Source organism: Heloderma suspectum, chromosome 2 (assembly GCF_057233095.1).
Source record: "Heloderma suspectum isolate Gila_16-S chromosome 2, 16-S_ref, whole genome shotgun sequence".
NCBI classification, from domain to species: Eukaryota; Metazoa; Chordata; class Lepidosauria; order Squamata; family Helodermatidae; genus Heloderma; species Heloderma suspectum.
In genome coordinates this window covers 372,027,923-372,144,645 of record NC_139459.1, presented here as the reverse complement: position 1 = coordinate 372,144,645, position 116,723 = coordinate 372,027,923, and the positions used below count along the sequence as shown (strand labels likewise).

Sequence of the window (116,723 nt, the reverse complement as noted above, 5' to 3'; positions counted from 1 at the left end):
GTTTTAGAGCCTCTCTACATTAAGGAAAAACCCGCAATCTTACTGGATTTTCGGCTTCCAGAGTCTCTGCGGGTTTGTAAAGGACATCCCCCCCCCCCGTTTTTCCCAGTCCCTTTGTGGGCACGTTCTATACGTTTCCTTTATATAGCTAGTAGATGGTGCCATAAGATTTCTAAAATACCATGTGATTCTTGAAGTACACCACCTCTTTGATGGGGTTTTGGGGTGGGATTGTTACTGAACTTTCAGCAGTTTTTAAAAGGGTAAACCAATAAACCAAGAAAACTACGAGAGGCACCAGAGGTTGACGACGTCATGAAAAGGACCCGTGAACTTCCGCGAGTTACAAGCACACGATAATTTCCTCGTGTAAAAACACCCCTAATCTTGGATTGACTTTGGCTGATGTTTTAACAAATTGTTTTCATGGATATTATGGGTCTGGACTGAATGTTCGAAGAAGGTGGGGCATAGAAGGGCCTCCCAATGTCTGGGAGGGACCCATGGCCAGGGCTGGTGCGAGGCCTCCCGCTGAAGGACCATCCTCATCCTACTCTCCCCGCTCCCAGCTGCTTCCCCCTCATGGCCTTGCTCTGGGGGGTCCTTCCTCAGAGCGAGGCATTGGCAGGGAGACTGCCTGTGCCATGGCAGCACCGGTGATCTTCACGGTCCTGTTCTCATGACCAGCTGAAAAAGCCAAGTCTAGAGCGTGCCCTGCTGCATGAGCTGAGCTGAGGACACATTGGGACAGTCCCACAGTCATCAATGCTGTGCCACCCCAGACAAGGTGCCCTTGGCATGAATGTGTTCTCCAAAACCAGCAGCCCAGGGGCCTCAGCACCACATCTGAGACCATCTCTGTCAGATTAGGCAGGGGACTGCAGGGTAGCAACTGGGCGGTACACCAGCAGAATCCCAACTCCTCTCAGTTTACACACCCAGGTCTCGTTATACATGCCACAATGAGATTACGGACCATGTTGGTCAGTTGTTCAGTCATGTCCGACTCTTTGTGACCCCATGAACCATAGCACGCCAGGCCTTCCTGTCCTCTCTCTCCCAGAGTGTGCTCAGGTTCATATTCATTGCATCGGTGATGCTATCTAGCCATCTCATCCTCTGCCGTCCCCTTCTCCTTTTGCCTTCCGTCTTTCCCAGCATCAGGGTCTTTTCCAGGGAGTTTTCTCTTCGCATTAGGTGGCCAAAATATTTGAGCTTCAGCTTCCGTATCTGTCCTTCCAGTGAGCAGTCAGGGTTGATTTCCTTTAGGATGGACTGATTTGACCTCCTTGCAGTCCAGGGGACTCGTAAGAGTCTTCTCCAGCATCACAGTGCAAAAGCATCGATTCTTCGGCGCTCAGCCTTCCTCACAGCCATACGTTGCTACTGGGTATGGACCATGAGGGAGATCTTATTATGCACTGATCTGGCATTTAAAAGCAGCATTCAGAGACCCCAGGGCAAGCTGACAGGGCAGCCACCAAACCTGCACATGTGGGGAGGACTGGAACATGGCATTGTGTGGACTATGATCCCCTTACTTGCAATAGCCCACCTCCCAACACCAGATCTCCCCCTATATGTCACTGCACCAATCCCCCCCCCCCACTTGGCCCCATATCCTCTATGTCAGGCACACAATCAGGACCTAAGAAGCAACCAACCCCCCACCAAAGATGCTAAACAGCAAAACGGGCCAAGGGGTTAGGTGGGTTGGCCTGGCCCTTGTGTCCCCCCAAATCAGCTCCCCGCACATGGCCCAGAACCATGTTGTCCCAGACAGGGTGCTGCTGCCTAAATGATCCAGAACCATGTTCAGAAATTGAAGGCCAGACAGAGTGAGCACACGTCTAGATTTGCTGTTTTTCAGGTTGAGCCCAACCACCACCTCTTCAGAGACAATCGGCACTATTCCCTCCCTCAAAGAAAGTTGGATTATTCTGAGATCCAGACACCCAGCCCTCTCCTGGCAGACTCTAAAAGCCATGGTTGGCAAAGACCTAGGATACAAGCTGGAGATCTCAGTCCTCCAAGGCGTTTGTCCAGATCCTCAGGTTGCAGAAGCTGAAAAGTATCCATACCAACAGGGCCAAATGGTGTCCTAGCTGCATCTCTTTCCATCTCTTATTACATGAAACCATCACCTGTCGTTAATCTGAATACCAATTCGAGTCTTCCCATGTTCATCCGTATATAACCAAAACTCCATCACCAACAGCAAGGAGAAGACCTGGAGGAACCCAAACATAGGCACAAGTGCAATAAAATCTCCAGGAAAAAGAAGACCCTTAGTGGGTGAAAGAACTCCCTGACAGCCCCATAATAACAAAATGGACTGCTGAGTGATTCAGAGGGAAACGAAATCTGAAAATTGACAGGGGGGTGGGTGGGGACACATAGAGACACATAAAAACCACCTCCGACTATTGTCTGGATAGGTGAAAAGCTACTTTTGAAAAGAGAAGCTATTTTGAAAAGTCACCAGGGATGGACATGAGAGCCACCCACAGAAAGAAATGGAGAAATCCAAGATTTTAATGTAGCCGAGATTGCACAGCTGTGTGTCCACACCTCCCCTACCCAACAAAGGAAGTAACCTGATAGATAACTGCAAAGAGAAGGGTTCCTGCTCTTTCGAAATCAGTTCTTATGAAAAGTGAAACATTTTTAAAATCACTCTGCTTAAACAAGTTCCAAAGCAAAAGCAGGTCATTTTTCATATTATGGGACGGAGGAGGCTGTAGCTGGGAGGGCGGGGCTTATGCCAGCCCTGCAGTGTAATGCAAACTGAATACTGCAGGTCAGACAAATTGCTGTTTAAGGCAGCTAAGAAATGCAAAAAAAATGAATGAATAAATGAATTCTCTGATATCTGCGAAGGTCCCCATTCTTCTTGAACTTCTTTCCATTGATGTGGACTAAGGTTGTATCTCCTACTATTACTTTTTCCACACCCAAGCTTTTACATACCTTGTCCTCTGCATGCATTATTTGACAGTACTTGAAATGTATCTTTCAACTGAAACTCTTTCCATATTCTAAGCATGTATATCATTTCACTGCTGTGTGCGTTTTTGTGTGTGATGTCACGTTTGACCTCTGAGCGAATTTTTTTCAGCACTCCAAGCACTGAAAGGTTTTCTCCCCTGTGTGAGTTACTTGATGACGAGTGAGGTGTATCTTCCGAGTGAAGCTTTTTCCACACTCAAAGCACTGAAATGGTTTCTCCCCTGTGTGAGTTACTTGATGACGAGTGAGGTGTGTCTTCTGAGTGAAGCTCTTTCCACACTCAAAGCACTGAAATGGTTTCTCCCCTGTGTGAATTCTTTGATGGGACATGAGGTCTCTCTTTAAACTGAACCTCTTTCCACACTCTAAGCATGGAAATGGTTTTTCCCCTGTGTGAATCCTTTGATGGGACCTGAGGCCTCTCTTTAAACTGAAGCTCTTTCCACACTCTAAGCATGACAATGGTTTCTCCCCTGTGTGAGTTCTTTGGTGTAATACAAGGCTTGAGTTACTCCTGAAGCTCTTCTCACACTCCAGGCATTTAAATGGTTTGTCCCCTGTGTGGATTCTTTGATGGTACACGAGGCCAGAGTTTCTACTGAAGCTCTTTCCACACTCCAAGCATGTAAATGGTTTCTCCTCTGTGTGAGTTGCTTGATGAGAAATGAGTTGTATCTTCCTAGTGAAGCTGTTTCCACACTCCGGACAATGAAATGGTTTCTCCCCTGTGTGGATTCTTTGGTGTTCCATAAGGTGTGAGCTCTTACCAAAATATTTTCCACACTCCAAGCACTGAAATGGTTTCTCTCCTGTGTGACTTCTTTGGTGTAATATAAGGTATGAGTTCCACCTGAAGGTCTTTCCACACTCCAAGCACTGAAATGGTTTCCTCCCTGTGTGGATATTATGATGGTGCATGAGGGCTAGGTTTTTTGTGAAGCTCTTTCCACATGGTTTCTCCTCTGGGTTCGTTGCTTGATGAGAAGTGAGGTGTCTCTTCTGAGTGAAGCTCTTTCCACCCTCCAAGCACTGAGATGGTTGACATCTGGCTCCTTCCAACAACACCTTGCATGGTTTCCCTTCATTCTCACTCTCCTGCACATCACATTCTAGAAGGGAGAGGGACAATTGGTAGCAGCAGAAGTTAAAAACAGCCTGAAATCAAAGAACTAGCAGTGAACTGTCCGGTAGCAGCAGCTATTCCATTAGGGGCATTTCTAAATGAGGCTGTTACTGTGCGCTGGTGATTGCTCAGTCACAGTAGTTTGCAGGTCCTTTACATGGTGTCATGATCCTCAACGGCCTGTTCCTTTCTTTGCAACCATTACCACGTTTTCCTCTAATGAGGAAAATCTGGTATTTTTTCTGAGTCCCGGCATAGAAGCCTTGTGTAAATGTGCAATTCTGCTATACCACAGTGCTATCTAGTGGTTGTATAATGAAACGTACAGAAAGGCAGAGAAAGAAAAATCCTGGAAAAAAGGATGTGTGAAGGAGCTGATATTAGTCTGGAAGCAGAAGCCCTGGTAAAGGTGTGGGATGAAAGCCTCACGTAGAAATGCCCTAGGTTATAGCAGAGGGAGAGATGGGACTGTACTGTTTGTTCTTAATTGTATGCAAACCATCTGGGAGCCTTTTTGACTGAAGATCAGGGCAAAAATGCTTAAATAGTAAATGAAATGATATAAAAATAAATAATGGCAGTTGTGAGTGACTGAACGGAAACAAAAGGTATTAAATGAATTATATTGGGTGGCAGTTGAGTACCCGTATTGTGCAGAATGCTGGACTGAATCCATAGAGACTGAGGCCCAACTGCCACCTATGTAGTTTTTCAGGGAGCCTTTGACCAGTTGGCACCTGGGTCCACACAACCTGCTAACCCACACTGAGTGGTTGAGTGAGGGCTGATGGTGAACTGTGGGTTGTTTGTTGAACCGTGTGTTCCACAACCAACCCACGGTTCAACAACAACTATGACTGTGGGTTAGCGTGTCCTATGAATATCCCCAATATCTCTAAGCCAAGGCTACCTTCTAGCGCTGAGATTATTTCTTTGTTAAAACTATACATGGCTTTTCCACGTAACATGCTCAAGGCAGCTTCTTGTTACAGCTACATCTAAGAATCCACTTGCGGTCTTATTCTGTGGCAGTGATGGCAGCAAAGAAATCCTACTTCTCCGCCACCACTGCATCTGCTCAGTGTCATCCAACAAAGCTCTTTTGTGTGGTTAAAGGCCTCTTGGGCGTAGGCCTTGGAACACAAGAACTCAAACCCTCCAAGGCCCGCTGTGAATAGTTTGCCAGACGCTTTGCAGATGAAATCGCTCGTATTCGTGCTGACTTGGCTGCTATTGTTTTGACAGTCTGATATGGATATGGGTGGTGCACCGTCTAGTCATGTTATAGACACCTTTCGGCTTGTGCAACCCGAGGATGTGGAGAAACCGCTTGGAGGACTGAGGCCTACTGCATGCCTTTTAGATCCTTTCCCATCCTGGCTTCTGAAATCTGCCAGAGCTGGGCAGGATAGCTGGACCTTTGAGGTGGTAAGTGCCTCCTTGAGGGACGGCGAGGTCCCCGCACCTTTGACAGAAGCCGTGATGAGGCCCTTGCTGAAGAAACCAAATTTAGATCCCATGGTTCCAGATAATTACCGCCAAGTCAAATTTGCCATTCTTGGGCAAGGTGTGAGTTGGCCTCACAACTCCAAGCTGTTTTGGATTAAACTGATTGTTTAGATCCACTCCAATCAGGTTGCAGGCCTGGTGATGGGACAGAAACAACCTTGGTTGCCCTGGTTGATGACTGATGCCAGGGAATGGATGGGGGGAGTGCAACCCGTTGGTTCTTCTGGACCTCCCAGCGCTTTCGATACCATCGACCATGGTATCCTTCTGGATCGTTTATCTGGATTGGGCTTGGGAGGCACAGTTTTACAGTGGTTCTGGTCCTTTCTAGAGGAGCGGTCTCAGAAGGTGGTGCTGGGGGACTTTAGTTCCACCCCATGGCCATTAGCCTGTGGGGTGCCGCAAGGTGGTAGTCTGTGACTACTAGCCGCTCCGCAGCAACAACTGGATGGGGCTGATGGAGGCACACCTTCCTTCTGGGCTTCTCGGAAGCCTATGGCTGGCCTTTGGGGGAAGCAACATGGTGGACCTTTGGCCTTTTCCAACGTCTTATGTTCCTAAGCCTGTATGAGTGAATGGAGCCTTCAGGCATCCAATCCAATTCCACCAAATGCAACCGCTGGCATCCAGGCCTGACATCATCTACTGTGGCTTTGGCAATGGTCCACCAAGCAAAGATAGCTTCAGTAGAGAGACCTCAGAAGAGACCCCAAAAACCACCCAAACAGGAAGAGGATACTGGCTACTAAAATGGAGCAAGAGTGCAGAAAAATGCTACAATCTTTTTAATCCCTTTTAACTTGATTGTATCAACCCAGAGAATGGGGGAGCCTTACCCAAAGAGGCCATGATCCCCAAATTCTCCTCCATGATTTCCCTGTACAGGGCTCTTTGGTCCTGATCCAACAGGGCCCACTCCTCCTCGGTGAAATGGACAGCCACCTCCTCGAAGCTCACCTGGAAGAGGAAACGTCATCTGGGAGCACAATCAGGAACAAACATTATCCTGCCAGGGCTAAACCTTCCAGGTGGCATCTGCAGCCTCCTTTGTGGGCAACTTTGATGGTAGAAGCAAAGGGACAGATCCTTTTGGGCCAGGAGATGTGCAGGGCAAAGAGGAACCCAGGCTGCCCCCTCCCCTGCGGACATTCCCTTACCTGATCCAGTCGCACTGAAGCTGTTTCTGGCCCACCATGACGAAGAGATGAGCTACTATATTTTGCCTCCATCTTCAATCCGTCTCCTGTGAGGGACACAAAAGATAAAAGGGGGATTGATTTACTATCAACTCCATTTCCCAATCAAGTCTGCCTCTAATTCATGTAGCCCCAACTGCACCATCTCCACACAACAGGGAGGGTCAACAGATTTGGGGTACCCCTGACATTGCATTTCAACAAAAAATCTTAAGGAAAAGACCCCGAGGGGCCCCAGACCCATCAAAATGGCTGAACTAGGACTCAGTGGCCTTGGACGGTTATCTCACAGAAGGGGGGGGGGATAACCTAGTGGGAGAGAGAATGGGGTGGAGGATGTGGTGGTGAAGAGGCGGAGGACAGAGGAAGAGAGACATAGATATACAAAGGGGCTGAGGCAACCCTCTCACTGTCTGCCTACGTCAGTTCCTGGTTCACACTAAGAAGTTATTTCGAATTGCTCACAAGGAAGGACGGACGTGAGAGCTGCCTTTATATATCAGTAGTGAAATCCCAGATATTAATGAAGCTGAGATTTGGGCACCTGTGTGTCCACCTCCCCCTCTCAGGAAAATCCGAGTTGATGAGAAAAAAGAAAGCCAAATGGAGTGGGGAGGAAATAGCCCAAAACAGCCTCTGAGGAACTGGGACGCTTCGTGGGCAGATTGCTGACTGACTCTTGGAGGAGGAAGGATAAAAAACCTGGGATGTGGGGAATGGGACCCCGAATGGAAACACTCCACACTGCACTGTTTTGTTGCACTGGTCTACTACTTTGTTATCCAGATACCCCGCATTTAACCCAGATTGGATCCCATGGTGAAAAATTCCCCCTGAATCCTCACCCAGCGAGGTGGCACTTCCGTCGCCCCCCAGCATGGTCAGCGGCTCCTGTCTGGTGTCTGCTGGAGCCATATCTGTCTCAGGGAAGTCCGTGGCCTCTTCTGCAAGGGAATCCTGACCCAGAGAGAACAGAGAGGTAAGGGAAGGAAGGGAGGGAGGGAGGGAGAGAGAGGGATCAGGAAAGGAACATGCCAGACAAGTCTTCGGTCAGAGGAGAACCACCCTGGGTGATTTCCAGAAAGTGTCAGGAAGCGATGGGGGCTCTTATGACATCCTTGCCACGTTTCCCAGCCCTTTGAACCTCCCAGGATGAAACGGCCTCACCTGCTGTTCTGTCTGCTTCTTGTCCTGCACCCAACTTAGGAGGAACCCTTCTGCTAGGGCCACCGCCTGGGAACTGGTCTCCGCCCCACATTCCCGGACCCAGCTCTCCATCTCCAAGGGTAGGACAGCCAGGAATTCTTCCAGGATCACCAGGTCCAGGATCTGAGCCTTGGTGTGTTGCTCTGGCCTCAGCCACTGACGGCAGAGACGGTGGAGTCGGCTGCAAACCTCTCGGGGCCCCTCGGCCTCCCGGTAGTGGAACTGCCTGAAGCACTGGTGCTGCACGTCTGAGCTGAAGGTGTCTTCCCCCAGCATGCTCTGGATGGCACCTTCCCAGAACTCCCCACTGCTCTCAGCCTTGATGGCATCAGAGCCTTCTCCTGCTCCTGGGCCAGCTGAGTCCTGCTCTTCCATCTCTGATCTGGGCTCCGGGACAAGCAACAGTTCCTGTCTTCCGGCCCTTCTGCCAAGTTCTGGGGCTGCCTGAATCGGCTGTGCTGCCGGCTCCTGCAGCGCAAACATGTCCTGTGAGTGAAGGATTATATGCCTGAAGCAGGAAGGAAGATATTTGACCAAGAAAAAGCAGCCAGGAGTCTGAGGGGGACCAGGTCGTCTCCCTATAGGAAAGGCAGGTGACTCCAGCGGAAACTACAGACTGGGGCGAGACAGAAGAAAGCTTCCTTCACCCGAGGCTCACAGTCCAAAGCCTTCATCTGGAAAACCGCAGTGCAAACACAGCATCCCTGCCCACCGGCTTCTCTCTAACATTTTCCCCGTCTACCCACACCTTTTTCCTGCCATCCCTTCACCCCCCTCCCCACAACAGCTGCTTCCGCTGCCTCTCGTTTCCTCCATATCCCCCCTCCCCAGCCCAACCCCTTTTCTTTTAACTTACTATGCAAATGTAAACTATCTTGAAACCGGTCTCAATCCATCGCCAGATAGTGTCTTCTGTTGAGGGCGATGCTGTCAGGACCCTCTAGTTTATCCCAGAGCAGGACAGACGCTCCATCAAGGGGCTGCCTGCAATGCGGGGGGCAGGAGGGGGAAGGTTCTCAGCCCCCAACCTCACAATCTGCATCTTCCTGGCTGAACCAAGGGCTTTTAAAAATACATATATTTTAATTGGTTTTTCAAATTCATTAAATGATTTCACAATGTGAGGGATCAATAAGAACTTCCCTACATCTTTATCTTGATCCTTGTTGCATGCAGTTGTGTTGCTTGTCTGATCTCTGACCTTTATCAGTTTATACTCTGTTAACCCAATAAATCTTTCCAGAAAATACCATGTGGCTGTGGTGGTTGATACAGCACCAAGGGCTGAGGGTTTTGAGGCCTCTCCCTCCATCTGGGGGCCCCTCTCCGCTTCACCTTCTTTCCTCCACAGCACCCACACCACCAGCCCCCCCCCCCCTTTCAGCAGACGATGAAAATGTAAACCAGCTCAAAACTAGTTTTAACCTATCCAAAAGAAAGGCCCTAGTATTACGCTCCCAGAGATATGCTGGAAAGATCTTCTAGCTTATCACAAGGCAGGAAAGACCCTCCCTGAACGGGTCAGCTGTATAGACTGGTCCCTTGGAGGAGAAATGGGGGAGGGCTTTGTGTTCTCAGCCCCCCAACCTCACAATCTGCAGCTAGCTGCCTGGCTGGGCTAAGGGCTTGGAGGCATCTCTCCTAGTTTGGGGGTCTCCATCTGGGGTCTTCCGCCCACCCCTCACTTGCCTGCCTAGCTGGCATTTTCCACCAAGCCCCCACTGCAGCCCTGGGGGTCGCCCTCGCCCCCATGCAAAGAGAGCTCACCAGATCCCGCTGCAAGGGGGAAACCGAAGGACACTCCGCCCCACACGGAGGAGAGGGGGCAGAGCAGGAGGACGCTTCTCTAGGAATCCAGCGCTCCTCAGTTTAACCCCTTAGTCTGAACCGCTCGCTGAGAGAGAAAGACTAAGGTTATGGTGTTAACACTCAAACTCGGGACAGTGTAAAAGCCGGAATGCAACCGGCTGGAACAGCCCATTTATATTTTTTTAAAAGCATGCCAAAAATAGTGGCATGTGTTAAAAACACCTGAGAACAATATTTTAGGACTAAAACCCTTGCAATATTGTACTATTAACGCCATAATGCCCAGAACACATCCAGAACAGAATGGAATGGATCGGAAGGGATGCTTCCCAATGGGCAAATCAGTCAACCTCACCAGTCACACATAACTCCATGGGTTGGATGTAGTGAACCACAAGACGTCCACAGAAACCATGTTCCGATACCCGTTCGGGGCCATAGTCCGTATTGAAGAAAAATGGCCCGGAATGGCCACTTCCAAGTGAGCCAAATCAACCAGACTTGCCAGCCACACACTATCAGATGGGAAAGATATAATACGCTGCAAAACTTCCAGGTCAACCACGTTTCAAGAGCCGTTCCAGGCCACAGTCTGTATTGTGCAAAAGAGACCGGAACGGCAACTTCCAAGTGAGCCAAGCCAACCAAACTCACCAGTCAAACCAGACTAGTTGGGACAGATATGATGTGCTCCAAAACATCCATGGAAACCACGTTTCAATAGCTGTTCCGAGCCATCGTCTGTATTCTGGAAAACAGGCCAGAACGGCAACTTCCCAGTGAGTGAAATCAACCAAACTCACACAGTACTAGATGGGACTGATGTAATAAGCTCCAAAACCTCCACGGAAACCATGCTCCGATATCCATTCCGGGCCATAGTCCCTACTGCGCAAAAAAGGCCAGAACGGCAACTTCCTAGTGAGCCAAATCAACTAAACTCACCAGTCACACAGTGCTATATGGGACTGATGTAATAAGCTCGAAAACCTCCAGGGAAACCATGTTTCAGTCGCCGTTCCGGGCCGTAGTCTGTTTTGGTGAGCAAAATGAACCACAAAGTGCTGTGGGTAAAGAACCCAGAATGGCAACTTCTGAGTCAATGAAATTAATCAAATGCTCCACTTTAGTAGATGGAACTGATGCAGTTAATCATGAAACTTCTACAGAATCCAGAGGGAAGATCTGCAGAGAACATTTCCAACAAAGCCCATAAGTGTGGTGTGCTTTATGCTTAAAATATCAGACTAAGATGGGGGAGTCCCACTCGCTGCAAAGGAGTCCCAGTCCTTTGGCCATTCACATCTCTCAGCCTAACTGACCACACAGGGTTGTTGCAAGGACAAAATGGGGGGAGACCATTCTATTTCACCATCAGCTTCTTGAAGGTAGGTGGGATATAAATGTAGCAATTAAATAACTATTATGCTCCTGGAAGCATGAGGTAAAGACTGGGTTCGGATATCACGATAGCCCACGATGGTTAAAGAAGCCACAATGGATTATGTAACCCATGGTGGGTTATCATGCTGTCTGCAGGAATGTTTTAACCCACGATGGCTTATTTGGCTGAAATAACTTACTCTGCTAACCCACGGTCTGCATTAAGGGTTATTTAACCCATCATGGGTTATCATGTAATCTGGGGGTCACCATGGATTCTGGTCACCGACAGAGTTGTGCTGCAAGAGCGTTTGAGATCACTGCCGCTCTGCACCTCACAGGCGTCCTCTGCACCTCTCAGGTGTCCTTGCAGGCATCCTCTGGTCACCTACAGAGTTGTGCTGCAAGAGCGTTTGAGAGATCACCATTGCTCTACACCTCGGAGGCGTCCTCTGTTGGTTGCACCTGGGATTTTCCCTCCTCTGAGGTGATTGTGCAGGGTTTTGATGGTGCATCAGGTGCCTCCAGACTAGGGGAGGCTGCGTGTGAAGTGTGGTCCCAATCCGGTAAACTTCCAGGGGTTTATTTGTGCCACTCCCTTTTTGGTGCACACTGGGATTTCGCTCCCATATTATATCTGTCTCATCTAGTAGTGTGCGACCTTTTGGAGCCGACCATCCAAGTAGGAGCTGAACCACTGCAATGCAGTACTCCCCACTTCCAACTCAAACAGTTGCCCCAGAAGGATACCATGGTCCATGGTACCAAAAGCTGCTGAGAGATCAAGGAGAATCAACAGGGTCACACTCCCCATCTCTCTCCCGACATAGTTCCTTATACAGAGAGACCAAGGCTGTTTCTGTGCCCAAACCAGGGCTGAACCCCGACTGAATTGGATCTAGATAATCTGTCTCATCCAAGAGTGTCTGGAGCTGGTTGGTCACCACCCGCTCAAGCGCCTTGCCCAGGGCTGTGTTTCCACAACAATGGAAGGAGAAGCTAATGGAGGAGTTCCGGAGGGCTCCATGAGGGAGTGTTCCGGACCAGTAAAAGTTGCTTCACAGAATATACTTCCTGGTGGAGGTCGGGGTTGAAGTGAATGTCATCTGACTGGCAGGGGCTGCTCAACCAAAAAGAGAGGCTTGCCCCCTTGCCCCCCCCTTTCTCCTTTCCCCTGAAAGTCCAGATGCATTTCTGGAGCAAGACTCATTGACCTCAACACGCAGCTGGCTTGTTGTAAATCGCAGGTGGAAACACCCCCCAGGAAAGGTCCTTTAGGCCACTAGCCTTAAGTTAAGATTGTCCAGGTCCAGAGAGGATTTCTTCAGGAGTGGCCTCACCACCACCTCTTTCAGGTGGCTTAGGACCACTCCCTCTCGCAAGGAGGCATTAATCACCTCCCAAAGATGGCCCAGGTGCTGACATCGGACCTGTTTGCTGCTGCCCCTGTCACCTGCTCTCTCTTTGCTGAAAATTGTCCTAAAAGAACAGCTGGCAAAGGGGAACGTGAATACACAGCTCGGGACCACAATACCTGATGGAGCACCTCTCCCAGCATGAACCGACTCGTATGCTATGCTCAGCATCCAAGGCCCTCCTCCAGGTGCATCCTCCGAAGGAGGGTCAGAGGGTGGTTACAAGGGAGAGGGGCTTCTTGGTGGTGGCCCCCCAATTTGTAATGATCTCCCTGACGAGGCCCGCCTGATGCTACTATTGTTATCTTTTTGGTTCCAGGTTAAAACTGCCCTGTTTTCTCAGGCATTTGTTAGCGTACAATGAGTTCTAGAGCCTCTTTACATTAAGAAAAAACCCGCAATCTTACCGGGGCTTCAGCTTCCAGAGACTCTGCAGGTTTGTAAAGAACACAATAGACACCCCTCCCCACCTTGTATTTCCCAGTGCCTTTGAGGGCACATTCTATACGTTTCATTTATATAGCCAGTAGATGGTGCTGCAAGATTTCTAAAATACCACGTAATTCGATGATTCTTGAAGTACACCACCTTTTGGATGGGGTTTTGGGCGGGGGTTGTTACTGAATTTTCAGCAGTTTTTTAAAGGGTGGAATAAACCAAGAAAACAACGAGAGGCACCGGGGGTTGACGATATGAAAAGGACCTGTGAACTTCCGTGAGTTACAAGCATACGATAAATTCCTCGTGTAAAAACGCCCCTAATCTTGGATTGACTTTGGCTGATGGTTTAACAAATTGTTTTCATGGGTATTATGGGTCTGGACTGAATGTTCAGACAAGGTGGGGCATAGCAGGGCCTCCCAATGTCTGGGAGGGACCCATGGCCAGGGCCGGTGCAAGGCCTCCCGCTGCCTGAGGTGGGGGGAAGGACCATCCTCATCCTCCTCCCCACTTCCAGCTGCTTCTCCCTCAAGGCCTTGCTCTGAGGGGTCCTTCCTCAGAACGAGGCATTGGCAAGGAGACTGCCTGTGCCATGGCAGCACCACTGATCTCCACGGCCACCGCATGGAGAAGGCCTTGCTCTGCAGATGGACCCCTCAGAACTATATTTCAGGGCTAACTAATAGGGCTACACTCCCCGTACCCATTCCCCAGGATGAGCCATCTACCAGGCCTATTAAGGATTTTCTGTCCCCAACCCAGGCCTGAACCTGGATCTAGGAATGGAATGGATCTGAATAATTGCTCTCCTCCAAAGCTAAGGAGGAGCTCCTTAGCTCCTAAGGAGCTTAGCTCTCCTCCAAAGATTTGAGAGGTTTTTATTATTATCATTGCTACTGATTTTATTTCTATATCGCCCTATAGCTGAAGCTCTCTGGGTAGTTCACAAAAAGTACACCCTGAAATACAAGATAATAAAAAATGTAACATAAAATCTCTAACAAAGAAAATGTAAACCAATTTAAACAGCTCAAACAGTTACGATACTGGACCTGATAGTTAAAACTGACATAAATGCCCCAACATATGCTATTCAATGCCTGGGAGATGAGAACAGTCTTAACCTGGCAAGGAAAAGATGACAGTATTGGCGCTGGGTGGACCTCAGTGGTGAGAGCATTCCACAATTGGGGGGCCACCACCAAGAAGGGCCTCTTTCTTGTTGCCTCTTTCCGAGCCTTCCTCAGAGGAGGCACTTGGATGAAGGCCTCAGATGTTGATCGTAGTGTCCAGGTAGGTTCAGGCTGAGAGAGGTGCTCCATAAGGTGTTGTAATCCCAAGGCACTTATTTATTTATTTCTATACCACCCAATAGTCGAAGCTCTCTGGGCGGTTCACAAAAATTAAAACCAAAAAGCACAGGATAAAACAATATAAAATAAAAAGCATTAAAACCACAATATAACAATTGTTGTTGTTTATTCGTTCAGTCGCTTCCGACTCTTCGTGACTTCATGGACCAGCCCACGCCAGAGCTTCCTGTCGGCCGTTGCCACCCCCAGCTCCCCCAAGGTCGAGTCTGTCACCTCCAGAATATCACCCATCCATCTTGCCCTTGGTTGGCCCCTCTTCCTTTTGCCTTCCAGTTTCCCTAGCATCAGCATCTTCTCCAGGGTATCCTGTCTTCTCATGATGTGGCCAAAGTACTTCAGTTTTGCCTTTAATATCATTCCCTCAAGTGAGCAGTCTGGCTTTATTTCCTGGAGTATGGACTGGTTTGATCTTCTTGCAGTCCAACGCACTCTCAGAATTTTCCTCCAAAACCACAGTTCAAAAGCATCTATCTTCCTTCACTCAGCCTTCCTTATGGGCCAGCTCTCGCAGCCATAGGATACTATGGGGAATACCATTGCTTTAACTATGCGGACCTTTGTTGTCAGTGTGATGTCTCTGCTCTTAACTATTTTATCAAGATTTGTCATTGCTCTTCTCCCAAGGAGTAAACATTTTCTGATTTCCTGGATGCAGTCAGCATCTGCAATAATCTTTGGGCCAGAAAGACAAAGTCTGTCACTGCCTCCACGTTTTCTCCCTCTATTTGTCAGTTATCAATACAACCAGAATAAAACCTAGCAGCAATGCAGGGATTTAAAATACAGATTTAAGACACCAAAGCTAAAAGACTAGGAAGCTAAAATGCCTGGGAGAATAAAAAGGTCTTTACCTGGTGCCGGAAGGAATACAACATAGGTGCCAGGTGAACTTCTCTAGGGAGCTCATTCCACAGCCGGGGGGCCACAGCAGAAAAGGCCCTCTTCCTGGTAGCCACCCACCTCACTTCCTTTGGCAGGGGATCTTGGAAAAGGACTGCTGAGGATGGTCTTAGGGTCCAGGCAGGCACATATGGGAGGAAGCGATCCTTTAGATAACCTGGCCCCAAGCTGTTTAGGGCTTTGAATGTTAATACCAGCACTTTGAATCGGGCCTGGAAATGGACTGGCAGCCAGTACAGCTGGAAAAGTATGGGTGTAATGTGATCTCGTTGGCCAGTCCGTTAATCTTGCTTCCCTATTTTGGACTAGCTGGAGTTTCCGGACTGTTTTCAAAGGCAGCCCCACATATAATGCATTGCAGTAATCCAGATGAGAAGTTATCAGAGTACGGATAACTAGCTAGGCTGTCTCTGTCCAGATAAGGCTGTAGTTGGTATACAAGCCTAAGCTGATAAAAGTGCTCTGTGCCACTGAGTTCACCTGTGCCTGAAGTGACAGTTCTGGGTCTTCCATACCAGTTCTTCCATACCAGTGGGACTCTGCTTTTAACCTCCAGTGAGTAGAGGAGCAGGCACAGGCTAGTCTAGAACAATCAGAAAGCTAGACACAAAAAGGGAAAGGAGGCTATGGAAGGACAAGACTCAGCAGTGGTGGTGACCTGCAAGGTGTGTGCCATATTTGTTTTCTTGCCTGAGAACAACATGGCCTAAACCTGCAACAAGGGCAAGTTGATCACGCTGCTGGAAGAAAAAGTAGGAGGACCGCAGCGGCAACTGTAGACCCTCCGGAGAATAAGAGAACACGAAGTGTGCTTGGACAGAATGGTGGAACTATAGCAGCAAAGTGAAGACCAGAAGCTTGAAGAGCAACAGCAAGATGAGGCAGAAATGGGAAATGCTGAGGTGAGGAAAAATGCAGTAGAGGATACTCCTTGGGAAAGGGTGACAGTTAGGAGAAGAAGAACTAGACGCCACTATGCACCAGTGGAAGCGGTGGAGCTGTGGAACCGATTCCAGGTACTTGAGGATGAGACTGGAGAACAGCCTGCAGAGGAAGAATCACAGGGGAACCTGCATAAGAGTGAGCAAGAGGCTGAAGGTCAGTCAAGCAGAGGTGATGAAAGCCAGGCCTACAACAACAAGAAGAGGAGTAGTAGTGGGAGACTCCTTGCTGCGTGGGATCGAGACCCAAGTATGTCGCGAAGCCCCATGGACTTGCCAGGTATGTTGTCTCCTGGGAGGACAAATTAGACACGTGACTGAAAGGTTGCCTAAACTCATAAAGCCCACTGACAGGTATCCCTTTCTTCTCATCCATGTGGGAACAAATTATACCGCCAAGCAGAGCTATGAAGAAATCACGTCAGACTTTGAAGCTTTGGGAAGGAAACTCAAGAACTTTGGGGCCCAGATAGTTTTCTCATCCATCCTTCAAGTACTTAGAACAGGGAAAGAAAGGGAAAGAAAAATACTCCGGGTGAATGACTGGCTACGAAGGTGGTGCCGACGAGAGAGATTTGGATTCTGGGACCACGGGCTATATTTCCTGGAAGATGGGCTGTTGGCAAAGGATGGGTTGCGCCTCACAAAGGCTGGGAAGAATGTGTTTGGCCACAGCATGAAGAACTTAATCACGAGGGCTTTAAACTGAATCCTATGGGGAAGGGAGATGTAAAGTGGGGGTAACAATGGTCAAAGGCTCATGCACTGCAAAGGAGAGAACAGCTCTAATAGCACCCAATCATAGTCTTCAGAAGCATGAAGGAAGAAAGCCAGACTATGAAGCACATGGTCTTCGATGTCTGTATACTAATGCCCAGAGCATGGGAAACAAACAGAACGAACCTGAACTCTTAATACAAGAGGGAAATTATGACTGAGGTGTAACTGAGACTTGGTGGGATGACTCTCATGACTGGAATACAGCAATTGAAGGATATAACTTGTTCAAAAAGAACAGGAGGAACAGAAAGGGAGGTGGGGTTGCACTATATGTGAAAAATACATATCTCTGCACAGAAATACAGGAGGATGAGCTTGGTAGCCCCATCAAGAGCATCTGGGTTAAAATAAATGGAGCAAAGAATAAAAGGAACATGGTGGTCGGAGTCTACTACCAGCCACCCAATCAAGGAGAAGACGAGGATGAAACTTTTGAAAAGCAAATAGCCAATGTTTCAAGGAAGCATGATGTAGTAGTAATGGGGGACTTCAATTTCCCCAATATTTGTTGGGAGACAAATTCTGCAAAACATGGCCTCTCCAGGAAATTCCTGATTTGTGTGGCAGATAATTTCCTCCTACAGAAAGTAGAGGAAGGAACTAGAGGATCGGCTATCCTTGACTTGATCCTAACCAATAGAGATGACTTAGTGGGTCAAGTAGCAGTTACAGGAACTCTGGGGGAAAGCGACCATGTTGTACTTGAGTTCTTGGTTCTAAGGGAAGCAAAAGCCAAGTGTAGTCAAACGTGTACCCTGGAACGCTGATTTTAATAAACTCAGAACAATGATAAGTAAGGTCCCATGGCAACCGACTCTAACAAGAAAAGGAGTCCAAGATGGGTGGGAGCTTTTAAAAAAGGAAATTCTCAAGGCACAATTACAAACAATTCCAACAAGAAGAAAAGGTGGAAGACAACAGAAGAATCCACTGTGGCTTCACAAAAAGCTTAGAGATGACCTGAAAACAAAAAAGGACACATATAGGAAGTGGAAAGAAGGCCAAGCAACAATGGAAGAGTACAGGCAGGTAGCACAGGATTGCAGGGATGGCATCAGGAAGGCTAAAGCTGAGAACGAGCTGAGGTTAGGGAGGGATGCTAAAAGCAACAAAATACTTTTTTCAGCTACGTGCATAGTAATAGACAGAGGAAAGAAATGGTGGTTCAGCTATTAAATAAGGATGGCAAAATGATAACAGATGACAAAGAAAAGGCAGAGGTGCTCAATTCCTACTTTGGCTCAGTCTTCTCCCAAAAGAGGGTCTATGACCCCGCTGGCAAAGGCAAAATACAGGCTGAAGGGGCAGGATTGCAGCATGAGATCGATAGGCATATGGTCAAGGAACACCTAATTACTTGAATGAGTTCAAATCTCCAGGGCCAGATGAACTGCACCCTAGAGTAATAAAGGAACTGGCAGAAGAACTCTCAGAACCACTGTCTATTCTCTTTGAGAAATCATGGAGGACGGGTGAAGTGCCAGATGACTGGAGGAGGGAGGATGGCTAATGCTGTCCCTGTCTTCAAAAAGGGTAAAAAGGAGGAACCTGGGAACTACAGACCAGTCAGTCTGACATCAATCCCAGGGAAAATTCTGGAGCAGATGATAAAGCAATCCATCTGTAAGCACCTTGAAAACAAAGCAGTGATTACTAGAAGCCAACATGGATTTGTCAAGAACAAATCCTGCCAGACGAATCTGATCTCATTTTTTGATCAAGTAACCTCCCTTGTGGACTGTGGGAATGCTGTAGACATCATATACCTCGACTTCAGCAAAGCTTTCGACAAAGTGCCCCATGATCTCCTGATGAGCAAACTAGCTCAAAGTGGGCTAGATGAAACAACGATCCGGTGGATCCACAGTTGGCTACAGAATCGGACTCAAAGAGTGCTTATCAATGGGATCTTCTCAAACTGGGGAGAGGTAACGAGTGGGATACCGCAGGACTCAGTCCTGGGCCCAGTGCTCTTCAACATTTTCATTAATGACTTGGAGGAGGAGGTGCAGGGAATGCTGATCAAATTTGCAGATGACACAAAATTGGGCAGGATAGCTAATACTTTGGAAGACAGAAACAAAATTCAAAGGGATCTTGATAGGCTGGAGTGCTGGGCAGAAAACAACAGAATGACATTTAATATGGATAAATGCCAAGTTCTGCACCTAGAGAAAAGAAACCAAATACACAGTTACAAGATGCGGGATATGTGGCTCAACAACACTACAAGTGAAAAGGATCTTGGAATTGTTGTAGATCATAGGCTGAATAAGAGCCAACAATGTGATGCGGCTGCAAAAAAGGCAAATGCTATTTTGGGCTGCATTAATAGTATCATAGCTTTCAAATCCCGGGAAGTACTGGTTCCCCTCTACTCAGCACTGTTAGGCCTCATCTGGAGTAGTGTGTCCAGTTCTGGGCACCGCAGTTTAATAAGGATGCAGACAAGCTGGAGAGGGTTCAGAGGAGGGCAACAAAGATGATCAGGGGCCTGGAAACAAAGCCCTATGAAGAGAGACTGAAAGAACTGGGCATGTTTAGCCTTGAGAAGAGAAGACTGAGGGGAGATAGGATAGCACTCTTGAAGTACTTGAAAGGTTGTCACAGAGAGGAAGGCCAGGATCTCTTCTTGATCATCCCAGAGTGCAGGACATGGAATAGCGGGCTCAAGGGACAGGAAGCCAGATTCCAGCTGAACATCAGGAAAAACCTCCTGACTGTTAGAGCAATAGGACAATGGAGCCAATGACCCAGGGAGGTGGTGGGCTCTCCCACACTGGAGGCATTCAAGACGAGGCTGGGCAGCCATCTGTCAGGGATGCTCTGACTTGGATTCCTGCAATGAGCAGGGGGTTGGACTCCATGGCCTTGTAGGCCCCTTCCAACCCCACTATACTATGATTCTATAAGAGCACCCCCAAACTACAAACCTGATCCTTTAGGGGGAGTGCAACCCCCTCCAGAACAGGTTGAACATCACCTAGCTGGGCAGACGAACCACCCACTAACAGTACCTCCATCTTGTCTGGATTGAGTTTCAGTTTATTGGCCCTCATCCTGTCCATTACCATGCCCAAGCACTGATTCAGAACAGCCACTGCCTCACCTGGGTTTGATGAGAAACAGAGGTAGAGCTGGGTGTCATCTGCATATTGATGGCACCTCAGCCCACACCTCCGGATAACCTCCCCCAGTGATTTCATGTAGAAGTTGAATAGCATGGGGGATAAAATAAAGCCCTGTGGAACCCCATAGCAGAATTGCCATGACACAGAGCAATAATTCCCCAGCACCACCAAGCCATGTAAGGCTTTATAGGTTAAAACCTGCACATTGAATCGGGCTTGGAAACATACAGGCAGCCAACACAAGTGGGCCAGAATTGGTGTTATTTGCTCAGATCTTCTGGTCCTTGTTATTCTGGCATTTTGCACAAGCTCCAGGTTCTGATCAGCCTCCAAGGGCAGCCCCACGTCAAGGGTACTGCAGTAATCGATCTTGGATCTTACCAGAGCATAGACTACTGTAGCCAGGTTATCCCTGTGGAGATAGGGCATGGAGCTGGGCCACCAGCCGAAGCAGGTAGAAGGCTTCAAGTGACAAAGATGGCTCCAGGAGAACCACCCAAGCTATGAACCTGCTCCTTCAAGGGGAGTGCAACCCCAACCCGAATAGGCTGAGCACTCTTGACCCGGTCAGCAGCACTACCCACAAACACCATCTCAGTCTTTCCTAGACTGAGCTTCAGTTTATTAGCCCTCATCCATTATCGCAGCTAGGCACCAATTTAGCACATCCACAGCCTCACATGAAGATGAAACGGAGGAGAGTTGCATGTCATCAGCATCCTGATGGCAGCGCACTCCAAAACTCTGGATGACTGCAATCAATGGTTTTATGTAGATGTTAAACAGCATGGGGGACAAAACCTACCCCTGAGAAACCGCATGCTGGAGAGTGCACAGGGCTGAGCAATATCCCCCAAGCACCACCTTCTGGAGCCGACCATCCAAGTAGGAGCGGAACCACTGCAGCACTCCCCACTCCCAACCCAGACAGTTGCCCCGGGACACCTTGGTCCCTGGTATCACAAGCTGCCAAGAAATCAAGGACAATCAACAGGGTCACACTCCCCGTCTCTCTCCGGACATAGTTCCTTCTACAGAGTGACCAAGGCTGTTTCTGTGCCCAAACCAGGGCGGAACCCTGACTCCCTCTCGCAAGGAGGCATTAATCACCTCCCTGGCCCAGCTGGCTGTTCCCCCCCTGCTGGTTTTTCTAAGCCAAGAGGGGCAAGGATCCAATACGGAAGGGGTTGCACGAAATGTCCGAGCACCTTGTCGACGTCCTCGAACTGTACCAACTGAAACTCATCCAGCAAAACTGAACAAGACCTGGTTTGCCTCCTACAACCCTGGAGTCTAGGGATGCAAAGTAATTTATCTGGAAAGTGCCTTGCAAAGAGATCACAGTGGGTTTTGATGGATCCATGGCGGCGTCAGGGCCAGCATGAAGAAAGCCCTGGACAACCCTAAAAAGCTCAGCTGGGTGGCACATAGAGGACTTAACAGAAGCTGAGAAATACTGTGGGTTTTTAGTGCCTTAACCGCCCCAGAGTATCCTTGAGCATAGACGCTTTCCATTGCTCAATTACATCTGCTGGGAGTTTTCCTCCATCGGGACTCAAGATGCCTCTTTTCTTTTGGTGCTCTCAGCTCCAGGGTATCTCATGCAGCTCTTGGAGCTCTACTATGGGGAGGGTGCTGAGGAGGATCGTGTCAACTGCCCTGGTCATTTCTGTATTCCATGGATCGACCAGGGTTTCAACAGGAGCGCCAGCCATATCCGTCGGAAAACCTCCTAGGCTCCGTCTGGAAACTGTCTGCATCTGCTAGCCTCCAAGGGCCAGCCATCTTAATGGACCCCCACCCTTGCAGAGGGGAAAAGCCGCCATCAGCCTAAACCTCAGCAGGTGATCTGACCATGACAAAGGGGCCAGTTCAAAGTCCCCCATCTTCAGGTCCTCGTTCTCATGACCAGCTGAAAGTGCCAAGTCTAGAGCGTGCCCTGCTGCATGACCTGAGCCGAGGACATGTTGGAACAGTCTTGCAGTCGTCAATCCTGTGCCACCCCAGGCAAGGTGCCCTTGGCGTGAATGTGGATGTTCTCCAAAACCAGCCGCCCGGGGGCCTCAGCACCACATCATAGTACTGGCGTACTGCCTCAGCGACTGGGCAGTATGCCAGCAGAATCCCAACTCCTCCCAGTTTACACACCCAGGTCTCATTATACATGCCACAGTGAGATTATGGACCATGAGGGAGATCTTATTATGCACTGATCTGGCATTTAAAAGCAGCATTCAGAGACCCCAGGGCAAGCTGACAGGGCAGCCACCAAACCTGCACACGTGGGGAGGACTGGAACATGGCACTGTGTAGGCTACGATCCCCTTACTTGCAATAGCCCACCTCCCAACACCAGATCTCCCCCTATATGTTACTGCATCAATCCCCCCCCCCCCCGTATCACCCCACTTGCCCCATATCCTCTATGTCAGGCACACAATCAGGACCTAAGAAGCAACCAACCCCCCACCAAAGATGCTAAACATCAAAACAGGCCAAGGGATCAGGTGGGTTGGCCAGGCCCTTGTGTCCCCCCAAATCAGCTCCCCCCACATGGCCCAGAACCATGTTGTCCCTGACAGGGAGTTGCTGCCTACATGATCCAGAACCATGTTCAGAAAGTGAAGGCCAGTCATGGAATGAGCACACGTCTAGATTTGCTTTTTTTCAGGTTGGGCCCAACCACCACCTCTTCAGAGACAGTCAGCCCTATTCCCTCCCTCAGAGAAAGATGGATTAGTCTGAGATCCCAACACCCAGCCCTCTCCTGGCAGACTCTAAAAGCCATGGTTGGCAAGGACCTAGGATGAAGGCCGGAGATCTCAGTCCTCCAAGACGTTTGTCCAGATCCTCAGGTTGCAGAAGCTGAAAAGTATCCATACCAATAGGGCCAAATGGTGTCCTAGGTGCATCTCTTTCCATCTGTGTTTACATGAAACCATCATCTGTCGTTAATCTGAATACCAATTCGAGTCTTCCCATGTTCATCCGTATATAACCAAAACTCCATCTCCAACAGCAAGGAGAAGACCTGGAGGAACCCAAAGATAGGCACAAGTGCAATAAAATCTCCAGGAAAAAGAAGACCCTTAGTGGGTGAAAGAACTCCCTGACAGCCCCATAATAACAACACGGACCCTTGAGTGATTCAGAGGGAAACGAAATCTGAAAATTGACTGGGGAGGGGGGGAGACACATAGAAACACATAAAAACCACCTCCAACCATTGTCTGGATAGGTGAAAAGTGATTTTTGAAATGAGAAGCTATTTTTAAAAGTCCCCAGAGATGGACATGAGAGCCACCCACAGAAAGAAATGGAGAAATCCAAGATTTTAACGTAGCCGAGATTGCACAGCTTTGTGTCCACACCTCCCCCACCCCGCAAAGGAAGTAACCTGATAGATTACTATCTTAGAGAAGGGTTCCTGCTCTTTCGAAATCAGTTCTTATGAAAAGTGAAACATTTTTAAAATCACTCTGCTTAAACAAGTTCCAAAGCAAAAGCAGGTCATTTTTCATATTATGGGACGGAGGAGGCTGTAGCTGGGAGGGCGGGGCTTATGCCAGCCCTGCAGTGTAATGCAAACTGAATACTGCAGGTCAGACAAATTGCTGTTTAAGGCAGCTAAGAAATGCAAAAAAAATGAATGAATAAATGAATTCTCTGATATCTGCGAAGGTCCCCATTCTTCTTGAACTTCTTTCCATTGATGTGGACTAAGGTTGTATCTCCTACTATTACTCTTTCCACACCCAAGCTTTTACATTCCTTGTCCTCTGCATGCATTATTTGACAGTACTTGAAATGTCTCTTTCAACTGAAACTCTTTCCACATTCTAAGCATGTACATAGTTTCTCTGCTGTGTGCGTTTTTTTGTGTGATGTCAGGTTTGAACTCTGAACAAATTTGTTTCCACACTCCAAGCACTGAAATGGTTTCTCCCCTGTGTGAGTTATTTGATGACGAGTGAGGTGTATCTTCCGAGTGAAGTTTTTTCCACACTCCAAGCACTGAAATGGTTTCTCCCCTGTGTGAGTTCTTCGGTGTAATAAAAGATTTGAGCTCCACCTGAAGCTTTTCCCACACTCTAAGCATTTAAATGGTTTCTCCCCTGTGTGAATTCTTTGATGGGACATGAGGTTTCTCTTTAAACTGAACCTCTTTCCACAATCAGAGCATGGAAATGGTTTCTCCCCCGTGTGAATTCTTTGATGGGACATGAGGTCTCCCTTTAAACTGAACCTCTTTCCACACTCTAAGCATGGAAATGGTTTTTCCCCTATGTGAATCCTTTGATGGGACCTGAGGCCTCTCTTTAAACTGAAGCTCTTTCCACACTCTAAGCATGGAAATGGTTTCTCCCCTGTGTGAGTTCTTTGGTGTAATACAAGGCTTGAGTTACTCCTGAAGCTCTTCTCACACTCCAGGCATTTAAATGGTTTGTCCCCTGTGTGGATTCTTTGATGGTACACGAGGCCAGAGTTTCTACTGAAGCTCTTTCCACACTCCAAGCATGTAAATGGTTTCTCCTCTGTGTGAGTTGCTTGATGAGAAATGAGTTGTATCTTCCTAGTGAAGCTGTTTCCACACTCCGGACAATGAAATGGTTTCTCCCCTGTGTGGATTCTTTGGTGTTCCATAAGGTGTGAGTTCTTACTAAAATATTTTCCACACTCTAAGCACTGAAATGGTTTCTCCCCTATGTGACTTCTTTGGTGTAATATAAAGTATGAGTTCCTCTTGAAGGTCTTTCCACACTCCAAGCACTGAAATGGTTTCCTCCCTGTGTAGATATTTTGATGGTGCATGAGGGCTAGGTTTTTTGTGAAGCTCTTTCCACATGGTTTCTCCAATGGGTGCGTTGCTTGATGAGAAGTGAGGTGTCTCTTCTGAGTGAAGCACTCTCCACCCTCCAAGCATGGAGATGGTTGACATCTGGCTCCTTCCAACAACACCTTGCATGGTTTTCCTTCATTCTCACTCTCCTGCACGTCACATTCTAGAAGGAAGAGGGACAATTGGTAGCAGCCGAAGTGAAAAACAGAGCCTGAAATCAAAGAACTAGCAGTTAACAGTCCTGTAGCAACAGCTATTCCATTAGAAGCGTTTCTAAATGAGGCTTTTATTGTGTGCTGGTGATTGCTCAGTAACAGTAGTTTGCAGGTCCTTTACATGGTGTCATGATCCTCAACGGCCTGTTCCTTTCTTTGCAACCATTATCACGTTTTACACTAATGAGGAAAATCTGGTATTTTTTCTGAGTCCCAGCACAGAAGCCTGGTGTAAATGCGCAATTTTGCTATACCACTGCACCATCTAGTGGTTGTATAATGAAACATACAGAAAGGCAGAGAGAAAAATCCTGGAAAAAAGGATGTGTGAAGGAGCTGATATTAGTCCGGAAGCAGAAGCCCTGGTAAAGGTGTGGGATGAAAGCCTCGCGTAGAAATGCCCTAGGTTATAGCAGAGGGAGAGATGGGACTGTACTGTTTGTTCTTAATTATATACAAACCATCTGGGACCCTTTTTGACTGAAGATCAGGGCAAAAATGCTTAAATAGTAAATGAAATTATATAAAATAAATAATGGCAGTTGTGACTGAAAGGAAACAAAAGGTATTAAATGAATTATATTAGATGGCAGTAACTGAGAACCAGTATTGTTCAGCGTGCTGGACTGAGTCCACACAGACTGAGGCCCAACTGCCACCTATGTAGTTTTTCAGGGAGCCTTTGACCAGTCGGCACCTGGGTCCACACAACCTGCTAACCCACACTGAGTGGTTGAGTGAGGGCTGATGGTGAACTGTGGGTTGTTTGTTGAACCGTGGGTTCCACAACCAACCCACGGTTCAACAACAACTATGACTGTGGGTTAGCGTGTCCTATGAATATCCCCAATAACTCTAAGCCAAGGCTACCTTCTAGCGCTGAGATTATTTATTTGTTAAAACTATACACGGCTTTTCAACGTAACATGCTCAAGGCAGCTTCTTGCTACATCTAATCGGAATAGCCCCAGCCACACCGCTATGAACTTTGTAGAAGTGGGAGTGGAGATGATTCTGTTTGCGTTTTATTGTTGGCTTTTATTGTTGTTTTAATTGTTTTAATGTTTTTATCACTTTTAATGTTTTAACTGTTTTTATGTATTTTATTGCTGTAAGCCGCCTTGGGAGGGCTTCTGCCCTGAAAGGCAGCCAAGAAATATTTTAAACAAACAAACAAACAAATCTAATCGGAATAGCCCCATCCACGCTGCTATAATCTTCTTGGAAGTGGGACTGGACACAATTCTTCCTGTGTTTAATCAGAATCATGTCTCATTAAATTAAACGAGGCTTGTTCCCAAGTCACAATCCTCCCTCTTTAGAGGCAGTGATTGGGGTCAGGCAACATGATAATCCACATTCAGTGGTTGAGTATGGGTTGAGTGTGGGTTGTTGAACCGTGGGCTGTTGTGTTGTCTTAACCCAGCCGTGCTAACAAACCATGGTTTGTTAATCATGAACAACCCACAGTTCACAACGCAACAAAAAAGTGGGTTCTCTTTATGGGTTGTTTGTGGTTAACAAATCTTGCTTTGTTAGTGCAACTGGGTTCAGACAAGTACATAGCCCACGTTTCAACAACAACCCACGGTTCAACAACAATGCACACTCAACGCATACTGAACCTTTGAGTGAGGCTTTTCATGCTGTCTGAACCAAGCCACTCGGTCTGTGACTACCAGCCACTCCGCAGCAACAACCGGATGGGGCTGATGGAGGCACACCTTCCTTCTGGGCTTCTCGGAAGCCTATGGCTGGCCTTTGGGGGAAGCCTATGGCTGGCCTTTGGGGGAGCCTATGGCTGGCCTTTGGGGGAAGCAACATGGTGGACCTTTGGCCTTTTCCAACGTCTTATGTTCCTAAGCCTGTATGCGTGAATGGAGCCTTCAGGCATCCAATCCAATTCCACCAGATGCAACCACTGGCATCCAGGCCTGACATCATCTACTGTGGCTTTGGCAAAGGTCCACCAAGCAAAGAGAGCTTCAGCAGAGACCTCAGAAGAGACCCCAGAAACCACTCAAACAGGAAGAGGATACTGGCTACTAAAATGGAGCAAGAGTGCAGAAAGAGGCTACAATCTTTTTCATCCCTTTTAACTTGATTGTATCAACCCAGAAAATGGAGGAGCCTTACCCAAAGAGGCCGTGATCCCCAAATTCTCCTCCATGATTTCCCTGTGCAGGGCTCTTTGGTCCTGATCCAACAGGGCCCACTCCTCCTCAGTGAAATGGACAGCCACCTCCTTGAAGGTCACCTGGAAGAGGAAACGTCATCTGGGAGCACAATCAGGAACAAAAATTATTGTGCCAGGGCTAAACCTTCCAGGTGGCATCTGCAGCCTCCTTTGTGGGCAACTTTGATGGGAGAAGCAAAGGAACAGATCCGTTTGGGCCAGGAGATGTGCAGGGCAAAGAGGCACCCAGGCTGCCCCCTCCCCTGCGGACATTCCCCTTACCTGATCCAGTCGCACTGAAGCTGTTTCCGGCCCACCACGACGAAGGGACGAGCTACTATATTTTGCCTCCATCCTCAATACATCTCCTGTGAGGGACACAGAAGATTAACGGAGGATTAATTTACTATCAACTCCATTTCCCATTCAAGTCTGCCTCTAATTCATGTAGTCCCAACTGCACCATCTCCACACAACAGGGAGGGTCAACAGATTTGGGGTACCCCTGACATTGCATTTCAACAAAAAATCTTAAGGAAAAGACCCTGAGGGGCCCCAGACCCATCAAAATGGCTGAACCAGGACTCAGTGGCCTTGGACGGTTATCTCACTGAAGGGGGGGGGGGGGATAACCTGGTGGGAGGGAGAATGGGGTGGAGGATGTGGCGGTGAAGAGGCGGAGGACAGAGGAAGAGAGACACAGATATACAAAGGGGTAGAGGGAACCCTCTCACTGTCTGCCTACGTCAGTTCCTGGTTCACACTAAGAAGTTATTTCGAATTGCTCACAAGGAAGGACGGACGTGAGAGCTGCCTTTATATATCAGTAGTGAAATCCCAGATATTAATGAAGCTGAGATTTGGGCACCTGTGTGTCCACCTCCCCCTCTCAGGAAAATCCGAGTTGATGAGAAAAAAGAAAGCCAAATGGAGTGGGGAGGAAATAGCCCAAAACAGCCTTTGAGGAACTGGGATGCTCCGTGGGCAGATTGCTGACTGACTCTTGGAGGGGAGAAGGATAAGAAAACTGGGGTGTGGGGAATGGGACCCTGAACGGAAACACTCCACACTACAATGTTTTGTTGCACCGGTCTACTTCTTTACTATACACATACCCCACATTTAACCCAGATTGGATCCCACGGTGAAAAATTCCCCCCGAATCCTCACCCAGCAAGGTGGCACTTCTGTCGCCCCCCAGCATGGTCAGCGGCTCCTGTCTGGTGTCTGCTGGAGCCATATCTGTCTCAGGGAAGTCCGTGGCCTCTTCTGCAAGGGAATCCTGACCCAGAGAGAACAGAGAGGTAAGGGAAGGGAAGGGAGGGAGGGAGAGAGAGGGATCAGGAAAGGAACATGCCAGACAAGTCTTCGGTCAGAGGAGAACCACCCTGGGTGATTTCCAGAAAGTGTCAGCAAGAGATGGGGGCTCTTATGACATCCTTGCCACGTTTCCCAGCCCTTTGAACCTCCCAGGATGAAACAGCCTCACCTGCTGTTCTGTCTGCTTCTTGTCCTGCACCCAACTTAGGAGGAACCCTTCTGCTAGGGCCACCGCCTGGGAACTGGTCTCCGCCCCACATTCCCGGACCCAGCTCTCCATCTCCAAGGGTAGGACAGCCAGGAATTCTTCCAGGATCACCAGGTCCAGGATCTGAGCCTTGGTGTGTCGCTCCGGCCTCAGCCACTGACGGCAGAGACGGTGGAGTCGGCTGCAAACCTCTCGGGGCCCCTCGGCCTCCCGGTAGTGGAACTGCCTGAAGCGCTGGCGCTGCACGTCTGAGCTGAGGGTGTCTTCCCCCAGCATGCTCTGGACGGCACCTTCCCAGAAGTCTGCACTGCTCTCAGCCTTGATGACATCAGAGCCTTTTCCTGCTCCTGGGCCAGCTGAGTCCTGCATCTCTGATCTGGGCTCTGGGACAAGCAACAGTTCCTGTCTTCTGACCCTTCCGCCAAGTTCTAGGGCTGCCTGAATCAGCTGTGCTGCCGGCTCCTGCAACGCAACATGTTCTGTGAGTAAACAATTATATGCTTGAAGCAGGAAGGAAGATATTTTACAACGGAAAAGCAGACAAGTTTCTGATCAAGACCAGGTCGTCTCCCAATAGGAAAGGCAGGTGATTGCCAAGACTCCAGTGGAAACTACAGACTGGGGCGAGATAGAAGACAGGTTCCTTCACCCGAAACTCACAGTCCAAAGCCTTCATCTGGTGAGAACAGCAGTGCAAGCACAGCGTCCCTGCCCACCAGTCTCAATCCATCCCCAGACAGCATCTTCTGTTGAGGGAGATGCTGTCAGGACCCTCCAGTTTATCCCAGAGCAGGGCAGACGCTCCATCAAGGGGCTGTCTGCAATGCGGGGGCAGGAGGGGGAGTGTTCTCAGCCCCCAGCCTCACATCCGCATCTTCCTGGCTGAGCCAAGGGCTTTTAAATATATATATACATATAAAAATGTGTGTCTGTTGGTTTTTCAAATTTCACAATAAATGATTTAACCATGGGAGGGATGAGTAAGAACTTCCCTACATCTTTATCTTGATCCTCGCTGCATGCAGTTGTGTCGCTTGCCTGATCCCTGATCTTCATCACGTTATACTCTGTTACCCCAGGAAGTCTTTCCATGTCCCCGTGGAGGTGGATCTAGGGCCGAGGGCGCGGAGGCCTCTCCCTCCGTCTCGGGGCCTCTCCCCGCTTCGCCTTCCTTCCCCCACAGCACCCCCCACACACCGCCAGCCCCCTTCCTGCAGCCCGCCATGAAGACGTGAGCCAGCTCGAACCCGGCTGCAGCCCGTGCAAAGGGGAGGGATCTTGCATGAATCCCCAGGGAGATGCTGCGGGGACCCTCCGTTCACCGCAGGGAGGAAAGGCCCTCCGGAGCGGGTCGGCTGCGCGGCCGGGCCCCTCGGGGGGAGACGGGGCGGGCTTTGCGTCGTCCCCCGCAGCCCGGTCGGCAGCTGCCTGGGGGGCTGCGGGCGCGGAGGCCTCTCTCCCCATCGGGGGGTCTCCATCGCCCCTCGCTGCCTGCCTAGCCGGCATCTCCACCAAGCCCCCACTGCAGCCCTGGGGGTCGCCCTCGCCCCCATGCAAAGAGAGCTCACCAGGTCCCGCTGCAAGGGGGAAACCGAAGGACGCTCCGCCCCACGTGGAGGAGAGGGGCAGAGCAGGAGGACGCTGCTCTAGGAATCCAGCGCTCCTCAGTTTAACCCCTTAGTCTGAACCTCTCGCTGAGAGAGAAAGACTAAGGTTATGGTGTTAACACTCAAACTCGGGACAGTGTAAAAGCCGGAATGCAACCGGCTGGAACAGCCCATTTATATTTTTTTAAAAGCATGCCAAAAATAGTGGCATGTGTTAGAAACACCTGAGAACAATATTTTAGGACTAAAACCCTTGCAATAGTGTACTATTAACGCCATAATGCCCAGAACACATCCAGAACAGAATGGAATGGCTCGGAAGGGATGCTTCCCTATGGGCAAATCAGTCAACCTCACCAGTCACACATAACTCCATGGGATGGATGCAATGAACCACAAGACGTCCACAGAAACCATGTTCCGATACCCGTTCGGGGCCATAGTCCGTATTGAAGAAAAATGGCCCGGAATGGCCACTTCCAAGTGAGGCAAATCAACCAAACTTGCCAGTCACACACTATCAGATGGGAAAGATATAATACGCTGCAAAACTTCCAGGTCAACCACGTTTCAAGAGCCGTTCCAGGCCACAGTCTGTATTGTGCAAAACAGGCCAGAACGGCAACTTCCAAGTGAGCCAAGCCAACCAAACTCACCAGTCAAACCGAACTAGGTGGGACAGATACGATATGCCCCAAAACATCCATGGAAACCATGTTTCAATAGCTGTTCCGAGCCATCGTCTGTATTCTGGAAAACAGGCCAGAACGGCAACTTCCCAGTGAGTGAAATCAACCAAACCCATCAGTCACACAGTACTAGATGGGATTGATATAATAAGTTCCAAAGCGTCCACGGAAACCACGTTCTGAAACCTGTTCCGGGCCATTGTCTGTATTGCGCAAAATAGGCCGGAACGGCAACTTCCTAGTGAGCCAAATCAACCAAACCCGCCAGTCTTGTATTAGCCAACTGGCAATTTTGACGGTGCCCAGAATCTATTACTTATTGGGAATAATTATCTCTAGATATATCTCAAATGATTCGGTTATATTTAAATAAGTTGATTTCACGAGATATAGATCAATGGGCATATTTAAAGTTGAATTTATGGGGTAAGGGTAAAGCATTTAAGATGAATACTATACCTCAAATTATTTATGTTATACATGGGATCCCCATACTTATACCTGGCAAACATTTTCAAAAACATCATGCTTTGTTTGAAAAAAATTTATGGGGTTCCTTTCCACCAAGAATATCTTTGAGAAGGATGCAACTTCCAATTAATGAAGGTGGGTTCGTTTTTCCGGAACTTGCTACATGTCATTGGGCTTACTTGCTGACCTGTACTAAATTTTGGTCTTTTCCACTCAGATTTTATTTTCCACCTTGGTCAGCGTTAGAATCTTCTTGTCTGGAGCCTCTCTCTCAATGGATGGCATTAGGTTCTAGGCATATTAAGGAAGATAGAGCTCCTCCTACAGTCCTGGCAGTTAGAGATGTGTAGTGTATCAAGTCACACCAGTTACAGTTTAACCCATTTTCTTATGCTAAACTGACTTAATGGGGAAATCCAGATTTAAGAACTGGACAGAAAATGTTTTTGAGGAGGACCTGGACAGATGAAATGATCTTTACCCTGGAACAATTATTGGGTGCTGATGATGATTTTTTGTTATTTTCTACTTTGCGAGATAAATTTGATTTGCCTGCTATGGCGGAATGGCAGTACTTGCAAATGAAACATTTGTTAGTATGTAGATTTGGTCCTGTTCCTTTTACTGCCTCGGAGTCTCCTTTGAAACACTTATTGAAGCTGACCAGATATCTCAACCTAACATTTGTGTTTACAAATATTTATTATCAATGAATAAATATGATACCTGTGGTCTACAGCAGGAATGGAACAGGTACTGGAATGTCCTGTTTTGTCTAATCAATGGACTGCTGTTTTGGCATCTGTATTGGATATCTCTATGGATCTTCAGTTACGCCTTATTCAGTAAAAACTTTTGTTTCAGGTCTATTGGGCACCACAACATCTCTTTAATAAAGGTTTGTCAAACTCGGCTAATTGTTGGAGGTATAATGCAGTTAACACTTCTCTTATTCATATGTTTTGGAAATGCCCAATAGTTGCCTCCTTTTGGGAGGAAGTTATTATACGGATACGTTTTGTGTTGGAAAGCTCTTTAATATTTGCTGATGTAAATGTTCTCTTAAATTACTTACCTGCTTTTTGGAATGCAACACATTGTCAGCATCAATGGATCTTTTGCACCCTTGTGGTTGCTAAAAGACTGATACTATGATACTGGAAGGATAAAAGCTCACTGCCTATAATGCAATGGATTGAAGGCTAGCAACATTTGAAAGAGTGGTATATGGGCGTAACTTGCAAATGGATTTCTATTTGGATATCTGGTCTTCTTTTACTGAAGTTTACATGTAACTTATTCTTTTTCTCTTTTTTTCTCCGGAGAATATTGTAATATTTGAAACTGAGGATCTTCGAATATGTTGTTATATTTTTATTTTTTTTGGTTTTGTTATGTTTTTTGTTTGTTTGTCCGTTTTGTTTTGTTAAAACACACAATTAAAAAATTGATTTAAAAAACCCAAACCCGCCAGTCACGCAGTACTAGATGGGACTGATGTAATAAGCTCCAAAACCTCCACGGAAACCATGCTCCGATATCCATTCCAGGCCATAGTCCCTACTGCGCAAAAAGGCCAGAATGGCAACTTCCTAGTGAGCCAAATCAACCAAACTCACCAGTCACACAGTGCTATATGGGACTGATGTAATAAGCTCGAAAACCTCCAGGGAAACCATGTTTCAGTTGCCGTTCCGGGCCGTAGTCTGTTTTGGTGAGCAAAATGAACCACAAAGTGCTGTGGGTAAAGAACCCAGAATGGCAACTTCTGAGTCAATGAAATTAATCAAATGCTCCACTTTAGTAGATGGAACTGATGCAGTTAATCATGAAACTTCTACAGAATCCAGAGGGAAGATCTGCAGAGAACATTTCCAACAAAGCCCATAAGTGTGGTGTGCTTTATGCTTAAAATATCAGACTAAGATGGGGGAGTCCCACTCGCTGCAAAGGAGTCCCAGTCCTTTGGCCATTCACATCTCTCAGCCTAACTGACCACACAGGGTTGTTGCAAGGACAAAATGGGGGGAGACCATTCTATTTCACCATCAGCTTCTTGAAGGTAGGTGGGATATAAATGTAGCAATTAAATAACTATTATGTTCCTGGAAGCATGAGGTAAAGACTGGGTTCGGATATCACGATAGCCCACGATGGGTTAAAGAAGCCATGATGGATTACGTAACCCATGGTGGGTTATCATACCATCTGCGGGAATGTTTTAACCCACAATGGCTTATTTGGCTGAAATAATTTACTCTGCTAACCCATGGTCTGCATTAGGGTTTATTTAACCCATCATGGGTTATCATGTAATCTGGGGTCACCATGGATTATTCTAGTCACCGATGGAGTTGTGCTGCAAGAGTGTTTGAAATCGCCGCCACTCTACACCTCACAGGCATTCTTGCAGGCGTCTTCTGCACCTCGCAGGCGACCTCTGCAAGTCACAGGCGTCTTCGCAGGCATCCTCTGGTCACCTACAGAGTTGTGCTGCAAGAGCGTTTGAGATCACCATCGCTCTGCACCTCGGAGGCGTCCTCTGTTGGTTGCACCTGGGATTTTCCCTCCTCTGAGGTAATTGTGCAGGGTTTTGATGGTGCATCAGGTGCCTCCAGACTAGGGGAGGCTGCGTGTGAAGTGTGGTCCCGATCCTGTAAACTTCCAGGGGTTTATTTGTGCCACTCCCTTTTTGGTGCACACTGGGATTTCACTCCTTGTAGCCCCTGCTGTGATGTAATGAATGGGCATTGATTTTCTGGGGGATCTCTTACAAGCAAATGAACAAGACACATAATATTATAATCCTACATGGGAAAAGAAGCACCCTAGCCTAGTCCAAAATTATGCAGTCATAATCTAATTAAATTTGTCTACTGCTAAAACAATCAACATTAGATTTGCTTAATTTACCACTGAAAACATTTGCAGCATGTCACCTTCATCTTTCCCTGTGTGTGTAAGTCGGCTAGTGGGAAGCTAAATGGTTTGGGAATAGAACTGTGGCACGGAACAGGTATTGAAACGTGGTTTCCGTGGACGTTATGGAGCTTATTACAACAGTCCCATCCAGTAATGTGTGGCTGGTGAATGTGGTTGGTTTGCCTCACTCATAGATGCCGTTCTGGCCTATTTTCTGTAATATGGACTACGGCTCGGAATGGCTATTGAACATGGTTTCTGTTGAGGTTTTTGAGCTTGTTATATCAATCCCATCTAATCCGGTGTGACTGGTGAGTTTGGTTGATGTGGCACGCTTGGAGGTTGCTGTTCTGGCCTGTTTTGTGCAATGCGGACTATGGCCCAGAACGGCTGTTGAAACATGGTTTCCATGGATGTTTTGGAGAGCATTACATCTGTCCCATCTAGTCCGGTATGACTGGTGAGTTTGGTTGAACTGCTCAATCGGAAATTGCCGTTCCAGCCTGCTTTGCGCAATAGAGACTATGGACTGGAATGGCCATTGAAATGTGGTGTACATGGAACTTTTGCAGCGTATTATATCTGTCTCATCTAGTAGTGTGTGGCTGGCAAGTCTGGTTGATTTGGCTCACTTGGAAGTTGCCATTCTGGGACATTTCACTTCAATACGGATTATGGCCCAGAACAGCTATTGAAATATGGTTTCTGTGGATGTTTTGTGGCTTGTTGCATCCTCCCATGGGGTTATGTGTGACTGGTGGGTTTCGTTGATTTTGCTCATTCAGGAGTGTCTTGTTCCGGGCCATTCCCTTCTATTCCAGGTGTGTTCTGGGCATTATGGGGTTAATAATAATACAATATTGCAAGGGTTTTAGTCTTAAAATATTGTTTTCAAGTATTTCTAACACATGCCACTATTTCTGGCATGTTTGTTTGTTTTTTTTAATGAAAATTGGGCATTCCAGCCCATTCCATTCCGTTCTGGCTTTTACACCGTCCCCTCAAACTCTCACTCTGGATCACATCCTTAAATCATAAGAATGTAAGAACATAAGAAGAGCCCTGCTGGAGCAGACCAAGGGTCCATCTAGACCAGCACTCTGTTCACCCAATGGCCAACCAGCTGTTGACTAGGAACCCACAAGCAGGACGTGAGTGCAGCAACACTCTCCTGCCCATGTTCCCCAGCAACTGGTGTACATCGGCACACTGCCCCTGATAATGGAGGTAGCATATAGCCATGATCTGGAGGTGATGGGCTCGACCTTGGGGGAGCTGGGGGTGACGACGGCCGACAGGAAGCTCTGGCGTGGGCTGGTCCATGAAGTCACAAAGAGTCGGAAGCGACTGACCGAATAAACAACAAACATATAGCCATGAGGACTAGTAGCTCATTGATAGCTTTATCCTCCAGGAATTTGTCTAACCCCCTTTCAAAGCCATCCAAATTGGTCCTTTGATCTGTTCCGAGTCTTCTCCTCCCCCCTTAAGCTTCATGGGATGACCTCGGGTTCTAGCATTTGGAGAGAGGGAGAAAAAGGTCTCTCTATCCACGTTCTTCACACCATGCATACTTTTGTACACCTCTAGCACATCTCCCCTTAGCCTCCTTTTTTCCAAGCTAAACCATCCCAGCTGTTGTAACCTTCCCTCATAGGGGAGATGCTCTAGCCCCTTGATCATGATCATTTGAGTTGCCTTTTCCTGCATGTTTTCCAGCTTGACAATATCTTTTTTTAGGTGCTATGACCACAACTCTATCGAGTATTGTATTATAACTGTAGCTGAGCTATAGATTTGCCTAAAGGCAGAATGATATTGGCAGCTTTATTCTCAGTTCCCGTCCTAATTATGCCTAACATGGAGTTTGCCTTTTTTTATAACAGCCACACACTGGGATGACACTTTCATGGAGCTCTCCACCACAACCCCCACATCTCTTTCTTGGTCGGTCACCACTAGCTCAGATCCCATCAGATTATACTTGAAGTTGGGATTTTTTGCCCCAGTGTGCATCACTTTACACTCCACGTGCACAATTCATTAAACGAGATTGACTGTGTTCATGTGTGTGTGTGTTGGTCATTCAGCCTCCCGTTCAACCCGTTCAAAATAAAGGAAAGGGCGAAGGAAAACATCCAGACACAAGCCGACACAACTTGTGACCTATCAAACTGGGCACCATGCTTGAACTCAGATGATTCACCACCACCACCCTGCCCTCAGCCATCTGCTCAGATTCATGCACAGGTTTTCTTTTTGCTGGCCTGCTGTACTGGCTGCTGGAGTGGGTCTAAAAACCGCCGTTTCCAGGGGCCACCCTAGACTAGGTGCCAGCAACTGGCACCCTCTGCAACCTGTGTGATCGGCGCCCCCTAGGGCAGATCAAGGCTGAGGATTTTGGCAAATTGGGAAACATTTTGCCCCTCTTTTCCATTTAATGAAGAGGCAACCTCCCCCCCACCCCATCTTTGGAAGCACAAATATCTTCATTTGTAAAAAAAATACATCCCCAAATCTTATTTTTTTTAACTAAGCCCTGTATCGGCCCAGAGGGTCTGATAAAAACAACAAAGGAGACGAGCACAGCCGTCCGCTTTGGGAAAGAACTGAAGTCCCATCCACAGCGCCCAAGGGAGGTCCCTGGAAGAAGGGTCCCCTTTGCATCCTCGGGGAGACGCAGCCAACGAGGTGCCGCCAGCCCCTAGGACCAGCCCTACGAGGAAGCGGCTGCTCTCAGGGGGAGGGAGACATCTCACTCCCTGCCTCCAACTGGGAGCAGCAGCGGAGCAGGAGTATATCCAGCATCACCTGCAGAGGACCGGGTCCCAAAGGTGGGCGGGCAGCCTGACATAACCCCACCAACCCCAGTCAGTCCCTTGCTCACCTCCACACCCTCAGTCATACTGCCTCTGTATCTGCATGTTGACTGAAATAATGACATCTTCGTTGTTTTATTTGTATTTTTTAAAATGGATTTTCCCCCTTGAATTTGGTGCCCCATTTCACTTGGCGCCCCAGGCAATCGCCTAGTTTGCCTATATGGACGGGCCGCCCCTGGCCATTTTCATGGGTATTATGGGTCTGGACTGAATGTTCGAAGAAGGTGGGGCATAGCAGGGCCTCCCAGTGTCTGGGAGGGACCCATGGCCAGGGCCTGTGCAAGGCCTCCTGGTGCCTGAGGTGGGAGGAAGGACCATCCTCATCCTCCTCCCCACTTCCAGCTGCTTCCCCCTCATGGCCTTGCTCTGAGGGGTCCTTCCTCAGAGCGAGGCATTGGCAGGGAGACTGCCTGTGCCATGGCAGCACCGGTGGTCTCCACGGTCCTGTTCTCATGACCAGCTGAAAAAGCCAAGTCTAGAGCATGCCCTGCTGCATGAGCTGAGCCGAGGACACGTTGGGACACGGAGAAGGCCTCGCTCTGCAGATGGACGTCTCAGAGCTAAGGGCTCCGTGGCAGCTAGGGAGCCCTCAAAAGGTCAAATTTACCTTGCAGAAAGTGTAACCATGGGCATTTGCTGGTCTGTAGCCCTAATGGGCGTAGTGGTGGCGGGTCGCACCGGGGCTTCGCTCCTGCACTTTTATTGAAGCCAGCCCCCAGCCGGGTCGCAGTCTGCTAGGGGAGGCAGAGGGAGCAGAGGAAGTCCTTTACAGCAGAGCCGGCCAGACAAAGGGGACGAGAGATGGAGGCTGAGGGAGCTTTGCAGCCTCCTCTCGGCACCCCCTCTTCTCCTCAGCTCTCAGCTTCTCGGCTTGGCCCCGCTCCATGCCTGAATGCCCACGCTGCCCTCGCCACCTGTTCGGGCCTGCTGCTGCTGCTGGCCATGGCAGCGGGGCAACGGAGGCGAGGCGCTGCAGCCATCGTTTACTGGTGGGGCAGAGCAGGCTGCTGGAAGAGCCCTAGAGCAGTTGCTGCCGCTGCTATTGCTTGCAGCAGTTAGTCCTGATGGTCTTTAAATAAATTTGTAAGTAAAGCAGCTTTTCTCTTGTTCTCCCTCTCCCCCCCCCCCCGCATCTCCTCTATATATTTGCTTTGCGCTTACTTAAGAGTAAGCACCCATACTTCAGAGTAAGCCCCATGGCCATGAGGTTTTATTCTATCCATATGACAGGGTCACTATTTTATTTGAGATAGAAAAAAACACATCATCATCGTTGTCCGTATCTGATGTATTATTTATTTAATTAATTGATTGGATGTATAGTCTTTGTTGTTGTTCAGTCGTTCAGTCGTGTCCGACTCTTCGTGACCCCATGGACCATAGCACGCCAGGCCTTCCTGTCCTGCGCTCTCTCCCGGAGTGTGCTCAAGTTCATATTCATTGCATCGGTGATGCTATCTAGCCATCTCACCCTCTGCCGTCCCCTTCTCCTTTTGCCTTCAGTCTTTCCCAGCATCAGGGTCTTTTCCAGGGAGTTTTCTCCTCGCATTAGGTGGCCAAAACATTTGAGCTTCAGCTTCAGTATCTGTCCTTCCAATGAGCACTCAGGGTTGATTTCCTTTAGGATGGACTGATTTGACCTCCTTGCAGTCCAGGGGACTCGTAAGGGTCTTCTCCAGCACCACAGTTAGGATGTGGTGCTGGTACTTAAATTGGTGCTGGTACTTAAATTGCTGGTACTTCATCCCAAAGGCTCAGGGCTGGTAACAACATGCTAATCAATCTTCCCTGTTGCTGGTCACCAAAAGACAGTTTGAATAAAACATGTCTTCAGCCCCTTCCAGAAGATGCACAGACTTTGGTTTTTACAATATATGGGGTACTTTACAGAGAATCATAAGCAAAAAAGCCAGGTCTCTGCTCCTAGAAGCTTACAATCTAAATTTAAATTTAATTTATAAGCTAAAGTTACCTAGCTGTTTGAGCCTTAATGTTTGATTATACAAGCTATTATTATTACCATTATTATGTTCTCCTTTTTCCTGACACCATTTAGATATAATGTGCCTTTAGGAAGTAAGTGTGTGGAGATGTGAATGGCCTAGACCCTTGTCCTCCTCTTGAAAATATGCTCCCATTGTTTTGCGCCTTTTATTGAAAAACACACATAAAGCTCATTTACATACCCTTAACTGAGGTTTGTGGTGGTGGCCGGGGGGGGGGGGAGGGGTTATTACTGCATTACCCTTAAAACCTCTGATGCTTAAACTTGTTCTTGGCAGATCTCCAAACTTCACCCCAGTACCAGCAGCCAGAGCCAGCTAGAGCACCATCCTATCCCACTCCCACAATCCCAGGGCAGGAAAGGAGAACAGGGCCACAGCAAAACACCAGTTCCCTCAGTAAGTGTGTTTAGGATTGGCGCCTTTTTTGTGCTTTACAGTGGTGGGGGCGGGGGTGGAGAAATTGTATGGAAAAGTTTCTTTCGCATCTTGATGAACATGAAAAAGAGGGAGGCAGATGGGTGGTGCAAATGAGAAGCAAGATGATGTCTTGTTCAGCTATTGAATTATTGATATTCATTGTAAGAGTTGGCTTGTGCCAGTTTTTAGGATTTATCACACAATCCTATGCGTGTTCACTCAGAAGTCAGCCCCACTATTTTCAGTGGCCAGTTGGGCTTTCTCCTAGGTAAGTGCGCCTAGGACTGCAGCCTTAGCGGCCTTCCCAAGAGCGCTGTAAATTTAATTCGAAATAAACACCCATTGCTTTGCAGCGTTAATTCTTGAACATTAATTTCTACAGTAAGCGGAATTGCCAAATGCAACCTGCTCTGTCAGCTACAATTTTTGGTACAAAGTTGGCATGTAGCTGGGCAAACAAACCCTGGTGCAGGGAAGGGAAACAGGAAAAAATCAGTTGGAGGGAGGGGAGAAAGGAGGTGTGTGTGTGTAGCTGTAGTTCAATCCCGCTGGGTGTGTGGACGTTACTGTTGCGGGATGGGAGAGATCTAATGAAGGAGCTTAGGGAAGGGTAATGTTGGGGCACTAAGGGAGTGTGCAAGGGGACTGTTTAAACGAGAAGGGATCTGTCCATGAGGGCTGAGTTGAGGGGGTGAAGCTTCCATAGAGTATATTTTGAAAACCCCAAATGTTCATGTTTGAGTGAGTGGGTGAGTGAAAAAGATTTTAACGCCCCTGCATTTTTTCTCGGACGTCCAATTGAAATGCCCCTGCCTTACTCTCAGCTGCACTGTTTTTGGATCCCAGCTGAAGGCTGTATATCTTACAAGGCTATATAATCTTAGAAGGGGTGTGGCTGTGACTGCCGTGAAGGGACCCTGCACCTCTTATTTTGCCACTACACTACTGCCTAACAATGCCATTCCTTCAGGGGCTGGGGTGGTCAGGACGCACCAGGGGGCTACAGGTTGCCACCCCTCATGTGGGCAAGCTGTCAAAAGGTCAAATTTACCTTGCAAACAAGGCAAACATGGGCTTTGGGGTGCTCTGTAGTGCTACCAATGCCATTTGGTCAGGGGCTGAGCTGGTGGGGATGCACCAGGGGGCTGCAGGTTGCCCACCCCTCATGTAGATATTAATTGATGGCGGGGGGGATACAGAGCCTTGTACTCCTCCACAAGCCAAAGACCACATGGCAGAGCAGAAACCCTTGGGCGCCCCTTTCTGAGATTGATCAGCCAGGTAGGACCACAGCCACCGGAACACCATCGCCCACCAAATTCACCCCAGCTGGACAGTCCAGGAGACCATGGTGGACAGTATCAAAAGCCAAAGAACAGTCCAGGAAAGCTAACAGGGCTGCACTCCCCGCACCCATTCCCCAGGATGAGCCATCTACCAGGCCTTCTAAGGACTTTTCTGTCCCTAAACCAGGCCTGAACCTGGTTCTAGGAGTGGAATGGATCTGAATAATCGCTATCTTCCAACCTGGATTTGAGAGGTTTTTATTATTATCATTGCTATTTATCTTATTTCTATACCGCCCTATAGCCAAAGCTCTCTGGGTGGTTCACAAAAAGTGCACACCACAATACAAGATAATAAAAATATAACATAAAATCTCTAACATACAAAATTTAACACAATGCAAACAGCTAAAACAGTTACAATACTGGACCTGATAGATAAAACTCACATAAATGTCCAATCATATGCCATACAATGCTGGGAGCAGAGAACAGTCGTAAGCTGGCACTGAAGTGATGACAGTATTGGTGCTGGGTAGACCTCAGTGGCAGGAGAATTCCATAACTGGTGGGCCACCACTGAGAAGGCCTTTTTCCTTGTTACCACTTTCCAAGTCTTCCTCAGAGGAGGCACTCAGCCTCAGATGTTGATCATAGTGTCCAGGTAGGTTCATTTTCGGAGAGGTGCTCTATCAGGTATAGAATCATAGAATAGTAGGTTTGGAAGGGGCCTATAAGACCACTGAGTCCAACCCCCTGCTCAGTTGCAGTTCCAAGCCACGTAAAGCTTTATAGTTTAAAACCTGCACATTGAATTGGGCTTGGAAACATACAGGCAGCCAACACAAGTGGGCCAGAATTGGTGTTATTTGCTCAGATCTTCTGGTCCTTGTTATTTTGGCATTTTGCGCAAGCTCCAGGTTCTGATCAGCCTCCAAGGGCAGCCCCACGTCAAGGGTATTGCAGTAATTGATCTTGGATCTTACCAGAGCATAGACTACTGTAGCCAGGTTATCCCTGTGGAGATAGGGCATGGAGCTGGGCCACCCGCTGAAGCTGGTAGAAGGCACTCCATGCCACCTGAGCCCCACCTGAGACAGATGGCCCCAGGAGAACCCCCAAGCTATGAACCTGCTCCTTCAGGGGGAATGCAACACCACCCAGAGCAGGCTGAGCACCCTCCATCCAGCCAGCAGTACCACCCACTAATACCTCTCAGTCTTTTCTGGATGGGGTTTCAGGTCATTAGCCCTCATCCATCTATTGTCACAGCCAGGCACCAATTTAGCACATCCACGACCCCACCTGAAGAAGATGAAATGGAGAAGTAGAGTTGCATGTTGTCAAGAATAATGGCCTGTTTTCTATCGTGAGATTAGGCTGTGTTTTTCCCTCTAATGCAACCACCCGGAATTTTATGTTATCTAGAGGCTACTCGGCCCTTTGCCCAAGGCACAGTCCCTGCTAATTGGGGAGTGACAACAGCTGGGTTTGGTGGGGAGTTCCAGCCTCTTGGAGGCAAGGGTGGCCCACCCAGGGGCTGAGCCGGCGATTGGCTAAGGGAAATCTGCCCCAGAGTTGCCAGGGTTGGGCTTTAGAGAAGGCTGAAGTGGAGCAGTAGTATCTCCCTTCATCCTGGGGGTTCTGGACCCACTAACAGCTTGTTGCTACCCTGGGAGACCCATACTTAGGTATGTTAAGGATAGGCCAGGTAGCTTTATTATTTTGCTTGGGTGTGCGTTTATAAGGCTGTGTATGTTTAAGTAATTTGGCTTTGTACCCTCTTGCGCAACTTGCTACTTCCATTCTTCCCTTTCCCTCTACCCCTTTATTTTTACCTTAATAAACCTTTATCCAACTTTTAGTTGGTGTGATTTTCTCTGCATAACCTCAGTGCTATTTCAGTGCCTCTTGGCCTAGGAGGGTGGCTACTTGGTATTTTAGCGGACTGGAAGGCCAGGTCTGGCCAGTCCAATTTTGCAGGAGAGTTGGAATTAGTTCCAGAGTGGTCCTACCTCCCAGGAGACAAATAACATGGGGGACAAAACCTAGCCCTGAGAAACCCCATGCTGGAGAGTCCACAGGGATGAGCAATATCCCCCAAGCACCACCTTCTAGAGCCAACCATCCAAGTAGGAGCGGAACCACCACAATGCAGTACTCCCCACTTCCAACTCAAAACAGTTGCCCCAGAAGGATACCATGGTCCATGGTATCAAAAGCTGCCGAGAGATCAAGGAGAATCAACAGGGTCACACTCGCCCTGTCTCTCTCTGGACACAGATCATTATACACAGCAAGAAGGCTATTTCCATGCCCAAACCAGGGCTGACACCCAGCTGAAATGGATCTAGATAATCAGCCTCATCCATGAGTGTCTGGAGCTGGTTGGCCACCACCCACTCAAGGACCTTGCCAAGGAAAGGTCCTTTAGGCCACTGGCCTAAAGTTAAGGTCGTCCAGGTCCAGAGAGGATTTCTTCAGGATTGACCTCACCCCAACCCCTTTTAGGTGGCTTAGGACTACTCCCTCTTGCAAGGAGGCATTAATCACCTCCCTGGCCCAGCCGGCTGTTCTCTCCCTGCTGGTTTTTATAAGCCAAGAGGGGCAAAGATCCAATACGGAATTGGTTACTTGAACTGTCCAAGCACCTTCTCAATGTCCTCAACTGTACCATCTTAAATTCATCCAACAAAATTGGACAGGACTATGTTCTAGATACCTCAACTAGATTACCTGCTACAACCCTGGAGTCTAAGTCCCGGTGGATGCAAGATATTTTATCAGGAAAATGCCTTGCAAATAGGTCATGGTGGGTCTTTGATGGGTCCATCGTGGCCTCAGGGCCAGCATGAAAAAAGCCCTGGACAACCCTAAAATGCTCTGCTGGGCGGCACATAGAGGACTTAACAGAAACAGAGAATATTGTGTTTTTTGGTGCCTTAACTGCCCTGGAGTATCCTTGAACATAGACACTTACCACTGTTTGATAACATCCACTTGGAGTTTTCCTCCATCGGAACTCAAGCTGTTCTTGGAGCTGCTGGGCTCAAATATGAGGGGGGTGCTGAGGAGCAATCGTGTCAACTGCCCCAGTCACTCCTGCATTCCACAGATCGACCAGGATTTCGACAGGAGCACCAGTCGGAAAACCTCCTAGGCTCCCTCTGGAAACCATCTGTATCCGTTACCTTCCGGGGTCGGTCATCTTAACAGACCCCCACCCTTGCAGAGGGGAAAGCGCCATCGGCCTAAACTTCAGCAGGTGATCTGACCATGACAAAGGGACCAGTTCAAAGTCCCCCACCTTCAGGTCCCCATTCTCATGACCAGCTGAAAAAAGTTCAGTGTGTGCCCTGCTGCATGAGCTGAGCTGAGGTCATGTTGGGACAGTCCCACGGTTGTAAATCCTGAGCTGCGCTGGACAAGGTGCCCTTGGCATGAATGTGGATGTTCCCCAAACCAGCAGCCTGCGGGACCTCAGTATCACAGCTGAGACCATCGCTGTCAGATCAGCCAGGGAGACTACTGCGTAGTGGGTGGGGGGTACGCCAGCAGAATCCCCACCTCCTCCCACTTTGCCCGCCTAGTTCTTGTTATGCATGCCAGATCAGTTGCCTCATCCACAGTGAGATTATGGACCATGAGGGAGATCTTATTATGCGCTGATCTGGTATTTAAAAGCAGCATTCGGTGACCCCAGGGCAGCCACCAAACCTGTGGGTGTGGGGAGCACCGGAACACGGCACTGTCTGGGCCGCGGTCCCCTTACCTGGCTAGCCCACCTCCCAACACCAGATCTCCCCCCACCGATCACTTCACCAATTCCTCTCCACACTCCCCCCATATCCCCCCACTTGGCTCCATATCCTCTATCTCAGGCAAAGGACCAAAGAGGCAACCAATCCCCTGCCAAAGATGCTAAACAACCAAATTGCCCAAGGTGTTAATGGTCCTTGTGTCCCCCGAAAGCGGTTCCCCCCACGTGATCCAGAACCATGTTCAGAAATTGAAGGCCATACATAGAGCAAGCACAGATTGAGGGGTCTAGATTTGCTTTTTTTCATATTGGGCCCAACCACCACCTTTTCAGGGGCAGTCAGCTCTATTCCCTCCCTCAAAGAAAGATGGATTATTCCGAGATCCAGACACCCAGCCCTGATCACACAGACTCTAAAAGCCATGGTGGGCAAGGACCTAGGATACAGGCCAGAGGTCTCAGTCCTCCAAGACATTTGTTCAGATCCTCAGGTTGCAGAAGCTGAAAAGTATCCATACCAATAGGGCCAAATGGTGTCCTAACTGCATCTATTTCCATCTCTGTTTATCTGGGTCCATCACCTGTTGTTAATGTGAATAATGACTCGAGTCTTCCCATGCTCATCCATATATAACCAAAAATCCATCACCAACAACAAGGAGAAGGCCTGGAGTAACCCAAACATACACACAAGCACAATATAATCTCCAGAAAAAAGAAAACCCTTAGAGGGTGAAAGAACTCGGAGACAGCCCCATAATAACAACACAGACTGTTGAGTGAGTTGGAGGGAAAAAATATCTGAAAAATGACTGGGAGGGCAAAACAGACACATTGAGACACATAAAGATCACCTCCAACCATTATCTGGATAGGTGAGAAGCTACTTTTGAAATGAGTTGCTATTTTTAAAAGTCCCCAGGGGTGGACGTGAGAGCCGCCCACAGAAAGAAATGGAGACATCGAAGATTTTAATGTAGCCGAGATTGCACAGCTTTGTGTGCGCACCTCTCATATATTATGAGGTGGAAGGGGCTGTTGCGGGGAAGGAGGGGCCTATAGCAGCCCTATAGTGTAATCCACTATCCACTGGATACTGCAGGTCAGACAAGAAGATGTTTAAGGCACTTAAGAAATGCAAAATAAATGAATGAATAAATGAATTATCTGACATCTGCGAAGGTTTCCATTCTTCTTGAACTTCTTTCCATTAATATGGTTTCTTGCTTGGGTGAATTCTTTGATATCCAGTAAAGGAGTTGACCAAATGGAGACTCCTTACAAATTCCAAATGTTTAAATTATTCCCCCTCTTCTTTGATGTGGACTAAGGTTGTATCTCCTACTGTAACTCTTTCCACACCCAAGCTCTCAAGTTCCTTCTCTTCTGCATGCATTATTTGATGGAATTTAAAGTCTCTCTTTAAACTGAAACTCCTTCCACATTCTAAGCACGTAAATCGTTTCTCTCCTGTGTGTGTTTTTGTGTGTGATGTCAGGTTTGACCTCTGAGCAAATTTTTTCCCACACTCCAAGCACTGATATGGCTTTTCCCCTGTGTGGGTTCTTTGATGATGCAAGAGGCTTCTTTTTTCACTGAAGCTCTTTCCACACTCTAAGCACTGAAAGGGTTTCACCCCTGTGTGAGTTACTTGATGACGAGTGAGGTGTATCTTCCGAGTGAACCTTTTTCCACACTCAACGCACTGAAATGGTTTCTCCCCTGTGTGAGTTCTTCGGTGTAATAACAGATTTGAGCTCCACCTGAAGCTTTTCCCACACTCTAAGCATTTAAATGGTTTCTCCCCTGTGTGGATATTTTGATGCTGCATGAGGGCTGTGTTTTCAGTGAAGCTCTTTCCACACTGCAGACATTTAAACGGCTTCTCCCCTGTGTGAATTCTTTGATGGTACCTGAGATGACTGTTTCTACTGAAACGCTTTCCACACTCCAAGCATGTAAATGGTTTCTCCCCTGTGTGCGTTCCTTGATGACGAGTGAGGTGTGTCTTCTGAGTGAAGCTCTTTCCACACTCTAAGCATGAAAATGGTTTCTCCCCTGTGTGAATTCTTTGATGGGACATGAGGTGTCTCTTTAAACCGAAGTTCTTTCCACACTCTAGGCATGGAAATGGTTTCTCCCCGGTGTGAATCCTTTGATGGGACATGAGGCGTCTCTTTAAACCGAAGCTCTTTCCACACTCTAAGCATGAAAATGGTTTCTCCCCTGTGTGAGTTCTTTGGTGTAATATAAGGCGTGAGTTACTCCTGAAACGCTTCTCACACTCCAGGCATTTAAATGGTTTATCCCCTGTGTGGATTCTCTGATGGTACACGAGGCCAGAGTTTCTACTGAAGCACTTTCCACACTCTAAGCATGTAAATGGTTTCTCCTCTGTGTGAGTTGCTTGATGGGAAATGAGCTGCTTCTTCTCAGTGAAGCTCTTTCCACACTCCAGGCATTGAAATGGTTTCTCCCCTGTGTGGATTCTTTGATGATACACAAGGCTAGAGTTTCTACTAAAGCTCTTTCCACACTCCAAGCATTGAAATGGTTTCTCTCCTGTGTGAATTCTTTGATGTTCCATAAGGTGTGAGCTCTGAGCGAAATATTTTCCACACTCAGAGCACTGATATGGTTTCTCCCCTGTGTGACTTCTTTGGTGTAATATAAGGCATGGGTTCCACCTGAAGGTCCTTCCACACTCCAAGCACTGAAATGGTTTCTCCCCTGTGTGGATTCTTTCATGTGACAAAAGGCTTGATCTCTGAGTGAATTTTTTCCCACACTCCAAGCATTTAAATGGCTTCTCCCCCGTGTGGGCTCTCTGATGATACAGGAGACTTTTTTTTTCACTGAAGCTCTTTCCACACGCCAAGCATTGAAACAGTTTCCTTCCAGTGTGGATATTTTGATGGTGCATGAGGGCTGGGTTTTCAGCGAAGCTCTTTCCACATGGTTTCTCCTCTGGGTGAGTTGCTTGATGAGAAGTGAGGTGTCTCTTCTGAGTGAAGCACTCTCCACCCTCCAAGCACTCTGATGGTTTACTTCTGGCTCCTTCTGACAACACCTTGCATGGCTTTCCTCCATTCTCACTCTCCTGCCCATCACATTCTGGAAGGAAGAGGGACAATTGGTAGCAGCAGAAGGAAAAGCAGAGCCTGAAATCAAAGAACTAGCAGTGAACAGTCCTGTAGCAGCAGCTATTCCATTAGGAGCATTTCTACATGAGGCTGTTATTGTGCATTGCTGATTACTCAGTCACAGTAGTTTGCAGGGCCTTTACATGACGTCATCGTCCTCAACGGCCTGTTCCTCTCTTTGCAACGTGTGCTTTTTTCCTAATGAGGGAAGTCTGGTATATTTTCTGGGTCCTACCATAGAAGCCTTGTGTAAGTGAGCAATTCTGCTATACCACAGCGATATATAGAGGTTGTATAATGAAACATATAGAAAAGCAGAGAAAGAAAATTCCTGGAAAAAAGGACGTGTACAGGAGCCGATCTTAGTCGGGAAACAGACGCCCCGGTAAAGATGTGGGATAACAGCCTCATGTAGAAATTCCCTAGGAAGAGATGGGACGGTATTGTATGTTCTTAATTGTACGCAAACCACCTGGGAGCCTTCTTGGCTGAAGAGCAGGGCAAAAGTGCATGATTAATGAAATGAAGTAAAAATAAATAATGGCAGCTGTGAGTGACCAAATGGAAACAAAAGGTATTAAACGAATTATATTGGGTGGCAGTAATTGAGAACCAGTATTGTGCAGAGTGCTGGACTGAGTCCATAGAGACTGAGGCCCAACTGCCACCTATGTAGTTTTTCAGGAAGCCTTTGACCAGTCAGCGCCGGGGTCCACGCAACATGCTAACCCACACTGAGTGGTTGAGTGAGGGCTGATGGTTCAACAACCAACCCACGGTTCAACAACAGCTATGACTGTGGGTTAGCGTGTCCTATGAATATCCCCAATATCTCTAAGCCAAGACTACCTTAGAGGGCTGAGATTATTTATTTGTTAAAAGTATACACAGCTTTCCCACACAAAATTCTCAAGGCAGCTTCTTGGTACATCTAATCGGAATAGCCCCATCCATGCCAGGATGAACTTCTTGGAAATGGGACCGGATACAATTCTGAGTGCGTTTACTCAGAATCATGTCCCAATAAATTAAGTGGGGCTTGTTCCCAAGTCACAATCCTTCATCTTCAGAGGCAGTGACTGGGGTCAGGCAACAGCGGCTGAGTATGGGTTGAGTGTGGGTTGTTGTTTAACTGTCAGTTGTTGCTGAACCGTGAGTTATTGTGTGGTCTCAACCCTGTCGTGCTAACAAACCATGATTTAAGGAGCGCCTCCAGCAGCACCAGACAGGCCGCTTAACAAGATCAGCCTCGGATGGCCTTCTCTCTGTCCCATCAGCCAAGACAGCTAGACTGGTGGGGACGAGGGAGAGGGCCTTTTCTGTGGTGGCCCCCACTCTGTGGAACTCCCTCCCTAGGGAACTCCGCCATGCTCCCTCTTTAATGAGCTTCCACCATGCATTAAAAATGTGGTTGTTCAGGCAGGCATTTGGGGTGGGTTAGGGTATTTTAGAAAACGTTTTTATTGTAGAATTTTATTGTTTTAAACAGTTTTATTATATGCTGTACATCGCCCAGAGTGGCTGGGTGACCAGCCAGATGGGCCATCGATTGATAAATAAACAAACAAACAAACAAACAAACATTTATTATTCACAAACAACCCACACTTCACAACCCAGCAACAAACCATGGGTTCTCTTTATGGTTAACAAACATTGTTTTGTTAGGGCAATTGCGTTCAGATAAGTTGATAGCCCACGATTCAACAACAACCCATGGTTCAACAACAATGCACACTCAACCCATACTGAACCTTTGAGTGAGGCTTCTCGTGCTGTCTGAACCAAGCCACTGGGTCTGCGAATACCAGGTGCTCAGAAGCAACAACAGGATGGGGCTAATGGAGGCACACCTTGTTCCTGGCCTTCTTGGAAGCCTTTGGATGGCCCTTAGGGGAAGAAACATGGTGGACCTTTGGCCTTTTCCAATGTCTTATGTTCCTAAGCCTGTATGTGTGAATGGAGCCTTCAGGCATCCAATCCACTTCCACCAGATGCAGCCGCTGACATCCAGGCCTGACATCATCTACTGTGGCTTTGGCAAAGGTCCAACAAGCAAGGGTGGCTTCAGTAGAGACCTCAGAAGGGTGGCTTTAGTAGAGACCTCAGAAGACACCCCAAAAACCACCCAAACAGGAAGAGGATACTGGCTACTAAAATGGAGCAAGAATGCAGAAAGAGGCTACAATTATTTTTTATCCCTTTTAACTTGATTGTATCAACCCAGAGAATGGGGGAGCCTTACCCAAGGAGGCCGTGATCCCCAAATTTTCCTCCATGATTTCCCTGTGCAGGGCTCTTTGGTCCTGATCCAGCAGGGCCCACTCCTCCTTGGTAAAACGGACAGCCACCTCCTCGAAGGTCACCTGGAAGGAGAAACATCACCTGGGAGCTCGATCAGGAATGGAAATTATGTTGCCAGGGCTAAACCTTCACGTGTGCCATTCGCAGGCTCCTTTGTGGGCAACTTTGATGGGAGAGGAAAAGGGACAGATCCTTTCGGGCCAGGAGATGTGCAAGAAAAAGAGGCACCCAGGCTGCCCCCTCCCCTGTGAACATTCCCCTTACCTGATCCAGGTGCACAGAAGCTGCTTCCAGCCCACGACGACGAAGAGACGAGCTACTGTATTTTGCCTCCATCCTCAATCCGTCTCCTGTGAGGGACACAGAAGATAAAGGGAGGATTGATTTACTATCAACACTGTTTGCCATTCAAGTCTGCCTGTACTTTATGTAGCCTCAACTGCACCATCTTGACACAACAGGGAGGGTCAACAGATTTGGGGTACCCCTGAAATTTGCTAGTGTACAAAAAATCTTAAGGAAAAGGCCCCAAGGGGGCCCATACCCATCAAAATGGCTCAACCAGGACTCAATGGCCTTGGAATGTGATCTCACTGACTGGAGGGCAGGGGTGGGGGGGGCATGATAACCATGTGGGAGGGAGAACGGGGTGGAGGATGTGGAGGAGGACAGAGGAAGAGAGACACAGATATACAAAGGGGCAGAGACAGCCCTCTCACTGTCTGGCTAGGTCATTTCCTGGTATATACTGAGCAGTTATTTCAGATTATTTGCAAGGATGGAAGTGAGAGCTGCCTCTATATATCAGTGGTGACATTCCAGAGATTAATGAAGCTGAGATTTGGACAGGCATGTGTCCAGCTCCCCTCTGAGGAAAATCCAAGTTGATGAGAAAAAAGAAAACCAAATGGACCAGGGAAAATATCCCAAAGCAGCCTCTGAGGAACTGGGACACTTTGATTGACTCTTGGAGGAGGAAACCTGAGAAAGCTGGGTGTGGGGAATGGGGCCCCGAATGGAAACACTTTACACTGCACTGTTTTGTTGCACTGGTCTACTTCTTTACTATCCACATACCCCACATTTAACCCAGATTGGATCCCAAGGTGAAAAATGCCCCCTGAATCCTCACCCAGCGAGGTGGCACTTCCGTCGCCCCTCAGCATGGTCAGCGGCTCCTGGCTGGTGTCTGCTGGAGCCGTATCTGTCTCAGGGAAGTCCGTGGCCTCTTCTGCAAGGGAATCCTGAGCCAGAGAGAACAGAGAGGTTTGGAAAGAGAGGGAGGGGGAGAGAGGGAGTGAGGGATTAGAAGAGGAACATGCCGGACAAGTCTTCGGTCAGAGGAGGACCACCCTGGGTGATTTCCAAAAATTGTCAGCAAGCGATGGGGATGCTCATGACATCCTTGCCATGTTTCCCAGCCCTTTGAACCTCCCAGGATGAAACGGTCTCACCTGCTGCTCTGCCTGCTTCTTGTCCTGCGCCCGACTTAGGAGGAATCCTTCTGCCAGGGCCACCGCCTGGGAACTGGTCTCCGCCCTACATTCCCTGACCCAGCTCTCCATCTCTGGGGGTAGGACAGCCAGGAATTTCTCCAGGATCACCAGGTCCAGGATCTGAGCCTTGGTGTGTTGCTCTGGCTTCAACCACTGACGGCAGAGACGGTGGAGTCGGCTGCAAACCTCTCGGGGCCCTTCGACCTCCTGGTAGTGGAACTGCCTGAAGTGCTGGTGCTGTACGTCTGAGCTGAGGGTGTCTTCCCCCAGCATGCTCTGCACGGCGCCTTCCCAGAACTCCCCACTGCTCTCAGCCTTGATGGCATCAGAGCCTTTTCCTGCTCCTGGGCCAGCTGAGTCCTGCTCTTCCATCTCTGATCTGGGCTCCGGGACAAGCAAGAGTTCCTGTCTTCTGGCCCTCCTGCCAAGTTCTGGGGCTGCCTGAATCGGCTGTGCTGCTGGCTCCTGCTACACAAACATGTTCTGTGAGTGAACGATTATATGCTTGAAGGAGGAAGCAAGATATTTGATCACGAAAAAGCAGACAATATTCTGATTGAGACCAGGTCGTCTCCCTATAGGAAAGGCAGGTGATTGCCAAGACTCCAGCAGAAACTAGAGACTGGGACAAGACAAAAGAAAGCTTCCTTCACCCGAGGCTCACAGTCCAAAGCCATCATCTGGAAAACCGCAGTGCAAGCACAGCATCCCTGCCCACCGGCTTCTCTCTAACATTTTCCCCGTCCACCCACACTTTTTTCCTGCCATCCCTTCATCCCCCCTTCCCAGAACAGCTGTTTCCGCTTCACCTTCTTTCCTTCACAACACCCCCCCCCAACCTCACAATCTGCAGCTGCCTGGGTGGATTGAGGGCTTGGAGGCATCTCTCCCCCTTTGGGGGGTCTTCATCTGGGAGTCTTCTCACCACCCCCCACTTGCCTGCCCAGCTGGCATTTTCCACCAAATCCCCCACTGCAGCCCTTGGGGGTCGCCTCCGCCCCAATGCAAAGATTGCTCACCAGACCCCGCTGCAAGGGGGGAACCTAAGGACACTCCGCCCCACATGGATGGGAGGGGGCAGAGCAGGAAGACGCTTCTCTAGGAATCCAGATTTCCTCTTTTTAACCCCTTAGATGGAGTCTGCCAGAGAGCACGCAGCAGAAGCATCAGAGCATTTGCATGCAACCTCTCACTCCGGATTAACTCTGTCAAGCAAACACTTTTTAACCGGGCAGACCCAGAACAGTACCATTTACGCTAGGTGGGCATCATTCATGGGATGAGACTCAGACAGTGGAGGCTGGTGGCTCTGATTTCGGTGGGGCTGTGAATGCATTCTGGGTTTCAGTCAGAACCAGCCAGAACTCTAAAGGAGCTAGCCAAGGCCAGAGTCAGTTTTGACTAATAGCCATTACAAACAACGTGACTTAATGCATCCTGAAATAACACAACGTAGACAGAACTCAAGCTAAGGAATCACCTGAGCTATTGACTGCAGTAGCATTCAGACTGAAGCCACAAATGTGTTTTGTGGCCTTAGCAAACGGGGCTGTTTTGCGTCTAACACCAGCGTCCCAATCTGAGAGTAAGCAGCAAATCTTCACACCGATACTTTTACCCTGTAGATGCCGAGATCTGTCCCAGGAGTCTCTCCCAGGGGATGTGATGTACATGACAGTACAGTACATAACGTGAGGTATCCTCCACCGCTCCCAGACCACGGATCCAGAACCGTAGGTTCCTTGCAGCATGCCTCCATCTTCCATAGCTATTGAAGGTGCTGAACCTGTTTGGGGGATAGGGTTCAGCACCTCGGATAGCTGCTTTAGAGTTCTGGCTGTTTCTGACTAAAACCCAGAATAGATTCACAGCCCCACTGAAATCGGAGCCACCAGTCTTGACTGGATTTAGTGTGTGTGTGTGTGTGTGTGTGTGTGTGCTGATGATGCGGCCTCCCTTTAAACCCCATCTGTAACCTGGCAGAAAAAATAAAAGAGCAAATAAGGCTGTGCAGTTGGTGAATTGCTCCAGTGTACAACAGCCATTTATTCTAGCTTGACAGTCAGGTGATTGACAAACACACAGACGTTTCATGCTGATCATTAGAACATAGGTACTGTGCAGGATCAAACCAAGGGTCCATCTGGTCCAGCATTCTGTTCGCACAGTGTTTCAAACTGAGCTGGGCAGACAGTAAACCTATGCCTTCACCAGACAGAATTCACCGACTGTTGGAGACCTTCTCAGGGGTATGGAGCCGCACTTAAGGAAGAGTGTTTTGGGACCGATTATGTAATGGTGTAAATTTTCCTTTATAGGTTACAACAGGGTTCCCCAACCTTTTTTGGCTGGTGGGCATATTTGGAATTTTAAGTAAGCGCTGTGCCATCGTGGTGACTTGCCCATGAGCAAAATGGCTGCCATAATGGTTCAACGACAACTCAAGCTGAACCTATACTCAACTACTGAGCGTGGGCTATCATATTGTCTGAACCCGGTCACTAGGGCTGTTCACACAACATGTTAACCACACTTGGTGGTTGAGGGTGGGTTGTTGTTGAACCATGGGTTGTTTGTTGAACCCAGGGGTTAGTGTGTTGTCTGAACTCAGAATATATTCCACAGGGTGGCTTCTTAACCATGCAGTGTGGCTTGTGAACCACCCTGAACCACCCAACAACAAACCATGGGTTCTCAAGCTGGCTTGTTCTCATGGCATAATTAAAGATAAACAGAGAAAAGTTAGGCTGTGGCAAGCCATCATTGTGTGGTAATTATATCCCCTGTTGTGGTTGGGGCCTTGTGGGCAAATGAGCTGTACTGTATGGTAGTCTTGGGCAGGCAGCACATTAAAACTGTAATCAATACAAATGAGTTGGATTGATCCCTTTTGCGGCCTGGATTTCTGTCTGTGAGTACATGGTTTGTTCAATCCTGGTCAATCCCAAGGCTGCTGAGGGTCAGTGCTTACACAAGCAACCCACCAAATCTAGTATTAATCGGCTCCCGTGTAGATCCCTTGGAAGTACATAGTCTGCTACAGAAAGGTGGATTATAAAGAGCAATTCTTAACTCTCCACAACTCTGTATGGGACAAATAAAGATGGTTTGAGAAATCACTTAATGTCTTTTCATTAATTTATTAGATTTATAATCTGGCTTTTAAACAAATAATTATCAGGTGGCTTACAAGCAGTAGGAAATAGTACAACCCCAACCCCACCACCCCAACCCCCCCATACATACACACACACACACACCCCAGTAGCCAGGAGTTCTCTGGCTGATGAATGGGGCCAGAAATGGCTTCCCTTCCATTCTGCAGTCCTAGGGTGACCGGCAGTTGAAGGCAAGGGGAAACAAGCTAACCACCAGTAATGACAGACCACATGACAGAGACACAGACACATGAACTAGACCCTGTGGCACACCCAGATGCAGACTCCGGCATTATGTGACTTAATAGTGTCACCCACAACATCAGGGGTTCATCCACTGCTCATCTTCCAATGTTATATGTACCGTCATTGGCCAGCAATGCCCTAAGGCATTCTGTACAGGCCAAACAGGCCAGTCTCTATGCAAAAGAATAAATGAACACAAATCTCATATCAGAAATATTCAAACCCTGGTGGACTGACCTTAAGGTTGCCACTCTTGAGGAAAGGAACTTCAAAGACGGTGTGAAACAGCTACACTACAATTTATGAAGAGCTTTGACTCCATCTCCTGTGCTTGTTTTAATCATGGTACATACCGAGAGGCCGTAGCTCAGTGGTGGAGCCCCTGCATGCAAAGAAGGTCCCAGGTTTGATGCCCAGCTTCTCCAGGTAGGGCCAGGAAAGAATCCTGCCTGAAACCCTGGAGAGCTGCTGCTGCAAATCAGTGTCCACAATACTGGGCTAGATGGACCCAGGGGCTGACTCAGTACTGGGCTGCTTCCTATGTTCCTACCCTGGTGGACGGGTGAAAATCTGACAAAGACCACACCTGGGGGAGCCATTCATCCAGGTGCTGCTTTAGTCAGAAATGGCTTCACCCACCACACAGCTTCCCTGATAGGGGGGATGTGGGGCAGATGACACAGTGAGCCCTGTGGCCACCAGGAGTGCTCCTCAAGGCCATACAGCTCAGCTGGGAGCCCCCCTCATTTTTAATCTCCCTCTCGTGACCAAGGGAGAGATCAAAGGCAAGTGGATGTGGCATGCGGAAGGGGGCCATCCTTCCTGGAAGACCTTGTAGGCTGGATTGGGAAACCTTCCAGGCGGATTTAGGCCCCCAGCCAAAGGTTCCCCATCGCTGCTCTATCATCTCTCCCTTTATCAGTCATCACCTTCTATATTCTGCTCTATCTCCTGTCACCTTCTATCTTCCACCATCTGCTCTCATGCACCACAATGGAGAGAACAGCTCTAATAGCACCCAACCATAGTCTTCACAAACATGTAGGAAGAAAGCCAGACTATGAAGCACATGGTCTTTGATGTCTATATACTAATGCCCAGAGTATGGGAAACAAACAGAACGAACTTGAACTCTTAATACAAGAGGGAAATTATGACTTGATAGGTGTAACTGAGACTTGGTGGGATGACTCTCATGACTGGAATACAGCAATTGAAGGATATAACTTGTTCAAAAAGAAAAGGAGGAACAGAAAGGGAGGTGGGGTTCCACTATATGTAAAAAATACATATCTCTGCATAGAAATACAGGAGGATGAGCTTGGTAGCCCCATCGAGAGCATCTGAGTTAAAATAAATGGAGCAAAGAATAAAAGGAACCTGGTGGTCGGAGTCTACTACCGGCCACCCAATCAAGAAGATGAGGATGATACTTTTGAAAAGCAAATAGCCAATGTTTCAAGGAAGCATGATGTAGTAGTGATGGGGGACTTCAATTTCCCCAATATTTGTTGGGAGACAAATTCTGCAAAACATGGCCCCTCCAGAAATTCCTGACTTGTGTGGCGGATAACTTCCTCCTACAGAAAGTAGAGGAAGGAACTAGAGGATCGGCTGTCCTTGACTTGATCCTAACCAATAGAGATGACTTAGTGGATCAAGTAGCAGTTACAGGAACTCTGGGGGAAAGCGACCATGTTGCACTTGAGTTCTTGGTTCTAAGGGAAGCAAAATCTGAGTATAGTCAAACGTAAACCCTGAATTTTAGGAAAGCTGATTTTAATAAACTCAGAACAATGATAAGTAAGGTCCCATGGCAAGTGACTCTAACGAGAACAGGAGTCCAAGATGGGTGAGAGCTTTTAAAAAAGGAAATTCTCAAGGCACAATTACAAAAAATTCCAACAAGAAGAAAAGGTGGAAGACAACAGAAGAAGACAATGCGACTTCACAAAAAGCTTAGAGATGACCTGAAAACAAAAAAGGACACATATAGGAAGTGGAAAGAAGGCCAAGCAACAAAGGAAGAGTACAGGCAGGTAGCACAGGATTACAGGGATAGTGTCAGGAAGGCTAAAGCTGAGAATGAGCTGAGGTTAGGGAGGGATGCTAAAAGCATCAAAAAGGCTTTCTTCAGCTACATGCACAGTAAAAGGCAGAGGAAAGAAATGGTGGTTCAGCTATAATAAGCATGGCAAAATGATAACAGATGACAAAGAAAAGGCAGAGGTGCTCAATTCCTACTTTGGCTCAGTCTTCTCCCAAAAGAGGGTCTATGACCCCCTGGCAAAGGCGAAGTACAGGCTGAAGGGGCAGGATTGCAGCTTGAGATCAATAGGCATATGGTCAAGGAACACCTAATTACCTGAATGAGTTCAAATCTCCAGGGCCAGATGAACTGCATCCTAGAGTAATAAAGGAACTGGCAGAAGAACTCTCAGAACCGCTGTCTATTCTCTTTGAGAAATCATGGAGGACGGGGGAAGTGCCAGATGATTGGAGGAGGGCAAATGTTGTCCCTGTCTTCAAAAAGGGTAAAAAGAAGGAACCTGGGAACTACAGACCAGTCAGTCTGACAATCCCTGGGAAAATTCTGGAGCGGATTATAAAGCAATCAATCTGTAAGCACCTTGAAAACAAAGCAGTGATTACTGGAAGCCAACATGGATTTGTCAAGAACAAATCCTGCCAGACGAATCTGATCTCATTTTTTGATCAAGTAACCTCCCTTGTCTCCAGCAAAGGAGATCGTTACCTTGTCGTGGTGCTGGAGCTTGAGCACCTCAATGACATCATGAGCTAAACCGTGAAGGGACGCCCAAGACGGGAAGGTCATAGCAGAGAGGTCAGACTAAATACGATCCCTGGGGAAGGAAATGGCAACCCATCCCAGTATTCTTGCCATGAAAACTAAATGGATCAGTACAACCAGAGATATGTCGGCATACCATCAGAAGATGGAACTCCCAGGTCGGAAGATGGTCAAAATGCTACTGGGGAGGAACAGAGGATAAGTTCAACTAGCCCCAGATGTGATGACGCAGCTAGCTCAAAGCCGAAAGGACAGCTAGCAGCCGATGGTGCTGGTGGTGAACGACGAATCCGATGTTCTAAAGATCAACACACCATAGGAACCTGGAATGTAAGATCTATGAGCCAGGGCAAATTGGATGTGGTTACTGGGGAGATGTCAAGATTAAATATAGACATTTTGGGTGTCAGTGAACTGAAATGGACTGGAATGGGCCACTTCACATCAAATGACCACCAGATCTACTACTGTGGACAAGAGGACCACAGAAGAAATGGAGTAGCCTTCATAATTAATAATAAAGTGGCTAAAGCAGTGCTTGGATACAATCCAAAAAATGACAGAATGATCTCAATTCAAATTCAGGGTAAGCCATTGAACATCACAGTGATCCAAATATATGCCCCAACCACAGATGCTGAAGAAGCAGAAGTAGATCAGTTCTATGAGGATCTGCAGCACCTACTGGATAGTACGCCAAACAAAGATGTTATTTTCATTACAGGAGACTGGAATGCTAAGGTGGGTAGTCAAACGACACCTGGAATTACAGGCAAGCATGGTCTGGGAGAACAAAATGAAGCAGGACATAGGCTGATAGAATTTTGCCAAGACAACTCATTGTGCATAACAAACACTCTCTTCCAACAACCTAAGAGACGACTTTATACATGGACTTCAGCAGCCAGTCGACACCGAAATCAGATTGACTACATCCTTTGTAGCCAAAGGTGGCAGACATCTATGCAGTTGGTAAAAACAAGACCTGGAGCTGATTGTAGTTCAGATCACGAACGTCTTATTGCACAACTTAGAATCAGACTAAAGAGAATAGGGAAGACCCACAGATCAGTTAGATATGAGCTCACTAATATTCCTCATGAATATGCAGTGGAGGTGAAGAATAGATTTAAGCGACTAGATTTAGTAGATAGGGTCCCGGAAGAACTATGGACAGAAGTTCGCAACATTGTTCAGGAGGCGGCAACAAAAAACGTCCCAAAGAAAAAGAAAACCAAGAAGGCAAGATGGCTGTCTGCTGAGACACTGGAAGCAGCCCAAGAAAGAAGGAAAGCAAAAGGCAACAGTGATAGGGGGAGATATGCCCAATTAAATGCAAAATTCCAGAGGTTAGCCAGAAGAGATAAGGAATTATTTTTAAACAAGTGAAAGTGGAAGAAGATAATAGAATAGGAAGGACAAGAGACCTCTTCCAGAAAATTAGAAAAATCGGAGGTAAATTCCAGGCAAAAATGGGTATGATCAAAAACAAAGATGGCAAGGACCTAACAGAAGCAGAAGAGATCAAGAAAAGGTGGCAAGAATATACGGAAGATCTGTATCAGAAGGATAATAATATCAGGGAAAGATTTGATGGTGTGGTCAGTGAGCTAGAGCCAGACATCCTGAAGAGTGAGGTTGAATGGGCCTTAAGACGCATTGCTAATAACAAGGCAGCAGGAGATGACGGTATCCCAGCTGAACTGTTTAAAATCTTGCAAGATGATGCCATCAAGGTGATGCATGCCATTTGCCAGAAAATTTGGAAAACACAAGAATGGCCACCAGATTGGAAAAAATCAACTTATATCCCCATACCAAAAAAGGGAAGCACCAAAGAATGTTCAAACTATCGAACAGTGGCACTTATTTCACATGCCAGTAAGGTAATGCTCAAGATCTTGCAAGGTAGACTCCAGCAATTCATGGAATGAGAATTGCCAGATGTACAAGCTGGGTTTAGAAAAGGCAGAGGAACTAGAGACCCAACTGCCAGTATCCGCTGGATAATGGAGAAAGCCAGGGAGTTTCAGAAAAACATCTATTTCTGTTTTATTGACTATTCTAAAGCTTTTGACCGTGTGGATCATAACAAATTGTGGCAAGTTCTTGGTGGTATGGGGATACCAAGTCAACTTGTCTGCTTCCTGAGGAATCTGTATAATGACCAAGTAGCAACGGTAAGAACAGACCACGGAACAATGGACTGGTTTAAGATTGGGAAAGGCGTACGGCAGGGTTGTATACTCTCATCCTACCTATTCAACCTGTACGCAGAACACATCATGTGACGTGCTGGGCTTGATGATGCCAAGGCTGGAGTTAAAATCACTGGAAGAAACATTCTCAGATATGCAGATGAAACCACTTTGATGGCAGAAAGCGAGGAGGAGCTGAGGAACCTCATGATGAAGGTGAAAGAAGAAAGTGCAAAAGCTGGGTTGCAGTGAAACCTCAAAAAACCAAGATTATGGCAACCAGAGAGGAGAAAACATGGAGGCAGTGACAGACTTTGTTTTTCTAGGCGCAAAGATTACTGCAGACGCTGACTGCAGCCAGGAAATCAGAAGACGTTTACTTCTTGGGAGGAGAGCAATGACAAATCTTGATAAAACAGTTCAGAGCAGAGACATCACACTGACAACAAAGGTCCGCATAGTTAAAGCAATGGTATTCCCCGTAGTAACCTATGGCTGCGAGAGCTGGACCATAAGGAAGGCTGAGCGAAGGAAGATAGATGCTTTTGAACTGTGGTGTTGGAGGAAAATTCTGAGAGTGCGTTGGACTGCAAGAAGATCAAACCAGTCCATACTCCAGGAAATAAAGCCAGACTACTCACTTGAGGGAAGGATATTAAAGGCAAAACTGAAGTACTCTGGCCACATAATGAGAAGACAGGATACCCTGGAGAAGATGCTGATGCTAGGGAAAGTGGAAGGCAAGAGGAAGAGGGGCCGACCAAGGGCAAGATGGATGGATGATATTCTAGAGGTGACGGACTCGACCTTGGGGGAGCTGGGGGGGGCAACAGCCGACAGGAAGCTCTGGCATGGGCTGGTCCTAAGAGTCGGAAGGGACTGACCGAATAAACAACAACAAACCTCCCTTGTGGACTGTGGGAATGCTGTGGACATCATATACCTCGACTTCAGCAAAGCTTTTGACAAAGTGCCCCATGATATCCTGATGAGCAAACTAGTTCAAAGTGGGCTAGATGAAACAACCATCAGGTGAATCCACAGTTGGCTACAAAATCGGACTCAGAGTGCTTATCAATGGGATCTTCTCAAACTGGGGAGAAGTAGTGAGCGGGGTACCGCAGGCTCAGTCCTGGGCCCAGTGCTCTTCAACATTTTCATTAATGACTTGGAGGAGGAGGTGCAGGGAATGCTGATCAGATTTGCAGATGACATAAAATTGGGCAGGACAGCTAATACAGAAACAAAATTCAAAGTGATCTTGATAGACTGGAGCACTGGGCAGAAAACAACAGAATGACATTTAATAGGGATAAATGCCAAGTTCTGCACCTAGGAAAAAGAAACCAAATGCACAGTTACAAGATGGGGGATACTTGGCTCAACAACACTACAAGCGAGAAGGATCTTGGAATTGTTGCAGATCACAAGCTGAATATGAGCCAACAATGTGATGTGGCTGCAAAAAAGGCAAATGCTCTTTTGGGCTGCATTAATAGAAACATAGCTTCCAAATCCCGGGAAGTACTAGTTCCCCTCTACTCAGCACTGGTTAGGCCTCATCTGGAGTACCGTGTCCAGTTCTGGGCACCACACTTTAAGAAGAACACAGACAAACTGGAGAGGGTTCAGAGGAGGGCAACAAAGATGATCAGGGGACTGGAAACAAAGCCCTATGAAGAGAGACTGAAAGAACTGGGCATGTTTAGCCTTGAGAAGAGAAGACTGAGGGGAGATATGATAGCGCTCTTGAAGTACTTGAAAGGTTGTCACAGAGAGGAAGGCCAGGATCTCTTCTCCATCATGCCAGAGTACAGGACACGGAATAATGGGCTCAAGTTACAGGAAGCCAGATTCCGGCTGAACATCAGGAAAAACTTCCTGTTAGAGCGATACGACAATGGAACCAATGACCCAGGGAGATGGTGGGCTCTCCCACGCTGGAGGCATTCAAGAGGAAGCTGGACAGCCACCTGTCAGGGATGCTCTGTCTTGGATTCCTGCATTGAGCAGGGGGTTGGACTCGATGGCCTTGTAGACCTCTCCCAACCCTACTATTCTATGATTCTATGATTCCCTGTGGGAGTGTGACCATCTGGGTGGCTCAGACAGATGGTTTATCCACGAAAGGCACCCAGACAAATGCCCAATCGCAACATTACTCCGATTACAAGTATATGTCCTCAACTGAAATAGTATAGTGTTCCCCAGAGCAGCTCTCCATATGCAGTACAATTTTTGGATTCATGGATTTCTGAGCATTTATACTGTCAGTTTCATGTGCGGATTGTTGGTGGGTTTGATGGGTCAGAAAACCTCTCATCTATTTATTTACATACTTCCTCTCAATGTGAAAAGTTCTGCTACACCAGAAGTTCTTTCCCTATTCTATGTATTTTTAGGGTTCATCCTTGTGTGGACACTTTGATGCGATCCAAAACTTATGTTCTGGATGATCCTTTTTCCACACTCCAAGAATTTGTATGCTTCCTCCCATATGTGAATCTGCTCCTGTTTAGTCAGTTCTCATGGAAGATCTTTCCACGCCCCAAGCATAGTTCCTCCTCTGTGTGCAGTCTCATGATTTCATGGTTTTCTCTGTGATAAGAACTTATGCTACCATCAGTTTTACATGGTTTATCCCCCAAGTGAATTCTCTCGTATAAGATATTCATCCTCAAGCTCTTTCCACACTCCAAATATGTACATGGTTTCTCCCATGTACATTCTTTGAGGGAAAGTAAAGGAGTAAGCCAAATGGAAGCTCCTTACAAACTCCAAACATTCAAATTGTTTTTCTCGTGTGATTTTTTAAAATGTGAATTAAGGGAGCATCTCCAACTATAGCTCTTTCCACAACGCAAGCATTTGAATGGTTTCTCCCGTGTGAATTCTTTGGCGCGACATAAGATGTGAGCTCCAACTAAAGCTCATTCCACACTCCGGGCATTTCAATGGTTTCTCCCCCATGTGGATTCTCTGATGATTCACGAGGCTCGTGTTTCTACTGAAGCTCTTTCCACACTCCAAATTTAAATGGTTTCTCCCCTGCATGAGTTTCTTGGTGTGATATAAGTGATCCCCTTACCTGGCTAGCCCACTTTCCAACACTAGATCTCCCCCTACCCATCATTGCACTGATTCCACCCCTCCTCCATATCCCCCCACTTGACCCCATTTCCTCTATCTCAGGTACACCATCAGGACCTAAGAGGCAACCAATCCCCCACCAAAGATGCTAAACAGCCAAAATGGGCAAGGCATTAGGGCATGGCCTGGCCCTTGTGTCCCCCCCAAAGTGGCTCCACACACATGATCCAGAACCATGTTGTCACTGAGCAGGTGTCGCTGCCCCACCTGATCCAGAACTATATTTTGAATATTTCAATGCTGCATGAGGGCTGTGTTTTCAGTGAAGCTCTTTCCACACTGCAGACATTTAAACGGCTTTTCCCCTGTGTAAACTGTTTAATCGTAAATGAGATGACTGTTTCTACTGAAGTTCTCTCCACGCTCTAAGCATGTAAGTGGTTCCTCGTCTGAGCAAGTCGCTTGATGAAAAGTGAGTTGTATCTTCGCAGTGAAGCTCTTTCAACACTCCAGGCATTTAAAAGGTTTTTTTTCCTGTGTGGGGTTTTTGTATAAGGCTTGAAATCTGAGCATATTTTTTTCCTCTGTCCAAGCACTGAAATGGTTTCTCCCCTGTATGCATTCTTTGATGATACAAGAGGCTTCTGTTTTCACTGAAACTCTTTCCACACTCCAAGCATTTAAACGGTTTCATTCATGTGGACTTTTTGATGGTATACAAGACCTTTGTTTACACTGAAGCTCTTTCCACACTCCAGGCATTTAAATGGTATCTCCCCTGTGTGAGTTACTTGATGACGACTGAGATGTGTCTTCTGAGTGAAGCTCTTTCCACACTCCAAGCATGAAAATGGTTTCTCCCCTGTGTGCGTTACGTGATGACGAGTGAGGTGTGGTTTCTGACTGAAGCTCTTTCCACACTCTAAGCATGAAAATGGTTTCTCCCCTGTGTGAATTCTTTGATGGGATATGAGGCGTCTCTTTAAACGGAAGCTCTTTCCACACTCTAAGCATGAAAATGGTTTCTCCCCTGTATGAATTCTTTGATGGGACATGAGGCGTCTCTTTAAACTGAAGCTCTTTCCACACTCTAAGCATGAAAATGGTTTCTCCCCTGTGTGAGTTCTTTGGTGTAATATAAGGGTTGAGTTACTTGTGAAGCTCTTCTCACACTCTAAGCATTTAAATGGTTTGGCCTCTGTGTGGGTTCTTTGATGATACACAAGGTTAGAGTTCCTACTGAAGCTCTTTCCACACTCCAAACAATGAAATGGTTTCTCCTGTGTGTGGGTTCTTTGATGATATACAAGGTTAGAGTTCCTACTGAAGCTCTTTCCACACTCCAAACAATGAAATGGTTTCTTCTCTGTGTGGGTTCTTTCATGATACAAAAGGCCTCTTTTGTTTCTGAAGTTCTTTCCACACTTCAAGCATTGAAATGGTTTCTCCCCTGTGTGAATTCTTTGATGTTCCACAAGGTGTGAGCTCTGACCGAAATATTTTCCACACTCAGAGCACTGAAATGGTTTCTCTCCTGTGTGAGTCCTTTGGTGTAATAAAAAGCATGAGTTCCACCGGAAGGTCTTTCCACACTCCAAGCATTGAAATGGTTTCTCTGCTGTGTGGATTCTTTCATGTGAAAAAAGGTTTGATCTATGAGTGAATTTTTTTCCACACTCCAAGCATTGAAATGGTTTCTCTCCTGTATGGATTCTTTCATGTGACAAAAGGTTTGATCTCTGAGTGAACTTTTTTCCACATTCTAAGCATTGAAATGGCTTCTCCCCCGTGTGGGTTCTCAGATGATACAAGAGGCTTTTATTTACACTGAAGCTCTTTCCACACGCCAAGCATTGAAATGGTTTCTCTCTTGTGTGGATTCTTTGATGTTCTATAAGTTGTGAGCCATCACCAAAAGATTTTCCACATTCAAAGCAGGGAAATGTTTTCTCCCCTGTGTGACTTCTTAGGTGTAATATAAGGTATGAGTTCCACCTGAAAGTCTTTCCACACTCCAAGCACTGAAATGGTTTCTTCCCTATGTGGATATTTTGATGGTGCATGAGGGCTGTGTTTTCAGCGAATCTCTTTCCACATGGTTTCTCCTCTGTGTGAGTTGCTTGATGAGAAGTGAGGTGTCTCTTCTGAGTGAAGCACTCTCCACCCTCCAAGCATGGAGATGGTTGACATCTGGCTCCTTCTGACAACACCTTGCATGGTTTTCCTTTATTCTCACTCTCCTGCCCGTCACATTCTGGAAGGAAGAGAGACAATTGGTAGCAGCAGAAGTGAAAAACAGAGCCTGAAATCCAAGAACTAGCAGTGAACAGTCCTGTAGCAGCAGCTATTCCATTAGGGGCATTTTTAAATGAGGCTTTTATTGTGCGCTGGTGATTGCAGTAGTTTGCAAGTGCTTTACGTCATCGTCCTCAAAGGCCTGTTCCTCTCTTTGCAACCAATATCATTTCCCCCCGCCCTAATGAGGAAAATCTGGTATTTTTTCCAAGTCCTGCCATAGAAGCCTTACGTAAATGTGCAATTCTGCTATATCACATCACCATCTAGTGGTTGTATAATGAAACATATAGAAAGGCAGAGAAAGAAGAGAGGCTAGACACCTTATGGCAGGGGTCCCCAACCCCCAGGCCACAGACCGGTACTGGTCCATGGCCTGTTAGGAACCAGGCCGTACAGCAGGAGGTGAGCATAGGGGTGTGCGAAACCCCCTTATCTTGGGTCCGCGGGGGGTGGGGGGGAGGCAATCCGTCCCTCCCCCCCGGAATGCTCGCCGGCCCCGGCCGGCTCCGCTTGGCGCGAGTCCGCGGAGCTCCCGGCCAGCTCCGGCCGCTGGCAGACTTCCGGCCGCTGGTAGACTTCTGGCTGCTGGGACGCAAATGGCGTCCGCACAGCAGACGCCATTTGCGTCCCTGTTCTTCAAGTAATAGGCTACATAAATATTTACATAGCCTATTACTGCAAAGTAATAAATGTAATGCGCTTGAATCATCCCGAAACCATCCCCCCTGGTCCGTGGAAAAATGGTCTTCTAGGAAACCGGTCCCTGGTGCCAAAAAGGTTGGGGACCGCTGCCTTATGGCTATCCCCTGTTCTGGTTCTTCCCCCAACCTGGTGGTTCCTAGCAGCCTTACCAGCTTGCCCTTGGGTCTGGTGGTGCTGCTGAATGCCAGGTCGGTCCAAAATAAAATCTCTCTCATCCATGATTTGATTGTAGATGAGGGGCTGACCTGGTATGTATTACTGAGACTTGGGTGGGGGAACGGGGAGGGGTTACTCTCTCCCAGCTGTGCCCTCCTGGGTATTCAGTGCAGCACGAACACCGACTCGAGGGTCAGGGAGGGGGGTTGCCGTGGTCTATAGGAATTTGATCTCCCTCTCTAGGCTTCCTGCTTATTCGAGTGCAGATCTTGAGTGTCTGTACCTTGTCTTGGGTACCCAGGAGAGATTAGGGATTCTACTGGTGTACCACCCACCCGCTGCCCATCAGGCTCTGGCCTGAGCTGACGGAGGTGGTCTCGGGCTTGGTGTTGAGGACCACTAGGATGGTGGTCCTGGGGATCTCAACTTCCACGCTGAGGCCACTGTATCCAGGGCAGCTCAGGACTTCATGGCTCCCATGATAACCATGGGGCTGCCCCAACATGTCATCTGCCCAACACATGTAAAAGGACACATGCTTGACCTGATTTTCTCAACTAGGCAGGATGATGGTGATCTGAAAGGGGGGGAATTAACATCTGTCCCTTTGTCATGGTAGGATCACTTCCTGCTGAGGTTTAGACTCTTGGCAGCCTTTCCCCTCTGCCAGGGTGGGGGACCTATTAAAATGGTCCACCCCCGGAGGCTAATGGATTCCAATGGATTCCAGAGGGCTCTGGGGGATTTTCCTGCTAACATGGCTGGTGCTCCTGTCGAAGCCCAGGTCACTCTGTGGAATGCAGAGATGACTTGGTGGTTGACATGATTGCGCCCAAGCGCCCTCTCCCTCTGAGCAGAGCCCGGCCAACTCCTTGGTATACACCCGAGCTGAGGGCAATGAAGCAAGAGGGGAGACGGCTAGAATGCAGGTGGAGGAAAACGCGTGCTGAGTCTGACCGAACACAGGTTAGAGCTCATTATCGAGCCTACTCTGTGGTGGTGAGGGTGGCAAAGAGACAGTTCTTTTCCACCAGCATTGCATCTTCTCAGCGTCGTCCAGCAGAGCTCTTCCGAGCGGTTCGCGGCCTGCTACATTCTGGGCCAGGGAGAGAGACTGTGCAACCCTCGGTAGCACGCTGGGACAAGTTTGCACAGCACTTTGAAGATAAAGTTGTTCAGATTCGTCATGAATTGGACACCATGATTAATGCAGTTCCATTGGTAGAGGCATTCAGAGCACTGTCTGGTCCAGATTTATTGGATGAGTTTCAGTTATTGAGGCCTGAGGAGGCGGACAAGCTGCTTGGCCAAGTCTGGTCGACCACCTGTGTGCTTGACCCTTGCCCTTCATGGCTTATCACATCAAACAAGGAGGGGATGTCTGGCTGGGTCCAGGAGTTGTAAATTCCTCCTTGAGAGGGAATGATGCCAGCCTCTTTAAAAGAAGCGGTAATCAGGCCGCTCCTGAAAAAGCCTAGCCTGGACCTGGAGGATGTTAACAGTGATAGGCTGGTGGCCAACTTCCACTCTTCAATGAAACGGATTATCTAGATCCATTTCAATTGGGCTTCAGGCCTGGTTTTGGAACAGAAACTGCCTTGATCGCCCTGTGGGATGACCTCTGCCGGGAGAGGGACAGGGAGTGCAACGCTGTTGATTCTCCTGGACCTCTCAGCGGCTTTCGATACCATCAGTCGTGGTATCCTTCTGGACAGGTTGTCTGGGTTGGGAGTTGGAGGCACTGCGTTGCAGTGGTTCCACTCCTACTTGGATGGCCGACTCCAGAAGGTGATGCTGGGGGATTATTGCTGTGTGCCATGGCAATTGTGCCATGGGGTCCCACAGGGCTCTATTTTATCCCCCATGCTGTCCAACAACTACATGAAACCGCTGGGGGAGGTTATCCAGAGGTGTGGGCTGAGGTGCCATCAATATGCGGATGACATCCAGCTCTACCTCTCTTTCTCATCAAACCCAGTGAGGCAGTGGCTGTTCTGAATCAGGGCCTGGGCACGGTAATGGACTGGATGAGGGCCAATAAACTGAAACTCAATCCAGACAAGATGGAGGTACTGCTAGTGGGTGGTTTGTCTGCCCGGCTAGGTGATATTCAACCTGTTCTGGAGGGGGTTGCACTCCCCCTAAAGGATCACATTTGTAGTTTGGGGGTGCTCTTGGACCCAGAAATGTCACTTGAGGCACAGGTGAACTCAGCGGCATGGAGCACTTTTTATCAGCTTAGGTTGGTATACCAACTACGCCCTTATCTGGACAGAGATAGCCTGGCTACAGTTATCCAGGCTCTGATAACTTCTTGTCTGGATTACTGCAATGCGTTATACGTGGGGCTGCCTTTGAAAACGGTCGGGAAACTTCAGCTAGTCCAAAATAGGGCAGCAAGATTGTTAACAGGGACTGGCGAACGAGATCACATTACGCCCATACTTTTCCAGCTGAACTGGCTGCCAGTCCATTTCCAGGCCTGATTCAAAGTGCTGGTATTAACATTCAAAGCTCTTAACAGCTTGGGGCCAGGTTATCTGAAGGATCACCTCATCCTATATGTGCCTGCCTGGACCTTAAGATCATCCTCAGCAGCCCTTCTCCATGAGCCCCTGCCAAAGGAAGTGAGCTGGGTGGCTACTAGGAGGAGGACCTTTTCTGCTGTGGCACCCTGGCTGTGGAATGAGCTCCCTAGTGAAGTTAACCTGGCACCTACTTTGTATTCCTTCCGGTGCCAGGTGAAGACCTTTTTATTTTCCCAAGCATTTCAGCTTTCTAGACTTTTAGCTTTGCTGTTTTAAATCTGTATTTTAAATCTCTGCATCGCTGCTAGGTTTTTTTCTGGTTTTATTCTGGTTGTATTGTTATATTGTAGTTTTAATGTTTTTATATTTTATATTGTTTTATGGTGTGCTTTTTGTTTTTCATTTTTGTGAACCACCCAGAGAGCTTTGGCTATTAGGTGGTATAGAAATGAAAGAGAAAGAGAGAGAGAGAGAGAGAGAAGGAGAGAGAGAGAGAGAGAGAGAGAGAGAGAGAGAGAGAGAGAGAAAGAAAGAAAGAAAGAAAGAAAGAAAGAAAGAAAGAAGAATCCTGGAAAAAGGCATATGTAAAGGAGCCAATCTTAGTCCGGAAGCAGAAACCCTGGTAAAGGTGTGGGATAAAAGCCTCATGTAGAAATGCCCTAGGAAGAGATGGGACTGTATTGTTTGTTCTTAATGGTGCGCAAACCACCTGGGAACCTTTCTGGCTGAAGAGCAGGGCAAAAATGTATAAATAATAAATGAAATGAAATAAAAATACATAACGGCAGTTGTGAGTGACTGAACGGAAAGAAAAGGATTAAACGAATTATACTGGGTGGCAGTGAATGAGAATCAGTATTGTGCAGAGTGCTGGACTGAGTCCACAGAGACTGAGGCCCAGCTGCCACCAATGTAGTTTTTCAGGAAGCCTTTGACCAGTCAGCGACTGGGTCCACACAACCTGCTAACCCACACTGAGTGGTTGAGTGAGGGCTGATAGTGAACTGTGGGTTGTTTGTAGAACCATAGGTTCCAAAACCAACCCATGGTTCAACAACAACTATGACTGTGGATTAGCGTGTCCTATGAATATCCCCAATATCTCTAAGACAAGACTACCTTCTAGGGCTGAGATTATTTATTTGTTAAAACTATACATGGCTTTTCCACGTAACATGCTCAAGGCAGCTTCTTGTTACATCTAATCAGAATAGCCCCAGCCACGCCGCTATGAACTTCTTGGAAGTGGGACTGGACACAATTCCGCTTGCATTTACTCAGAATGACGTCCCAGTAAATTCAGTGGGGCTCATTCCCAAGTCACAATCCTAAAGGCAGTGATTGGGGTCAGGCAAGATGATAACCCACATTCAGTGGCTGAGTATGGGTTGAGTGTAGGTTGTTGTTGAACTGTGGGTTATTGTGTTTTCTGAACCCAGCCATGCTAACAAACCATGGTTTGTTAATCATGGACAACCCACAGTTCACAACCCAACAACAAACCATGAGTTCTCTTCATGGGTTGTTCATGGTTAAGAAACCTTATTTTGTTAGCACAACTGGGTTCAGACAAGTTGTTAGCCCAGGTTTCAACAACAATCCACAGTTCAACAACAACGCATACTCAACCAATACTGAACCTTTGAGTGTGGCTTCTCGTACTGTCTGAACCCAACCACTCGGTCTGTGAATAACAGCCGCTCAGAAGCAACAACTGGATGGGGCTAATGGAGGCACACCTTGTTGCTGGCCTTCTTGGAAGCCTTTGGATGGCCTTTGGGCAAAGCAACATGGCAGGCCTTTGGCCTTTTCCAAGGTGGGCCTTCAGGCATCCAATCCACTTCCACCAGATGCAGCTGCTGACATCCAGCCCTGACATCATCTACTGTGGCTTTGGAAAAGGTCCACCAAGCAAGAATAACTTCAGTAGAGACCTCAGAAGACGCCCCAGAAATGACCTGAGCAGGAAGAGGATACTGGCTATTAAAATGGAGCAAGAGTGCAGAAAGAGGCTACAATGTTTTTTATCCTTTTTAACTTGATTGTCTGAACCCAGAGAATGGGGAGGCCTTACCCACAGAGTCCACAATCCCCAAATTCTCCTCCATGATTTCCCTGTGCAGGGCTCTTTGGTCTTGATCCAGCAGGGCCCACTCCTCCTCAGTGAAATGGACAGCCACCTCCTCGAAGGTCACCTGGAAGAGGAAACGTCATCTGTGAGCACAATCAGGAACAAAAATGATCTTGCCAGGGCTAAACCTTCATGTGTGCCATTCGCAGCCCCCTTTATGGACAACTTTGATGGGAGAAGAAAAGGGAGAGATCCTTTTGGGCCAGGAGATGTGCAAGAAAAAGAGGCACCCAGGCTGCCCCCTCCCCTGTGAACGTTCCCCTTACCTGATCCAGTCGCACTGAAGCTGTTTCCGGCCCACCATGACGAAGAGACGAGCTACTATATTTTGCCTCCATCCTCAATCCATCTCCTGTGAGGGACACAGAAGATAAAGGGAGGATTGATTTACTATCAACTCTATTTCCCTTTCAAGTCTGCCTGTAATTCATGTAGCCTCAGCCGCGCCATCTCCACACAACAGGGAGGGCCAACAGTTTTGGGGTAACCCCCAGTGTACAAAAGACCTGAATGAAAAGGCCCTAAGGGGGCCCAGACCCATCAAAATGGTTGAACCAGGACCCAATGGCCTTGGAATGTGATCTCACCAACTGGGGCAGGTGGGGGGAGATAACCAGGTGGGAGGGGGAACGGGGTGGAGGATGTGGAGGAGGACAGAGGAAGAGAGACACAGACATACAAAGGGGTAGAGACAACCCTCTCACTGTTTGGTTAGGTCAGTTCCTGCTTCAACTTGAGAGGTTACTTCAAATTGCTTGCAAAGATGGAAGTGAGAGCTACCTCTATATAACAGTGGTGACATACCAGAGATTAACAAAGCTGACATTTGAACAGGCATGTCTCCCCCTCCCCCTCCAAGGAACCTCAGAGTTGATGAAAAAATAGAAAACCAAATGGAGCCTCTGAGGAACTGGGACACTCTTTGACTGACTCTTGGAGGGGGAAACCTGAGAAAGCTGGGGTGTGGGGAATGGGACCTCGAATGGACTACACTGCACACTATTTTGTTGCACTGGTCTACTTCTTTATTATCCATATAACATATATTTAACCCAGATTGGATCCCACAGTGAAAAATGCCCCCTGAATCCTCACCCAGCAAGGTGGCACTTCCATCGCCACCCAGCATGGTCAGTGGCTCCTGGCTGGTGTCTGCTGGAGCCGTATCTGTCTCAGGGAAGTCCGTGGCCTCTTCTGCAAGGGAATCCTGAGCCAGAGAGAACAGAGAGGTTTGGAAAGAAAGGGGGGGGGATTAGAAGAGGAACATGCCGGACAAGTCTTCGGTCAGAGGAGGACCACCCTGGGTGATTTCCAGAAAGTGTCAGCAAGCGATGGGGATGCTCATGACATCATTGCCACGTTTCCCAGCCCTTTGAAGCTCCCAGGATGAAACGGTCTCACCTGCTGCTCTGCCTGCTTCTTGTCCTCTGCCTGGCTCAGGAGGAACCCTTCTGCCAGGGCCACCGCCTGGGAAGTGGTCTCCGCCCCACATTCCCTGACCCAGCTCTCCATCTCCAAGGGTAGGACAGCCAGGAATTTCTCCAGGATCACCAGGTCCAGGATCTGAGCCTTGGTGTGTCGCTCTGGCCTCAGCCACTGACAGCAGAGATGGTGGAGTCGGCTGCAAACCTCTCGGGGCACCTCAGCCTCCCGGTAGTGGAACTGCCTGAAGCACTGGTGCTGCACATGTGAGCTGAGGGTGTCTTCCCCCAGCATGCTCTGCACAGCGCCTTCCCAGAACTCCCCACTGCTCTCAACCTTGATGGCATCAGAGCCTTCTCCTGCTCCTGGGCCAGCTGAGTCCTGCTCTTCCATCTCTGATCTGGGCTCCAGGACAAGCAACAGTTCCTGTCTTCCGGCCCTTCTACCAAGTTCTGGGGCTGCCTGAATTGGCTGTGCGGCTGACTCCTGCAACGCAAACATGTTCTGTGAGTGAAGGATTATATGCCTGAAGCAGGAAGGAAGATATTTGACCAAGAAAAAGCAGCCAGGAGTCTGAGGGGGACCAGGTCATCTCCCTATAGGAAAGGCAGGTGATTGCCAAGACTCCAGCGGAAACTACAGACTGGGGCAAGACAAAAGAAAGGTTCCTTCACCCAAGGCTCACAGTCCAAAGCCTTCATCTGGTGAGAACCACAGTGCAGGCACAGCATCCCTGCCCACCAGCTTCTCTCTAACATTTCGCACCTCCGCCTGCACTTTTTTCCTGCCATCCCTTCATCCCCCCTTCGCACCATAGCTGCTTCCGCTGCCTCTCCTTTCCTCCACATCCCCTCTCCCCAGCTCAACCCCTTTTCTTATAACCCACCATGCAAATGTAAACTACCTTGAAACCGGTCTCAATCCATCCCCAGGTAGCATCTTCTGTTGAGGGAGATGCTGCCAGGACCCTCTAGTTTATCTCAGAGCAGGGCAGATGCTCCACTACACTGACAGGTTTAAAAACGTGAGATATCAGTAAGAACTTCCCTACATCGTTATCTTGATCCTTGTTGCATACAGTTGTCTGATCTCTGATGTTTATCACTTTATACTCTGTTGACCCTATAAATCTTTCCATGCAGCCGTGGAGGTTGAAATACAGCACAAAGGGCCCGGGGCCTGGAGGCCTCTCCCTCCGTCTCGGGGCCTCTCCCCGCTTCGCCTTCCTTCCCCCACAGCACCCCCCACACACCGCCAGCCCCCTTCCTGCAGCCCGCCATGAAGACGTGAGCCAGCTCGAACCCGGCTGCAGCCCGTGCAAAGGGGAGGGATCTTGCATGAATCCCCAGGGAGATGCTGCGGGGACCCTCCGTTCACCGCAGGGAGGAGAGGCCCTCCGGAGCGGGTCGGCTGCGCGGCCGGGCCCCTCGGGGGGAGACGGGGCGGGCTTTGCGTCGTCCCCCGCAGCCCGGTCGGCAGCTGCCTGGGGGGCTGCGGAGGCCTCTCTCCCCATCGGGGGGTCTCCATCGCCCCTCGCCGCCTGCCCAGCCGGCATTCCCCGCACTGCAGCCCCGGGGATCCCTCTGGTCCCGATGCAAAGCCAGCTCACCAGGTCCCGCTGCACGGAGGAAGCCTCACCCCACCCCACCCCACATCGGCCGGAAAGGGGGCAGGGCAGGAAGGTGCTTCTCTAGGAATCCGGGCTTGCTCACTTAACTCCTTAGACCGAGTCCTCCGGAGAGCGCGCGGCAGAAGCGCCCGAGCGTTTACACGCAGAGTCTCACTCCGGATTAGCTCTGGCGAGCCGACACTTTGCAGCCGGGCAGACCCAGAACAGTTCAATTTACGCGAGCTGGGAATGGCGGCTCTGACTTCGGTGCGGCTGTGAATGCGTTCTGGGTTGCGGTCGGAACCGGCCAGAACTCCGAAGCAGAGTTCAGAAGGCGCTGTTGTATTTGACCAGTGGCCATTACAAACAACGTAACTGAATACCTCGTGGAAGAGCAGAACTTAGCCTGAAATCAAGGTAACGAATCGTCCGCACAGTCGCCTGCAAGAGCTTCCAGGGTGAGGGCATGAATGCGTGTTATGGCCTGAGCAAACGGGGCTGTGTTGCGTGTGACATCAGGGTCGCAACCGAAGAGTAACCAGCACATCTTCACATCCTTCCTTTTACCCTGCAGAGATGCCAAGATCTGGCCCAGGAGTCACTTCCTGGTAGGGATGTCAGAGAATTCCACCACAGACCCCAATGAGGCCGGATTCCAAGAATCTGGCCCCATTGGGGTTCATGGCGGAACGGAGCACTCACCTCCGTGCCCCTCTGGGATCCGTCCAGGCCGGCTCCTCCACGTGGTGATACTGCAGAGCCCGCCGCCAGCCGCCATTGCCGTCCCATATCGCTGTGCTAAGTCCGGACGCAAATGGCATCCCCTACGCCATTTGCGTCCCTGTTTTCACGCGATAGGCTATGCAAATTATATTTATGTAGATATTTGCGTAGCCTATCACGTGAAAAAACAGGGACGCAAATGGCGCAGTGGACGTCATTTGTGTCCAGACTTAGAACAGCGATACGGCACAGCAATGGCGGCCGGCCGTATCGCCAGCGCTGCAGAGGTGGCGGCCAGCTCCACAGCATCACCACGGAGCAGAGCCGGCCTGGACGGATTCCGGGGGGGAGGGACAGATCACCTCCCCCACTCCTGTGGACCCCCTTGCCCGGAATGGGGTAAGTGATCTGCCCATCCCTACTTCCTGGGGATTTGATATACATGGCAGTACAGTACAAAAAAGATATCCTCTACTGCTCCCAGACCACGGATCCAGAACTGTAGGTTCCTTGCAATGTGCCTATGGCTGGCTTTACACTAATGAAAACCCTTGCGGTCCTCCCGTTCCAGAGGCTTTCTGCATTTATCGTGGGCTCCCAGACAGCGACCACCTAAGTGCGGCCAGGGGAAGCTTTTCATTTTCAAGGCTCCATAGAACGCAATGAAACAGCACCATCCAGTGGCTGTTTTAATAGCGTAACCATCCGATTTTTAGAACTGGTTAATTAATTCCGGATCTTTTTGGAGCGAAATAACCAGGAAATACCTCTGGATGCGCCCTGGAGGTTAACGATGTCATGAAAAGTGCCAGCAAACTTCCATGAGGGAGCATTCTCAATCGCAGGATAAAAGCTCTGTGTGAAGGAGCCCTATATCTTCCATAGCTATCCAATGTGCTGAACCTGCTGGGGGATATTTTTATTTGCAACTCCTTCAGCACTGGAGTGATGTGATCTCGCCGGCGGCTGCCTTTAATCAGGCGAGCCGCTGCATTCTGTACCAGCTGCAGCTTCTGAACCATCTTCAAGGGTAACCCCATGTAGAGCGCATTACAGTAGTCTAAACGAGAGGAGACCAGGGCATGTACTACCGATGGGAGCAGATGGTTGGGAAGGTAGGGGCGCAGTTGCCATATCAGATGGAGTTGGTACAGTGCTGTCTGGCTCACAGCTGACACCTGAGCCTCCATGGACAGCTGGGAGTCCAAAATGACCCCCAGGCTGTGGACCTGGTCTTTCAAGGATAGCTGTACCCCATTCAACACCAGGTCAACATCCTCCAACCTCCTCTTGTCTCCCGCCAAAAGTACCTTGGTCTTGTCAGGGTTCAGCTTCAGCTTAGGTCGAGGAGAACAAGAAAGGAGCATTCACCCCTATCCAGAGCCCTCCTCATATCATCCACCAAGGCGACTAAGGCCGTTTCTGTCCCATGCCCAGGCCTGAAGCCCGACTGAAATGGATCTAGATAATCGGCTTCTTCCAAGTATGCCTTCAACTGCATCGCCACCACCCACTCAATCACCTTGCCCCAAAATGGCAGATTCGAGACTGGGCGAAAGTTGTTCAAGACTTGGGGATCCAAGGAGGGCTTCTTTAAGAGCGGTATTATCACTGCCTCCTTGAGGGCTGATGGCATCACTCCCTCCTCAAGGGAGGCATTCACCACTGCCCTGATCCCCTCGCCCAATCTCTCTCTGCAGCCCATAATGAGCCAAGATAGGCAAGGATCAAGTAAGCAGGTGGTCAGCCTTACAGATGACAGCACCTTGTCCACTTCATCAGAAGGAAGAAGCTGAAACTGATTCCACAAAACCGGTTTGCCACAGACCACCTTTTGCTCACGGACTGTATCCACAGTGCATGGAATAACCCTCCTAATCCGATAAATTTTATCTGCAAAGTGGCTTGCCAAGGCCTCACAGGAGGCCTTAGAATGCTCCAGCAGTTCCGGAGCCACTGGACCGACCAGACTCCGGACCACTTGGAAGAGCCTCCTGGGACAGCACTCTGCGGATGCGATAGAGGCAGCATAATGTTCCTTTTTTGCTGCCTTCACCGACACGTGATAGGCTGAAGATACAGCTCTAGCTTCTTCAGAGACTTCTGCCACCGGCACTCTAGCCATCTCACATCCTGTTTCAGAGCTTGTAACTGCGGATTGAACCATGGTGCAGTCCGAGCCCTGTTCAGGGGGAGAGGGCGTTTGGAGCCACCCGATCTAATGTCCCAGTGATTGCAGCATTCCAGCCACCCACCAGGGTCTCAACTGAGTGGCTGTTGGCATGCTCCAGAGAATCCCCAAGTGCGTTCAGGAATCCATTCGGATCCATAAAATGCCTGGGGTGGATCATTTTAATGGGTCCTCCACCCCTGTAGAGGGGTTGTGGAGCCAAGAAGTCCAACGTCACCAGATAGTGATCTGACCATGACAAGGTGGTGGTGGATATACCCCCGACTTCCAGATCACTCCCCGCTTCTCCAGAAACAAACACAAGTCTAGCGCATGACCGGCTACATGGATGGGCCCAGTTGGAATATGGTGCAGCTCCCAGGAGGCCATGGTCTCCATGAAGTCCCAAGGTGCTCCTGTGAGGACAGCCTCTGAATGTATGTTGAAGTCCCCCAACACCAATAAGTTAGGGGACTGCACACGCACATCAGAGACCACCTCAACCCCTTGGCCAGGGAGCCAGTCGTGCAGCGGGGATAGGGTTCAGCACCTCAGATAGCTGCTTTAGAGTTCTGGATGGTTCTGACTGAAACCCAGAACAGATGCACAGCACCACCAAAATCAGAGCCACCAGTCTTGACTGGATTTAGAGTGTGTGTGAGCGCCGACGGTGTGGCCTCCCTTTAAATCTCACCTGTAACCTGGCAGAAAACATGAAAGAACAAACAAGGCTGTGCAACCAGGGAATTTCTGAGCTGTATAATAGCAATTTATTCTGGCCTGGCAGTCAGATGATTCACACACACACACACGCCTCACACACGCACATTTCTTGCTGATCCTGACAACGTAAGAGCTGTGCAGGATCCAAGCCAGGGTCCATCTAGCCCAGCATTCTGTTCATACAGGGGCTGACCAGCTTCCCACAGGAAACCCACAAGCAGGACATGAGTGCAACAACACCCTCACACCCATGTTGGCTGCCGTTTCGCAGCCACCACGGAGAAGGCCCGCTTCCCGGTTACTGCAAGATGGCAGTCTGCAGGTCGCGGTACCACCACCAAGACCTCCTCCCATGATCTCAGTGCCTGAGAAGGTCCGTACTGGGGACGGCGATCTTTTAGGCCACCTTTAAGGGTAAAAGCCTTAAAGTTATGGGACCCAAAACTGGGGGAAGATGCTTTTATATATGCCTGAAGCTGTAACTTATTCTCCCCTCCAACTGCCAGGTAAAGCTACTCAATTTGGCGTCTGTGGAATATATATTTTTCTTAATCCATCAGCCTCTACATTCACCTCACAGCTTTGTTAATGTAAAGACTTCCTAGTTTCTCTGTTTTCACTGCTAAAGGAGCCCATGTCCTTCGCTGGAGTAAGAGCAGGATTTTATATCAGTGTGATATAGTGGTTAGAGTGCTGGATTGGGAGATCTGGGTTCTAGTCCCCACTTGTCCATAAAACTCACTGGGTGATCTTGAGTCAGTCACTGCCTCTCAGCCTAGCCTACCTCACAAATTTGTTGTGAGGAGAGAGAGGAAGAGGAGCAGGTATGCTGCCTTGGGCTCCATGAAGGAAAAGGTGGGTTATAAATGTAACAAATGAACTGTCTTCAAAAACTTATCTGCCTTTCTTTCTCCCAGTAGTCCTAGGAGCTCCAGCAACTCCAGGTGAAACCCTTTTTTATACATAATGTTTTATTGTAAAATGTCAACAAAATAAAACAAAAGAGGAAAAGACAAAAGGTAGCTACATCGATTTAAATATATCAATATACATGTCATATCCATGCACTGAAAGTGATATATTCAACTCCAGGTGAAACCTGAAACCATCACATCGCCTGCAGGGTGGCTTATTTACTCAAACAAGCCACCTTGAAAAAGCAGTTTATTGTTAGGTTGTTCAGGGTGATTAACAAGCCACATGGCATGGTTAACAAGCCACCCTGGGTTCAGCCCACAAAGGAGGCTGTGAATGCCACACGTTAAGGTTTATTCCTGGCTACATCATTTTCATTCCTGATTGTGCTCACAGATGACGTTTCTTCCTCTAGGTGACCTTCGAGGAGGTGGTTGCCCATTTCACTGAGGAGGACTGGGCCCTCCTGGATCAGGACCAAAGAGCCCTGCACAGGGAAATCATGGAGGACAATTTGGGGATCACAGATGGAGGACAAATTGGGGATTACAGACTCTTTGGGTAAGGCTCCCCCATTCCCTGGGTTGATACGATGAAACTATAAGGGATAAAAAATAGCTGTAGCCTCTTTCTGCACTCTTGCTCCATTTTAGCAGCCAGTGTCCTTCTCTTCCTGTTTCGGTGCTTTCCGGGGGCTCTCCCGAGGTCTCTGTTGAAGTCACCCTTGCATGGTAGACCTTTGTCAAAGCCACAGTAGATGTCAGGCTTGGCAGTCAGTGGCTGCATCTGATGGAAGTGAATTGGATGCCCCAAGGCTCCACTCACACTTGCAGGCTTATCAACATAAGTGCCCTGTTGGACAAGGCCAAAGGTCCAACATGTTGCTTCCCATAGGGGCCAGCCAAAGGCTCTGTAGAAGCTCAGAAGCAAGGTCTGCCGCCATTAGCTCAGATTGTTGCTTCCGAGTGGCTGGTATTCACAGACACTGCAGCTGGGTTCAGACAGCGCGAGCGAGTGCTGTGAGTTATCGTCTTGTCTGCAAACAAGCATGCTAACAAAACAAAGTTCGTTAACCATGAACAACCTATGAAGAGAACTCATCATGTGTGCTCGGGTTGTTCATGGTTTAACAAACCATGGTTTGTTTGCATGGCTGGGTTCACAATAACTCAGTTCAACAGCAACCCACATTCAACCCATACTCAACCACTGAACATGGGTTATCATATTGTCTCAACCCAATCACTGCCTCTGAAAGTGGAGGATTGTGACTTGGGAACAAGCCCCCGTTTAATTCATTGGGACATAATTCTGAGTCAACGGATGTGGAACTGTGCTCTGTGGGAGCACTTCCTTTCCAGCTGGGGCTTCCCTTCCCCATGCTGGGACATGCGGGAGGCTTCTGTGGGCTTCTTCACTTGGACTGCTTTCCTACTGCTGCTTCAAACTGAGCTGGGCAGACAGTAAACCTATGCCTTCACCAGACAGAACTCGCCAACCGCTGGAGACCTTCTTAGGGGCATGGAGCCGTACTTGAGGAAGAGTGTTTGGGGACCGATTATGTAATGGTGTACGTTTTCCTTTATAGGTTACAACAGGGATCCCCAACCTTTTTTGGCTGGTGGGCATATTTGAAAAAAATCTGAAAAATGACCAGGAGGGGGAAACAGACACATAGAGACACATAAAGATCACCTCCAACCATTGTTTGGAGGTGAGAAGCTATTTTCAAAATAAGCTATTTTCAGAAGTCCCCAGGGATGGAAATGAGAGCCACCCACAGAAAGAAAGGGAGAAATCCAAGATTTTAATGTAGCTGAGATTGGACAACTGTGTGTCCACACCTCCCCTCCCCCCCCCCAAGAAAAAACCTGATAGATAACAGCACAGAGAAGGATTCCTGCTCGCTCTCAATCAGTTCTTATTCAAAGTGAAACATTTTTAAAACGACTCTTCTAAAACAAATTCCAAAGCAAATGCAGGGCATTTTCTATATTATGGGATGGAAGGGGCTGTAGCTAGGAGGGTGTGGCTTATAGCAGCCCTACAGTGTAATGCAAACTGAATACTGCCGATCAAACAAGGAGATGTTTAAGGCAGCTAAGAAATGGATGAATAAATGAATTGTCTGATATCTGCGGAGGTCCCCATTCTTCTTGAACTTCTTTCCACTGATATGGTTTCTTGCTAGTTTGAATTCTTTGATATCCAGTAAAGGAGATGACCAAATGGGGACTCTTTACAAATTCCAAATGTTAAAATTATTCCCCCTCTTCTTTGATGTGGACTAAGGTTTACCTCCTACTGTAACTCTTTCCACACCCAAGCTCTCAAATTCCTTCTCCTCTGCATGCATTATTTGATGGAATTTGAAGTCTCTCTTTAAACTGAAACTCCTTCCACATTCTAAGCATGTAAATCGTTTCTCTCCTGTGTGCATTTTTTTGTGTGATGTCAGGTTTGACCTCTGAGCAAATTTTTTTCCACACTCCAAACACTGGAATGGCTTTTCCCCTGTGTGGGTTCTTTGATGATGCAAGAGGCTTCTTTTTTCACTGAAGCTCTTTCCACACTCCAAGCACTGAAAGGGTTTCACCCCTGTGTGAGTTACTTGATGACGAGTGAGGTGTATCTTCCGAGTAAAGCTTTTTCCACACTCAACGCAATGAAATGGTTTCTCCCCTGTGTGAGTTCTTCGGTGTAATATGAGGCTTGAGTTACTCCTGAAGCTCTTTCCACACTCTAAGCATGAAAATGGTTTCTCCCCTGTGTGAATTCTTTGATGGCACACGAGGACAGAGTTTTTACTGAAGCTCTTTCCACACTCCAAGCATTGAAATGGCTTCTCCCCTGTATGAATTACTTGATGACGAATGAGATGTGTCTTCTGAGTAAAGCTCTTTCCACACTCTAAGCATGTAAATGGTTTCTCCCCTGTGTGAATTCGTTGATGGCATATAAGGATAGAGTTTTTACTGAAGCTCTTTCCACACTCCAAGCATTGAAATGGCTTCTCCCCTGTATGAATTACTTGATGACGAATGAGGTGTGTCTTCTGAGTAAAGCTCTTTCCACACTCTAAGCATGTAAATGGTTTCTCCCCTGTGTGAATTCTTTGATGGCATACGAGGATGGAGTTTTTACTGAAGCTCTTTCCACACTCCAAGCATGGAAATGGCTTCTCCCCTGTGTGAGTTATTTGATGACGAGTGAGGCACATCTTCCGAGTGAAGCTCTTTCCACACTCCAAGCACTGAAATGGTTTCTCCCCTGTGTGCGTTACTTGATGACGAGTGAGGTGTGTCTTCTGAGTGAAGCTCTTTCCACACTCTAAACACCGAAATGGTTTCTCCCTTGTGTGAATTTTTTGATGGGACATGAGGTGTCTCTTTAAACTGATGCTCTTTCCATACTCTAAGCCTTGAAATGATTTCTCCTCTGTGTGAGTTGCTTGATGAGAAATGAGTTGTATCTTCTGAGTGAAGCTCTTTCCACACTCCAGGCATTGAAATGGTTTGTCCTCTGTGTGGATTCTTTGATGATACACAAGGCTACAGTTTTTACTGAATCTCTTTCCACACTCCAAACAATGAAATGGTTTCTCCCCTGTGTGAATTCTTTGATGTTCCACAAGGTGTGAGCTCTGACTGAAAGATTTTCCACACTCAGAGCACTGAAATGGTTTCTCCCCTGTATGACCTCTTTGGTGTAATGTAAGGCACGAGTTCCATGTGAAGGTCTTTCCACATTCCAAGCATTGAAATGGTTTCTCTCCTGTGTGGATTCTTTCATGTGACAAAAGGTTTGATCTCTGAGTGAATTTTTTCCCACACTCCAAACATTTAAATGGCTTTTCCCCTGTGTGGGTTCTCTGGTGATACACGAGGCTTTTTTTTCCACTGAAGCTCTTTCCACAAGCCAAGCATTGAAATGGCTTCTCCCCCGTGTGGGTTCTGTGATGATACAACAGGCTTTTTTTTTCATTAAAGCTCTTTCCACACTCAAAGCACTGGAACGGTTTCACCCCTGTATGAGTTACTTGATGACGAGTGAGGCACATCTTCCGAGTGAAGTTTTTTCCACATTCAAAACACTGAAATGGTTTCTCCCCTGTGTGACTTCTTCGGTGTAATACAAGGCCTGAGTTCCACCTGAAGCTCTTTCCACACTCCAAGCACTGAAATGGTTTTCTCCCTGTGTGGATATTTTGATGGGGCGTGAGGGCTGTGTTTTCAGTGAAGCTCTTTCCACATGGTTTCTCCTCTGGGTGACTTGCGTGATGAGAAGTGAGGTGTCTCTTCTGAGTGAAGCTCTTTCCCCACTCCAAGCACGGAGATGGTTTATTTCTGGCTCCTTCTGACAACACCTTGCATGGCTTTCTTTCATTCTCACTCTCCTGCCCATCACATTCTGGAAGGAAGAGAGACAATTGGTAGCAGCAGAAGTGAAAAACAGAGCCTGAAATCCAAGAACTAGCAGTGAACTGTCCTGTAGCAGCAGCTATTCCATTAGGGGCATTTCTACATGAGGCTGTTATTGTGCACTGCTGATTGCTCAGTCACAGTAGTTTGCAGGGCCTTTACATGGCGTCATCATCCTCAACGGCCTGTTCCTCTCTTTGCAACCATTATCACGTGTGTGTTTTTCCTAATGAGGGAAGTCTGGTATATTTTCTGAGTCCTGCTATCCAGTGGTTGTATAATGAAACATGACGTAAGGAAGAAAAAGAAAGATCCTAGAAAAAAGCACGTGTAAAGGAGCCAATATTAGTCTGGAACCAGAAGCCCTGGTAAAGGTGTGGGATAAAAGCCTCATGTGGAAATGCCCTAGGTTACAGCAGAGGGAGAGATGGGACTGTACAGTTTGTTCTTAATTGTATGCAAACCACCTGGGAGCCTATTTGACTCAAGAGCAGGGCAAAAATGCTTAAATAATAAAGAAATAAAATAAAAATACATAACGGCAGTTGTGAGTGACTGAACGGAAACAAAAGGCATTAAACTAATTATACTGGGTGGCAGTGATTGACAACCAGTATTGTGCATAATGCTGGACTGGGTCCATAGAGACTGAGGCCCAACTGCCACCTATGTAGTTGACCAGAGAGCCTCGACCAGTCAGCGCCTGGGTCCACGCAACATGCTCACCCACACTGAGTGGTTGAGTGAGAGCTGATGGTGAACTGTGGGTTGTTGTAGAACCATGGGTTCCAAAACCAACCCATGGTTCAGCAACAACTATGACTGTGGGTTAGCGTGTCCTATGAATATCCCCAATATCTCTAAGCCAAGGCTATCTTAGAGGGCTGAGATTATTTATTTGTTAAAACTATACATGGCTTTTCCACGTAAAATGCTCAAGGCAGCCTCTTGTTACATCTAATCGGAATAGCCCCAGCCACGCCGCTATGAACTTTGTGGAAGTGGGACTGGACACAATTCTGTTTGCGTTTACTCAGAATCATGTTCCAATAAATTAAACAGGGTTTGTTCCCAAATCACAATCCTCCATCTTCAGAGGCAGTGATTGGGGCCAGGCACCATAATTATCCACAATCAGTGGTTCAGGATGAGTTGAGTGGAGGTTGTTGTTGAACCGTGGGGCATTGTGTTGTCTGAACCCAGCCATGCTAACAAACCACGGTTTGTTAATCATGAACAACCCACAGTTCACGACCCAACAACAAACCATGAGTTCTCTTCATGGGTTGTTCGTGGTTAAGAAATCTTATTTTCTTAGCACAACTACAAGTTGTTAGCCCAGGTTTCAACAACAACCCACAGTTCAACAACAATGCCTACTCAACCCATAGTGAACCTTTGAGTGTGGCTTCTCGTGCTGTCTGAACCCAGCCACTGGGTCTGTGAATACCAGCCGCTCGGAAGCAACAACCGGATGGGGCTGATGGAGGCACACCTTCTTTCTGGGCTCCTTGGAAGCGTTTCCAGCCACTGACATCCAGGCCTGACATCACCTACTGTGGCTTTGACAAAGGTCCACTAAACAAGGGTGGCTTCAGCAGAGACCTCAGAAGAGACCCCAGAAACCACCTGAGCAGGAAGAGGACACTGGCTACTAAAATGGAGCAAGAGTGCAGAAAGAGGCTGCAGTTATTCTTTATCCCTTATAATTTGATTGTATCAACCCAGAGAATGGGGGAGCCTTACCCAAAGAGGCCGTGATCCCCAAATTCTCCTCCATGATTTCCCTGTGCAGGGCTCTTTGGTCCTGATCCAGCAGGGCCCACTCCTCCTCGGTGAAATGGACCACCACCTCCTCGAAGCTCACCTGGAGGAAGAAACGTCATCTGTGAGCACAAGCAGGAACAAAAATTGTGTAGCCAGAGCTAAACCTTCACGTGTGCCATTTGCAGCCTCCTTTGTGGGCAACTTTGATGGGAGAGGAAAAGGGACAGATCCTTTCGGGCCAGGAGATGTGCAAGAAAAAGAGGCACCCAGGCTGCCCCCTCCCCTGTGGACATTCCCCTTACCTGATCCAGTCGCACAGGAGCTGTTTCCGGCCCAACATGACGAAGAGAAGAGCTACTATATTTTGCCTCCATCCTCAATCCGTCTCCTGTGAGGGACACAGAAGATAAAGGGAGGATTGATTTACTATCAACTCTACTTCCCATTCAAGTCTGCCTGGAATCATGTAGCCTCAACCGCACCATCTCCACACTCCCTAAGGGGGCCCAGTCCCATCAAAATGGCTGAACCAGGACTAAGTGGCCTTGGAATGTGATCTCACTGACTGGAGGGCAGGTGGGGGGAGATAACCAGGTGGGAGGGGGAACGGGGTGGAGGATGTGGAGGAGGACAGAGGAAGAGAGACACAGATATACAAAGGGGTAGAGGCAACCCTCTCACTGTCTGGCTAGGTCAGTTCCTGGCTCACACTGAGAGGTTACTTCCAATTGCTCACAAGGACGGAAGAGAGAGCTGCCTTTATATATCAGTGGTGACATCCCAAATATTAACGAAGCTGAGGTTTGGACAGGTGTGTGTCCAGCTCCCCCTCCAAGGAAAATTCAAGTTGATGAGAAAAAGAAAACCAAATGGAGCGGGGAAAATATCACAAAGCAGCCCCTATGGAAATGGGACACTCTTTGACTGACTCTTGGAGGGGGAAACATGAGAAAGCTGGAGTGTGGGGAATGGGTGATATTTTGTCTCCATCCTCAGTCCATCTCCTGTAAGAGACACAAAAGATAAAGGTTTGCTATCAACTGATTTGCTATCAACTTCATTTCCCAGTCAAGTCCAGTTGTAGTTTACGTAGCCTGAACTGCACCGTCCCCACACAACAGGGAGGGTCAACCGATTTGGGGTACCCCTGACATTTGCAGCTGTACAAAAACCTGAAGGAAAAGGCTCTAAGGGGGCCAAGACCCATCAAAACGGCTGAAGCAGGACTCAGTGGCCTTGGAATGTGATCTTACGGGGGGGGGGGGGGGACGATAACCAGGTGGGAGGGGGAACTGGGTGGAGGATGTGGAGGAGAATAGGAGGAGGACAATGGAAGGGTGACATAGATATACAAAGGGGCAGAGACAACCCCCGCACTGTATGGCTAGGTCTATTCCTGGTTCACATTGAGGGGTTACTTCAAACTGCTCGCAAGGATGGAAGTGAGAGCTGCCTCTATATATCAGTGGTGACATCCCAGATATTAACAAAGCTGAGATCTGGACAGGCCTGTGTCCAGCTCCCCATCTGAGGAAAGTCTGAGTTGATGGGAAAAAAGAAAACCAAATGGAACGTGGGGAAAATATCCCAAAGCAGCCCTGAGGAACTGGGAAATATAAGAAATTAAGAAAACTGGGGTGTGGGGAATGGGACCCCAAATGGAAACACTCCACACTGCACTGTTTTGTTGCACTGGTCTACTTCTTTGTTATCCAGATACCCCACATGTAACCCAGATTGGATCCCATGGTGAAAAATGCCCCCCAAATCCTCACCCAGCAAGGTGGCACTTCCGTCGCCCCCCAGCATGGTCAGCTGCTCCTGGCTGGTGTCAGCTGGAGCAGTATCTGTCTCAGGGAAGTCCGTGGCCTCCTCTGCAAGGGAATCCTGAGCCAGTGAGAACAGAGAGGTTTGGAAAGAGAGGGAGGGAGGGATTAGAAGAGGAACATGCCGGACAAGTCTTTGATCAGAGGAGGACCACCCTGGGTGATTTCCAAAAATTGTCAGCAAGCGATGGGGATGCTCATGACATCCTTGCCACGTTTCCCAGCCCTTTGAACCTCCCAGGATGAAACAGTCTCACCTGCTGCTCTGCCTGCTTTTTGTCCTGCTCCCAACTTAGGAGGAACCCTTCTGCCAGGGCCACTGCCTGGGAACTGGTCTCCGCCCCACATTCCCGGACCCAGCTCTCCATCTCCGGGGGAAGGACAGCCAGGAATTTCTCCAGGATCACCAGGTCCAGGATCTGAGCCTTGGTGTGTCGCTCTGGCCTCAGCCATTGACGGCAGAGATGGTAGAGTTGGCTGCAAACCTCTCGGGGCCCCTCGGCCTCCCGGTAGTGGAACTGCCTGAAGCGCTGGCACTGCACGTCTGAGCTGAGGGTGTCTTCCCCCAGCATGCTCTGCACGGCGCTTTTCCAGAAGTCCCCGCTGGTCTCAGCCTTGATGGCATAAGGGCCTTCTCCTGCTCCTGGGCCAGCTGAGTCCTGCTCTTCCATCTCTGATCTGGGCTCCGGGACAAGCAACAGTTCCTGTCTTCTGGACCTTTGGCCAAGTTCCGGGGCTGCCTGAATTGGCTGCGCTGCTGACTTCCACAACACAAACATGTCGTTCTCTGGGTGAACGAAGCAGGAAGGAAGATTTCACAAAGGAAAGCAGATAGGAGTCTGAGAGTGACCAGCTCTTCTCCCTACAGGAAAGGCAGGTGATTGCCAAGACTCCAGCGGAAACTAGAGACTGGGGCGAGATAGAAGTAAGGTACCTTCACCTGAGCCTTGCAGTCCAAAGGCTTCATCTGCTGAGAACCACAGTGCAAGCACAACATCCCTGCCCCCTGGCTTCTCTCTAACATTTCCCACCTCTGCCTGCACTTTTTTTCCTGCCATCCCTTCATCCCCCCTTCGCACCATAGCTGCTTCCGCTGCCTCTCCTTTCCTCCACATCCCCCCTCCCCAGCTCAACCCCTTTTCTTTTAATCTAATGTGCATATGTATAGTATCTTGAAACTGGTCTCAATCCATCCCCAGATAGCATCTTCTGTTGAGGGCGATGCTGTCAGGACCCTCCAGTTTATCCTAGAGCAGGACAGACGCTCCATCAAGGGGCTGCCTACAATGCGGGGGGGGCAGGAGGGGGAGTGTTCTCAGCCCCCAGCCTCACATCCGCATCTTCCTGGCTGAGCCAAGGGCTTTTAAATATATATATACATATAAAAATGTGTGTCTGTTGGTTTTTCAAATTTAACAATACAGTAAATGATTTAACCATGGGAGGGATGAGTAAGAACTTCCCTACATCTTTATCTTGATCCTCGCTGCATGCAGTTGTGTCGCTTGCCTGATCCCTGATCTTCATCAGGTATACTCTGTTACCCCAGGAAGTCTTTCCATGTCCCCGTGGAGGCGGATCTACAGCGCCGAGGGCCGAGGGCGCGGAGGCCTCTCCCTCCGTCTCGGGGCCTCTCCCCGCTTCGCCTTCCTTCCCCCACAGCACCCCCCACACACCGCCAGCCCCCTTCCTGCAGCCCGCCATGAAGACGTGAGCCAGCTCGAACCCGGTTGCAGCCCGTGCAAAGGGGAGGGATCTTGCATGAATCCCCAGGGAGATGCTGCGGGGACCCTCCGTTCACCGCAGGGAGGAAAGGCCCTCCGGAGCGGGTCGGCTGCGCGGCCGGGCCCCTCGGGGGGAGACGGGGCGGGCTTTGCGTCGTCCCCCGCAGCCCGGTCGGCAGCTGCCTGCGGGGCTGCGGACGCGGAGGCCTCTCTCCCCATCGGGGCCTCCATGCGGGGGTCCCCCGCCCACCCCTCGCCGCCTGCCCAGCCGGCATCTCCACCAAGCCCCCCTGCCGCCCCGGGGGTCGCCCTCGCCCCACGCAAGGAGAGCTCACCAGGTCCCGCTGCAAGGGGGAAAAACAAGGAAACTCCGCCCCATGTGGATGGGGAGAGGGAAGAGCAGGAACTAGGAAGTTGCTTCTCTAGGAATACAGATTAACTCACTTTAACACCTTAATCTGAATCTCCCACTGAGAGAGAAGCACTGACTTTACGGTGCTAACACTCAAATTGTCACTCCGGATCACATCTTTAAATCATAAGAATTTAAGCGCATAAGAAGAGCCCCACTGGACCAGACCAAGGTCCATCTAGTCCAGCATTCTGTTCACACTGTGGCCAACCAGCTGCCCACAGGAAACCCTCAAGGAGGACAGGAGTGCAATAGCACCCTCCTGCCCATGTTCCCCAGCAACTGGTGTATATTGGCACACTGCCTCTGATACTGGAGGTAGCATATAGCCATCAAGACTAGTAGCCTGTTGATAGCTTTAATCTCCAGGAAGTTGTCTACCCCCCTTTCCAAGCCATCCAAATTGGTGATAATCACTGCGTCTCGTCATAGCGAGTTCCATATCCTGACTATGTGCTGTGTGATGAAGTCCTTCCTTTGATCTGTCCTGAATTTCCCACCAATCCGCTTCCTGGGATAACCCCTTTGGGTTCTAGTATTTTGAGAGGGAGAAAAATATCTCCCTATCCACATTCTCCACACCATGCATCATTTTGTACACCTCTATCACTTCTCCCCTTACCCTCCTTTTTTCCCCAAGCCAAACGATCCCAGCTGTTGTAACCTTCTCTCATAGGGGAGATGCTCCAGTTCTCTGATCATTTTAGTTGCCCTTATCTGCATGTTTTTCAGCTCTACAATATCTTTTTTAGGTGCTATGACCACAACTGTATACAGTATTATAGAAGTGTGGTCACGCCATAGATTTGCCAAAAGAGAGCCAGTGTGGTGTAGTGGCAAGAGTGTTGGACTAGGAGCTGGGAGATCCGGGTTCTAGTCCCCACTTGGCCATGGAAGCTCACTGGGTGACTTTGGGCCAGTCACAGACTCTCAGCCCAACCCACCTCACAGGGTTGTTGTTGTGAGGATAAAATGGAGAGGAGGAGGAGAATGTAAGCCGCCTTGGGTTCCTTGCAAGGGAAAAAAGGCGGGGTATAAATGCAATCGATCGATCGATAGATAAATAAATAAATGAATGGCAGTATGATATGGGGAGTTTTAGTCTCAGTTCCCTTCCTAATTATGTCTAACATGGAGTTTGCCTTTTTTATAACAGCCACACACTGGGATGACATTTTCATGGAGCTCTCCACCACAACCCCCAATCTCTTTCTTGGTCGGTCACCACTAGCTCAGATCCCATTAGGTTTTACTTGAAGTTGGGATTTTTTGCCTCAATGTGCATCACTTTACACTCCGTGTGCACAATTCACCAAATGAGATTTAGACTGTGTTTATGTGTGTTGGTTATTCGGCCTCCCGTTAAACCCCCATTATGTAACCTGGAAAAAAATAAAGGGCAAAAGAAAACATCCAGAAACAAACTTGCACAACTTGTGACCTACCAAACTGGGCACCAACCTTGAACTCACTGACTCAGATGATTCACCATCACCACCCTGCCCTCAGCCACCTGCTCAGATACACGCACGTTTTCTTTAGTTTTTCATCCAATTTTATTTCATTTCAAAATAAATTTAACAAACTGGCAATCAAATGAAAAATATACATAATAATAAATCAAAATCACTAAAAAACAAAGGAATTCACTCATTGTAATCATTAGTCTATACCCGACATACTTACAATGTGAAATGGTAAAACGGCCTAAGTAGGAGCTCCATAGCTAATGAAAGAGCAAAAATTTGCACAACATACAAAAGGAGCGGGTGCAGGTGAGTGTTACTTTGTGTCCATCAGAAAGAAAATACAGGCCACTGTGCTTGGTTGGCATCTGATACGCGGTTGTCTTGCTCACCCAGCAGCACGGGGCTTACTGAGCTCCCGGCGCCCCACCTGGCCTGGGCGGCGTGCTGCGTTCAGCTAGGCGGGTCGAGAGCGGCCTTGCCGAGCAAGAAAAACACCTGTCTGCTCAGGACTGGGAGGAATTCACCGGCGATGCGACTCCCAGACAGAAGCCTGGCTTTTTGCTGGCCTGCTGTACTGGCTGCTGGAGTGGGTCTAAGAACCGCCGTTTCCAGGGCGGCCCTAGACTAGCTGCCAGCAACTGGCACCCTCGGCGACCCGTGCGATCAGCGCCCCCAAGGGCAGATCGAGGCTGAGGTTTTGGGTGAACTGGGAAACAGTCTGCCCCTCTTTTCCATTTAATGAGGCAACCTCCCCCCACCCATCTTCGGAAGCAGAAATATCATTTGTAAAAAAAAAAATGGCCCCAAATCTAATTTTTTTAACTAAGCCCTGTATCGGCCCAGTTGTTGTTCAGTCGTTAAGTCTGTTTCCGACTCTTCGTGACCCCATGGACCGTAGCATGCCAGGCCTTCCTGTCCTCTGCTCTCTCCCAGAGCGTGCTCAAGGTCTGATAAAAACAACAAAGGAGACGAGCACAGCCGTCCGCTTCGCGAAAGAACCAAAGTCCCATCCACAGCGCCCACAGGAGGTCCCTGGAAGAAGGGTCCCCTTTGCATCCTCGGGGAGACACGGCCAACGAGGTGCCGCCAGCCCCTAGGACCAGCCCTACGAGGAAGCGGCTGCTCTCACGGGGAGGGAGATATCTCACTCCCTGCCTCCAACTGGGAGCAGCAGCGGAGCAGGAGTATATCCAGCATCACCTGCAGAGGACTGGGTTCCAAAGGCGGGCGGGCAGCCTGACACAACCGCACCAACCCCAGTCAGTCCCTTGCTCACCTCCACAGCCTTGGTTATATTCCCTGTGTATGTGCACAGGAAATGAAATAATGACATCTTCGTTATTTTGTTTTTTTTAATGGATTTTTCCCTCGAATTTGGCGCTCCACTTAACTTGGTGCCCTAGACAACCAATTTATTCACCTATATGGACAGGCCACTCCTGGCCATTTTCATGGGTATTATGGGTCTGCCCTGAATGTTCAGACAAGGTGGGGCATAGCAGGGCCTCCCAGTGTCTGGGAGGGACCCATGGCCAGGGCCGGTGCAAGGCCTCCTGCTGCCTGAGGTGGGGGAAGGACCATCCTCATCCTCCTCCCCACTTCCAGCTGCTTCCCCCTCATGGCCTTGCTCTGCGGGGTCCTTCCTCAGAGCGAGGCATTGGCAGGGAGACTGCCTGTGCCATGGCAGCACCGGTGAGCTCCATGGCCACCACATGGAGAAGGCCTCGCTCTGCAGATGGACCCCTCAGAGCTACATTTCAGGGCCCTGTGGAAGCTAGGGAGCCCTGAAAAGGTCAAATTTACCTTGCAAACAAGGCAAACATGGGCTTTTGGGTGCTCTGTAGTGCTACCAATGCCATTTGGTCAGGGGCTGGGATGGTGGGGATGCACCAGGGGGCTGCAGGTATGAAGATATTAACTTATGGTGGGGGGGTAATCCTCCACAAGCCAAAGGTCACATGGCAGAGCAGAAGCTCTTGAGCACCACTCTGAGACTGATCAGCCAGGTAGGATCACAGCCACCAGACCATCGCCCACCAAATTCACCCCAGCTGGACAGTCCAGGAGACCATGGTGGACGGTATCAAAAGCCAAAGAATGGTCCAGGAAAGCTAACAGGGCTCCACTCCCCACACCCATTCCCCACGGTAAATCACCTACCAGGCCTCTTTTAAGTTTTCTGTCCCTAAACCAGGCCTGAACCTGGAGAAGCTTTTATTATTATCATTGCTATTTATTTTATTTCTATTCTGCCCTATAGCCAAAGCTCTCTGGGTGGTTCACAAAAAGGACACACCACAATACAAGATAATAAAAATATAACATAAAATCTCTAAGATACATAATGTTAAACAATTTAAACAGCTAAAACAGTTACAATACTGGACCTGATAGATAAAACTCACATAAATGTCCAATCATATGCCATAGACAACAGTCTTCACCTGGCACCGAAAACATGACAGTATTGCTGCTGGGTGGACCTCTGTGGTGAGAGCATTCCACAATTGGGGGGCCACCACCGAGAAGACCCTCTCCCTTGTTGCCACTTCCCGAGCCTCCCTCAGAGGAGGCACTCAGAGGAAGGCCTCTGATGTTGATCGTAGTATCCAGGCAGGTTCATGTCGGAGGAGGTGCTCCATCAGGTACTGCGGTCCCAAGCCATGTAAGTCTTTATAGGTTAAGAACTGCACATTGAATCAGGCTTGGAAACATACAGGTAGCCAATGCTAGAGGGCCAGAATTAGTATTATATGCTCATACCTTCTGATCCTTGTTATCACTCTGGCCACCACATTTTGCACAAGCTCCAGCTTCGGATCAGTCTCCAAGGGCAGCCCCATAGAATCATAGAATAGTAGGGTTGGAAGGGGCCTACAAGGCCATCAAGTCCAACCCCCTGCTCAATGCAGGAATCCAAGTCAGAGCATCCCTGACAAATGGCTGTCCAGCCTCGTCTTGAAGGCCTCCAGTGTGGGAGAGCCCACCACCTACCCAGGTAATTGGTTCCATTGTCGTATTGCTCTGACACTCAGGAAGTTTTTCCTGATGTTCAGCCGGAATCTGGCTTCCTGTAACTTGAGCCCATTATTCCGTGTCCTGCACTCTGGGATGATGAAGAAGAGCTCCTGGCCTTCTTCTCTGTGACAACCTTTCAAGTACTTGAAGAGTGCTATCATATCTCCCCTCAGTCTTCTCTTCTCAAGGCTAAACATGCCCAGTTCTTTCAGTCTCTCTTCATAGGGCTTTGTTTCCAGTCCCCTGATCATCTTTGTTGCCCTCCTCTGAACCCTCTCCAGTTTGTCTGCATCCTTCTTAAAGTGTGGTGCCCAGAACTGGACACAGTACTCCAGATGAGGCCTAACCAGTGCTGAGTAGAGGGGAACTAGTACTTCCCGGGATTTGGAAGCGATGCTTCTATGAATGCAGCCCAAAATAGCACTGGCCTTTTTTGCAGCCACATCACATTGTTGCCTCATATTCAGCTTGTGATCGACAACAATTCCAAGATCCTTCTCGCTCGTAGTGTGGTTGAGCCACGTATCCCCCATCTTGTAACTGTGCATTTGGTTTCTTTTTCCTAGGTGCAGAACTTGGCATTTGTCCCTATTAAATGCCATTCTGTTGTTTTCTTGTTTTGTTTTCTTGTTGTTTTCAACAATACCCATGTTGAGGGTATTGCAGTAATCTATCTTAGAGGTCAAGAGAGCATAGACTACTGTAGTCAGGCTATCCCTGTGGAGATAGGGCATGGAGCTGGGCCACTAGCTGAAGCTGATAGAATGCTCTCCATGCCACCAAGGCCACCTGAGCCTCAACAGAGAGAGATGGGCTGAGAAAACCCCCAAGCTATGAACCTGCTCCTTCAGGGGGAATGCAATCCCATCCAGAACAGGATGAGCACCCTCCATCTGGTCAGAAGTACCACCTACTAACACCATCACATTCTTTTCTGGATGGGGCTTCAGGTCATTAGCCGTCATCCATCTATTGTCACAGCCAGGCACAATTTAGCACATCCACAGCCTCACCTAAAGAAGATGAAATGGAGAAGTAGAGTTGCATGCCATCAGCATCCTGATGGCAGCACACTCCACACTCTGGATGACCGCGCTCAACTGATTTATGTAGATGCCAAATAGCCTGGGGGACAAAACCTACCCCTGTGAAGCCCCATGTTGGAGTGTCCACGGGGCTGAGCAATATCCCCCAAGCACCACCTTCTGGAGCTGACCATCCAAGTAGGAGCTGAACCACTGCAATGCAGTACTCCCCACTTCCAACCCAGACAGTTGCCCCAGAAGGATACCATGGTCCACAGTATCAAAAGCTGCCAAAAGATCAAGGAGAACCAACAGGGGCACATCCCCGTCTCTCGCAAGACACAGATCACTATACAGAGCGACCAAGGTTGTTTCTGTGCCAAAACCAGGGCTGGCTCCCAGCTGAAATGGATCTAGGTAATCAGTCTCATCAAAGAGTGTCTGGAGCTGGCTGGCCACCACCTGCTCGAGGACCTTGCCCAGGAAAGGTCCTTTGGGCCATCAGCCTACAGTTGTTAAGTTCTTCTGGGTCCAGGGAGGGTTTCTTCAGAAGTGGCCTCACGCCCACCTGTTTCAGACAGCACAGGAGCACTCCCTCTGGCAAGGAGGCATTAATCCCCCCTGGCCCAGCCGGCTCTTCCCTCTCTGCTGGTTTTTATAAGCCAAGAGGGGCAGGGATCCAATCTGGAAGTGCTTCTTTGAACCTGTCCAAGCACCTTGTCGACATCCTCGAACTGTACCAACTGACACTCATCCAACAAAACTGGACACGACTATGTTCTGCTTACCTCACCTGGTTCACCTGCTACAACCCTGGAGTCTAAATCCTGGCGGATGCAAGATATTGTACCTGGAAAGCGCCTTGAAAACACATCACAGCAGGCCTTTGATGGGTCCATGGTGTCCTTAGGGCCAGCATGAAACAAGCCCTGGACAACCCTAAAAAGCTCTGCTGGGCACCACAGAGAGGACTTAACAGAAGCTGAGAAATATTGAGTCTTTTGGTGCCCTAATTGCGCCGGAGTATCCTTGAGCGTAGACGCCTACCACTGTTTGATGACATCTGCTGGGGTTTTTCCTCCATCTGAACTCAAGCCATCCCCTATTTTGTTTCATTGCTCTCAGCGCCGGAGTATACCGCACAGCCGTACAAGCTCTACCATGGGGAGGGTGCTGAGGGGCAATTGTGCCAACTGCCATGGTCATTATCAACCAGGATTTCGACAGGAGCCCCAGCCACATCAGCCAGCCTCCCCCATGGCCATCTGGATCCATTAGCCTCCAGGGCCAGGCCATCTTAATAGGTCCCCCACTCTTGCAGAAAAGAAAAGCTGCCATGAGTCTAGCCCACAGCAGGAGGTGATCTGACCATGACAAAGTCCCCCCCCCTTCAGATCCCCATTCTTATGACTGGCCAAAAAAGCCAAGTCTAGCGTGTGCCCTGCTGCGTGAGCTGCGCCGAGGACATGTTGGGACAGTTCCACGGTTGTCAATCCTGAGCCGCCCTCAGCATGAACGTTGACGTCCCCCAAAACCAGCAGCCTGGGGGACCTCAGCACCACATCTGAGACCACCTCTGTCAGCTCTGCCAGGGAGACTGCTGGGTAGCGGGTGGACGGTACACCAGCAGAATCCCAACTCCTCCCAATTCGCCCTCCCTGGTCTCGTTATACATGCCAGCTCTTTATACATATCTCATCCACCGTGAGACTATGGACCACAAGGGAGATCTTATTATGTACCGATCTGGTGTTTAAAAGCAGCATGCAGAGACCCCATGACAGGCAGACAGGGCAGCCACCAAACCTGTGGGTGTGAGGAGGATCAGAACACGGCACTGTCTGGGCCGCAGTCCCCTTACCTGGCTAGCCCACCTCCCAACACCAGAGCTCCCCCTACCTGTCACTGCACTGATACCCCCCATCCCCTCCCCCGGCCCATGTCCTTTATGTCAGGTACATAATCATGACCTCAGAGGCAACCAGTCCCGCCAAACATGCTAAACAGCAAAACTGGTGAAGGGGTTAGGGGGTGGCCTAGCCCTTGTGCCCCCCCAAAGAGGCTCCAGAACAATGTTCAGAAAGTGAAGGCCAGACGCAGAGTGAGCACAGGTTGAGGGGTCTAGATTGGCTTTTTTCCAGGTTGGGCCCAACCACCACCTCTTTAGGGGCAGTCAGCTCTATTCCCTCCCTCAAAGAAAGATGGATTATTCCGAGATCCAGGCACCCAGCCCTGTCCTGGCAGACTTTAAACGCCATGATGAGCAAAGTTCTAGGACACGGGCCGGAGGTCTCAGTCCTCCAAGACGTTTGTCCACATCCTCAGGTTGCAGAAGCTGAAAAGTCTCCATAACAATAGGATCAAATGGTGTCCTAGCTGCATCTGTTTCCATCTATGTTTACCTGGATCCATCACTTGTTGTTAATGTGAATACCAATTCGAGTCTTCCCATGTTCATCAGTATATAACCAAAACTCCATCACCAACAGCAAGGAGAATACCTGGACTAACCCAAAGATACAAAAAACTGCAATAAAACCTTCACAAAAATGGAAACCCTTAGGGAGTGAAAGAACCCACAAACAGCCCCATAGTAACTACGGGGACTGTTGAGTGAGTCAGAGGGGGAAAAATCTGAAAAATGACCAGGAAGGGGAAACAGACACATGGACGCACATAACAATCACCTCCAACCATTGTTTGGATAGGTGAGAAGCTATTTTTGAAATGAGAAGCTATTTTTAAAAATCCCCACGGCTGGATGCGAGAGCCACCCACAAAAAGAAACGGAGAAATCCAAGATTTTAATGTAGTGGAGATTGGACAACTGTGTGTCCACACCTCCCCTACCCCACCAAGAAAAAACTTGATAGAAAACAGCACAGAGAAAGATTCCTGCTCTTTCTAAATCAGTTCTTACTCAAAATGAAGCACTTTTAAACCAACTCTGCTAAAACAAATTCCAAAGCAAAAGCAGGTCTTTTTCTATATTATGGAATGGAAGGGGCTGTAGCTGGGAGGGCGTGGCTTATGGCAGCCTGACAGTATAATGCAAATTGAATACTGCAGGCCAGGCAAGGAGCTGTTTAGGGAAGCTAAGAAATGCAAAATAAAGGAAAAAATGAACTATCTGATATCTGCGAAGGTTCCCATTCTTCTTGAACTTCTTTCCACTGATATGGTTTCTTGTTTGGGTGAATTCTTTGATATCCAGTAAAGGAGATGACCAAATGGAGACTCCTTACAAATTCCAAATGTTCAAATTATTCCCCCTCTTCTTTGATGTACAGTAAGGTTGTATCTCCTACTGTAACTCTTTCCACACCGAAGCTTTCAAATTCTTTCTCCTCTGCATGCATGATTTGATGATACTTGAAGTGTCTCTTTAAACTGAAACTCTTTCCACATTCTAAACACATAAATCGTTTCTCTCCTGTGTGCGTTTTTTTGTGTGATGTCAGGTTTGACCTCTGAGCGAATTTTTTCCCACACTCCAAGCACTGATATGGCTTTTCCCCTGTGTGGGTTCTTTGATGATACAAGAGGCTTCTTTTTTCACTGAAGCGCTTTCCACACTCCAAGCACTGAAAGGGTTTCACCCCTGTGTGAGTTACTTGATGACGAGTGAGGTGTATCTTCCGAGTGAAGCTTTTTCCACACTGAAAGCAATGAAATGGTTTCTCCCCTGTGTGAGTTATTTGATGACGAGTGAGGTGTGTTTTCTGAGTGAAGCTTTTTCCACACTCTAAGCACAGAAATGGTTTCTCCCCAGTGTGAATTCTTTGATGGGACATGAGGCGTCTTTTTAAACTGAAGTTCTTTCCACACTCCAAGCATTGAAAAGGCTTCTCCCCTGTGTGAATTACTTGATGACGAATGAGGTGTGTCTTCTGAGTGAAGCTCTTTCCACACTCGAAGCACTGAAATGGCTTCTCCCCCGTGTGAGTTATTTGATGACGAGTGAGGTGTATCTTCCGAGTGAAGCTTTTTCCACACTGAAAGCAATGAAATGGTTTCTCCCCTGTATGAGTTAGTTGATGACGACTGAGGTGTGTCTTCTGAGTGAAGCTCTTTCCGCACTCTAAGCACGGAAATGGTTTCTTCCCTGTGTGAATTCTTTGATGGGACATGAGGCGTCTCTTTAAACTGAAGCTCTTTCCATACTCTAAGCATGAAAATTGTTTCTCCCCTGTGTGAGTTCTTTGGTGTAATATGAGGCTTGAGTTAATCCTGAAGCTCTTTCCACACTCTAAGCATGTAAATGGTTTTTCCCCTGTGTGAATTCTTTGATGGCATACGAGGATAGAGTTTTTACTGAAGCTCTTTCCACACTCCAAACACTGAAATGGCTTCTCCCCTGTGTGAATTCTTTGATGACGAATCAGGTTTGTCTTCTGAGTGAAGCTCTTTCCACACTCTAAGCATGAAAATGGTTTCTCCCCTGTGTGAGTTATTTGATGACGAGTGAGGTCTATCTTCCGAGTGAAGCTTTTTCCACACTGAAAGCAGGTAAATGGCTTCTCCCCTGTGTGAGTTACTTGATGACGAGTGAGGTGTGTCTTCTGAGTGAAGCTCTTTCCACACTCCAGGCATTGAAATGGTTTCTCCCCTGTGTGAATTTTTTTATGGGACATGAGATGTCTCTTTAAATTGAAGCTGTCTCCATACTCTAAGCATGGAAATGGTTTCTCCTTTGTGTGAGTTGCTTGATGAGAAATGAGTTGTATCTTCTGAGTGAAGCTCTTTCCACATTCCATGCATTGAAATGGTTTCTCCTCTTTGTGGATTCTTTGATGATACACAAGGCTACAGTTTTTACTGAACCTCTTTCCACACTCCAAACAATGAAATGGTTTCTCTCCTGTGTGGGTTCTTTGATGATACAAAACACCTCTTTTTTTTGTGAAGCTCTTTCCACACTCAAAGCATTGAAATGGTTTCTCTCCTGTGTGAATTCTTTGATGTTCCATAAGGTGTGAGCTCTGACTGAAAGATTTTCCACACTCAGAGCACTGAAATGGTTTCTCCCCTGTGTGACTTCTTTGGTGTAATGTAAGGCGTGAGTTCCACGTGAAGGTCTTTCCGCACTCCAAGCATTGAAATGGTTTCTCTCCTGCGTGAGTTACTTCATGACGAGTGTGGTGCCTCTTCTGAGTGAAGCTCTTTCCACCCTCCAAGCACGGAGATGGTCGACATCTGGCTCCTTCCAACAACACCTTGCATGGCTTTCCTTCATTCTCACTCTCCTGCCCATCACATTCTGGAAGGAAGAGAGGCAATTGGTAGCAGCAGAAGTGAAAAGCAGAGCCTGAAATCCAAGAACCGTCAGTTAACAGTCCTGTAGCAGCAGCTATTCCATTAGGGCCATTTCTAAATGAGGCTGTTATTGTGCACTGCTGATTGCTCAGCCACAGTAGTTTGCAGGGCCTTTACATGGCGTCATCATCCTCTACAGCCTGTTCCTCTCTTTGCAACAAATATCAAAGCATTTTTTTCTAATGAGGAAGGTCTAGAATTCTTTCTGAGTCCTGCTACCCAGTGGTTGTATAGTGAAACAGGCAGAAAGGAAGAGAAAGAAAGATCCTGGAAAAAAACATGTGTAAATGAGCTGATCTTGGTCTGGAAGCAGAAGCCCTGGTAAAGGTGCAGGATAAAAGCCTCATGTAGAAATGCCCAGGGTCATAGCAGAGGGAGAGATGGGACTGTACTAGTTTGTTCTTGATTGTATGCAAACCACCTGGGAGCCTTTTTAACTCAAGAGCAGGGCAAAAATTCTTAAATAATAAATGAAATAAAATAAAAATAGATAACAACAGCAGTTGTGAGTGATTGAATGGAAACAAAAGGTATTAAATGAATCATATTGGGTGGCAGTAATTGAGAACCTGTATTGCGCAGAGCCCTGGGCTGAGTCCATAGAGACTGAGGCCCAACTGCCACCTATGTAGCTGATCAGGGAGCCTTCAACCAGTCAGTGACTGGGTCCACACAGCATGCTAACCCACACTGAGTGATTGAGTTTGGGCTGATGGTTGAACTTTGGGTTGTATGTTGAACCATGGATTCCACAACCAAGCCACGGTTCAACAACAACTATGACTGTGGGTTAGCGTGTCCTATTAATATCCTCAATATCTCTAAGCCAAGGCTATCTTAGAGGGCTGAGATTATTTATTTGTTAAAACTACACATGGATTTCCACGTAAAATATTCAAGGCAGCTTCCTGTTACATCTAATCGGAATAGCCCCAGCCATGCCGCTATGAACTTCATGGAAGTGGGACTGGACACAATTCTGTTTGTGTTTACTCAGAATCATGTCCCAATAAATTAAACAGGGTTTGTTCCCAAATCACAATCTTCCATCTTCAGAGGCAGTGATTGGGGTCAGGCACCATCATTATCCACAATCAGTGGTTCAGGATGAGTTTGTTGTTCAACCGTGGGGCATTGTGTTGTCTCAAGCGAGCCATGCTAACAAACAATGGTTTGTTAATCAGTGTCAGGAGCGCCCTAGCTGCCTCTTGCAGTCCCTTCCACTAGCCAACTCAGGACACAAACGACGAGGATTCTTTCCAAGGTTTTATTACTTTATTCCTTTATGACTCTTTCAGATACTAATCACTAGCGACAAAGCAAGGAACAGCACTGGGGAAAGACAGCAGAGTAGCCTAAGCTCCAGGTAAGGCAGTTGGTCCCCGTTTGAAGGGGAATCACGGGAAGACCCTGAACTTATGGGCTAGGGAGAGATCCTCCCTCTTTCCCTTGGGTCCTCGGGACGCGACCGCTGTTTGAGTGTCAAACGAGCAGAGCGCCTCCTTTCGGGGCCCTCAATCTGTCGTCGCTCCCTGCGTCTGCGCCGAGCCTCCAGCAAGCCCCCCTCCAGTGCTCTCTCACTGCCAGGCTCACTATCTATCCCAGGAATGCTGGCAGGAGGAATCTCTCCCTGCCGCTGTGCCTGTGAGAGATGAGCGAGCTCCTCTCCCACGGATTGCTGTTCCTCCTCAGAATGAGAACTGCTCTGGGGCTCTATGGGCTCAGTTTCCACCCTGACAATCAGGAACAACCCACAGTTCACAACCCAATGACAATCCATGGGTTCTCTTCATGGGTTATTTGTGATTAAGAAACTTTATTTTGTTAACACAACTGGGTTCAGACAAGTTGATAGCCCAGGTTTCAAAAACAACCCACGGTTCAATGACAACCAAGCAAGGGTTCAATGACAACCAAGGTCCACCACACAAGGGTGACTTCAGTAAAAACCTCAGAAGAGACCCCAGAAACCACCTGAGCAGGAAGAGGACACTGGCTACTAAAATGGAGCAAGAGTGCAGAAAGAGGCTACAGTTATTTTTTATCCCTTTTAACTTGATCGTATCAACGTGAGGAATGGGGGAGCCTTACCCAAAGAGGCCATGATCCCCAAATTCTCCTCCATGACTTCCCTGTGCAAGGCTCTTTGGTCCTGATCTAGCAGGGCCCACTCCTCCTCGGTGAAATGGACAACCACCTCCTCGAAGGTCACCTGGAAGAGGAAACATCATCTGGGAGCACAATCAGAATAGAAATTATGTAGCCAGGGCTAAACCTTCACGTGTGCCATTCGCAGCCTCCTTTGTGGGCAACTTGGATGGAAGAAGAAAGGGAGAGATCCTTTTGGGCCAGGAGATGTGCAGGGCAAAGAGGCACCCAGGCTGCCCCCTCCCCTGCGGACATTCCCCTTACCTGATCCAGTCGCACAGAAGCTGTTTCCAGCCCACCATGACGAAGGGACGAGCTACTATATTTTGCCTCCATCCTCAATACATCTCCTGTGAGGGACACAGAAGATTAACGAAGGATTGATTTACTATCAACTCTGTTTCCCATTCAAGTCTGCCTGTAATTCATGTAGCCTCAACTGCACTATCCCCACACAACAGGGAGGGTCAACAGATTTGCAGTTGTACAAAAAACCTGAAGGAAAAGACCCTAAGGGGGCCCAGGTCCATCAAAATGGCTGAAGAACGACTCAATAGCCTTGGACTGTTATCTCACTGACCGGGGGTGGGGGGAGATAAGCAGGTGAGAGGGGGAACGGGATGGAGGATGTGGAGAAGGACAGAGGAAGAGAGACATAGACATACAAACGGGCAGAGACAATGTCCTCACTGTCTGGCTAGGTCAGTTCCCGGTTCACACTGAGAGGTTACTTCGAACTGGTAGCAAGGACGGAAGTAAGAGCTGCCTCTATATATCAGTGGTGACATCCCAGATATTAACAAAGCTGAGATCTGGACAGGCCTGTGTCCACCTCCTCTCCAAGGGAAGTCCGAGATGATTAGAAAAAGGAAAACCAAATGGAGTGTGGGGAAAATATCCCAAAGCAGCCTCTGAGGAACTGGGATGCTCCATGGGCACTGATTGCTGACTCTTGGAGGGGGAAAAATAAGAAACTAAGAAAACTGGGGTGTGAGGAATGGGACCCCAAATGGAAACATTCCACACTGCAAAGTTTTGTTGCACCGGCCTACTTCTTTACTATCCACATACCCCACATTTAACCCAGATTGGATCCCAAGGTGAAAAATGCCCCCCAGATCCTCACCCAGTGAGGTGGCACTTCCGTCGCCCCCCAGCATGGTCAGCGGCTCCTGTCTGGTACCTGCTGGAGCCGTATCTGTCTCAGGGAAGTCCATGGCCTCTTCTGCAAGGGAATCCTGAGCCAGAGAGAACAGAGAGAGAGAGAGAGAGAGGGAGGAATCAGAAAATGAACATGCCGGATAAGTCTTCAGTCAGAGGAGGACCACCCTGGATGATTTCAAGAAAGTGTCAGCAAGCGACGGGGGCTCTTATGACATCCTTGCCACATTTCCCTGCCCTTTGAACCTCCCAGGATGAAACGGTCTCACCTGCTGCTCTGCCTGCTTCTTGTCCTCTGCCTGGCTCAGGAAGAAACCTTCTGCCAGGGCCACCGCCTGGGAACTGGTCTCCGCCCCACATTCCTGGACCCAGCTCTCCATCTCCAGGGGTAAGACAGCCAGGAATTTCTCCAGGATCATCAGGTCCAGGATCTGAGCCTTGGTGTGTTGCTCTGGCTTCAGCCACTGATGGCAGAGATGGTGGAGTCGGCTGCACACCGCTCGGGGCCCTTCGGCCTCTTGGTAGTGGAAGTGCCTGAAGCGCTGGCGCTGTACGTTGGGGCTGAAGGTGTCTTCACTCAGGATCCTCTGCACAGCGCTTTCCCAGAAGTCCCCACTGCTCTCAACCTTGATGACATCAGAGCCTTCTCCTGCTCCTGGGCCAGCTGAGTCCTGCTCTTCCATCTCTGATCTGGGCTCCAGGACAAGCAACAGTTCCTGTCTTCTGGACCTTCGGCCAAGTTCTGGGGCTGCCTGAATCAGCTGTGATGCTGGCTCCTGCAACGCAAACATGTTGTTCTCTGGGTGAACGATGATATGCTTGAAGCAGGAAGGAAGATATTTGACCAAGAAAAAGAGACATCTCCCTATAGGAAAGGCAGGTGATTGATTGCCAAGACCCCAGTGGAAACTAGAGACTGGGGTGAGATAGAAGAAAGGTTCCTTCACCCGGGCCTTCCAGTCCAAAGCCTTCATCTGGTGAGAACCACAGTGCAAGCACAACATCCCTGCCCCCTGGCTTCTCTCTAACATTTCCCACCTCGACCTGCACTTTTTCCTGCCATCCCTTCATCCCCCCTTCGCACCATAGCTGCTTCCGCTGCCTCTCCTTTCCTCCACATCCCCCCTCCCCAGCTCAACCCCTTTTCTTTTAATCTAATGTGCATATGTATAGTATCTTGAAACTGGTCTCAATCCATCCCCAGATAGCATCTTCTGTTGACGGCGATGCTGTCAGGACCCTCCAGTTTATCCCAGAGCAGGACAGATGCTCCATCAAGGGGCTGTCTGCAATGCGGGGGGCAGGAGGGGGAGTGTTCTCAGCCCCCAGCCTCACATCCGCATCTTCCTGGCTGAGCCAAGGGCTTTTAAATATATATATACATATAAAAATGTGTGTCTGTTGGTTTTTCAAATTTAACAATACAGTAAATGATTTAACCATGGGAGGGATGAGTAAGAACTTCCCTACATCTTTATCTTGATCCTCGCTGCATGCAGTTGTGTCGCTTGCCTGATCCCTGATCTTCATCAGGTATACTCTGTTACCCCAGGAAGTCTTTCCATGTCCCCGTGGAGGCGGATCTACAGCGCCGAGGGCCGAGGGCGCGGAGGCCTCTCCCTCCGTCTCGGGGCCTCTCCCCGCTTCGCCTTCCTTCCCCCACAGCACCCCCCACACACCGCCAGCCCCCTTCCTGCAGCCCGCCATGAAGACGTGAGCCAGCTCGAACCCGGCTGCAGCCCGTGCAAAGGGGAGGGATCTTGCATGAATCCCCAAGGAGATGCTGCGGGGACCCTCCGTTCACCGCAGGGAGGAAAGGCCCTCCGGAGCGGGTCGGCTGCGCGGCCGGGCCCCTCGGGGGGAGACGGGGCGGGCTTTGCGTCGTCCCCCGCAGCCCGATCGGCAGCTGCCTGGGGGGCTGCGGGCGCGGAGGCCTCTCTCCCCATCGGGGCCTCCATGCGGGGGTCCCCCGCCCACCCCTCGCCGCCTGCCCAGCCGGCATCTCCACCAAGCCCCCCTGCCGCCCCGGGGGTCGCCCTCGCCCCACGCAAGGAGAGCTCACCAGACCCCTGCAGGGGGAAACCGAAGGACGCTCCGCCCCACGTGGAGGGGAGGGGCAGAGCAGGAGGACGCTGCTCTAGGAATCCAGCGTCACTCGCTTTAACCCCTTAGGCGGAGTCCGCCAGAGAGGCGCAGCAGAAGCATCAGCGTATTTACATGCAAAGTCTCACTCCGGATCAACTGTCAAGAAAACACTTTTTAACCGGGCAGGGTCCATCTAGTCCAGCATTGTGGTCACACAGTGGCGGGCCAGCTTCCCACAGGAAACCCACCAGCAGGACAGGAGTGCAACAACACCCTCCCACCCATGTTCCCCAGCAACTGGTGTACATAGGCATACTGCCTCTGCTACTGGAGGTCGCACGTAGCCATGAGGACTAGTAGCCATCGATAGCCTTCTCCTCCAGGAATTTGTCCAATCCCCTTTTTATCCCCTTCCCAACTGGTGGCTGTCACTCCATCTTGTGGAAGGGAATTCCATAGTTTAACTGTGCTCGGTGCGAAGATGCCCCCCCTTTCATCTGTCCTGAATCTCCAGGCGGGCAGCAGAAACAAGGGAGTTACTGAGGTCCTGGCGGCCCACCTTAGATGGTCGGCGTGATGGACTCAGCTAGGTGGGTCCTGAAGGGTCTGGCCTGACCACCCCCACCCCCCTGCCACCGCCCCACAGTTTTTGGAAGGGGCCGGTGGAATTCAGTGTCAGTCACACACAGGACTGGAAGCGTGGCTTTACTGTTCTCCTGGGGCAATCTTTTCTGGAGCAGGTCCAGTAACGTCTGCTTTCGAGTGTATTACGGCCCCAGTCTGCGTGCAGAAGGAAGGTGGGCTGCAGCACGGCCTGAGGCATCCCCGCTCTCCCCCCACCTGCAACCCTGCAGGCCTGTGTTCCGGAGGGACCCATGGCTCAGTGGTTAGAGCACATCCTTTGCCTGCCGGAGGGTCCAAGGGCAATACCTGCGATCTCCGGTTTCAAAACTATCGGGGAGCAACTGAGGGAAAGCCCTTTCTCCCCCACGCACCCTGGGGAGCCACTGCTAGTCAGACTGATTTGTGGGCGATCTTGGGGGCAGGGGACCAAAAGCCCGGCCTGGTCTAAAGCAGCCTCCTCTGTCTCTGAATTCGCTTCTTATCTCCTGGCCTGGAGGCCCAGGGGAACCACAGCCTGTCAGGGCAGAAGCTACTGAACGAGGCGGGCGGCTGGCCTGACTCAGGAGGAGGCGTCCTCCGGTGTTGCCACAGGCAATGTGGGGCCGGCAGGGTCCGCGCAGAGAGCTAGGCCTCAGCCGCCTGCCACGAAGCACCAGGGGGGCGGTTGCTTTGCCACTGGCTCACTCCACTGGAGAAGGGCTTGCAGGAGTTTTTATGTATGTTACTTAATAGATGTATGTACCGCTGAACATATTTAAAAATATCTCTGAGCGGTTCACCTTGGAATAGATATGGAAATACACAGAAATTACCAAAACTTTAATATAAAACATTGATAAAAACGTTAGCCTCAATTCAAACAACACCGTAATTGCAAAGACGGGGCAGCACATTTATTCAGGGAAGGCCTGTGTAAAAAAACGGGCCTTTATGTGGCACCCAAAGCATGATACAGATGGCTCCTCCCAAATCCCAGTGGGGAGATCATTCCACGAATTGGGTGCCACAACGGAGAAGGCCCGCTTCCCAGTTGCTGTGAGATGGCACTCTGCAGGTCGCAGTAGCGCCACCAAGACCTCTTGGGATGATCTCAATGCTTACCGAAGGTGATCTTTTAGGCCACCTTTAAACCCCATAAAGGAAAGGGACCCAAAACCGGAGGAAGAGGCTTTTATATATACCTGAAGCCGGGACTTATTGTCCAGGGGTTCAATCCCTCCAATCACCAGGTAAAGCTACCCAATTTGGCATCTGTTTAATATTTTTTACTTAGTCCATCAACATCTAAAATCACCTCACAGCTTTACTATAAAGACTGCCTAGTTCCTTTCTGTTTTCACGGCTAAAGGAGCCTGTGTGCTTTGCTGGAGGAACAGTTGGATTTTATATCAGTTATATTTTATATCTTTGTTTTTTTCAAAAGTTATTGTATACAGCCATAGGCCTTTGCAATGTTTGAAAATGTAAAAAGAAACCTTTCCCAATACAAAACTTTGATTTAAACAAAAATTATTTTAAAACTCAATAAAGCCATTAAGAAACCATGTTTAAATGACCACAGAAGAGGGCCAGTGTGGTGTAGTGGTTAGAGTGCTGGAATGGGACTCAGGAGATGCGGGTTCTAGTCCCCCCTGTCCATAAAGCTCACTGAATGATCTTGGGCCAGTCATCAACTCTCAGCCTAGACTACCTCACAGGCTTGTTGTGAGGATAAAATGGAGACGAGGAGGGCCATGTAAGCTGCCTTGGAATCCTTGGAGGAAAAGTCAAGTTATAAATGTAAGAAATAACAAGCCACCCTGCATGGATAACAAGCCACCCTGCAGAAAATGTCTTGGGTTTGGCCCACAAAGGAGGAGGTGAATGCCACACATTAAGATTTTTACCTGCCTACATAATTTTCATTCTTAATTGTGCTCACAGATGATGTTTCCTCTTCCAGGTGACCTTTGAGGAGGTGGTTGTCCATTTCACCAAGGAGGAGTGGGCCCTGCTGGATCAGGACCAAAGAGCCCTGCACAGGGAAGGCATGGAGGAGAATTTAGGGATTGCAGTCTCTGTGGGTAAGCCTCCCGCATTCTCTGGGTTGATACGATCAAGTTAGAAGGGATACAAAATGTGGGTTATCTTGTTTGAATCTAATCATTGCCTCTGAAAGTGGAGGATTGGAACAAGCCCCCGTTTAATTCACTGGGACATAATTCTGAGTCAACGGACGTGGAACTGTGCTCTATGGGAGCACTTCCTTTCCAGCTGGGGCTTCCCCTCCCCATGCTGGGACATGCGGGAGGCTTCTGTGGGCTTCTTCACTTGGACTGCTTTCCTACTGCTGCTTCAAACTGAGCTGGGCAGATAGTAAACCTATGCCTTCACCAGACAGAACTCGCCAACCGCTGGAGACCTTCTTAGGGGCATGGAGCCGTACTTGAGGAAGAGTGTTTGGGGACTGATTATGTAATGGTGTACGTTTTCCTTTATAGGTTACAACAGGGATCCCCAACCTTTTTTGGCTGGTGGGCATATCTGGAATTTTAAGAAAGTGTTGTGGATGCTTTTACAAAATGGCTGCCATTGTGGTGACTTGCCCATAAGCAAAATGGCTGCCACAGTGGTTCAACGACAACTCAAGCTGAACCCATACTCAACTACTAAGCGTGGACTATTGTATTGTCTGAACCCAGTCACTGGGGCTGTTCACACAACACGTTAACTACACTTGGTGGTTGAGAGTGGGTTGTTGCTGAACCCTGGGTTGTTTGTTGAACCCTGGGTTAGCGTGTTGTCTGAACTCAGGATATATTCCATAGGGTGGCTTGTTAACCATGCAGTGTGTCATGTGAGCCACCCTGAACAACCCAACAACAAACCATGAGTTCTCAGTCTTGCTTGTTCTCTTCCCACTTCAAGAGGATCACAGCAGCATGCATGGGGTTGTTCCAATGAGATGCAACAACAAGCTGCCTTGAGCATTTTACGTGGAAAAACGGAGCATAGATTTAGCAAAGAAATAATCTAAGCCCTCAGTCTGGAGAACCCCGAGGTTCACAGAAGTACAAAATCCTTTGGAAATTCAACACTAAGGAGGACAAACTTAGCATGCTAAGCACCCACAGAATACTGTCTGAATGCTGAGAGCAAGAAAAAACTAAACAAGGTGGGGATAGGGATAGAATGGCATGGCTGGTAAAGGAGGGAAAAAGGGGGACATAAATATAAAAAGGGAAGAGAGAAACACTTCATTGTTTGGATAAGTCATTTTCTCATACATCCTGAGAAGCTGGTTTTAAATGCAGGCAGAGAAGTGAGAGCTGCCCATAGAAATAGAAAAATTGAAGAATTTATGTATTTATTTATTACATTTATATACTGCCCAACAGCCGAGGCTCTATGGGCAGTTCACAACAATTCAAACCATAAAATACAACACGATAAAACCTAATATAAGACTTTAACATTTTAAAAGCAGTTATGTAAAAGCAGAGTAAAAGATTTTAATGTAGTTTACCTCCCCCCCCCCCCAAACAGTCCAATATGCCCTTAGCATGCTCAGTGGGCACAGAATTTTGATGGGGGAGGGGAGAACAGAAGATTGAGAGTGGGGAGGAGGGGGAGTGGAATTGAGTGGTTGAAATGCTGAACAAGAGCACTCCACACTGCAACATTTGTTTGCAAGGCCCCACGTGTTTGCCTCTCATTCGAATAGCAAACTTGCTGGCATACAAGTATGGCAGCAAAACAGCCTCATACATACAAAAGGCAGAGGTTTCGGTATACTTGCAGAACTTCCCATATAGTGTGACAAAAAGTCTTTATCGGCAGATCAAGGTTTTCATGGGGATGAACATCTCCTGATGTGATCACACATATGCACACACCGATACCTTAACCGCTTACGAAATTAGCAGGGGGTCATGGACATACGCATGAAGAGGGGGCCTGAAGAGCATACATAATCCACGAGGAAGTAGAACAAGACATTATTAAAGGCATGGAGGTACTGCATGGATGGTTTGCCAGCTTCATATCCATCCACACATGCCCATGCTTAAGTTAAGTTCCTGGTGCCACCCAGACCAGCTCTTTCTTTGGCAACCGTGGGGTGAATGTAGGACCCATAAACTTTTTTCAAAATTGCAATTATAACAAAACAAAACAAAACAAGGGGGTGGAGTAGAAACAATAACACCAGGAGAAGGAATATAACAAAAAAAAAATCAATTTGCAATAACTATTCACAACACAATTTGTTTTTAAAAGAGAGGGTGAAAAGATTTGACTTGTTTAAAATATACACATTAATATCAGCAGACCATACATCTAAATAAGTATCCAAATGAAATTGACAACTGAAAGATACTCATTCAGACATAGCAAGATTGTCAGATTGAATATGGGTAGCGGGTGTTTATCCTTCCAGGCTTGCTGCCCATCTGTTAATCCCTGCATCACAGGAATATGATGACATAGGACCAACACTTTAGAACAGGGGTGTTGAACCTCACGCTTGTGGGCCAATTCAGCCCATCTGGCATCCCAGTTCGAACTTAGTTATCATCTCTTATTCAATGGACCAAGGACCTTACTACTCTGTCCATACTGGAATGCATATGCTAGTGTCATGACCTCAGTGTCCACAATACTGGGCTAGATGGACCCAGGGGCTGACTCAGTACTGGGCAGCTTCCTATGTTCCTACCCTAATGGACGGGTGAGGATCTGACAGAGACAACACCTGGGGGAGCCATTCATCCAGGTGTTGGCTTAGTCGGAGATGGCTTCACCCACCACACAGCTTCCCTGATCGGGGGGATGTGGGGCAGATGACACAGTGAGCCCTGTGGCCACCAGGAGTGCTCCTCACGGCCATACAGCTCAGCTGGGAGCCCCCCTCATTTTTAATCTCCCTCTCGTGACCAAGGGAGAGATCATAGGCAAGTGGATGTGGCATGCGGAAGGGGGCCATCCTTCCTGGAAGACCTTGTAGGCTGGATTGGGAAACCTTCCAGGCGGATTTAGGCCCCCAGCCAAAGGTTCCCCATCGCTGCTCTATCATCTCTCCCTTTATCATCCATCACTTTCTATCTTCTGCTCTATCTTCTGTCACCTATCTTCCATCATCTTCTCTGTTCTGCTCTAGCATCTTCTCCCCACAATGAAGTGTCCCACATCTCCACGTGGGAGTGGGACCAACTGGGTGGCTCAAAGAGATGGTTCATCCACGAAAGGCACCCAGACAAATGCCCGATCGCAACATTACTCCAATTACAAGCATATGTCCTCAACTGAAATAGTGTTCCCCAGAGCAGCACTCCATATGCAGTACAATTTTTGGATTCATGGATTTCTGAGCATTTATACTGTCAGTTTCATGTGCAGACTGTTGGTGGGTTTGATGGGTCAGAAAACCTCTCATCTATTTATTTACATAGTTCCTCTCAATGTGAAAAGTTCTGCTCCACCAGAAGTTCGTTCCCTATTCTATGTATTTTTAGGGTTCATCCTTGTGTGGACACTTTGATGCGATCCAAAACTTATGTTCTGGATGATCCTTTTTCCACACTCCAAGAATTTGTATGTTTCCTGCCATATGTGAATCTGCTCCTGTTTAGTCAGTTCTCATGGAAGTCCTTTCCACGCCCAAGCATAGTGCCTCCTCTGTGTGCAGTCTGATGATTTCACAGTTTTCTCTGTGATGAGAACTCATGCTACCATCACAGTTTTACATGGTTTATCCCCCAAGTGAATTCTCTCGTATAAGATATTCATCCTCAAGCTCTTTCCACACTCCAAATATGTACATGGTTTCTCCCGTGTACATTCTTTGAGGGAAAGTAAAGGAGTAAGCCAAATGGAAGCTCCTTACAAACTCCAAACATTCAAATTGTTTTTCTCGTGTGATTTTTAAAAATGTGAATTAAGGGAGCATCTCCAACTATAGCTCTTTCCACAACGCAAGCATTTGAATGGTTTCTCCCATGTGAATTCTTTGGCGCAACATAAGATGTGAGCTCCAACTAAAGCTCATTCCACACTCCGGGCATTTCAATGGTTTCTCCCCCATGTGGATTCTCTGATGATTCATGAGGCTCGTGTTTCTATTGAAGCTCTTTCCACACTCCAAGCATTTAAATGGTTTCTCCCCTGCATGAGTTTCTTGGTGTGATGTAAGTGATCCCCTTCCCTGGCTAGCCCACCTCCCAACATTAGAACTCCCACTACCCATCATTGCATCGATCCCCCCCCCAATATCCCCCCACTTGACCCCATTTCCTCTATCTCAGGCACACCATCAGGACCTAAGAGGCAACCAATCCCCCACCAAAGAGGCTAAACAGGCAAACTGGGCAAGGTGTTAGCAAGGTGGCTTGGCACCGGCTCAGCCCACATGATCCAGAACCATGTTGTCACTGACAGGATGTCGCTGCCCCACATGATCCAGAACCATTTTCAGAAACTGAAGGCCAGACATAGAGCACAGGTTGAGGGGTCTAGATTTGCTTTTTTCCAGGTTGGACCCAGCCACCACCTCTTCAGGGACAGTCAGCTCTATTCCCTCCACTGCAGAGATCCATGCACCAGCCCTGTCCTGGCAGACTCTAAAAGCCATGGTGGGCAAGGACCTAGGATACAGGCCGGAGGTCTCAGTCCTCCAAGACGTTTGTCCAGATCCTCAGATTGCAGCACAAAGAGCAAAGGGCTTGGAGGCCTCCCTCTCCATCTCGGGGCCTCTCTGCTTCACCTTCTTTCCTCCACAACACCCCCCACCCCACATGGCCAGCCCCCCTTCCACTATGAAAATGTAAACCAGCTTGAAAGCGACTTCAGCCTATCCAAAGGGAAAGGACCTCGTATTTCACCCCCCAGGGATATGCTGTAATGATCTTCTAGTTTATCACAGGGGAGGAAAGACCCTCCCTGAATGGGTCAGCTGTGTAGACTGGCCCCCTTAGCGGATAAATGGGGGAGGGCTTTGTGTACTCAGCCCCCCAACCCCACAATCTGCAGCTGCCTGGGTGGATTAAAGGCACAGAGGCATCTCTCCCCTTCTGGGGGTCTCCCACCCATCCCTCACTTGCCTGCCCAGCTGGTATTTTCCACCACGCCCCCCACTGCAGCCCTGGGGGTCCCCTTTGCCCCAGTGGAAGGAGAACTCACCAGATCCGGCGGCAAGGGGGAAACCTAAGGACACTCCGCCCCGCATAGATGGGTAGGGGGCACAGCAGCAAGTTGCTTCTCTAGGAACCCAGAGTTCATCACATTAACCCCTTAGAGGGAGTCTGCTGGAAAGCGCACAGCAGAAGCGTCAAGAGCATTTACACGCAAAGCCACACCCTGCCTGCTGTCAAGCGAACACTTTTTAACCGGGCAGACCCAGAACAGTACCATTTACGCTAGGTGGGCATCATTCATGAGATTTAGACAGTGCAGGCTGGTGGCTTTGATTTTGCTGGGGCTGTGCATGCATTCTGGGTTTCTGTCAGAACCAGCCAGAACGCCAAAGCAGCTGCCCAAAGTCAGTCAGTTGTATTGTATTTGACTAATAGCCATTACAAACAAGGTAACTTAATACATCGTGAAATAACAGGGCATAGACGTAAGTCAAGCTAAAGAATCACCTGCACCGTTGACTGCAATAGCATTCAGACTGAAGCCACAAATATTTTTTGTGAGGGCTGTTTTGCATGTAACATCAGCGTCCCACTCTGAGAGTAACTAGCAAAGCTGCACATCCATACTTTTACCCTGTAAAGATGCTGAGATCTGTCCCAGGAGTCTCTCCCAGGGGATGTGATGTACATGCCAGTACAGTACATAACGTGAGGTATCCTCTACCGCTCCCAGACCACGGATCCAGAACCGTAGGTTCCTTGCAGCATGCCTCCATCTTCCACAGCTATCGAAGGTGCTGAACCTGTTTGGGGGATAGGGTTCACCTCGGATAGCTGCTTTAGCATTCCGGCTGGTTCAGACTGAAACCCAGAATGGATTTACAGCCCCACCAAAATCAGAGCCACCAGTCTTGACTGGATTTAGAGTGTGTGCATGTGCTGATGAAGCAGCCTCCCTTTAAACCTCATCTGTATCCCCGACCATGTTTCCATGACAACAGAAGGAGAAGCTAATGGAGGAGTACCAGATTTTTAAACAGGAATCAGCTTTGCTGCAATTTGGTCCATGCAGGGCTCCACGAACAGGTTCTCCGCCGCAATAAAAATTGCTTCACAGAACATACTTTCCGGTGGGGTGGGGGTTGGAATGAACACCATCTGACTGGTAGGGGCTGCTCAGGCAATAAGAGAGGCTTTCCCCCCCCCCTTGAAAGTCCAGATGCACCTGCATTTCAGGAGCAAGCCTCATTGAGCACAATGGGAGTTACTTCCGAGTAGACACACATATGCTTGTGATGGGAAATGGGGGGGACACGCAAAGACAGAAACCAGCCCCCATTTTAACCACAGGATGTCTATAACGAAGGGTGGAATTAGTTTCTTCCTAATGCAATAAACCAAACAAAGGAGAATTGGAGCCTTGAGATCGAGTTTTACTGCACTTGGGGAATTGGGCTTCAACCTGCCATGTCCATAGAGGGGATCTCTGTAAATTCTGTGGGCATTTGGTGCTGCTTGATGTAGCAGTGGTCTTGCAGAAAAGAAAAAAGAGAATGGGAATCAGGCATCGTTGTGCAGACAGGAGGACTCCGTATAGCACACCTTCTGCCCCAAATGACCAAGGGCGCCTGCTGAAATCATGCTTTCCATTGTGCCCACAGGTCACCCACTGGCCTGTCTGTGGTCTTTATGCCATCAACACTTTCCAGCTTGGACATAACTTCAGTTAATAAGACAATTTAAACAGCTAGAACAGTTACAATACTGGACCCGACAGAAAAAAATCACATAAATTCCCCATCATATGCTGTCCAACGCCTGGGAGTACAGAATGGTCTTCACTCGGCACCGACAAGATGATAGTGTTGGTACAGAGTGGACCTCTGTGGTGAGAGTGTTCCACAATTGGGGGGCCACCACTGAGAAGGCCCTCTCTCTTGCTGCCACTTTCTGAGCCTCCCCCAGAGAAGGCACTCAGAGGAAGGCCTCAGATGTTGATCGTAGTGTCCAGGTAGGTTCGTGTCGGGAGGTGCTCCATCAGGTATTGCAGTCCCAAGGCATGTAAGGCTTTATAGGTTAAAACCTGCACATTGAATCAGGCTTGGAAACATAGAGGCAGCCAACGCAAGTGGGCCAGAATTGGTGTTAGATGCTCAGACCTTCTGGTCCTTGTTATTATTCTAGCAATTTGCGCAAGCTCCAGCTTCTGATCAGACTCCAAGGGCAGCCCCACGTTGAGCGTATTCTATCTTGGATCTTACCAGAGCATAGACTACTGTAGCCAAGTTATCCCTGTGGAGATAGGGCATGGAGCTGGGCCACCAGCCGAAGCTGGTAGAAGGCACTCCATGCCGCCAAGGCCACCTGAGCCTCAACTGAGATGGCCCCAGGAGAACCCGCAAGCTATGAACCTGCACCTTCAGGGGGAACGCAATCCCACCCAGAACAGGATGAACACCCTCCATCCAGTCAGAAGTTGTTGTTCAGTCGTTCAGTCGTGTCCGACTCTTTGTGACCCCATGGACCATAGCACGCCAGGCCTTCCTGTCCTGCGCTCTCTCCCGGAGCGTGCTCAAGTTCATATTCATTGCATCCGTGATGCTATCTAGCCATCTCATCCTCTGCCGTCCCCTTCTCCTTTTGCCTTCAGTCTTTCCCAGCATCAGGGTCTTTTCCAGGGAGTTTTCTCTTCGCATTAGGTGGCCAAAATATTGGAGCTTCAGCTTCATTATCTGTCCTTCCAATGAGCACTCAGGGTTGATTTCCTTTAGGATTGACTGATTTGACCTCCTTGCAGTCCAGGGGACTCGTAAGAGTCTTCTCCAGCACCACAGTTCGAAAGCATCAATTCTTCGGCGCTCAGCCTTCCTTATAGTCCAGCTCTCACAGCCATACATTACTACTGGGAAAACCATAGCTTTGATTAGACGGACCTTTGTCGGCAAGGTGATGTCTCTGCTTCTTACTATGCTGTCTAGGTTTGCCATAGCTTTCCTCCCAAGGAGCAAGCGTCTTTTAATTTCATGGCTACAGTCACCATCTGCGGTGATCTTGGAGCCCAAGAAAGTAAAATCTGTCACTGCTTCCATTTCTTCCCCTTCTATATGCCAGGATGACATGATCTTAGTTTTTTTAATGTTGAGTTTCAAACCAGCTTTTGCACTCTCCTCTTTCACCCTCAACAAGAGGCTCTTTAGATCCTCTTCGCTTGCTGCCATTAGGGTGGTATCGTCTGCATATCGGAGGTTGTTGATAATTCTCCCAGCAATCTTAATTCCGACCTCTGATTCATCCAACCCGGCATTTCTCATGATGTACTCTGCATATAAGTTAAATAAGCAGGGTGACAATATGCAGCCTTGTCGTACTCCTTTCCCAATTTTGAACCAATCGGTTGTTCCATGTCTGGTTCTTACTGTTGCTTCTTGACCCTCGTACAGGTTTCTCAGAAGACAGGTAAGGTGGTCTGGTACTCCCATCACTTTAAGAATTTGCCACAGTTTGTTGTGATCCACACAATCAAAGGCTTTAGCGTAGTCAATGAAGCAGAAATAGACGTTTTTCTGGAATTCTCTTGCTTTCTCCATGATGCAGCGAATGTTGGCGATTTGATCTCTAGTTCCTCTGCCTCTTCGAAACCCAGCTTGTACTTCCGGTAGTTCTCGGTTCGCATACTGCTGAAGCCTAGCTTGTAGGATTTTGAGCATCACCTTGCTGGCATGTGAAATGAGCGCAATTGTGCGGTAGTTTGAACACTCTTTGGCGTTGCCCTTCTTTGG

General features: G+C 48.5%; 5 protein-coding genes across 7 annotated transcripts; all 5 read right to left on the bottom strand.

The window, feature by feature from the left end:
• Positions 1-580: 580 nt before the first annotated feature.
• Positions 581-8,526, bottom strand: LOC146356107 (uncharacterized). Its single transcript, XM_084830016.1, is given in 9 exon segments — positions 581-731; positions 2,145-2,230; positions 3,002-3,150; positions 3,153-3,801; positions 3,985-4,118; positions 6,478-6,598; positions 6,799-6,884; positions 7,683-7,794; positions 8,005-8,526. Coding segments are annotated over 9 exon segments (2,010 nt in total).
• A 14,841-nt stretch (positions 8,527-23,367) lies between these two features.
• Positions 23,368-49,175, bottom strand: LOC146356106 (uncharacterized). The gene is made up of 12 exons (XM_084830015.1): positions 49,166-49,175; positions 46,321-48,129; positions 44,447-44,525; positions 38,334-38,532; positions 34,142-34,235; positions 30,223-30,552; positions 29,692-29,793; positions 28,937-29,523; positions 28,618-28,729; positions 27,730-27,815; positions 27,408-27,528; positions 23,368-25,219 (listed from the first exon to the last, which is right to left on the bottom strand). Exons 1-12 carry the CDS (start codon positions 49,173-49,175, stop codon positions 24,033-24,035), a joined length of 4,716 nt encoding a protein of 1,571 aa, XP_084686141.1. The 3' UTR covers positions 23,368-24,032.
• Positions 49,176-49,597: 422 nt separating this feature from the next.
• Positions 49,598-53,023, bottom strand: LOC146356105 (zinc finger protein 202-like). 2 transcript variants are annotated; one of them, XM_084831829.1, is made up of 6 exons: positions 52,978-53,023; positions 51,917-52,423; positions 51,595-51,706; positions 50,727-50,812; positions 50,404-50,524; positions 49,598-50,047 (listed from the first exon to the last, which is right to left on the bottom strand). In XM_084831829.1, the coding sequence occupies exons 2-6, from the start codon at positions 52,328-52,330 to the stop codon at positions 49,974-49,976; spliced, it is 807 nt and encodes a 268-aa protein (XP_084687955.1). In that variant the 5' UTR covers positions 52,331-52,423; positions 52,978-53,023; the 3' UTR covers positions 49,598-49,973. The 2 variants fall into 2 exon arrangements, with proteins under 2 accessions (XP_084687955.1, XP_084687953.1); XM_084831827.1 differs by lacking the exon at positions 52,978-53,023 and having other exon boundaries at positions 51,917-52,772.
• Positions 53,024-63,729: 10,706 nt separating this feature from the next.
• LOC146356104 (uncharacterized) lies at positions 63,730-87,971 on the bottom strand. Its single transcript, XM_084830014.1, is given in 17 exon segments — positions 63,730-64,154; positions 64,156-65,716; positions 71,221-71,341; positions 71,544-71,629; positions 72,373-72,484; positions 72,679-73,284; positions 73,751-74,282; positions 74,731-74,876; positions 78,171-78,330; positions 78,498-78,568; positions 79,234-79,326; positions 79,820-79,875; positions 81,138-83,249; positions 85,007-85,127; positions 85,330-85,415; positions 86,803-86,914; positions 87,111-87,971. Coding segments are annotated over 17 exon segments (6,672 nt in total). The 5' UTR covers positions 87,633-87,971; the 3' UTR covers positions 63,730-63,979.
• Positions 87,972-89,871: 1,900 nt separating this feature from the next.
• Positions 89,872-105,226, bottom strand: LOC146356103 (uncharacterized). Of its 2 annotated transcripts, none has more exons than XM_084831263.1 (6): positions 105,189-105,226; positions 103,396-103,902; positions 103,092-103,203; positions 102,230-102,315; positions 101,909-102,029; positions 89,872-99,761 (listed from the first exon to the last, which is right to left on the bottom strand). In XM_084831263.1, exons 2-6 carry the CDS (start codon positions 103,807-103,809, stop codon positions 97,765-97,767), a joined length of 2,730 nt encoding a protein of 909 aa, XP_084687389.1. In that variant the 5' UTR covers positions 103,810-103,902; positions 105,189-105,226; the 3' UTR covers positions 89,872-97,764. The 2 variants fall into 2 exon arrangements, with proteins under 2 accessions (XP_084687389.1, XP_084687388.1); XM_084831262.1 differs by lacking the exon at positions 105,189-105,226 and adding an exon at positions 104,597-104,768.
• Between the last annotated feature and the right edge of the window lie 11,497 nt (positions 105,227-116,723).

What these genes read in the sequence shown, in the direction of transcription:
- LOC146356106 (XM_084830015.1), bottom strand. An exon ending in TTTGCACGGGCTGCAGCCGG is followed by an intron (nt 29,794 to 30,222) that starts GTTCGAGCTGGC and finishes CCCGCATTGCAG; the next exon opens with ACAGCCCCTTGATGGAGCGT. An exon ending in CTGGGGATGGATTGAGACTG is followed by an intron (nt 29,524 to 29,691) that starts GTGGGCAGGGAC and finishes GGTCTTGATCAG; the next exon opens with AAACTTGTCTGCTTTTCCGT.
- LOC146356105 (XM_084831829.1), bottom strand. Translation starts at nt 52,330, where the DNA reads ATGGAAGAGCAGGACTCAGCTGGCCCAGGAGCAGGAAAAGGCTCTGAT. An exon ending in AGAAGCAGGCAGAGCAGCAG is followed by an intron (nt 51,707 to 51,916) that starts GTGAGACCGTTT and finishes TCTCTGGCTCAG; the next exon opens with GATTCCCTTGCAGAAGAGGC. An exon ending in GGGGATCACGGCCTCCTTGG is followed by an intron (nt 50,048 to 50,403) that starts GTAAGGCTCCCC and finishes TCTTCCCCTAAG; the next exon opens with GGCCATCCAAAGGCTTCCAA.
- LOC146356103 (XM_084831262.1), bottom strand. Translation starts at nt 104,656, where the DNA reads ATGAAGATCAGGGATCAGGCAAGCGACACAACTGCATGCAGCGAGGAT. An exon ending in CGGAAGTGCCACCTCACTGG is followed by an intron (nt 102,316 to 103,091) that starts GTGAGGATCTGG and finishes TGTCCCTCACAG; the next exon opens with GAGATGTATTGAGGATGGAG. An exon ending in GGGGATCATGGCCTCTTTGG is followed by an intron (nt 99,762 to 101,908) that starts GTAAGGCTCCCC and finishes TCTTCCTTCCAG; the next exon opens with AATGTGATGGGCAGGAGAGT.